Source organism: Trachurus trachurus, assembly GCF_905171665.1.
Source record: "Trachurus trachurus genome assembly, chromosome: 15".
NCBI lineage: Eukaryota > Metazoa > Chordata > Actinopteri > Carangiformes > Carangidae > Trachurus > Trachurus trachurus.
Genome location: NC_139906.1, coordinates 26,246,734 through 26,390,912, shown reverse-complemented (window position 1 = coordinate 26,390,912; position 144,179 = coordinate 26,246,734). Strand labels below are relative to the sequence as shown.

The 144,179-nt window shown below is 41.4% G+C and overlaps 4 protein-coding genes across 5 annotated transcripts; 1 reads left to right on the top strand and 3 right to left on the bottom strand.

Annotated features, from left to right (window-relative positions):
- Positions 1-15,155: 15,155 nt before the first annotated feature.
- Positions 15,156-32,124, bottom strand: LOC310998021 (uncharacterized protein; the record flags this gene model as incomplete). The annotated part of the gene is given in 23 exon segments (XM_083987905.1): positions 15,156-15,245; positions 15,251-15,367; positions 15,474-15,582; positions 15,714-15,832; positions 16,997-17,086; positions 17,187-17,310; positions 18,414-18,499; positions 18,632-18,760; positions 19,776-19,937; positions 22,552-22,764; positions 25,277-25,489; positions 25,586-25,834; positions 26,032-26,184; positions 26,334-26,438; positions 26,814-27,032; positions 27,338-27,442; positions 27,623-27,829; positions 28,581-28,725; positions 29,342-29,554; positions 30,743-30,914; positions 31,372-31,480; positions 31,825-31,884; positions 31,993-32,124. Coding segments are annotated over 23 exon segments (3,321 nt in total).
- A 13,200-nt stretch (positions 32,125-45,324) lies between these two features.
- eno4 (enolase 4) lies at positions 45,325-61,694 on the top strand (the record flags this gene model as incomplete). The annotated part of the gene is made up of 13 exons (XM_083987904.1): positions 45,325-45,492; positions 48,449-48,577; positions 50,808-50,974; positions 51,537-51,679; positions 53,932-54,101; positions 54,184-54,312; positions 54,554-54,622; positions 55,196-55,360; positions 55,497-55,622; positions 58,135-58,309; positions 59,808-59,869; positions 60,983-61,100; positions 61,603-61,694. 13 exons carry the CDS (start codon positions 45,325-45,327, stop codon positions 61,692-61,694), a joined length of 1,713 nt encoding a protein of 570 aa, XP_083844030.1.
- An 8,478-nt stretch (positions 61,695-70,172) lies between these two features.
- On the bottom strand, positions 70,173-98,939 carry shtn1 (shootin 1). 2 transcript variants are annotated; one of them, XM_083988005.1, is made up of 16 exons: positions 98,803-98,939; positions 97,002-97,054; positions 96,421-96,481; positions 90,272-90,366; positions 84,702-84,879; positions 80,801-80,898; positions 78,556-78,637; positions 78,309-78,403; positions 78,087-78,233; positions 77,021-77,174; positions 76,782-76,902; positions 75,359-75,441; positions 73,601-73,707; positions 71,969-72,019; positions 71,530-71,677; positions 70,173-70,710 (listed from the first exon to the last, which is right to left on the bottom strand). In XM_083988005.1, the coding sequence occupies exons 1-15, from the start codon at positions 98,855-98,857 to the stop codon at positions 71,567-71,569; spliced, it is 1,491 nt and encodes a 496-aa protein (XP_083844131.1). In that variant the 5' UTR covers positions 98,858-98,939; the 3' UTR covers positions 70,173-70,710; positions 71,530-71,566. The 2 variants fall into 2 exon arrangements, with proteins under 2 accessions (XP_083844131.1, XP_083844132.1); XM_083988006.1 differs by having other exon boundaries at positions 71,534-71,677.
- Positions 98,940-99,740: 801 nt separating this feature from the next.
- atp6v1ba (ATPase, H+ transporting, lysosomal, V1 subunit B, member a) lies at positions 99,741-140,744 on the bottom strand. The gene is made up of 14 exons (XM_083988004.1): positions 140,537-140,744; positions 128,402-128,457; positions 128,098-128,196; positions 126,936-127,029; positions 126,328-126,405; positions 122,976-123,115; positions 118,820-118,921; positions 114,558-114,655; positions 114,222-114,345; positions 106,916-107,066; positions 106,040-106,122; positions 105,833-105,937; positions 103,854-103,983; positions 99,741-100,873 (listed from the first exon to the last, which is right to left on the bottom strand). The coding sequence occupies exons 1-14, from the start codon at positions 140,643-140,645 to the stop codon at positions 100,731-100,733; spliced, it is 1,512 nt and encodes a 503-aa protein (XP_083844130.1). The 5' UTR covers positions 140,646-140,744; the 3' UTR covers positions 99,741-100,730.
- Positions 140,745-144,179: the final 3,435 nt, after the last annotated feature.

The following is a 144,179-nucleotide window of genomic DNA, read 5'->3' as shown; positions in this document are numbered from 1 at the left end:
CCATTCATTCTGCACTCGCCTGCGAGTGCCCCCACATGGACAGAGACGTGTTTCGAGAACCGGAAGTTGAACGAGAGTGCCACTATTTAGAGACACGTAGAAGTTACGCACTATAGCTTTAACAGAAGAACAAGCCCAAAGTTGCTTATTACGGAATCCCTTATGTGACATGGGTGAAAAAAAAAATTAAGTTTCTCGAGATCCTGCAAAACTTTCTCGAAATCTTGCTAAATTTTCGCAAGATCTTGCTAGTTTTCTTGAGATCCTGCAAAACTTTCTTGCGAAACTTGATGAGATCGCGTGCAAGTTCTTGTGACATATTTAGCACAGTGTACTTCTGGGTCAGTTAGGCCCATGGGACTGAAAACAGACTGACACAAACATGAAGTGGGAGAAATTTATTTTGAAGGGGATTGCAGTTTTTTGAACGCGGAAGTGAGCTTCACTTCTCAGACCGACAACTGCCCCCTTGGTCCTGTCACTATGCCTCCCTTTGGTCGAAGCGCGCGGGGTCCGCCCGCTATTCAGACATCCCGCTATTACGACATCCCTCTATCTAGACATGCCGCTATTCCGACACTTTTTGGTACCGCTAGTTCGACACGTCATCTTTTTTTTTCTTTTCTTTTTCTTTTTTTTTTTTTACAGCTGCGATAGGACCCAGGCGCGTCTCTCTTTTTTTTCTTTTCAGCATGCCTATCACCGGTTTGATGAGGGAGTGATGTTCTTAATCTCAACAACTCAACTATCAAGTCGCAAACAAAACTGACACATATGATAAACAAACAGAACTATGCTGCAGTTTGTTTGTCAAGTTAACCTGTCACCTTCAGCACCACGGACAGCGCCGCGGAGAGCTGCATCTGTGAGCGTCTGGGTTTAGGGCCTGGGGCCTCATTTATCAAAACTGTAAGTAAGCAGTGTAAAACTGCTGCTACTAAATGTTTTGCTTAGGCCTACGGCGAAAAAACACCCAAAATATTTACACCTTTTTCAGATCTATTAAACTGTGCGTGCACAACTCTCCGCAATTGCTCTTTGATAAATCAAACTGGATCCAAGAATGGTGCACACCATATTCCGCCCCCAGAATGCCTAGACACAACCATATATGGTCAGCACGTGCATATTAAGGCCCCATTCACATGGAGCGCCTGAAAACGCATGCAAAACGCCAGCTGGAGTGTTTTGCATGCGTTTTTCAAAGCGCTTCTGAGCTCGCGTCTATGGTCGCGTCTGCCGTTACTAAGCAACCCTCTCAGCAGCTTCACTGCTCGATCTGCCTGTCTGTCTGTCAGTTTGAACGGAGGACTCACCGCCGTGTGGAGAGGAGGGAGGCAGGCGAGACGTGAACTCCCTACCTTGTGTCTAATAAAAGTTAAAAATGCGGTTAAATGTACTGGTATCACACTGCTGCTACGGCAGCTATGGAGTAGAGATCCAGGGCTGGACCAGGGGAGAACTGAGCTGCCGCTCGCCGAGAGGGAGCTGCTGAAAGCGGGCAAGCACTGAGAGCCAGGCTGCTTGTTGCTGCTGGTGAAGCAGGTCCGTGCAGCTGATTCTGATCACATGACACGCGGTGCGCGTGCGGCATTCGAAAAAGTTGAGATATTTTCATCTCGGTGCGCCTCGGACGCGCACGGAAAAAAAGGCGCGTTGCACCGCGTGCGCGGCGCGTCGCTTCGGATTTTGCGCGCGCAAGGCGCGCGGTTACATTGAAAACAATGGAAACGCTCGCGCAAAAGACGCTCCATGTGAATGGGCCCTAATTAGCCATGTGCGCTCTGTGGAGCGGCTACAAAGTGACAACAAAGACAATGGGCGGAGGGCAGGGGGAGAAAGCGAGATACATGGTATCGGGCAAAATCAGTCAGAAAAATGATCTTGCATTTTAATAAGCTACAATAAAAACAAAAACCTCCCAAATCTCAACATAAGGGAGCAGAAAGAAGAATAATCTTAGGTAAAAGGAAGAAAAAAAAATCTGGGATAAAGGGGCAGATTACATATGTTAAAACAATGTAAAGCAGGACGATAGTTACCATTACTTTGAACGCCTTTCCACTACACAGTTATAGCTCTACTGGACTCCGTTTAGGTCATTTTCCATTACAGCTGAGTCCTTCACAGTTCCTCCTCAGGGCCGCGTTGTCTCACTCTTTATTCTCTCGTCAGCTCCAAACACACGTGCACCTCCTTAACTCAGGTGACAGAATAACAGTCTCAGTAGCTGCAGATCAGTGTGAGCGGCTGCCGGTGTGTTTTTAAACTTGGCGGGTTTGTTTTTTCTTCTCTCTTATAGGCCTATGTATTTGTGTATGAGAAACAGTGTCTCAGATAAAAAAAAATCAGAAAGACACGTCTGACTATAACGTAATCAATCAATGTCAGAAAAGCGGAATGTTTGAAAAATAGTAAAGTGCCGCTACTCCGACAATGAAAAAAAAAGTCGGAATAGTGGGACGCTTAAAAAATAATGTTAATGCCGCTATTCCGACAATTAGAAGTCAATGTCGAAATAGCGGCATGTCGGAATAGCAGCATGTAACCGAAGCGCGCATGACTATTACCCAGGAGACTAGGGTTCAAACCCCTCCCGGGCCCTCCTTCGTCCTGCACATCCTGGTGTTGTCGGCAGGATCCATGTAGCGCTAGTGGTGGGTCCATGGATTCCTGATGGGTGGCAAGGACGAGCTTGCGAAAAGAGGGGGAGAGATGTGACAGTTGACAGTCCTGTCACTATGCCTCCAATTGATCATGCGCCCTGGCTAATTGGCCACGTTTACATGCTGTCATTCCGACATCCCACCACTCCGACATGCGAACGTCCCACCATTCCGACAAGGTTTTCTATAAGGAAATGTGCGTTACTCAACAGGTGACTCCCTTCTGACATGCTGATAGATCCCACATGGTTGTGCGTAATAATTACGCAGCAGAGCGGAGAACCCAACCGGTGCAAAATCTTTTGGGGAAAATAAATATGCTATTAAAGGAATTGTCGGAAAGGCAGGATGTTTAAAAAAAGAAAAAAAATACCGTCATTCCAACCATAGGAGGCAAAAATTGTCGGAATGATGGGACATTTGATAGAAAATTTAGTGTTTTGTGTTGTAAATAGACAATTAGAGCCCTATGTCAGACAGTGGAATGTTGGAGCTGACGAGAGAATAAAGAGTGAGACAACGTGGCCCTGAGGAGGAACTGTGAAGGACTCAGCTGTAATGGAAAATGACCTAAACCGAGTCCAGTAGAGCTATAACTGTGTAGTGGAAAGGCGTTCAAAGTAATGGTAACTATCCTGGAAATCCTGCTTTACATTGTTTTAACATAGGTAAAAGAGAAAAAAAAGATTTTCTGGGATAAAGGGGCAGATTACATAAGATTATTCTTCTTTCTGCTCCCTTTTGTTGAGATTTGGGAGGTTTTTGTTTTTATTGTAGCTTATTAAAATGCAAGATCATTTTTCTGACTGATTTATTGCCCGATGCCATGTATCTCGCCCCCCCCCCCTGCCCGTTGTCACTTTGTAGCCGCTCCACAGAGTGAACATGGCTAATTAATATGCACGTGCTGACCATATATGGTTGTGTAGGCATTCCGGGGGCGGAATATGAGGTGTGTTCACGTGCGCACCATTCTTGGATCCAGTTTGATTTATCAAAGAGAAATTGCGGAGAGTTGTGCACGCACAGTTTGATGGATCTGAAAAAGGTCTAAATATTTTGGGTGTCTTTTCGCTGTAGGCCTAAGCAAAACATTTAGTAGCAGCAGTTTTACACTGCTTACTTACAGTTTTGCGACTCAATAGTTTAGTTGTTGAGATTAAGAACATCACTCCCTCATCAAACCGGTAATAGGCATGCTGAAAAGAAAAAAAAGAGAGACGCGCCTGGGTATCGCAGCTGTGTAAAAAAAAAAAGATGTTGGAATAGCGATACCAAAAAGTGTCGGAATACCGGCATGTCTAGATAGAGGGATGTCGTAATAGCGGGATGTCTAAATAGAGACATGTCAGAATAGCGGGATGTCTGAATAGCGGGCGGACCCCCCCGCCGCCCGGGCCCTCCTTCATCCTGCCACACATAGTTAAGCGCAACTCAAACGGAACGAAAACAAAGTTACACAACACCCACGTGTGTCGCTTAGTTTTCTGTCCGTGCCAGTTGCAGAAGAGAGGCCTGTCCAAGTGGGAAAAAATGTCAGAAGAAGAGTTATTCCCCCGAACAAGCGCGTTAATCAGCCGTGTGGGAATGTTTTGGCCACAGAAAAAATGACCAGGGTGTCGTCGTGGATGACGGCTTGCCAACATGTAAAGCACATCACCTGCGGGACAACCACCCGACTTTGTTCGCCAAAGTAAAGCTAAATATACAGTCGGGGATGTCCGTTTCATTTATTACTAATTTGTTGATGTCGTTGTAATTTAAACATAAAATAAACAAACCAAAATAAATGACACATTTTTGTGGCCACATAAAATTAGACAAATTATGATTACGATTTAAATAAATGTAACATCTGTAGATGACAATTGATGACTTAAATAATTTAAACAATTCTCCTGGGGGATTAAGGATTGGTCCTATATAAATAGATACTTAAATATACAATTACAAATATTGAGTCATACAATTAGTATTGTAATTATATTTTGGTAGTAAACATAAGTCATAACAGCCCAAACAAAGCTCAACTGGATGCTGGAAATTTATTTTCTCTTTTCTCATTCACCAACACCTTATAGAAATAAAGGAAACTTTAATACCGACAAGGAGTGTTCATGTGATTTTACACATTCATAGTGTTGTGAAATCAATTAACGCATAATAATCGTGATTATCATAATATCGTGATAAATTCTCTGACAATAATCATACCAAGGAAATCTGTAATCGTTTTTTTTTTTTTTTTTTTTAATTTTCCCATAAACAAACAATTAACAATGACAGACATTCCCTCCACACTCTACAGGGTTATAAAAGGGGAGAGAAAAAAAACGAAGATAAAAAGTAAAACAAAAAAGAAGAAAAAAGTATAACAATGTACATATACTACATATACGCACACACACACACACATCTATGCATGTGCACGTACACATACACACATATGCCGACATAAACATATACATAGCAAGTAAGATAAATTACAACTAAGGAAAAATATATATATACTAAATCTGTAATCGTGACATCTCTTCAGTCTTGTGAAGGCAGTGGTCTTCCCAATTCTGTACCAGGCATGCAAACTTGCCACCTTTCGGCGAAATTCGCCGTTTTGAAATCGAAATGGGTCATTCTTCTGAATCGCGTAGATCCAAGGAGAAAAAATTTGATGGGGGGGGGGGGGGGGGGGGGGGGGGGTCTCGGGCCGAGCCGAGCATGTCAACTAGCGAGTGGGACTGTGAACCTCAAAACAACACAAGACCCGGACCACAGATTTATTTGCCGCCACTCTCTTCTCGTGACAACAAATGACTGACAAGAGTGGCGTGTCAGAGAAGCCCCATCACCAATCAGAAGTGAGGAGGGCGAACCCTTCTCTCCCTCTCCCTCCCTCCCCCCGCCTCGTATCTCCCACTCGGTGGAAATTGCGGCAAGGTAATAATTAATATCAACAGTTTCTTCTGAAGCTAAAATGCTAAAATTTGACTGATGATCAGTGTTGGGTTACCTTTTTTCAGTAACTAATAACGTAACGCGTTGCTTTTTTAAAATCAGTAACTCCGTTTCCGTTACCGAACGCTGCGTTACTCCGTTCTTTTCCGTTCCCTCTGGTGAGGTTTTACAACGGCACACAGTTCCCATAACATTTTAGCGATCAATAAAGTTTCATTGAATTGAAAGACAGAGCACAACAAAGCACTCGGTGCCCTCTAGCGTCCTACATGTAATCAAACACGCTCCATGAAGAGGACGAGACAGGTCAGAGCACGGCATGACGGCGAGCTAAGGTAACATTAGCTAACGCAGCATCCGAGTCCGAAGCTGTGTGTCAGTTCAGGCTGCAGCTGGGACACAGCTCCAGAGTCACAGCGAGCACACGCTACACGCAAGCACCCACTCCACCTAAACAGCAGCGGTTGGAGTGCGACACGCTCTGTGTAAACACAGCTGATCGATCGCTCTGTGTAAACACAGCTGATCGATCGATAAAAATTACCGCTTGAGTGAATTTTATTTTATGTTATGATTTGAAGAGGGCCTGTGAGGTCCTTGTGCAGGCCAAAAAGAAAAAAAAAGAACTTTTTTATGATGTTGAACTGTAAATGATATATATTAATAGTCCTACTGTTGATCCTTATGAAGTTTTTTTTCTATTGTTTACCAATAAATGTTTGTATATGGTAAGTTATTTTGTAGTGTATTTATTAATTCAAAATGCCTCTGGTTGCACTTATAACACAAACTACGAAATTCACTTTTCCGCGCGCGCGCACGTCCGCGTACCCTTGTCACCTTTTTCACCCCTGACCAGTTTGCATGCCTGCTGTACAAGCTGCTTTTGGTATTGCAACACGTGAGGGCATGGCATGCAGGTAAACACTAAAGAGCTGCTCCAAGACACTGAGCAATTTCACAAAATGGGACAATGAATGCAATATGCATGAACACTTCTGAGGATCCAAACATCCCTTTCCTTGAATAGTACCCAAGCAAAACCAGTACATCTGTATCATCACATTTGAAAATGAGACGAGAATGTGCCTCTGCAAGGTGTATTGCATGCAACACCAGTCTTGTGTCAGCTTCCTCCTGGTCACTGTAAAGCAGAGGGGAACCCTCTGGGCCTTCAAGGTATTCAGTGAAGGCCTAAGAAAAAATATTGAAATAATTATTGTACTACTATATATTTATTTTATTTTTAATTTAAATTTTATTTATTTATTTTATACAGTGAGCAACACACAAGTAATATTAGATAATTGTTATAAAGTTGGGACTAATATTTCTTGGGAAACAATGGGTTAATATAATGGAACGGGAAATGGACCAATCACAATTTTTCTTCCAACGGTATCTGGGCAGTAAATCATCGACTCCCCCTGCAGGGCCTTCAGTGGCTGTGACTGAAGGCCCGTGTAATGCAAGTCAATGTGGGCATGAATTTGAGATTGACAGGTGTCTTAGCCAATCATATTCCACTGAGTTGTGGGCGGGACCATATCACGACAGCTTCCGGGTATTCGCGAATACCCAGCAGAACAACGTTGCCGCCAAAATAGTGAGGGAGCGGGTTGCCAAGTCCGCTTATTATACGTGACTTTGTTTTACGTGACTTTGTTTTTCTGTGAAGTCGCTTATATTGGTAGTCGTGGGTTGCGGGTTTTTGGGCTTGTTGTTAAAGTGTAGTTACTTATTTAGGGCTGCTTCCAGCTCCATGAGTTGTCAAGCAGATATTTTCGACATGTTATTTAAACGCAGGATAGTTTGTCCTCCTGCTGGTCCTGTCCCCCCCGCCCCGCCCCCCCCCCCCCCTTCCCCCCCTTCCCCCCCTGTACACACACGACACTTTGCCACGGTGACAACAACAACAACGAGATTGTCTTTCACACAGTCTATGCTTTCACCACGCTGATCAAGAGAATAGTTACCGTAAGGAAAGAGCGGAGCCTACAGTCTGTGGCCGGAGCGCACATTTATTTATTAGAAGTTTAAATGGTGCTGATTAAACACATGACTGGGTCAGTTCTGCTGTTGAAGCCCTGAAGCCCCACAGACCCACAGACCCAGCGCCACAGCAGCAGCAGCAGCAGCAGCAGCAGCAGCACAGAACTGAATTTGTACTGTAAACCTACAATTTGCATATACCGGTAGTTTGATAGCCATTAAGGTCAGTGAAAAATGGCTGAACATTTACAAAGAGCCTGTGCCTTTTTCCCATGTCACCTCAGGAGGTGTTTGTTTTATAGCCACTTTTGGCAGAAATATTAAATCCACAGTGAAATTCAACTGTGTCTAAAGCTCAAACAAACACAAAAACATTATCAAAAATACATCTTTAGTTGTTGAACAACTGAATGTGTGATTTGCTAGTTTCTTTTTTTTTTTTTAAATAGCCTAAGTGATTCATGATAGCCAGCTTTGAATGACTGTTTTTCCAGAATCACCTTGTGTGTTGTGAAGCCAGTTAGGGCAAAGAAACATGTAATATGCCGACCATCCATGTGACAAGGCTCTGGCTATTATTTCTATTGCTATGTTTAATTTTTTATTGCTACATGGTCCTATTGAAGGCCCAGGGTCTGGGTCCACGGTTCGCTGCTGTAAAGATATGTCAAGCAGTCAACACCTGACTGCTAAACCTCTTGACCTCCTCACCATTTTCAAAGCCACCTGCCAATAAGACTGTGTTCTCTGAAGAGATTCTCTGTGGCCCAGTACTAGTGATGTAGTTGCTGACAAAGCTACATAGAGCAGCCATGTTCCCACTGATCCTCAGATATTTCTTGTAGTTTGGAACACTTGCTTGTTCTGTGATGACATGTGTTCGCCTGCTGGTTTGGATGGGGCCTCTCCTTTGCTTTTCAAGGTATTTGACTGAGTGTTGATGTCACATCTGTCAAACACTAAAACATTGTGATCTTATTCCAGATACACTCACCCCGTCATTGAATGTCTGAAAGCCTGAATCATGGAGACAGCTTGGACACAAGTCATTTGTTCCTTTTAATGGATAGACAAACCTGATTTGCCTTTTAGACACATTAAAGTCACATAAAACACATAAAAGCCACCGAAGTTTCCAGGAACCTTTAGTTCCTGAACCTTTTTGTACCCGGAACTAAATGGTTCCTGTGGCCCGCTGTTGTCTGTGTTTCCACCGAGGCCCAAAGTCCCGGGGAGAATATGCAAATGACTGCCCGCTGCGGAGTGTGAGGTCCGTTGGCCAAGGCAGACGGGGCGTCTCAGTCTTGCTGACTGGTGGTCCACCAGGACCATGGAGGACAGCGGCACAGAGACACCGCGTCTGCCTCAGCCGCCTTGGCCGTCTTGTGACAATTCTTCCTCCACCGTCAGGCGGTGATCGTCCCCGAGCTGTGAACACCCCGCAACTGCTGGGAATCACTTCTCTGTGTTTTGGTCATAAAATGGAGATAATAACTTCTTCCTCCCACAATTTTGTGAATATGGTATCCTATTGGATTCATTTTTTATTTATATCCAAGGCTGGATTAACCATATGGGCAACTGGACAACTGTCCAATGGTCCACAACATCTAAAGGGCCCAGGACAGTGAGGGCACAAGAAACATAATCTCTCACTCTCTAACCCTGCCCCTGCCTGTGACTGTGACCATGAGCTGAGACCCTCTCCTCATTGGTCAGCCCGTATGAGGCGGGTCAAAGGTGACACCAATCAACGTGCACCAAGTGGGTTGCGGCAGAGAATTTCTAATATTGAGGAGAACTGCCACTCTCGTCCAACTTCCGGGTTTTCGGTACACGTCTCTGTCCATGTGGGGGCGCTCGCAGGCGAGTGCAGAATGAATGGGAGTCAATGGGGATACACCCCTAAAAATCCACTTTTCTCTGGAAATAATTTTTTGTCAAACAATTTGAATATTATTTTCAAAAGGGGGGGGGGCAATAAAATGCACTTGGCTGAATATTGGATTTTTTAAGTTCACTTATCTGTTCTAAAAAGCCGTTCAAAAAAACTTGATGACGTCACAGCCAGAAGTGCTGCTTTACAGCAGTTTTGAGTCACCTCAGAGCCCAGAGCCCAACGAGTCTCCAGCCCGTCTACGGAGACATTCTTGGGTCACTTTGGCATTATGCATTGGCAACGATAACATCGGCTGCTGATCGAGGAAAGGTATTTTTCTTTACCATGAATATTGCAAATGACAGCGACATTGATTTCTAGCTACCAGCCGATTACCGGGTGGTTGTCTACTACGTTAGTTGGTTGAAACGTTAACGGCGGCGGTGAAGAGTAACTTAAAAAGACCTATATTATATTAACAAAACTAATCTACAAACATGTGCAACTGGCATCAGCGATAAAGCTATTTTTAATCCATGATTAATGCTAATGTCAGCGACATTGATTTTAGCTGCCGGTTGGCTATCTGCTATTTGCCTAGCCTAAAGTTAGCGTGTTGGTTAGCTAGCGTTGCTGCTCCTCTTTAGCAAATGCATCGACCACGGGTGCAATCAGCTGTTAGAGCTCTCTGGTTGAATAAACATGTGACGAAGAGTTCTGGTTAATCAATGTAAAAACCCTAATGCGCAAATATTTTACATATGAATACTGTTCAGAGGTTGTTTTTTTAAGGGGGGGGGGGGGCATCAGCGATTAAGATATTTTTAATCCACGAACAATGCTAATGTCAGCGACATTGATTTTAGCTGCCGGATGGCTATCTGCTATTTGCTTAGCCTAACGTTAGCATTAGCATAACGCCGTGGTTAGCTAGCTTTGCTGCTCCACGTCGTTTTTCATCCATTATCGTAATGTTGCTGAAAAGTAATAGAACAGTTAATCTGTAAATTGGGTTAATGTCCCGGGGACATCTCCCTTTTTTCAAAGCTCAAAGTTGACGGGTATGTATGAAGGAGGGAAAATTATTTTAAATAAATCAATGATAATTTCTTGTTGGTTGACAAATTCATTTATTTGTGCGGTGGTGTGTTTGCGTGTGGTGTTGAGTAAGGAATGAGATACCAATAATACAGGCTGGGAACAAATCAACAATCTACAAATCAAAACGAACGCGTAAACAGATTGCCAGCAAACTTAAAACATCCACACAAGCACAATCAACACACACACTACTTACAAAGTTATTCAACTTCATGCTACGGTCTGTATCACTAAAGTAGCACATTAATATTCTGGACCATGTCCATGTTTTTTAACAGTTCTTGTACCAAGATCCTAGACTCACCATCAGTCGGCTTTGTTTCTTAACAGGTCTGCCGGAGCCATTAGGCTGTGAAAGTCGACAACTTTCTCTGGGCTGTTTTGGAGCCTTGTGCTTTCCGCAGACTCCTGTTCCTCTCCCGGATCTCTCCCCCGACCCTGCACATGACAAATTTTTTTTATAGCTATTTTGCCCAACAGGATGGCATGCTCGGGGTGTTGCCTAAACAGGTTGTCGAACGCCCCCAGCCTCTCCAGAGTCATCTCCAGGTTTTGGGTGATGCCCCTGTGAGGCCAGAAGGCGTTGATGTTCCTGTCAAACTCGCCCTCCAAAAGTTTGATGGCAGCGAAAAACCCCTGGGATGGTTTCATCAGGTTTGCAACAGCATTGTACTTCTTTGCCTCCAGGAAGGGGTGGTCCACACTTGCGGCATAGTGGTCTTGATGTCTTGGACCCAACAGCAGTACCTTGCATTGTGGACAAGCCTGTACTACGTCCTCCTGCTGAAGGACCCGAACAATCCAGCCGGCGACATAGTAGGGGCCCACTTCCTGGATACAATCACCCACAGTCTACAAAGTAAGAGAAATATAGTTTTACACCAAAAATGGCATTATCATTATGTTTCACGATTACTGACTGCAGAGGTGTGTCAATGCAGCGTTTTGTGTTGTGTAAACGACCTTGTCTTCCACAATGTCCGGCACTGACATCCTCTCGTTGTCTTCCAGGGACATATGTAGAGCCACTGAGGTCTGTGCATCTGTGGTGGTGGTGGAGGTGGAGGGGACGGCGTCAATGTGAGCTGTGCCCAGAAGTCAATAGACTGGCTCTGGTTGCGGGCGCGTGACGTCAGTCCGACTTCCTATTTCTCCGACTACCCATTTCTCTGACCATACATTTCTATATTTTTGCTCCCATTAGTCCGACTTCCCATTTCTCCGACAACCCCAAAGTCCGACTTCCCATTTCTCCGACCACACATTTCTTTATTTTTGCGTCCATTAATCCGACCTCCCATTTCCTCGATTTAAGTATGCCCAGTGCTCCGACTCCCAGTAATTACGACAGTGTATTAGCCCGACTAATCCGGCCCAGAAGCACCCCTGAACCAGGCTCTTCAAACACTGGTGCGCATCATGCCACGTAGCAATGGCACTCATCGCTCATTATTAATAATAGCCTACTGCACAACTGAAAATATTGTAGCGACCCCGCAAGTTCTGTGATTTCATCGCTGTAGCCTACTGTATGTCCTCTGTGTGTGTGTGTGTGTGTGTGTGTGTGTGTGTGTGTGTGTGTGTATGTGTGTGTGTGTGTGTGTGTGTGTAGGTGAGTGAGTGAGTGAGGGAGGAGGAGCAGAGGAAGAAGTGTCTTTTTCTCTTTCCGCCTATCACCGGTTTGATGAGGGAGTCATCAACTAAACTATCAAGTCACACACAAAACTGACACACATGATAAACAAACAGAACTATGTTTCAGTTTGTTTGTCAAGTTAACCTGTCACCTTCAGAACCACGGACAGCGCCGCGGATGAGCCGCGGAGAAGCTGCAGCCTGGGGCCTCATTTATCAAAACTGTAAGTGGTCTGGGTTGTTTACTGCTCCACAAAATGACACAAACAGGAAAGCCGGTGGCAAAAAAAAAAGAAAGGAGGCAAACACATAAGCCGTGAGTCTCCTTCGTCTCGAGCCTCTCCAAACTGACCCAGAGCCGGTCCCGTCCAAAATCGGAATTCTGGATGGTAGGATTTAGCCCTGGTCGCAATATAGGGATTATTTTAGTCGGAGCAGTGGGCAGTCGGCCCAATGAGTCTAGAAAAGTCGGATTAATGGGTAGTTGGAGAGATGGGCCATCGGACTTTTGGGTGGTCGGACTGACGTATGCTCCCCGTGGGTTGCATCACTTCAAGCGCCTCCACGCAACTCAAAAAATGCAAACATGGAGAAGCTAAGTGGAAGTGCTAAATGGAAATTAAAGGAACTTGAGGCAGGATTTGTGAAGAAATGCACATGCGTTTAAAGTTTTTTACTGCTAATGGGCAATGAGCAGGCTGTGTAATGCGCTGCAACTCAGGGGCCGAGTTTCCCGCGCTGTCCTGCGGATGTGGCTGCATGGGCGTCCTCGACAGCTTTGGCTTGCCACCATAGACTGTAAAAAGAATGGACGTAGCACCTGTGACGTCACCCATTGGTTTGGGGGAGTCTGTTTTGTGCCGCTACTACGGGGGTTTGAACTGCGCCATCTTGGATTTTACTTGCCATATTTGGAGAGGTGCGGTGGTCAGCCGGCCGAGAACCCGCCCACTGGCCTCGAAGCAGCGGTCTCCGGACTTGTCACTCAACGTTTCCGTGCCCTAATTGGCCAGAATTTTAACCTAAAAACAGTAAAACGGTAGAGTTTAAAAAAAAATTCACCCACCTCAGAGTGTGTACGGGGGTAGAAACTATCGGTTGAGACCAAAAAAATAAAATGTACCAGGCTGTAAATACGTTTTTTTAAGCTGTAAAGTCGGCAATTTTAACATGGGGCTCAATTGGAGTTGCTCCCTTCTGGAGCCAGCCCCCAGAGGAAGCCGAGGGGATTGCAGTTTTTTGAACGCGGAAGTGAGCTTCACTTCTCAGACCGACAACTGCCCCCTTGCTTGCCACCGCTTGCGACCAGCGGCGGTTCGGCGGATGTCTTGCAGCCTAAACGGTCATGTGACATCCCACCAGTCCAAGAACAAACCAGAGTAGACACACACATCACACCAGCGCGGGCAGGTGCAGAGTACAAAAAATAGGCAAAATAGAAAAAACAAGGGTACTCGCAACTCTGCAGGACTCAGCGTATCAATTTATTGTAGTGACGTACGCAGTGAAGGTGTGCTCTTCGTCAGACAGAAGGATAGATAACAGAAGCCATCTTAAATACTACCAGTCACATGACTTGATCAGGAGAGGATAGCATGCAGCTGTCAACTCACAGGTGACAGAATTAACAGAAAAAGCAAAGAACAGCACAGCAGCCTCAATACCATGACCTAGATCAATATACATTGTGTCACACAATCAAAACACTATAAAAATATTTTACCAGGACTCAGGCCAAAAAAAAGGGGCTGTCATGTAATAGAATAACAAGAATTACAATATTAACAACAATAATATAAATAGAACAAAGTTCTCAACCCAAACAATGTAATCAGACATAAGGTCGTCATATAGGATGGGTATAATGACATCTTAAAGTGCAGTATTCACAATAAAATGACACATGTCATGATAGAAGCAACAGTCATGATAGAAGCAGACAGTCATGGTGGAAGAAACAGTCAACCCAGAAAAGAAAAAAGACATAGTCCGACATACGTAGGCCTCTAGGCTGGATTGCACCAACAAGGTTTAACAGCACTATTCTCACTAGCAACAATCCGTATTATTTCATAAATGATGAAAGAGATATCAACCATGTCTCTTCGATGAAACTAATATGCTGTCTCATGTCTGTACACAGTAACTTGTGCTATTCCCAAAGTTCAACTTGTGAAAAACTGTGTGAATTTGAATGTGAATTTACAAAAACTCTTCCTGCACATACGCCAGTGTTTTCAAAGAAAGAACAGAGCTGTGTCTAGAGGCAAGTTTTATTGGAAGTCTGAAATTAAAGGACATAAACTGAAGGAGGGCCTGGCTTTTACCCCATAAGTATTGTAGTAATATTGTAGTATTGTAAAATCCTACATAAGATAGCCTATAGACTACCTTGTGAACTGTATTATTGCCAAATTTACACATGTTGATGACTCTAAATACAGAAACTATTTTGCATAGATTTTTTATTCTTTCTATTTTGACCTCTATGACGGGATCTTGAGTCTCACTTTTTCAATGATGCTACACCTGTTTACCATATTATTTTCTATGTTAATCCAAAAGATTGCGTTCTTGAACACCTGACGAACTTCATCATCAAATGCAAATTCACAAACAAACAAAATTTTACAAAATTTGCAAAATCAATATCTTAGATCGCTCCTTTTCTCCTGGAACTACAGTCTTTGTTTAAATCTCTCAATTTAATAAACAACAAAAAAAAAACAACACATTAAGTGAAAAATGCAGGGTGTGCCAGCCAACGTCTGAAATTGCTTTAAAGAAAGAGAAATAAAGATTTAGAATACTTAGAAAAATTACTTTATGGTGAATATTAACAGATAACTGAACATTTAACATGTGGATATATAGTGCAAAACTTCTCTTCGTCTGCAGGATTGCCAACTGCCCCTTTTTCTGTGATTTCAGCAGGGAATCTGAGGACAGAGTCTTCCCCGCATGCAGTTCTTCAGTGAGCTGGCGTCCCGGGTGGGACCTTCGCTGGCCTCAGTCCCTCAGTGGCGTTGTCCAGCTCCCTCTGAAGCTTCCTGCGGGAGGCGTTGGCCCTGGCGGCTTCCTCCTCCGCCTCCTTCAACTGACGCTGCAGCTGCCCCATACGGGAGTTGATCTTCTCCATCTGAGCAGAAGATGGACACATGGGAGTTGGCAGAAGAACTTTCCAGTGGAAGCACCAATAAGCAAATCTTTCTATACATGACACTTTGCTGGTCGTGACCCAGTACCTGCTCCCTGTATTGGTCGGCATGACAACGCTCATCCTCCACCCGCATCGTCACCTCCTTCAGTTTCTTCTCTGTGCGAAGAAATGTTTTGTTGGCTGCTGCTCGTTCCCTTGAGATTTAAATAAGACATAAAACAAAATTCATCATTTACAAACAATGATGTCTCAAATGAGAAGTCAGAGTCACATATTGATCCTTAAATATTAGTACAGAGAATCTATTCAGTTAGTGGAAACTTACCTGACTTCCTGCTCCAGCTGCTCCTCCAGCTGCAGGATCTTGGCATCCTGAGCAGCGATGGCTGCCTTCATCTTTGCCTCTATGGTTCCTTCCAGCTCTGCTATCTTAGCTTTCAAATCCTGCATTTATGATATTGCAACTGTCATCCAGCTCTATGCCGACGATACAGTCCTCTATCTCAGTGGTTCCCAACCTTTTTCTTAAGGGACCCATATTTTTTACCATTGTAAACTTTGGTAATAAAATAAGGAACATCATAACTTCTTTTACATGAAATACTATTATCTTTCAGTAATTTAATAACAGCATGGAACAATGACGAGAACCTGTGTATGATTACAACATATTTCTTAAGAACTTGTACTTTTAAAAACAATTTTTTCTTTAACATATGTCAATATATTCCCTATAAGTTCTGAAGAATATGTTGTAAATTTACACATGGTTTTTCTCATTGTTCCATGCTGTTATTAAATTACTGAAATATAATAAAATATTTCATGTAAAAGAAGTTACTTTACTTTTGTTAGCAGGTGGCTAACAAAAGTCTTAAATTTGTTAGCCACCTGCGGTCCACACAGTATCTCAGCCATTTTAATGCACGCTGGTTTAATCAGTGTTTCGCCGATGTTGTGTGGCTTTTTGGCTTGGGAAATTAGGAGAGAGCACTCAAGGGATGCAACCGTTGCCTGCCTCTGGTCTTTTTGTTTGCTCCTTTATGTTTTTGGGCCTGCTAGTGACAACAAGCTCTCTTTTTCCGATGAAAAACTCTTTGGGTTTACCCACCGTCTCGGGATGTTTAGTTGTCTGGTGTCGCTTCAACTTACAGGGCTTCAAACTTTCATTTGCCAGTTTCTCACAGCAAAATATACATTCAGCTCTAATTTTATCCATTGCTTCTATGAAGCCAAACTCAATATAACTTTCTTGGTAGCCCCTCTTTTTCTTTTTGACATTTTCCGCAGTCTCCTCTACCTGACGATTCGCCATCTCTCCCTTAGCTCCGTTTAGCAACAGCTGCTGCGTTCACGTCACACATGCTCTGTTCCTCGTGATATACGCCTATAACTTATTTGTTTATCTATTTAAAATCAAGAGGGCTTCGCGACCCCCCCTGGATCTTTGGCGCCCCCCTTGAGGGGTTGGGCCCCCCAGGTTGGGAACCACTGCTCTATCTCACTTCTGACACAGCACATTCAGCCCCACAGCAAGCCTTTGACAAACTTGACTTCCTGTTTGGCCCTGTTTGGCCCTTCCATTGGCCCTGCTAAAATGATACACACCTTGTTCTCTCGCTCCAGCTGTTGTCGAGCGTTTTCAATCTTCTGTGCAGCGCTGCGCTCTCCAGACAACTCCGTGTTCAGGCTCTCGACCTGAGAGAGAGAGAGATGACAGTGACAGACTTTATTGTCCCAGGAGGAAATTCTTTTCCACAGTGCTGTATTATTTCTATCTTGAGTGCAGACAGTCTACCTGCGTGGTGGCCTTTTTGAAGCGGTTGTTGAGCGCCTCTATGTTGCCCTGCTGCTCCTCCAGCTTTGCCTCCAACTGGGTGATGTGAACTTCCATCCTCCTCTTCTCCTCCAGCTGGAACGACCTGACACACAGATTTTTATTGCAACTATATCCATATTGCTCACAACCCTTTCACACTGAGGTTCTGAAAACACTTTCAAGAAATAACTAAGGTGAAGACTGTTCTAATGCTGCGTTCATAACAACTCGGAGGTCGGAATTCCCAACTTCCGACTTCTGACATCATTGCGTTCACGCTGCAGGAACTCGGAAGAAAAAAAACATGGATACCCGAAGGAAGTTTGGCATATTGTGGCTCATAGCTGAATACGAAAAATAAATGCAGCAGTAAATGATGTTTATTTTGGAGGAGAGGAGACGCCGCAGGTGAGTGCATAATGTTATAGCCTTGATAACAGTTAAACGTTATTTCCGTCACATACGAGGACCGCAATTTCACACCATACAACAATCACAGCTTAATATAAATGTATTTCATATAGGCTACTGCAATAATACACAAAAATATGCACTCAAACCTCAACAAATAACTTAAAATGTATAAATTCTAACCGTTTAAAGGCCTCATGCTGTGCACTTTTCTCTGGGTTTATTTAGCTGCTGATATCCCTAACAAGATGTATCATTGGTTTTGAGTACCTGTGATCTGCTTAATATCGTTTATACTGCCCCTTTCTGTTGCCTCTTTCTGGAGCTCTAGGCAAGTAACTGTAACCTAAGTTGCATTCATAAAAATTGAAAAAAAAAAAAACAACTGGTCACAGTGGGCGGAGTTACCTTGTGTGTGACATCACAAAAAGGAGGAAGTGCTATCTGCTTGTCTTAAAGAGACAGTTCCTACAAATGGGCGGTGTGTGTTTCTCCGTTTATGACCAGTTTGATGCATGGGGCAGTATATACGTGGCCCAGAGACCTCCCCAAGCACAAAAAAATAACAAAAATCACATTTTTCATGCCATGGGGCCTTTAAGACGAGGGCTGCCATGTTTTGATGTTGTCATAACGTCAAGTCGGAGCTCTGATATGATACCCGAGTTTCCAACCTGTAATTTCCGAGTTCGACGCCGTTCAATTCATTTTTTACAACTCCTAGCTCATTTTTTTCCGACTTCCGAGTTGTCTTGAACGCAGCATTTAAATCAGTATAAACAAGGTGACACTGACTCTGCAGAGATGCTGGAGAGCTCGTCAGCCAGCTCGTCCCTCTCCTGCTCAGCCTGTCGACGGGCTTTCTCCAACGTGGCATAGTCCTATACACACACAAACACACATGGGATGCAATCCACCGTTTTTCATATTTCCTGTGCAGCTCACATCAAATCAGCAGATCAAGTTCACAAATCTGAGAGAAGATAAACAACGTTAAGAATCAGGATCTCCACCTCCTGTCGCTGTAAGATTTCAGCTTCTAGGCCCTTGAGTTTCTTCTCATTCTCCTTGGACTGGGCGAAGAGCCCGTCCCTGGAGGCTTTGGCTTCCTCCAGCTCCCTCTGATAGTCCTTCACCTGAGCCTGCAGGAGAACAGACACAGTGTAGACCAAGTCATTGCAGTGGTATTAAGATGGGTTGGAGTGCTGTGGTCAGCACGTCCCATATGGGGCATACTGAGCCACAAAGCAGATTTATTTTATTTTTATTTTTTATTTTATTTGTTTATTTAGTCGGGACAATGCTTAATGAACATTGAGTACTAGAGTACCCACAGTAAATACACCGGATTTAGCACATGTGCTAAATTACATCCGTAGTCCCCAAAACAATACAACAATTGACATAAAAAGTCCATAAAGACGGAGGACCAGTAGATAACAGAATAGGTACATACAGTAGTTACAGGGTTGGGCATGATTCTTTAAATTGTAAAAAAATATATATATAATCTATATAGCTGCGATTAACATGATTCATTGAAATATAAAAATATATATCTATACAGCTGCGATTGACATGATTCATTAAATATAAAAATATAAATCTATACAGTTGTGCTTGACATGATTCGTTGAAATATATATAAAAAAAAAAGAAATATATATATCTATACAATTGCAATTGACATGATTCATCGAAATATAAAAATATATCTATACAGATGTGGCTGACATGGTTCGTTGAAATATAAAAATATATATCTATATAGTTGTGATTGACATGATTAATTGAAAAAAACATAATTACACATGCTCGGGCTAGATTTCCTTCCACCAGAACGAGCATGCTTACATGATTGCACCCTGACTGATTATTGCATTATTGCACACGTGCCGCCGGCCATAAACATTCACACATAGTAACTATACCTCCATTATTGAACAGATACCGGCCATAAACATTCGCATATAATATCTACATATGCTAGACTATTGCACACGCACCGGCCATAGCCATACAACTGCACACACAAGAAAGATCACCGGCTCAACTCCAATTTCAAACAGCTCCTTGATAATCTACTATCATTAAGGTTTTTCAAGCCCCAGACCTGAGGTGTTGTGCAGGAAACAAGTGTGTTTTTAGGATGTGTACCTGAAGTTTTCGGAGCTGTTTCACTGACTCGCCCCTGATTTTGTTGGCAGCTTCGATCTGCCCCTCCAGCTCGTTCAGGTCCATCTCCAGCTTCTTCTTGGCAGCGACAGACAGAGTGGCCTGTTTCCTCTCATCCTCCAGCTCTACCTCCATCTCACGCACCTGAGGGAACAAAACAGATCACGTTAAATTCAGGGTTTCTGCACTGAAAGCAAATCTAAAATGGACAAATGCTAAACTGTGTATAATTTCTTTATTTCTCAAAGTGTTCAGGGTTGGCCCAGTTGTTCAAAGGTAATCCAATCGGATTTGGGATAATGGATTGGATCAAATCTTGAAAATGGGTTGTTCAAAACCAAAAACGGATTCTGAGATCGAATTAGATCACGTAATCCAATCTTGGTTTTGATCTGGATAAAACCCTCAGTTAGTGTTGTTCAAAATTTTTCAGTAGGATCGGGATAACTTTGATCCAAAAAATCAGGATTATTCTGATCTCAGCAGTTGGGTGGATTCAGGGGGGATTTCAGGGACAAAATGTGATTTAAATTAAAGCAGAAGTAAGCGATCCGGTCGTTTTGGCTAATGCTGCGTTCCAGGCAGACTTTTGAAACCGTAAATTACAGCTTCAAGTCACAACTTACGACTTTGTAGCGTTCCAGGCAACCCACTCGTGTTTTTCCGACCTGTTTTACCTGTGAAAGTCACTATAACGGCCACTCGTAACTTCCGACCCGTGAACTCTACCAGATCGAACTGGTACAACTTCATAGGTCGGAAAAACACGAGTTACGGGCTGCCTTGAACGCACCATAACAGTCCTCGTCCCTACGTCACCACATTCACGGCTGCACACACAGCCCTGCATGCCGTTCTCTCTCCTCATTGGATAAAAACTGTAGGATACGAGAAATGTTTTCTCCTTGGCTCAGAGCAGAGCAGAGGGACTGACAGACCCGTGTTTCAGTCCAAACACTCTATGTAAGTGATTGCTGTCGGAAGATATAACTATTTAAGACTTATATTAACACAAATATATCACTTACTTCTGCTTTAAATTCAAACTGGTCAAATAAACAATATTCATAAAGTAGTATATATACAGTTATTGATTTATATTTTGAACCTAATTTTAAACAGTGATTAGTAAATAATGTTAACTTTTGAATATTCTACAACTGAAAAACTTTTCCCCAAACTGAATTTTGAAATTTGAAGTTTGAATTTGAAACACATGGGGAAATATTCACAATTTCACTAATGTACTGTATTGCTTTGTTCAATTTATTTTAACAGCCCAACCAGATGGGTGTTGAAAAGACATTGAAGAAACAAAAAAGAGCACAGAAAACAATATACACTCCGTTTTCAAATAAACACACTGGGTCTTATTCATGAAACGTGAGTAAATCTGTGTCTAGATTTGCACATAAAAGCTCACTCTACTAAAACTCTACTCCGGATTCATGAACGGTGCGGGAAACTCAGATTTGATCGTAAATACGTGTGTAACTTCATGAATGCCAACCCATCGTAAACTAACAACACGCCCCCGTGATCAGCAATTAGCATAGATCTCCATACATGAATAGCCATATAAGGAGATCCTGATCACCATATTAGGAGTTAGGTGCATCCTGCTCACCTGCGGCCATGACGCAAACGAGGAAAGAGGGAGAGAGAGAAAAAAAGAGAAAGATTGCGGATCGAAGTCATTTTAGGTGAAGTGGAGTCCAGAAAAAATATTTAATTCTCTTCTGTTAGTAGTGGTGTGACTGCAGGTCAAAGGCTGGAGGGAAGTAACAGATTTAGTGAATTAAGTGTCCTTGGCTTATTAAAGAACTGTTTAAGAAGTAAAGCCAGAATAGTTCGATATGAAACATAAAAAAAAAAAAAACACAACTACAGAGCTACAGCAGCGACGGGAGGAGGAGGCTCTTCACAGCCTCAGCTGTAGAGGAGCACGGTTGTATCAACACAAAGTTATATAGGCAGGTTATATTGTTAGAGAAGCACCAGCCGTCTGTCACAGCTCCATCCAAACCGGTGCCGACTGCGCTGCTGCGCAGGGTGAAGTGTGCGCCCACCGAGCATGTTGCAACACAAAAAAGTTTTTTCCGGTTTTATATCAGATTATTTTCATCATTAGATGGAGCCTTGACGTGTTTGTGCGTGTCCGATCCCTAAAACGTCTCTCTCTCCAAATATTTCTAATTGTTTGTCATGTTTAAATTATGTGTTTCAAAGGCATCAACGTATTTTGAACATGAGAGAGAGTAATACAGATTAAAATTGTAATTTTCAACAGTGACAAGCAGCATTTCTTTGCATTCCTACATTTACACAAGCGCTACACACAGTCCGGAGCAGGTGTAGATTTTGTGAGTAGCTACGAAAAAATCAGCACTACTAAAAGATTGATGAATGCTGAAATCCACGTAAATTTGCGCTGCTCAGGGTTTACACGCAAATCCGTGCTGCTCACGTTTCATGAATGAGACCCACTATGAGGGACCTCATGCTGCTGTTCTACCTGTTGTTAACAGACCAATCAGCCTTCATTGTGATGCACAGTCCCATCTAGAGCACTCATTATCCGGATTTTGTAATCTTGAAAATTTGGATTTGGATCAGACTGATCCAATCCAACTTTGCTTTGAACAACTGGGATAAAAGTAAAACAGATTACGTGATCCTAGATAGCAAAAAAGGGGATTTCAAAATCCGGATAATTTTTATCCAGATTACACCTTTTGAACAACTGGGTAGTGTGTACCTGTTTGACCAGGGCCCTCTTCTTCTCCTTTCCCTCTTCATCTCTGGCCTGCAGATCTCGCTCAAACTGGGCCTTCATGGCCTGCACGTTGACCTCCAGACGCAGTTTGGCGTCTTCTGTGGCCTGCAGCTCGTCCTCCTGCTCCTCCAGCTGAGTCCTCATCTCCCCCAACTGTTGCTCCAGCATACGCTTGGACTTCTCCAGTTCACGGACCTGAGGCACAGAGTCAGGAGACACAAGACAGTAACCATGCTTCCATCCACACGTTTTAATTCACATTAAGCAATATCAAATTAAAAATGCTTTATGGAGGCAGTAAAATTTGATAAAATATCAGCAATATCGATAAAAAGTTAATATGGTCAATCTCATCAGATTTTCTATTGATCGATACAAAGTTTATGCGACAAATGCTGATGGAAAGAGTTCTTTGCAAGGTAAATATGAGTTGTGATCATGTTTTATGTCAATTCTGCTACGTATTCCAGATCTGCATCAAAGCGGTGTTTAGATGACAAGCATGTTGCATTATAAGAACCAGCATATAGCCTATAACTTCCCTATTTACCAAATTAACTAGGCTGGCGTGCGCATGGCTCAGTGGTTTCCAGGCAACGACTCGGATCGATGTCCTCCTTTGCGATTTAGTACAAAAATGAATGGAAACACCTTAAAGAGGAACTAAGCAGGATTTCTTCCGTGGCTATGCTACATTTTTACCATAAAGGGATAGTTCACCCAAAATTGAAATTTCACTCATTATCTACTCACCCTCATGTCGACTAAGGGCTGGGAGAAGTTTCAGAGTCCTTTGTGGCTTCTCTGAGTTACAGGGGGTCTCAGTGTAGGAGTGCATGTCCATATAACGGTTGCAAATGGATACCAACTGTCTTCGTAACAAAAAGACACACCAAAAAACATCCAAATACCTCCAAATAGACTTATTTATTTATTTATTTATTTTTTTATTGAAGCCCCGAAATGCTAAATTGTCCCAAGAAAAATTTAATAAGTCTATTTTTCAAGCGGAAGCTCCTCTTCCCAGTTCGTCCAAATTTGACGTTTTTTGGTGTGTCTTTTTGTTACGAAGACAGTTGGTATCCAGTTGCAACCGTTATATGGACATGCACTGCTACGTCGAGACCCCCTGTAACTCAGAGAAGCCACGGATAACTCTGAAACTTCTCCCAGCCCTTAAGGGGGGTACACACATAAAGATTTTCTAAATCTCAACCGATTTTTTATCTGTGAGAGACCCCACACATAAAGATAAAAAATCTGTGATTGAACAGTTTTGATCGTATTGTGTGTGTTGTGCTGCGATATTCCAAACACAACACCTCACACGCATCAAGATTTTTCAGAATCTTGACCTTCCGGTCAGAAAACTCAGAAAGAGACCCGCGGCATCAGCAGCGATACCAGGGGTGTCGTTGTAGCTACTCTTTCGGGTCTATTTCCGGAATGGACAATGAGAGCGACGTAATTTTTTAATGAAAGCGGGACACTTCAGCCTTTACAACGATCCCATCTGTGTGTGTCTGTGGCTCCGGACGCCGAGCAGTCAAGCGGCTGTCCAATAGGGACCCGTGCGCTGTCACATGACGGGCTGTGAGCGGCGGTCACATGTTCGTCTAAACATGGCTGCTCTATTGCTGGCTGTTGCCGGCTATGTGCGCTACCGTCCTTGCTATCGGCTATCAGGAAACCTCCTGTGTATGCGTGAATGTCTGTGTGAACCTCATGTAATGCCAGGGCTGCACCGTGGCTCTCTGTGAGGTTGCCATTGTTGTGCGGAGAAGTGTCTTGCCGCGAGCAGCATGCAGAGCTCGGTGAGCAGAGCTCGGCAAGCAGGCGCTTCTCCGCACAACACACACATGAGGTTTGATTGAAACGGCCACAGTTGTCGGCCCTGATAATCGTAAATATTGAACATGTTTAATACTTATGATTATCGGCGCCGAACATTTGTCTTTGGTCGGAAGGGGGAAAATCGGGGCAAAATCAGCCCGATTATCTTTATGTGTGTGGCAGGCATTAGTCGACATGAGGGTGAGTAGATAATGAGTGAAATTTCAATTTTGGGTGAACTATCCCTTTAATTAAAAAGCTCTGGAGTAATTGTGATAGTTAACTACATGACTTGACTCGTTACGAGTGACAACGGAGTCTCTCTGTCTTCACCTGGCGTCTCACGGCTGAAAACCAACCTTGCAACATCAGTGAAGTTGATCGGTCGCCGCCCCGGTGTCCCAGCTCTCGTCTCTGCACCCCGCGACACAAACACGCTCTGTAACCCCTAATCTTTTGTTCATGACGGTTAAGACTACACAAACACACGCGCCATAACATCGTTTATGTTATGTAACGTTTTCCACCGCTCCATTTATTGATATTTGGCCGGCTTCAAATGCACATGGCTGAGAGCAGCGTAACTAAACAGCGGAAAAGCGAGCAGACTTGCAAAACAATTTGATACATCAGTATGTTTGCAAAATAGCACATGATGTCATTACACATGGTATGGCTTTTTATTCGATTTAAAGGTCTGACATGGAAACGCACTTGAGCTGGCATTGTTCGCATTAATATTTTTAGCGATCTTCAGATAATTCAGTCGACAAGTGGATGGAAACATGGTTATAGTGAAATAACAGCAGGATGATGAATCCAGATGGAAATGGCATTACAAAAAAGGTGTATGAGTAGGTCAAAGGTCACTCACATTCTTCCCTACATCGTCCTTGGAGCTCATCAGGTCCTTCATTTCAGCATGGAGCTGCTTATTAAACCTCATCAGCTCCTCTTTAGTCTTCAAGGCCTCCTCCAGAGCTCTGGCCATAGATAGAGCCTTGGTGTCCTTCTCTCTGGCCTCCGCCTCCGCACGGTCACGCTCCTCAGCGTAACGAGCTGAGACGGTCTTCTTCTCAGCCAGCATCTAGTGCAGACAGACCAACAAAAGACCTTTTAGACACGACAGCCCTCCATGACCTCAGTGTGTGATTTCTGAGACATTTTTGGTCATCCACTTCACCTGGTCAAACTTCTTCTGCTTCTTCTCCAGGTGGGAGACAGTCTGTCTCTGGTGGTCCAGGTCCACCACCAGGACGTCCAGCTCCTGCTGCAGTCGGTTCTTGTTCTTCTCCATCTTGTCCATGGCCATGGTCTTTTCCTCCAGACGCTGGCTGGTCAGCTCAAAGTCTTTCTGGAGTTTCTTCTTCACCTCCTCCAGGCTCTCCTTCACCCCCGAGTCCCTCTCCAGCTTTGTCTTTGTCTCATACAGCTACAGGATGGACAATAACAAAAGAAATCAATGTTGTATGTCCACTGAGTGTCAGAGATGTAGATACATCTGGAGGTGCACCACCCCTTTAGTTCTATTTACTGTATGTACGTATATAATTGCCCAATGGATGCATATTGATGAGACTAGTAAAGTAAAACTGGTAGTAAAACTAATGTTCATGTGTGTAATTGTACCTGGCCTTGCGCTAAGTGCAACAGGTCCTGCAGGTTGCGTCGAGCCTCCTCCTCCTCCTTCTGCTGCTCAATCACGGTGTTCTTCTCCACCTCCAGCTGGCGGATTCGGCCACTCAAGCTCCGCTTCTCACGCGTCTCCTGTTGCTGCAACTCCTACACAACAGAACACACACAGAAATGATCTTCAATTCAATTCCATTCCATTAAAAGATCTCACATAAAAACCATACAAATTCTAAAATTCCTGTGGCGCTCACATAAAAGCTGCAACAGCAGATAGATCTTGCCCTAAAAACAGGTACCTGTTTCTTTTCGTTTAAAATACGCACTGCAGTAGGGATACTAGAGTTCTTGTAGGTCTTTTTTTTGGCCAGGGGTACTCTGAACCGGCTGCCTGAAGGTAAAAGCTGAAAGGAGCCATGGAGGGGATGTGAGGGGTCTGTGGTGATCAAGAGTGCTTTCATCTGTACTGCGCGTCTGTAGAGATCTGGGAGTTGTAACTGAGGTGTACCGGTGATTTTCACAGCTTGTTTTATGATTCTGGAAAGTTTTTTCTTGCTTTTTTCAGTTAGGAAATTGTACCAGGATGCAATGTTGAAAGTGAAGACTGACTCAATGAGTGACCGATACACTACTGTTAAAATGTCCTGTTTTACATTAAAACCTTTCAGCCTCCTCAAAAGAAACATGTGCTGTTGGGCCTTTTTGTAAACTCCATCTGCATGTTGGAGGAAGGACAGGTGGTGATCGATGTCAGTGCCCAAGTATCTGAAAACATTGACCTGCTCCACCGCCTGCCCCTCTAGCATGAGAGGCTCAAAGAGGGGGTGGGGGTTATCAGGTGTCTGACGGCCCCCACAACACAGCTCCTTGGTCTTTGAAATGTTTAGGACCATGGAGCTGTCCCGGAGCCAGGTGGTCATGAAGTCCACATACTGCCTGTATATGAACAGGGAATGGTCATCTGTCAGACAGGCCACCAGGGCCATGTCGTCAGCGTACTTCAGAAGCGTCAGACGACATGGCCCTGGTGGCCTGTCTGACAGATGACCTCTTCTATGTCCTCACATTATTCTTATGACTTTGATTTCATTATGTACGTTAGAAACAGCCCCCCTGTCTTGGTTTTGACTTTAGATAAAATCACAGTAACAGTTACCTGACGTCTTTGTAACTTTACAGTGGTGTACCTCCATTGACCTCCATAGACTGGAGATCAGTAAAAACAGTCATTCTAGGTGGTGTTTCCTTTAGTTTTACACTTGTTTTGACAGAAAGGCAGGTGATGCCTTGATGTCTGTCTCACCTCTGAGTCTTGCAGTTTGCTGTTCAGGTCGTCAACTTCCAGGGCCAGTTGGACACGTTTTGTCTCCGTCTCCTCCAGCAGATCTGAAACATTGTCCAGCTCCGTCTAGCAAAAGTTAAATAGGGTTATAATGACAGAACAAAAAAAATATCCACAGCAAAGCAAACAAACAAACCACAGTTGTTGTTCTTGGAAGTCAGATTTATTTAAAATACAACATCTGGATCATTCATTCTTCATATTCTTTTTATAGTAAATATATATATAACATGTGGAGGTATTTACCTGGAGTGTGTGTGAACGTTCAACCAGTTCTTCGTTGGCCTTCTCTACCTCCGTGGCCATGGCCATAAACTCCTCCAGCCGCTTCTCCAGCTTCTTCCTCTTGTGCTCCGACTCTGTCTTTGCCTGCTTCAGGCTCTTCAGTTCACCGGCCATTTCTCTGTTGTCTATCTCCAGCCGCTGATTGTTCTTCTCCAGTTCGGCCTTCAACTGCACAGAACAAAGTAGACTGGGATAAATACTTGTGTTTGTTAAAAGAATAGTTCACCCAAAATTCAAATTGCACTCATTATCTACTCACCCTCATGTCAACCAAGGGCTGGGAGAAGTTTCAGAGTCCTCCGTGGCTTCTCTGAGTTACAGGGAGTCTCGGCGTAGCAGTGCATGTCCATATAACGGTTGCAAATGGATACCAACTGTCTTCGTAACAAAAAGACACACCAGAAAACATCCAAATACCTCCATGCTGCTTGTATGTAATGTCAGTCTTGTATTGAAGGCCCGAAATGCGAAATTGTTCCGCGATTTACGCCGGCGTCAGTAATCGCACTGTCGCCGGCGCAAATCTCGCAAGATTTGGACGGACCAGGAAGAGGAGCTTCCGCTGCAAACAAGCTTGAAATATAGACTTTTTCTGAACAATTTCGCATTTCGGGACTTCAATACAAGACGGACATTACATACGAGCAGCATGGAGGTATTTGGGTGTTTTTTGGTGTGTCTTTTTGTTACGAAGAAAAGTGGTATCCATTTGCAACCGTCATATGGACAGGCAGTGCTGCACGGAGCCCTGCTGTAACTCAGAGAAGCCACGGAGGACTCTGAAACTTCTCCCAGCCCTTAGTCGACATGAGGGTGAGTAGATAATGAGTGAAATTTCAATTTTGAGTGAACTATCCCTTTAATTGCCTGATAAATTGTTGGTATACTCACCTGGAACAACCAAGCACAACCTACTCACCATTTTGGCCCGGTCCAGCTGCTCAGACACATCCTCCAGTGCTGTTGCATGCCTCTGGCTGATTTCCTGGATCTGGGCCTTGTGGCTTTTGCTCTCCTCATCTATGGTCTTCCTCAGCTCTGCAACCTCTTGTTCTCGCTTTGTCCTGAAGTTTAGACCCAAGAGAGAGGATTAAATCAGGGTATATACAGGAATCTTGAAGTTCATTCTAATACTGTACCTTTTTAAGACTTTTTCAAGACCTTCTCAATATTTTTCAATGCCTCACCGCCACTTCAAGCTGTAACCATTTACACCAGTGACACTTTTAACTTAACAGTTAAATCAAACGCAAAGTTTATGAAAAAAAAGAAACATTGCTCCACTCTCAAAAAACAAAAACACTTTTCTATGTACCGGTTCATCTTTGTTTTTTAATAAAATGAATAAATTCACACACTTTTACAATGTTTTTAGGACTCAAACTCTTGGACAGCTAATTCAGAAAAAAATACCTTCAAAATTTAAGACTTTATAATGTCGTGGAAAGACTTTTTAATACTTTTTAAGGGTCTTAATTTTCCCAAAATTGATTTATCACCATTTAATACTTTTCAAGACCCCGCGGATACCCTGTAAATGGACAGGACACCTTGAAGGTACAGTATGAAAACATCAATGGTATTGTTTGGATGAAATCCAAACAAACTGTCCTCTGAGCAGGCAGGCAGGGTATATTATTAGTCACAGACAAACGCTTTACCGTAGCTCTAAACAAGCACCTGAGCTTCTGCTGGGCAGTGATGTTGTCCTGCATGTCTTCCAGCTTCATCTTCAGATCCTCCAGCTCCTCACTCAGGTCCCTCTTCTGTTTTTCAGCTCTAATTCGACATTCGTTTTCTGCCTTAAACTGCTCGTCAAGTTTACCGAGGGCCTCCTGCAGCTCCCGCAGCTGCTTCATGGCGCTCTTCTTCTGGATGCTTTCCTCGTTACACCTAGTGAGGAACACACAGAGCAAACAGACAGTGTTCTTTGTTAGTTTTTTTGTCATTTAAGTTTTTATTCAATATTTTATGCCAACATCATACAAAAGACATCGGACTTCCACACAAACATCACCATAGTAAACAAAAATATACAGAAAAAAGAAAAAGAAGAGAGAGAAAAAAACAAAAAAAAAACACAAATCACAGCCCATAAACAGCGCAGCACATCTCCCAGCACTAAACACCATGGTCACCGAAAAAAATATATATACAGTATATATATATGACAATATACCCATATACAAGTGGTCAATCCCTCATAGGATTCAGGTACCTATTCCCCTCTTATATGATTCAGAAAATGACCCCAGACCTGGTAAATTTAAATAAATTTCCCTTTGTTATCATTTAACCTTGCGATCATCAATTCATAGGAGGCATTATCCATCATCAGCTTAACCCAGTCAGTAAATTCTGGTTGAGTCTGACTCTTCCAGTGGCGAAGAATGATCCTAGCTGCAGTAATGAAGCCTGTTACTGCTAAACCAAATTCTGCTTTTGATATTCCTGGTGGTGACCTTGACTTATCTCCCAGTAGACAGAGTTGGGGGGATTCAGGTAGAGTTTTTCCCAGCCATTCTGCCAATTTTCCTATAACTTTTTTCCAGAAAGGGAAAATCAAAGAGCACTCCCACAGTAAGTGTAAGAAGGAGTGTTGTTTGTTTGTTGACAGCCCCGGTTTGAATCCTGCATCGAGTGGCCCTTTCCTGCATGCCATTCCCCCCTCTCTCTGCCTCCCCGTCAGAGCAACACTGGGAGCGTCCACTACAAACAAGCTTAAAATATAGACTTATTTAATTTTTTTTTTGAACAATTTCTCATGTCGGGGCTTCAATACAAGAGGGACATTACAGATGAGCAGTATGGAGGTATTTGGATGTTCTTTTGGTGTGTCTTTTTGGACGAAGAAAAGTGAGGCCCATTCGCAACTGTCATATGGACATGCAGTGCTGCACGGAGCCCCCCTGTAACTCAGAGAAATTTGAATTTTGGGTGAACTATCCCTTTAAGAATCTAATTAAATGTTCAATATCAAAGTCTTAAGGGTTATGAAAAGTACCAAAGTTGAGTTGGCTGATTTGGAGACTACACACTTTCCATTTTGACATTTAGTTTGTCCTTATGTGTCTGACTGACCTGACCAGAGCATCCTGCAGTTCCTCCTCCTTCATGGTCAGCTGGATCTTCAGCTCCTCTATCTGGACCTGCAGCTCAGCGATCTGGTCCCGCATGTCAGTCGTCTCAGCACGCAGTTTGCGTTTGGCTTTCTCCAGCTCCTGGTGGGTTTTCTCCTCCTTCTTCAAACGCTCTGAAGTGAGACACAAGTCAGACATAGACGGGAGTAATAAACAAAATGGTAAATAGAACAAGGCCAACGAAAATAAGTTCAAGAAGTGAACTAGCAAAGCCATGAGTTTAGAGGGGTTATTAAAGGTCACAGAAAGAGACAAACCACACATACAGCTCAAAGTCATTTCATAAACTGCTTTGCAGTGCATTAAGACACCACAACTCTAAACAGTAAATTTACCCAGTTAATGATTGTTAATTTCTCTGTTGATTGATTGGTTTGCCAAAAGAATTTACCCAGTTAAGGTCACAGACAGTCATACTGCATGTGCTACATCTACAGCGTTCACATGGGGCGAGGTGGGTAAGGTGTGTCTTTCCCAAGGACATAATAACAACATCTTGAAGTCTACATTGTGTTTTTCTTTTTTTCTCTATTCTAAGGCCAGAAGAGCAGCTGGCTGGTAGTTCCTCACCCTCCAGGTCAGCAATTATCTCCTGCTTGTTCTTGACCTTGAGGTTCCTCGCTTTTTGCTCTTTCTCTGACAGCTGGGACATCATCGACCAGGAATGCTTCTCCAGGTCCTGTAAAAGGAAGCAAGTAAAATCATTTAAAGTAAAAAAAAAAAACTAAAAAAAGACGACATAAATGAGTATTTAATCTCTCATGTACAGTATGTATGGTGATAAAATGGGCCTTACTTCCTGCTATATTGTTTTGAATAACATTTAAATAACTGGCACAGTGCACTCCCAACATTCAACTCATGGACTCCCGTGTTAAGCACACATCTGACTCAGGTTCTCAGTGGTCGAGTGGTTAAGAGTACGCCCCAATGTTGGGTTTGCCTGACGTAGTGATCGCCAGATCAATTCTTGATCTGTACTGTGAGTCAAAAATGTCCAAAAACAAAACCCAATACTCTCACCTCAAGAGCTCTGTCCTCCTCCTGGCCCTGCATCTCTCCAACATGCTCCTCCAGGTTATTCTTTGTGTCACAGGAACACTTATAAGGCTGTCAAAGTTTCAACACTGGATCAAAAAAACTGCTGAGATGAGTGGGAGTGCTATAGGATATGGATGTGAACAATTGTACCTGGTCTTGCGCAGACTGCAGCTGGTTCTCCATGTTTCGTTGTGCCTCCTCCTGGTGCTGCTCCATCAAGGTGCTCTTCTCCACCGTCAGCTGGTGTATTTCACTGCCAGAGACATGTGTGTTACACTTCATGTGGGCTGAAGGTTCATTTTCACACAAGCTTGAGTGTAATCTTTGTAGACAACTGTTTCTCACAGACCGGAGAAACTGCTTTGTAGGTTCAAAATTAGTTAAAAGTCTTCCTCTTCTGTGTAGTTCAACTGTGGATGGATGTTTTTGTGGGACATCTTTGTCTTCACATTACTCTCACAGCCTTTATTTCATCATGGACATTGAAAACACCCCCAGTGCCTTTGGTTTAGATAAAATCACAGTGACAGTAACAGCTACTTGTGTTTATGTCTATGGTTGAGACAGAGACAGGTCTTGAACAAAGTTCATTTTCTCCTGATGTGTCCGTCTGAAAACTGTGTTTTGTGTCTGAAAAGTGTTTTTGTGTCAAAGCGTTCAGAAGAGATGTAGCTTGTGAAAAATTAGTCCAAAATGTATTTCAGTAACGGTGGGGCGAAAGAATCGACCATAATCTGTGTTCACGTTCAATTTTCCCATTGGAGTCAATACACTCAAGGCCAGTGTTGGGAAAGTTCACTTTCTACATGAACTAGTTCAAAGTTCAGTTCACAAATTTTAAAATGAACTACTTCAGTTCATAGTTCATAATTCAATATTTTGAAGTTCATGGTTCCAAAACGGAACTAGTTCAGTTCAATCAATTCAATATGTTGCTATTATTTTTCAAAATTATTGCCTCAGTCCATATCGAACCACAGACAGCTATTTTAGCAGTTTAGCTATCTATGGTTTTAAGCAGTAGTATTAGTTATAGTTACTACTTTACTTTCCCCAAAAAGTAACTGAGTTACAACGTGATGAAAGTAATTACCAGGAAAACTATTGCATTACTATTTTATCCCTGTAAAGCCTGAACCATGAAATAATTGTCAGAAAATTCTAAAATTTTGAAATTGGACCCTTTGGACCTTCTGACAAAAAATGTAAAAAATATATAAGTCCAAATTTTTATTTTTATTTTATTTTTTATAGGAGATTTGCATAGAAAATGACCTTACATACCTGCTGTATCTAATTTGATACACACATTTTCAACACGGTTCTATAAAATAAGTTATGAAATATTAAGTAGTTTTACTTTGCATCAATGCAGTAAGTATTCCTATTGAAGTTTCAGTAAAAATAAATTAAGTTTTTCTCACGTTATCTTTTTCAAAATTGGCAATAATATCCATGAGACAAAACACATTTGGGTCACTGATTGACAGCAGCCATAGCCTATTGGACGTCCAAGTGAAGGCCTGCTGGTGCATAAATAACTGCACCCTGGTGGTTTGTCTGATCATTGCATGTATCTGATTGTATACATTAGGTTTTTCAGCGGGAAAAAATCACAGTGAGGATGTAGAGGTCTGAAAAACTCATGTATTTTCATGTATCAAATTTGATACAAATTTGAGAATTTTATGTCAAATTACTTGGACTTCCCTCTCTATGAACGAGTTGAGGTGGCGTTTCCCCCCAAAAAACACAGTTTTTAGCTAATGTGGATGATACACAAACAAAACAAAAAAACCTCACCTCTGTCAGCCTTGCAGTTTACTGTTCAGGTCGTCAGCTTCTTCTCCGCCTCCTCTGGTGACAGCAGCACAATAAACTCACAATAATCCACAGCAAAGCAAAAATATGTTCACACCAGAAGTCACAGAATGCTTCATTTAAACCACAACACCTGGGACCATTTCATAGCTAAACGTTTGGTTACCACGGTAATGCTGGTTCTCTTCACTATGCAACCTCATTCATGACCATTCATGAACCATTCACAGACCATTATCTAAACAGAGAGGATCCAGCTCATCCACCTGCAGCCCCCTCTCTCCAGCAGCTCATCCTCCATGTGCCCCACATAGGCCAGGAGGCAGAGCAGGCGGTGGTTAGTTACCCTGTTGTGAAAAACCATTTGGGACAGAAAGACCTGTGGTTATTTGTTCAGCACATGTATTTTTTTTCTTAAATATTCTATCTTCCGACAGCAACCACTTACATAGAGTGTTTGGTCTGAAACACGGGTCTGTCAGTCACTCTGCTCTGCTGTAAGCCGAGGAGAAAACTTTCCTTGTATCCTACAACCTTTATCCAATGAGGAGAGAGAACGGCATAAAGGGGCGGTCCTCTCTGTGTGTGATGCGCGTGAATGTGGTGACGTAGGGACGAGGGCGGGGGCTGCTAACTCCATCGGCTGACAGGAAGTTAGCCAAAACGACCGGATAGCTTACTTCTGCTTTAACTTTAAAACCAGATTAAATCATGGTTTAAGTGTAATTCTGTTGAACCTTAAACCTAGTTAAAAATTTAGACAGATTACATTTAAACCTCCCTTTAAACCTCAGTTCAACCAGAACTTTAAACTCCAGTTTAAACTATGATCTAGGGCAGGGGTCTTCAACGTTTTCCAGGCCAAGGACCCCCAAACTGATGGAGAGATGGAACGGGGACCCCCTACTTATATAAAACTGTGTTTTATAGCCTATGGGCTCTTTGCACAGCTCCACTACTTCCTGAACTTGATGCTGCTCCTTCATTTCCTGTCTTACATTATTGGACAAACTGATGGTCAGACACACCTGGATTAATCAGGTTGTCCAATAATGTAAGACAGGAAATGAAGGAGCAGCATTAAGTTCAGGAAGTAGTGGAGCTGTGCAAAGAGCCCATTTAACTGGTTCTAATTGTCAACACTTAATTTCCTATGAAACATCCCATCATTCTGACAATTCTTGCCTCCTATGGTCGGAATGACAGTATTTTTTTTTCCTTTTTTAAACATCCTGCCTTTCCGACAATTCCTTTAATGGGGAGCATACGTCAGTCCGACTGCCCAAAAGTCCGACGGCTCATTTCTCCGACTACCCATTCTACAGTGGGGTTAGGGCTACTTAAGTCGGAGAAGTGGGAGGTCGGACTAATGGATGCAAAAATAAAGAAATGTATGGTCGGAGAAATGGGTAGTCGGACAGACGTCATGCGCCCTCCTTTAATAGCGTATTTTTTCCCCAAAAGATTTTGCACTGGTTGGGCTTAGGCAATGAAAAGAGTTGGATAAGTTTAGTAAAAAGACCAGGTAGAGGATAGACAGGTCAGATAGATAGCGAGAGTCCAGATAAGTAGGAGGGAGTCACCTGTTGAGTAACGCACATTTCCTTATATTGAAAGCCTTGTCGGAATGGTGGGACGATGGCATGTCGGAATGGTGGTCTGTCTAAATGGTGGGATGTCGGAATGACAGCATGTAACCTTTTGTATCACCCATACTCTCTCCATTAAAACAACCTGCTGCTCTTGGCTGAAATCAGCCCGTTGTAGCTCCATTTAGTGAGGAAGTAGAATCATATGACGCCAAATGCCTCCTTTGATGTGAATGCGCACAGATCATAAAGCTGAGAGCCGGACTTAAAAGAATAGTTCACCCAAAATTCAAATTGCACTCATTATCTACTCACCCTCATCTCGATTAAGGGCTGGGAGAAGTTTCAGAGTCCTCCGTGGCTTCTCTGAGTTACAGGGGGTCTCGGCGTAGCAGAGCATGTCCATATAACGGTTGCAAATGGATACCACTTTTCTTCGTAACAAAAAGACACACCAAAAAACATCCAAATACCTCCATGCTGCTCGTATGTAATGTCCGTCTTGTATTGAAGCCCCGAAATGCGTAATTGTTCCAAAAAAAATTAAATAAGTATATATTTCAAGCTTGTTTGTAGCGGACGCTCTCAAATCTCAAATAGCCAGCCGTTCCACGCGCTGCATAAAGTGCCCTTATTTTTCACTGAGCACCTGCCCCCCAAAATGTCTGTGCACGCCACTGTTCGGGTCCATTTTTAGCACAACTAGCCAGAGCTTAAGTCCAGGTTGCGGAGAGGAAGCCTCCACATGCTGATAGAGGAATACCCACATGGTTGTGCGTAATTATGCAGCAGAGCGCAGACAGGGACTAGCCTGCCTGTCTAGCCTCTGAGGCCTCATTTATAAAACTGTGCGTAGGAAAGATCACTACAGGTGGCGTACGGAGGAAACACAGGAAATGCGTGCGCACAAAAACTATAAGATTTATAATGGAGATATGGTCAGAGGAACACCCTTTATGAATATTCATTCGTACCAAATCCATGAAGGCGGAAAAGGGAAAAAGAGCTGGTGTAGCTGTGTGTTGTCTGTGTTATTACCTTGGTCTAATTTTAGATTTAGTTAGAGTCAGGATGTTGGTGGAGGTATCATAAACTCAGCCACAACCACAGCTTTTTTTTCAATATACAATTAATGAGTTACTCCTGTAACATGTATATCAAGATTTTTTTTTTTTTAAATGGGACATACATATTATGAACAGTCCCATGTAAATATGTTTGAGATTACAGCCTCAGGCTAATATCTGTCTCCAGTCCAGTTGGCAGGTTGGTGTCTATTATAGAAAAAAAAAAAAGCAAGGCAACATAAGACAAACAGATGTTTTCAGATGCTTTGTAAATTAGCTTAGAGTAGCATATCACATATTACACTGTGTATTGTATTCCCGGTTTGGGAATATGAAAACACTGCCTGTCCAAATGAGCTTTTCCTAAATGGTACAAGGCAATCACCACTGGAGTGTGCACTGGATGGTATTTTGGTTATATATAGGTCTATATATATAGGAATGAAGGACAGTCATTGTGATATGAGTGAATCATGGGTCACTGGATCATGGATCTTTGTTATGAAAACTGTTTTACAATATTTCTACAATCATGCGAAATGACAGTGTCCATAAGTGCAGCTGTTACAGAACCAGGTATTTTCATCAAAAACATTAATGCCCCAGATATTTCATTTGGGGGAAAAAAAATACTAAATCTAAATCTATATTTTCTATTTGCTTTGCATAATCATAATATATTTTAAGTAATATTTAGTGTGGGCCTAATGTCAGTAAAATGTTTCATTTTAAGCTCTGTAGTTTTATTTATTTCTATTTTATAGTTATTCATTTTTATTTTTATTTTGTATGAACAGTACATTTGTATGTGTCTAAGTGTTTCTGTGTTTGAGTTCATGACTATTGTCTTTTAGCATATTTTAATGTGGAAACTCAGAGAAATCATCCTTTTCTACATTCATATAAATTGACTTGTGGCTTGCTTGACCTGAGATATGATTTGACTTCACTTGATTCTTGCAAGAATGACTTTGGACTTGTTTGACACTGTAAGAGGAGCTCTCTGTCCCATTTATTCAACACTATCTTCATTTTTCACATTTCTTTTGACTGAAAATATCAGTCCAAAACAGTCTACAGAGAAACACCAGATCCCAGCTCCACAGTATCATGAAGGTCTGTCAGTCTGGTTCAATATTCCGTTGAAAAGCAATTCTGTTGCCTCACCTGCTTTTGTGGTGAAAAGGGTTATTAATCACACTGCCATTCACCTCAAGCTTGGGGCCTTTATGAGCATCCACCCTATCTTTCATGAGTTCCAGTTGAAAAACTAGCCAGCACCAGCGACCTGTGGTCTCCAGCAAATCCAAGCTCTTGAACCTTCAGATCTGTCCCCAGACCTCAGCTTGATTGAAACCTTAAAGCCCTCTCTTATGAAATCAAGAAATAATGCTGTGCAACACATCAACACAGGTCAGTTAAAAGGTAGAAGCACAAAACAAATGTGGTTAAATTAATGTTGGGCAGGCTTTGACTGGACATGCTGAGGGGCATCAGCAAACCCCCCTTACTTACACCTGTTCTGATATAACATAATGTGCATATACATAATGTTTGCCTGTGTTTTTTTTTAAGTTATAGTGAAAGCTAATTTCTTCTTTCTGAGGGTGCACTTAGCATTATGTGCATGCTAGGCACAACCATGACATGATGGAGGTGAAGCTGCAATAGGCACTGTGCAACACTAGAGGGTAGTACAAGTGTAGAAGTAGAAACTAGATACCACAAGTCTCAGGCAGGAACAGTCAAATCCTACATATGTCCGCACAAATGTGTGCATGAGTGTGTTACTAAACTACATATGCCTTGCTGACTGGTCAGTCTTCGTTTGACAATATAATTACTGCTTCATTGTTTCGTTGTCATGTACTCTGACATTAATGCTTACAGTAAATATTAAAATTTGATATCAATGAAAAAAAAAGTGATGATTATATTTACAATACAACCGCTACAGATAAGGATGTATTTTTAGAAGTAACAATTAATTATATGCAGAGGAAGAAGCCCTAAGCAGATTATTTGTGAAGTTTAGAATATCATTAGAATTAAAATACGTATTTGTTTTTTGCACAATAGAACTGCTCATATATACATTTATTCAGTGAAATTAACTGTAATAGCATTTTTAAACAGAAATTTGTGTTCTTCCTTTTTTAATTTAATTTTTTTTTTTTTACTTCCACCCAATTGGAAGGCCATGTTTTGTAAAAGCCACACGATAATATTTCCAAGTGATAATAAAGTGTGGAATATTCACACAGTCCAAACTGAGGTATTGAATTCCATATTTTCTGGTGAATGTTAAAAAAAAACAAAAGAACAAAAAAAACACAATGACATCTGTGGACAGTGTGAGCCACACTTTTTCTTCTAAGCATCCTTGGGAAGGGTTCACCCACAGCCACAGGTTGTTCACTTCTTAGGTTTAAACAAAGCGCGGTGTCTGGCTGCAAACATCAGAGCTGATGATCTGATCTGCCCTCAGCTCCCTCTGCTCCGGGGAACAACACCAGCCTTTTTCTCTGGGCACATGTCACAACAGGGTGTGCTCATCAATCCACTCATTATCTCACCTTTTATAGAAAACTGTATGACTGCGGTTTATCATCAGCCTCACATTATAGTATATCAGTCTGCTATAGATTTTGACTGATAATTACATTGGGGGGAAAAAATCATTAACTACTGAATATCCTGAATTTGTTTGATTTTGTTGCAGCTCAAGCCAATGAAAATAAAGCAGACGTACATTTATCTGCTTAAGACTAAACAAGGTTACACATTTAGGCTATACAAACACTTTTTAGAGCTACACGACAAACTGATGGTTTATTTTTCAGTTTTATCCTGTTTTTATATTATAATTTCATACCAGAAATGTCAAACATTCCTCTGGACGCTAAGTTATTTAAAGTGTGCTTAAAATATTTCATCTCAGTCATCGTTGATTGATAAGGTTAAGACTGTACTACATACTACAAGAATATCGTTAATCATGAAAGAGCCACGGAGTAAAAGAATATAGCCGCATGAATGAATCAGTTTTACATCCTGACATTTTCACACAACCTTAAAAAAAAAAAACATTTTATTTATGTGAATAATTCACAGAAAAGGGCTGATTTTCACTAAAAGTTGACATTGTTTTCTTTAATCACAGTGCACACGCCAGGAAGCAGCATCAGGCGTGAGGATAACGAGGCCAGCGTCTTTTACGTCACTCAAATCATACACAAAAATCAGGGTAATTATACAACTTTCTCTTGTTTTATTGGCTGTTGTATTCTCACTGGTGATGTTGTGTGACTGGTTGAAAGCTGTCTCCTCTCTTGCAGAGTCCACAAATCAGGCCACACACACACATACACACACACACACACACACACACACACACACACAAGTCAGCAAACACAAGTTTTCCTGCAGCAACACCTCAGTGCTCTGTATCACCATCACAAGCAATTCTTCTCCCGGTACCAGTCTGAAGCCAGACTTTTAAAGCCCATTCAAACCACACCTGGTCAAGACTGAAAACATTATTAAGGGATTTTAATTAGATGCAATTAGAGTTGGAGGGAAAAAAAGAAAGATGTGCTAATTAGGCCAGAGGCTACTTTTATCCGTCTGACCTATGGAGACCCCGTGCAAGCTGTTTAATGTCACTGCTCCGACAATTACGACAGGAATTCATTTGAATGAGCTGTGCATGTTGACATAAACCCACAGCATCACATTCACTGCAGTGGGAAGAGTTGTCTCCAAGCTTTGAATGGTGTGTGTCTGTCTGTGTGTGTGAATAGGCAAACAGTAACAGGTGACCAGCAGGAGGAGGTTGGTAGAACCACCGTGCAGCCATGTTCCTTTACATATATAAACCTTAAAGCCAATGCAACCATGGAAATGTTCTTTTTTTAAGGTGAAAAACTTGCATCAAAACACAATATCTGTGAAATTTGACTATTCCCTGTTTTTCCTAATGAAGCCGCTCTGAGGACCCTAGGAACCCCTTCAAGGACACCTAGTGGACCCCATCAACAGTGCTTTAAAAAAAGACATTCAGGGGTCTTCTTCCTGTGACAAATTAGCTGTAGACACTTTTCATGCAGCCCAATTTCATATGCCATTTGTGTCACTTAGACCAAACTGGTCATTTTCTTGGCAGCTGCAGTTTTTTAAAGCCCGTTGGCACCCTGCTGTTGTAGACCTACCATCCTCTGGAGGAGTAAAAAAAAAAAAAAGAAAGGAATGATGGCCCCCATTATATCCACACATGTTAGAGTGAGAGTGTCCAGGAAGAGGCTGGGGCTTTGGCTTCATTGGCTGAAAGCTGCACATTTTTAGGATTTGGGGTTTTAAAAATGTGCCCATCTCTGACTAGGCCTGAATGGGTTTGTACTTGCTTTTAATGTGTTGTTGCATAAGGCATTGGCTCAAAGCGCTGCTCCAGGCCTGCCAGTCCTGCTCTGGTGGTAGGCTACGTAGGTAAGTGTTCGTAGTTGTTGTCATTGTTTTAGTTTGACTTTCAGGAGTTGAACATGCTCTGGATTAAGACAACACTGAAGGACACCCAGATAACAAAAGGTACAGCTTCTCTGCTCTGCATCCAGGTGGTGGCGGCACTAGCTCTCAGGGTGGGATTTGACCTAACCTACAGTCATGGTAATGTGGCTGTAAATACAAGATATTCCAGTATGAATATTTGTAGGATATGATTACGGTATGCTAAAATGGGATGGGGGTGGGGGTGGGGGGGGGACATCATGTCATCATTAATGTCATCTTTTATCTTTTGTATTTATTCTTGACAAGCCTGAATGTTCTTTCATTTATCAAGACAATGAAAGTTATTTATTAGATATGAACATGCAAACACTCTAATGATATTTAGTTATTTTTGTGGTGAAGTTGTGTTTGGGAGAGAAGGGAGCTGCTCCGTCTCTGCTCCTGTATGGCCTTGAATTAGGCCACGTGACGGAAAAAAAATAATGTTTTTTTTGTTTTTGTTTTTAATAATTACAAATAATTATTTATTCAACTCTTACTAATTCTGTAATTACCAGTATGGTCAAGTGAAAAACGACTTTATTGATCTATTTTATTGTTATTATTTTAGTCTACTCCTTTTTACTCCTGAAATATAAAACCTCGCCTGTTTTGCTTTATGTGCACGTTCCAGAACTGAGTGGTAATGTTTCTTTCAGACTGAGTTGTGGGATATAATTAATAAATAGATATTAGTAATAGATAGACATTAGATAGATATTATAATAGGATTTAAGATAAACCGCGTGCGCCTAGTAGCGCAAATGAGTTGCAGTTTCTGGCGGATTATATAGGCTACAACATAACCTCCACATGCTGTGATGTTTTAAAGAATTGTCAAAAATGAGAAACTTTTTTTTATATAATTAAACTGAGACTATTTGAGAAGTATATTGGGCATAGTGAACTATCAGGCTCATGTTGGCTTCAACACATTTCAAGATGATTAGAATATCCGCAGGAAATGATACATGACTGACCAGGGATGATGTGACGGGCTGGTAGAAGGAAGGAGGATTTTATTTATTTTATTTTTTTATTATTATTTCTGAAAGAGACGCTGTGGAACTGACAGACAGCTCTGTGTGTATATTTACAACCAAACCATGTGTTGATGGAGGAGCCAGGCTCTGTCTGGAAGCTGACCCGCACTGCTCGGCTCCACGCTGTTCCACATCTGTGCGTCGTGTGTGCGCGCGCGCGCGCGCGCGTGTGTGTGTGTGCTGCTGCTGCTGTTGCTGCTGCCGCCCCATAACGAGACAGCGCATCCACGTGGATATATCCTCTTTGTTAAATGTATGCTGGCCCTATAGGCTGCAAGTGTTGTAGTGTAAGTGAAGTAAAAGCAGTAATAGAAAATAAAAATCAACATGAAAAATCAAACACGGTAATACAAGCTCTCAACTTTTCTTTCAAATAATATTAATCACAATAATAATAAAAAGATGGAAATAACAAACAGAATCGATGTAAATGTGTCTTTTTGCTCTCATTGCACACTGTTGTGTGCGTCTGTGTGTGTGTGAAAGAGAGAGAGAGAGAGAGAGAGAGAGAGAGAGAGAGAGAGAGAGAGAGAGAGAGAGAGAGAGAGAGAGAGTTGTACATTAGCTCTTCAACAGGATATGAAAGTCAAGAGTTCATTGTGGGTGTATAACAGCCCCCGTTGGGAGATTAAGGTCACAAACCCTTTAAGAGTTCAGCTCGTGAATTTTCACTGCAAGTAGGAAAATCAGGAGGAAATGACTAAACAGTCAATTGTATTCTCCATGTATGTGGTTCAACTTTCTCGCAATTGTTTTTATGGTTTGAACATTTGCTTGCGACAAAATTATTATTATTATTATTATTATTATTATTATTATTATTATTATTATTATGGTCATCGTTGTTGTTCTTGCTCTGCGAAATAAAGTTGGAGCTCCTGCAGTAACACAGGGGCTACAAAGGGAACTCGGAGGATTCTTAGAATAGAACTTTCTCGCGCCATTGTGCACACGCTCTTTCAATCTTGTAGCTATATGTTTGTTGACAAATACTAATAAAGTTAGGAATTCAGTCGGCCCTTCTTGTGACCTTGTGGGTATCAGTGGTGAGATTGAATGTTTGTGCGTCCATTTCACAGCCTGGTAATAATTTGACACTCAGGTAATGAAACGCGCCGGGGTTAAGGCCTTCCTTTAACACACCCACCCAGGGTGAGAACTCAGTGAGTGGGCGTGCTGATTGTTTAGTGGAGGCTTGTTCGTGGACAATCAGTAGGTTTTGATTGGCAATATTTCTATTGATATTTTCCCTGAAGCCGCTTACAGCTGACGTGCAGAGTGTTCAACCACAGCATTTCCATCACAGGGTAAAGAGCACATACTAATGCTCCCGGTTAATAGACTGATGTAGAGGAAAATACCATGACAGCACAGCGGAAGGGAATGAGGTTATTTACTTTTAGACAGATTAATGAACAACAGTGATGAACAGCATCATATGTGCCTATCACCATCACCTGTGTTTTATGCTACAGTGAAACAGTAGGCTATGGTCAAAAAAGGCCCAAATCCTATTCTGCCAAGTAATGACCAAACCTAAGGCTGTTTAGTTGTTAAAAAAATAAAATAAAATAAAAAATGTAGACATTTTTGTGATGGTAATTGGTAATTAATGTTTAAAATTTTAATTATTGAAACAAACAAAATGAAATAACTCCCAAAAAAGAAAAGAAAAGGGACAAACCTTTCAAAAAGGGCTGGTCCACTGCATTGTCCCCCAAAATACAAAAATTAAAGAAAAAAGAAAACAAAAGAGAAAGACAATAAACAATAAAAAGAAAGACACCATTAAAAGAAAAATAAATAAAATTCTACATCATCATATATCCCAGGTTTGGATGAGACAGATGTTGGACACTGCTGCAAAACAGCAAGCATCAGACTCATCAACAGAAAGCAAACACATTTTCTCAGAAGTGCAAGTGCCTATGATATTGTCTGCACAAAAAGAGCAACAGGGCCCTGTGGTGAATCTAATTTTATTTTTGCTTCCATGGTGAAACACAAGAGCTAGGAATAACTTTGCGTTTCTCCTGCATCTTAGCCAGTTATCTCCCTGTGTGTGTGTGTTTCTTTAGGTTACTGCTTGTGCTGTTTACATGTGTCTCCTACCTTAATTTGCTGACTATAATCATGTATGTTAATTGTGAAAAGCAGCATGAATTAGGTGCCACAGTGATCATGCTTGTTTTTACTGATGTCAAACCTAAACCATCATGTCACGCAGTGAACACTCACCGAATCAAATTGAGATTTACAGCCAAACAGCCGTAAAGAGAAAAGCATATCTTGTGTGTAATTGTGCATAGTGAATGCCCTTGGAAAGTGATTAGCAGAACAGTTTACATGAGTTATGGAATCAGGCTAATGAGGTTTTTGGTGACGTAAAGACACAGCAGCTCAATGTCACATAGGCCTAAACTCCTACACAACCACAAAGTCAGTCTGTCAGTCTAGATGGATACAGTTACTGACATACAGTAGGCTATCTAAACTGTATAGATTCAGCTCAGTTAACCTGTTCACCAACTGGTCATGGGACTTCCTTCAGGGATTGGTTTCAGACTGTCTGTGTTGTTGTTTCAGTCTTAATGTTGCTAAAAGATTGGTCAGTCAGTTTCACAAAACTAAGCACTGACTCATTTTAGGTTAAAAAAAAAATTTGACACCATATCCACATGCAAACTCATGCCTAAGACCAACATTGGCATATGACACCAGCACTGACCAACTAAAACCCAAAGAACATAGCTCATAATTTGTTCAATTTGTTGAACAAAGAGAAAAATTGAGTTTTTACAGAATGCAGCCTTTTTTTTCAGAATTTTAATTTCCCTTTTATTGTTACACTCTTTACCAAAAGCAAAACGACCTTGTAAATGTTGAACTCTTCCAAAAGACAAACATTTCTGCAGGGGTAATAGAGCTGACTGGTTGGATGCAGTTCGTAAACTGGCTATTTCTTTATATTGAAAAAGTCTTAATTTACCCAGAATTCATTGTAGTCGGGTTTGACCCCAACCCTCCTAAATAGAATAGGTGGTTTAAGATTGTGCATATCTGACTAGGCTACAAACCACAGTGGAATCTAGAAACTGGCCCCAGGTTTCTCACAACAGTAGAAAATGCCCATATTGTCTAATTTGATTAGGCTACAAAGCTCATAAGAAAACTGTTTGTTAATTTTTTTATAACGTATTTGCATTCCCACCTCTCTGAAAAGCAGAGGTTACACAGACTGCAGGACTCCTCTCTCCTCCTAATTAAACACAGCGTTGTATTCATGACGTGACAAGGAAGCGGCGTCTCTCTGATCTCCCTGTGTGCCTCGCTGTCGCTGGACCACGCGCTGGACCGACTCGTTCCCATGGTAACACACAACACAAAGCCGACAAAGACGGTGACGAAGCATGAACAATGTCTTATCGAGGAGTAAGCAGCCGTGTTTCTGAAGAGGAACGGGACTTCTATGAAATGAAAAGCGCAGCGGCGGAGTTTTACCGGGTCAACAGAGTCCCGGAGCAGATAGAGGGAGCTCTCAACGAGCTCTACCTCTACAAGCACAGAGACGTTCACGGCTTCCTGGTACGACCGTTTCTTTCACTGTTGTTAATACTGTAGGTAGCCTGGCAGTCCGGCGGTGATTGTGCTAATCCTAATGTAAGTTATGTTACTTTATACAGCTAAATTAGCTTAATTAACAACTTTACCAACTAGCTAGTGCACGAGCACTGGGTTGCTGCTGTCAGCAAAAATTATGACGTTTTTGTGTCGTCATTTTCCCCTCAGGAGCGGGTGGTCTCATGTGGTCTGGGGCCGTTTACTGGTGGCACGCAACCGGAAAGGAGACAGGCCGTTCCGTCAAAATAAAAGCATCAAGCTAATAGAAATGCTGTGAAATTCTATGAGTTTTATTTTGTAGAACACTTCCTCCTAAAGGAAGGATTTAAAAAAAATACTTTTTGTACATTTAACCACCATAGGAATGAAAAAACAAGAACAAAACAAACAAGAAAGATAAATCAAAATAATATAACATTAAAGGAAATTAACACACAAGACTGTAAAAGACCTCAGGACAGACTAATAAGAATACTAAGACAGCTTGTGAAATTGAATTACAACATTTATTATGCCCATGAAGACAACTTTGGCGCTTAGACCCCGGGATCTTGAGGTGAAGGGGTGGAGGTGGGTTGTGGGAATTCTTGGCTGAAATGACAGCTGGATGAGAGCAGATAGAGAGAGAAAATTTGAGAGCTAATGACTGATTGGTGAAAGAGAGAAAGGTGGCTGGCTGTGATTGGACAAAATCAAGTAAGGAGAAGAGCAAGAGGGTAGCGGGAAAATTGATAGGTGACTCAGTGAGCATGCTCAAAGAGACTGAACCTTCACTTAGCTTCATTAAGACTTTTCATTATCGTGCTTATACCTTACCTTTAATACAGATTCTTGATACTTTTTTTCAACATCAAATTCATTATATAACTAAACAACCACCTCTAATAACATGGTTTGTCTGTGGTAATGGATAACATCTTGGTCCAACCTTCTGTATGCGTATCAGTTCACTGAGCCTCAATATCATCAGTCTGTAAAAGTATACGTTCAATACAGAATATAGAGATATCTGACAGACTTGACCTTTGATTTAGAGAAAAAAACATACACATTATCTTCTGCTTACCTGGGGTTGGGTCAGGTTGAGCAGAAGGTTCTGGACATCCTTCTTCCTTAGCAACATTTTCCAGCTCATACCGAGGACCCTGAAGCATCTTCACTTGTTAACTTGAAGTTCAATGCATTTGTTATTCTGAATGCCTCTTAACTGTGTCTGAGGGAGAATACATTATGGATTTTTTTTAGCTCAACAGTTTTGAAGCAGTTGTGGTCTACTGTTTCTACATTCATGTCAGTCTGCTGTGGTGAAACGATAGTGGCACAGTGGTGCTAGGGCAATGGATTGTGGAAAGGCATTTTATCCTCTTCCTTTTTCTAAAGGAAGGGCCAGAGTGTACTATGCAGAAGCAAATGAGGATTGAAGCTCCATTCCTCAGCATTTAGAGAATTCAACCAACTCTTATCACCAGTGAGATCTGGGTCATTTTACTCAGTTAAGAACACTCCTAAGCAAATAATAACTATTCATCCACAGCCTTAGTCTGGTTGCACCATCTGGAGCTAGTGCCGCATTCAAGTACTGCTTGAATTTTCCGGAACTTTAAAATAAATTGTAAAAAAAAATAAAAATAAAAACCCACACTCCCTTGACATGGGACTGGTAAACCATCCTTTCCACTGCACCTTATGTTAGGTGTATTACAACATTAAAGCAGATATCAGCTTCACGGCCGTTTCGGCTAATGCTGCGTTCAAGGCAGGCTTTTGAAACCGTAAGTTACAGCTTCAAGTCACAACTACGACTTGGTAGCGTTCCAGGTAACCCGTAGCTCGTGTTTTTACCATCCTGTTGTCTGTGAAAGTTCCCTATAACGGCCACTCGTAACTTCCGACCCGTGAACTCGTACCAGATCGAACTGGTATGACTTCACAGGAAGGAAAAACACAAAGTACGAGTTTCTTTGAACGCACCATGAGTTAGCAGCCCCCGCCCTTGTCAGGCATCAATTGGTCCTCGTGCTACGTCACCACATTCACGCGCATCCCTTGGCTGCACACACAGCCCTTCATGCCGTTCTCTCTCCTCATTGGATAACACTTGTATCCCACAAGGAAAATTTTCTCCTCGGGTTACAGCAGAGCAGAGTGACGGAGAGACTCGTGTTTAGGCTGAAATACTTCATGTAAGTGATTGCTGACGGAAAATAGGACTATTTAGGACTTATATTAACAAAAACATTCCACTGATATCTGCTTTAATTCAAATTACAGAGCAAATTAAGGCATAAAAATGCAGGAAATAAGAATAACCAAAGATGAGGTCAGATCAAGGCCAAGTAAAAGTAAAATTAGGTAATACATGAAAGTGTTTAAAGAATAAACCAGGTCTACCTTAGGTCAGCCATGGCTTGTGTAGCTATTCATCTACACAGAATGCCACCTTAATGCAAGACTCATAGAAACATTCTTTAATTTTTGTAGAGGGGAATTCACATTACCAATACCAATCTCTTTGGTTTGTTAGCTTAGAATGTGATGACACCAACAAAAGCTCAGATATGGGAAATTGTAGTTTATGATAATAATCATCCATGACTCCCAGTTAAAGTCCTCAACTCCCTTGATATTGGATATTGTTACCATCAGAACTGGGACTGTTTGACACAACTCAGGTGAAGTGGGTTTTCACTTGCTCCTAGTCTTTGAACTTCATTAAAATTCACAATCACCACATGTTGCTGTTTGTCGCTTCATTTGCAGTTACCAATATGAATTTTGCCACAATGTCTATTCTGTGTGCAAAGGTTGATTTTAATGACTAAGAACAATTTAAAAGCAGCATAATGGCAGAATCTGGGGTTTCTGAGTGTGGTGTGGTCACAACTCACTGTGGTTAAAAATGTCTTTTTCATCACTTTAGGCAAATTACTTTGCAAACCTCTCTGCACCGCCAAGGATACACAGACTGAAAGGAAGGGAGGTTTATGACACAACAGGACAGCTGTCCATTGAGGTGGAGGTCTTCTGCATCGTCCACAACAAGGAAAAGGTAAAACTCGTACCACATCTTGCCTTGTGGCTACAGGCCAGTCCAGATGAATGGTTGCTTTGTCAACAGCTTGGATTGGCTCATGTGAGACTCTGGATATTCAGTTCAGTGTATGCTTTCAGCATAAAGATTGTACAAATAAAGATTTAACAAAGGAGATGTGATTCATTAGCGATGTGCTAATGGTTGAAAATGAGGGGGCCCTTCAAACATGCATTAGGCTCTCATGTGAAGATAAATAGCTGGAGGCAAAAAGTGAGCAAAAACAGTAGCAATCAAGACACTAACCCTGCTTGACCCCTTCCATTCCACTTATTTACAGTATCAGAAAAAAGGCAGTAGGAGATGTTAGGTCAGAACCAAGGTCATGGTGACACAGTTGGCCCAGTCAATAAGCAGACATCCACAGTATTACTCCTCAGGGCCAGAGAGATAATAATGAGTATAATAACTTATATTAATTAAGATATCTTCATCTGTGTAGCACACAAATGCAATTAAAACAACAACAAAAAAAGTACAGATTTTAAAATGATTAAATAACATGTAACTTTGAAATACTGTGTTTTTGTACAGTTATTATGGGCAGTTACACAAATCTTATATTGATTAATTAAAAGAACAGATTACTCTTCTAGGTTCCTCTGTAGATTAATCAACAGATAATTGGATGCTCTCTGTTACCATAAACAGGTGTGGGAAGTGTTTAGTGTTGCTTAGCAACAGTCAAGTGCCAGTTCACATGTGGAACTATTTATGATGGCATAGCCAAGTAAAAAATCTGTACTTGTTACTGTTAACTAAACATTGCATCCATAGAACTATTGTATGAAATGTCACACAAGGTCACGATGCTGAAAATCAACATAGCTGTGATTTCATTGCAGCCACATGAGGGAATCACAACAGAGATAATATTCAGTACAACATTACGACCCTCACTGTAACTTGGATTACTTTGTAAAATCATGTACGCGCGGTACCTCACGCTGTTAATCAATACTAAACTCATGTGAGGAAATGATGTCCAGACGTCTTTGTGGAGTCATTCATCTGGCCCCATGATGGTCAGTTTTCAAGCACCAGGAGCCTGAATGGACGCTCATGTGCTTGCAGGAAAAACAAACAGATGTTATAGATAATCTTAGATAGATCTTATTCCAGATGTTTTTACAGTTTGTACTACAGGTCATCAAATCAACAACTCAATGCAGCACATTCTTTCCAGGTGGATTAGTTGCTGTTTTCAAGACTTTTCATTTTCCATAGCAGGGAAATATGTGTCTATTCACACTGGTGACCAAAGGACAGGAGCTGGAGCAATGACGATACATGATGGGATATTTCATTTGAGTATGCAGTCTTTGTAAAACATAAAACTGAATCAGACAGTGGTTTACATGAATAGAACATTGATTAGCAAAGCTCAGATCCATGCTCCAGCTGTTATCTACTCTTACTATTCCTAGTTTGCCCTCCCAGTTCCTTTTATACTGCCAATATGCGCTCGTCCACTTTGTTGCAATATCTCAACATGACTAAAACTGCACATCCTTTTACTGAACAGTCCATCAGACATTTCTTTAATCTACAAATTGTCAAGATGAGTCTTCACAATCACAAGGTTTCTCACCTGCAGGTACCTAAAGAAATCATCTTTGGTAGCCTATACTTCTGAAGCTGCTTAAACAATGCAAATGTATCCTGAATATATACCCTAACATGTTATAGTATAAATTGCTTTGCTCTTTGTCCCCAAATCTGAATGGTACTGTCAATGATGGGGTTTTAACTGTAGCATGCTTAATTAAAGTGCTTAGGAAGCATTACAATAGCAGCAATTGAATATGGTCGGCAGTCCTCTCATTCCATACCCAGCCAGCTGGTGAGCAGAATTAATGAATATTGGCCGCTATATAATAGAGCAAACAATATGGTACCAGCCTGCTATATGGTTTATGTTTGCACAGATGGCCCATCTGAATTCTGTGTATTTTACAATTTCATACTGAAGTAATTAGAGATCATTTGGTTTTTTAATTATAAAAAAATATATATACTTTTAGTTCATCTATGAAAGAATATACCATTCAGAGTTTACATAACCTATGGCCTGGTGGGGTCTTTTATGGTGGCCTGCTTGAGGATCTTGTTAGTCTCCTTTATCGGGTCCAAGTGGAAAATCCTCCCCTGACTCTTTGAAGATGTTCTTTTTTGTGTTTGTGTTCAGAGTGTTGCCTCAGCTGCAGTCTCCAGCCACTTTGAATCTGAAGAGCCCAATAGTCAGGAGTGGTGTGACCATGTGATAACTGCTGTGCAATGGGTCGATGAACCTCTGACCAACATGTTGAAGGACCAAAACCCCTGCGACCAATCAGGTGTTGACCACATTCTCAGGTAACATTCAGATGTTTTTTCAAGTCAATCTGGAGGCTTGTACCTCTGACTGAAACCTTGTTTAGCTGAGTTGTGTGTTTGTTTTTTTGTATAACTATTTTAATACTACAACATACATTACTAAGTTGAATTATTTTCAGTTGCTGTGCTTAAAAGAGTCATCCTGATTCCTGACAAATCCAGTTTTAGAAAGCTTAGTTGTGTGTTGTAATAAATGCTCTGAAGAATCCTTTAGATCCTGACAGATGGGGATTGCTGCTTTGTTTAGCAGCAATCATTGTTTATTTAATCATTCATGAACCAGACTTTTGGGAGGTTTTTTACCAGCAGTTGAATTATACTGTACACTGATCTCCATAGCAAACAGAGTGGGGGATAAAAAGCAGTTGAAACATAAATAAAGTGGATTGGATTCATTTTAAAAGTCGTTGATTCTGGGTACCAGCTGACTCGACTACCACAAAGTCTTCCCAGAAGCAGTCTTGCTTATTTTATCCTGAACCATGAACATGCAGTCTTCTTTTAGAGTTTCCTTTATGATCTTGTTTCACTAATTTCACAGTAATTTCTTCCTGGCTTGGTACGGGGAGGAGAAAGACATCCCCGACGCTGAGGAGGAGGAGAGTCATTCACCCAGCGAGTCTGAGATGGTTCTAACTTCTGCACCGTCTGCACAGGCCAAAGACAAGAAGACTGCTGATAAAGGTAGGGTGGGGACTAGTTGCAACTAGTTCTGGAACAGTAATTCCCAATATGTGATATTAAAGGGATAGTCACCCAAAATTCAAATTTCACTCATTATCTACTCACCCTCATGTCGACTAAGGCCTGGGAGAAGTTTCAGAGTCCTCCATGCCTTCTCTGAGTTACAGCGGGGCTCCGTGCAGCACTATGTCCATATGACGGTGGCGAACGGGGCTCACTTTTCTTCATCCAAAAAGACACACCAAAAAACATCCAAATACCTCCATACTGCTCGTCTGTAATGTCCCTCTTGTATTGAAGCCCCGACATGAGAAATTGTTCCGAAAAAAATTTAATAAGTCTATATTTTAAGCTTTTTTGTAGCAGAAGCTCCCAGTGTCTCAGTTCACGGCTCTGCCAGGCCATGAACTGAGACACTGGGAGCTTTCACTGGGAGTATTCTTGAACACAGCCTTAATCGGGCCTGCTTCCCCTCTCTGAGTTGACAAACAGCTTTCCAGAAGTTCCTTGAGGCCAGACAAAAGTCCTCCTCCATGAAGTCAAGCCATTTAAACAAAGTCCATCCTCCTCTCCTGTTGCTTCAGCCCAGACCTAAAGGCCTCCCTCTTCAGCTTGACGGCTTCCCTCATCACTGGTCTCCACCGGCGGGTCCTCAGGTTGCCTCCTTGACAGGCACCAGTGACGTTGAGGACCCAGCTCCCAGCCACTTCTGATAATGAGACTCTGAACCTGGTCCACTTAGACTCCATGTCCCACTTTCCCCCAATGTATGTAAAATTCCTCCAGAGGTGGAAGTAGACCTCATGGACAGGGGCCTCAACCAGACGTTCCTCATTGACTCTCTCCACACATTTGGGTTTACCATGGCTTTCCCCTCCACGTGATCCGGAAGTCAGTTACTGAATGCATCATAATCTAGATTCCAAGACTCATTCAACTCTTCATTTATTTTCCAAATATTTTACAATCATAGATTTTAAAACAATTGTTTGTCTTTGTCTTTAGATGGCATATTTTTGGTGACCAATCCAACAGTTGGCGTTTCGCCGGTTTTACAAAAAGCAAAAGGGGTTTTTTCATTGGTGGACAATACAATGCCAAAATACTCAGGCATTGTAATCTGAACAGAATGAACAAAGCTCTGAGTCACAGATGAATAGTTTTCTTGTACAGGGGCAAAGAACAAAGATGATCAGACGGATTTTACATTGGCTTTGGGATTGTTACAGAAAATAAAAGTAATTTTGAATACACTAAAACTAAATAAGTAAACCTTGTAAAATTTGACTCACGTTTTGACCAGCAGGATGTCAACCTAGAACAGAAACAGAAGTGGCCACAAACTCACTAACTGCACAGCTGAGACCTGGTCTGTGTCTCAATTCGAATACTTCCATGAGTACACTGTCATAATATGTGCACTACTACTATGTGTACTTACTTCTGTAGTGCGCGAAGTTCGGCAGTTAGTGTGTTTAGTGTCTCAAAATGAATACTGTCGTTGCTCACTCACCGGAACTAACGATCTCCAATGTTTTCGTTTTTTTTGGACCGCTATTATCGCCCATCAACACATCTACCGGCTTGTTTTGTTTGTTATTTAAATTAGCGATAATGAACACCTTACTTGTCCTTTTTCTTTCTTTTTTTTTTTTTGCTTGTGTGCACCTCCTGTTTAATGAGAGGTGGAGCTTAAGCGGCCAGGCTGCTGCGTCAGGACCGTTTTGAGTGCACCATCCGAGTATTTACAGTACACTGCATTTTTGTGAATTAAGACACACTTACATACTCAAAATACTTAGTTTAAGTAATATGGAAGTATTCGAACTGAGACACATAACTGGTCTGATGGATCTGGATTTGTTCTGAGGCAGCAGGTGATAGGGTCAGTCTGAATCCATGGACCAATCTGCCTGGTATCTGGACCTTTGTCCAAGCTGCCGGTGTCAGAGAAAGATTTCCTCTTCATCTGTCATGATCCAAGTGTCACAGTCTTGAGTGTTGTTGCTGATCATGTCCATCCCCTCATGGCCACAGTTCACCACTGTCAGGATCATGCTCCATGTCACAAAGCTAAAGGTGTCTCAAACTGGTTTCATCAACCAGTCAGTTCAATGTAACAATGCTTGCCAGGAGCACCCCTGTGTGTTGCCAAGTGTTTAGCACTTTACATTGTCTCCATTATGCAGGTGTTGGGTCTGTTCCCATGTCTCATGTGTTTCTCTAATGAATCCCAACCTCGTTTTACACAGGTAAAAAGAGCAACACTGCAGAGAAACCGTTTCCTCCAGCAGAGCCATTAGAACCAGTTGTGCCCGGGAGCTTCGCCATCGGCTCGGTGTCTCTGGCTGTAGCTAGAGCTGCAGCACAGTTACAGGGCCTCCCTCTGTACAGACACATAGCAGCGCTTAAGAACCAAGAGGTTAGATCATATAGTAAAATCGCAAAAAAACCCCACACAAACTGTGAGAAACATTTAATGACGTCTTCAACACTTTATCCAGACTCCAACACAGTTTCACGTCCCTGTCTCCTTGGTGACTTTGCTGAGCTGTGGGAAGACGTCTCCCGGAAAACTGAACCTGCTGGAGGAAGTCATCCTGATCCCCAAGACGGGACAACGAGTCAAACAAGTATACACACCTCTCCCACCCACACCTCTGTTACAGGCTCTGCCTTTGGTCCACGTCTCATTGTGTTGGCAGTCGATACAGACGTGCTCCCTGTGTAAAAGTTTGTGTTATTTGTGCAAGTTCATTGCCTTCCTTGTTGTGACAGTGACATGCTTTATTATTGACGAAGCACCTCAGCTCTTCAATATTCAATTTGCTATAACGTTTATAAAATGCAATGAACTGTGAACTTCTCCAACAGATCATCACAATGACCCTTGAGTTACAGAAAGAGATGATGAGAATAATGAACACTTCAACAAAAGCCGGGGTGAGGGACACTGCTGTTGATTCACTTTAAGAATGGAAACTATGTTCACACAGGCTTTATGATTGTAAAGAATGCAAAAGGTGGAGGCAAAAGCTTTTCTTTTACTGAGCTTTCCTGAAAGATACACACACACAAATTGTATTTGTGTATGGCTTTTCTTTGCGTAATGTCCAAATTAACTCAGGTATTCAGGCCTGGAAATGCTTATTATGTATTCAGTACTTTAATTTGCCTTTTCCTTCAGGCAGTATTTTTACTGTATACATTGTTATAGCCTGCATTGTTCAGTGACCCCTAGCACTTACATTCATAACGCAAACAGTGCAGAGGGTGAGTGGAACACACTCATCCTCGAAAAACCTTGAAATGACAACCGTGTCATTCAGACCAATGAATAAATACTCATCCATTGTCAGTCACACGCAGCTTCAGGTAAGCTACTTTTCAACAGACGTTTCTCAAGAGGGGAGATGTAAAGAACATTGTGGGTTAATGTATTTATTACCACTGGATGGAGAAAAGTACGTTATATGGATCTTGTTGAAAAGGTGAACCTTTTGTGTTTGTTTCGAGGCAACTCAGGCAACTCCGCACAGCAGCGGAGCGCTAGCTGTCGGCTACGAGAGGCCCGAGCAGCCTCTGGATCTCATCTCTGAAGCCTGCGCTAACCTTGGACTGGCACTGGGCACAGAGATCCATTTAGCATTAAACTGTGCCGCCCGTGAGCTAATAGACTATGTAAGTTGATGAAAGGTGGTCTCCGACTTTAAATCGGTTCAAAATTCATACAACCAAAAAGGACAGTTCAAATCTGAATGCAGTGGAATCACACCACTGAGGAGGACTGACTTAGTTTCCTCTCTCCTCCTCTCAGTCTAAAGGAAAGTATGAAGTTACAGCAGGAGTTTTGAAGTCTCCAGATGAATTAGTGGACACGTACCAAAGCCTTGTTAGCAAATACCCAGCGATCGTGGCTCTAATCAATCCATTCAGGAGAGAGGTGAGTTCAAAACACTATCATTCTTTTCTCAACATTGTTTGTATATTGTACATGTTTCTGTGTAGTTCCCACTCAATTCAGAGGGTTGAGCAGAAAAATAAAAACTATTCTGGCAAATTCCTAACAGCCTAACAGTGAGTTCTTAGTGATAAAGTGTTTACAGTATATTTTAGACTGATACTGGCAAATTATATTGTATTATTTGATTGCACTAAATTGTATAATGTTTTTCAGAACTTATGAGTGTTTATTTATTTAGTTAGTTTATTTAAAATAGGGACATAACTTATTATTGTGGTTAGATGTTTTACAGATGTAAAATAGCCTTTAGGTTAATTCTGGCATGTTTACATTTGTTAAAGGGACAACGAGGAGTTTGTATTTGGTTATAAAAAAGTCTCATATTAAAGTGGATGAATCTAAATTACCCACACTTGTTAAAGGTGTACAGAAAAGAAAATTGAATTTGAGCCCACTCTGGATCATAAAATTAATGTAATAACTCACCTTTCAGACGATGTAGGTCAAACTTTGTGCAAAATTCTATTTTTGAGTAAATCCGGGATGAAAGTGTGTATTTTTTTTTTCGCATTGGATAATGCAGGCGCATGGATTATACGTCAGCCTGTACACGATTCATCAGCCACTGCTATTGGATCCGTAATCCGTCATTCAAACGTCTGAGACATGCACACACACAGGGAGCTCGGGCTCGCCCCAAGCTTTGAATATCCCGCCCGCTCGATAACGACCAATCAAATTCGTTTTCCTTACTCGGGTAAACTCGTGTTGCAGCTCGTGACAACTCGGCGCGACAAACAGGACAAACGGCCATTTCTGTACACCTTTAATGGTTTCATTTTCGATAAATATATTGTTTTGTCTTTATAGTTATTTTGTTATTATTATTTAGTGGCAGCATTTCCTACTTTCGGTTTCCCGGACGCTGCCCGGCGGGTCATGGGAATAACGCTGCCGGATCGCCGTTTATGGTCGGAACTACGACGGTATCTGATCGCCTTCGAACCTCCGACTTTCATTCTTGATCAATGAAAACATTCTTGGCAAATGTTTTCGCTTTCGTCCGTCTTGCGCCGGTCCAAGAATTTCACGGTGCACGCGGAGGCTCTTGGGAAATGTAGTGTGAAAACACTTAACTTTCCAAAACTCCTCGTTGTCCCTTTAAAATGTTTTTATTAATGTGCATTGTCCCTGATTTTTAAACCTTTAAATAAATAAATAATTGAACATTTTTATGTAAATATGACAGATTCTAGCCATAGGCTTATTTCTGTCCGTAGTCCTTCATACTAGGCAGGTTGATGTCAAACATCAAATACACACATAACAAAGTCACAGGAAGAAAAGGAAACAGATTATAGAGTCATAGGAGGTCACAGGAGCAGACGTGTGTGTACACAGGTGGATTACACCACCCCACATGACAGGAAGTCACAGGGACAAACAGATGTGCATACATCAATCAATTACACCACACCCAGTCATCACCAACAATATTCACACCACACTATAATAATGAGCATTCCCTTATGGAGGGGGGTAAGCTGTTGCATATCATGCTTCCCTTGAATGATAAAACATTTTGACTAAAAGAGGTTTTCCTGCAAGGAACTGTGCAGTCACCATTAAGCAGAGCCCTGGTTAGGCAGGTTTAGTATTTGTAATGTTTTTTTTTTTTTAGAGAGATTCCACAGGTGTGAGAGTTGTGGCCCCTGTCATGACCAGCTAGTGATGCAATAACTGAGATGTGAAAGAATCAAGGCATGTAAAAATGAGGTGGCAGTAGTCTGTCATCCCTGGTTGTTAGAATTATTAGGGCATTTAAGGCAGATAAGTGAACAGTGAACTATACTGTTAAAGGGATAGTTCAACCAAAATTCAAATTTACAAATTTCAATTTTTACTCATTTTCTACTCACCCTCATGTCGACTAAGGGCTGGGAGAAGTTTCAGAGCCATCCGTGCCTTTTTGGAGTTACAGGGGGGCTCGGCGCAGCACTGCACTGCCATATGACTGTGGCGAACGGGGCTCACTTTTCTTCATCCAAAAAGACACACCAAAAAACATCCAAATACCTCCATAATGCTTGTCTGTAATGTGCCTCTTGTATTGAAGGGTTAGGTTGTTTAGGGTTAGGTTGTTTTGAACCCTAGCCCTAACCCTTAAATAAGTCTATATTTTAAGCTTGTTTGTAGCGGAAGCTCCCCGTGTCTCAGTTCACTGCTCTGCCTGTGTGATTTGCACTAACACAGGCACAGTACTTGCCTTTCCTACTGGTTTATCATGAATACTTGGACTCAGTATCACACCTGAGAGAGACCTTTCTACTGCAGTTTATGTAATATACCTCATGGCCATTTGTAGCTCATACAACCCCACTTCAAAAAAGCTGAACTATCACTTTAAGTGTGTTTGTGAAATTAATGAGATATCTATAAAATGTCTGTGTTTATAGTATGATCTTATATCCTTGTTGTGTTTCTCTATAAGGACAAAGTTCAATGGGAGAAGCTGAGCAGTGTGATTGGAGACTCGTGCTCTCTGCTTTTTGAGGTCACACACAAGATAAAGGACCTGCCCCATCTGGAGGTAAAAGGTCACATCTTAAAACACACTGATGAGACGACTGTCAGTGATTTGATCAGCATCACATCAGAGCACCAAGGTAACGGATCGATTAGTAAAATACTGCTCAAATTAACTCCCACAGAGGAGTTCTACATAGAAACAGCATTGTTTGTCTTTCTGTTTATACCGTTTAAGAATACAGTTACTTTAAAAAAAGACATAGATGCTATTTAAAGCTTTCAGTTTCACTTATACACCATCACCAGGAGCAGATATGTGTATAAAGAAACAACAGGTACCACAGAGCATAAACATTTTTAAGTGTATAAATTGATGTAAATTAGACATAATTACATGATGCATATACGTCACATTGTTGATGTTTCCTTTGTGACACGTGTTGGAAAGGAGCCAATGACTGATGGAAGCCTGCAGCTGGTCATTGTTTTCTACATTGCTTAGTACTGAACCAATCTGCTTCACCAACCCTGTGGTGCATATACTAAACATTTTTTCATTCATTCAATTCATTACACGTTCATGAGAATGTTCTTGTTATCAGTGTTGAGCTCAGGTCTGGGCCGCACCTGACCACAAAGCAGATACTCACTGCACTCAAATGTGTTATTGCAGTAGATAATGCATTGTTTGTTTGTTTTTATCCATAGCTGTTGAAGTTGCAACCTGAGGTGCCTTTAGGGGAGTGTGTGGATGTTAGACAACCTGTAATCTAACCCAGAATTATTCAGTATTCCAGAACCAATAATCTTACCTTGGATAACAAACCTACCAGTGGAGATTTGAATATTTACTTTTGAGGAGGAAATGCACCAAAAGTTTAAAATAAAGGGACCACTTTTTCTGACAGCAAGGTGACCAGTCACTCTACCAGTGTGCATTGCCAGATTGATGTTTGAAAGGCCCCCTTCCTCAAAATGTGTGAATTCTACCCATTTTCTTCTGACCCATGGGAAAAAGAAAAATGTGGCAGTAGAGTAGATTACTGTATGTGGAGCACAGCAGACATGCAGGCAGACTTGTAGCCAGCCAGTGCTGCATGATTGAAGCAGCTCAAGCGCTTAAAGCTCCAGTTGGTAAATTGACGAAAGTGAAAGTAAACGCTGCGACTTGGTCGGAAATTTCAAGACAATACACCATCAGGTCCCTTTATAAACCTCTGTCAGGGAGGGGGGTTGACAGAAGTGAAAAGAGGGAGCTGACGGTGTATCGTCTTGAAATTTCCGACTTTACTTTCACTTTCGTACTACGACGTGTACGAGCTGTGTTTGGCTGCTCATCCTGCTCCCTCTACCTGACTGGTGGAGAATCGTCGGTCGCGGTGGATTTCGGCAAATACGATTACAGGCTGTAGGTGGAGCCAGAGGAGTGGGACTTTGTCCTAAATCACCCATTTAATTTCCGACTATCAGAATATAGTGATGGTTCCAGCAAATATGACTGAATAATTGTTACCAACTGAAGCTTTAAGCTAGCATCAGTCATGCTACCATACATTGGTCATTAATATCAAAATCATTTGTGAATGGATTGTTTTCAATGCTAATTGTGTAACTGTGTGTGTTGTTCACCTGCAGGTTCATTGTTACTGGGTACAATGTCCAGTGAGCCCTGTGATAATGACTCACTGTCAGATATAGTAAGTTGTTTTCCCTCTCTCGATGTCCCACTTAGTCCAGGTCCAGATCTATGTAGAAGTGTCCTGCTTTCTCCAACCTTCTTCATGTTGGAATGATGGAGGACACTTTGCTTCAGTGCAGCAGAAACACAATACTGTCTCTGTGCCTGGACCTGAGGGGAGATCCAGGCCTAACCTGGGTGGGTCAGGCGGGGCTAACCTCTACACCAGGAACAGCAGACCCTCCTTATTCTGAGTGCATTCCTGGAGAACTGAAAGCACCTCACAGTGCAAATATCTTTCAAGGAGTATTCTGTAAAATTCAGTTTTGACTTGACTCCTTTTACTTGATGAGGAGTGCTCCTGAAAATATTTAAAGGTATATTTCAACATTTTTGGCAAATCCAGCAGGAGTAGGTTCATTACCTTTAATTGTCAGTGCAAGCTGTTTTTAGATCGATGGAGCAGAGACGCTAGCTCTGCACGGCGCACAGTATTTCCAGCTTTTCCTCATCAAACTCATAAAATTCACAATGCAACAACTCCAAAACGCTCTCGTGGACAAGTTGTGACCTGCACATTCACCACACTATGAAATAATAATGTAACATTATGAGACAGAGTTGTTTTCGAGGCAAATGCCAGAACTACATTCAAGACACGGCTGCTGGGCAGAGTGACTTCAAAAGCGCAAGGAGTTCTGAGTATTTGCTTCATGTGTCGTAATGTTACATAATTACTGTTATTATTTCATAGCATGGTGAATGTGCACATCACAACTTGTCCACAAGAGTGTTTTGGAGTTGTTGTGTATTTACTGTAGTTCGATTAGGGAAACGTGGAAATACCATGAGCCTCCGTTGCGTTAGCTGAGCAGCTCACGTCTCTTCCCCGCCGATCTAAAAACAGCTTGCACCGACAATTAAAGGTAATGAACCTGCTCCCAAGACTATAGGGATTACCCTATGTTAATAGGCGAATTTGCCAAAATGTTGAAATATCCCTTTAAAGATGACAATATGATGTCAGTTGGAATCAGTAAAGCTTTTTTGCCGAGCATCTGGACAGTGAGCATCACATGTTTCCTCATTACCAGTTTGTGTCTCACAGTCTCCTGCTCTTCTCCTCCCACAGGCTGTAGGTTTGGGGCTGGACTATGTCAAACTGGGAGGTCTGAGTGGTGCTGAGAGGATGACTAAATACAACCGTCTGATTTCTATAGAGGAAGAACTGGCCCAACAAGGAATCCTGGGTGGGTTTTTTTATGCTGTTCCCTCATCTTTTTTTTTTTTAGCTTGACAGAGAAAAAGGAGGCCAGACAAAGCGACGGAGGGAGAGGTAGTAATGCCCTGAGCTTGAGAACACACATCCTCCTCTCTGTGTTGGATGTAAAAAGAAACTGTGTGAGGAATCATACAAATGTGTATTTGTGTGTGTGTGTGAACGGAAGAATGAAGGCCCCTACCTTAGAGCTGTTAATTGGCTGCCTAATTACACACAGGAACAAATGCTTTCCCAGTCATTGTTTCCAAAGAAGCAGGCAGGGACAGTGGAGAGTTAATGAGAGAGGCCTGTTTTGTAATCCACTCCCGTATAAAAAAGTTTATCTCACATAGTTGTTGGTGTTTAACGTTTGTGCTCGGGGTGGAGGTAGATGGAGTGGAAGAGGATTGCGCTTCAGTCCTGTTATCTGAGGCTGCCTGTGTTCCCGCTTTTATCCATTCACTTGATTTCATTATTTTATCTTGTCACAGTCTCCAAGGAAAAGCACCCCCCTCCATTGTTCACTGACAACCTCCAGAAGCAGGCCACTACTGCAGAGAGACCTGTGTCAGGCAAGGCTTGAAGGAACACAGCTCCCAGCACTGTGTACTGTATGTCTGTTTTATCTCTTACTCGCAGGTCAGGATTTCACTTATAAAACCTACTGAGTTGATTATTCACATTATAAAATGCAATAAGCTAGAGTTACCATTCTGTTTCATTTAATATCTGGTAAATAAAAAAAATCAATATGAAGCTATTGAGCGAAACGCAACTTTCAATAAAACAGTTTTTTAAAAGCCAAACATCTTGTTGCTACTTCAGGTGTATACAAACCATACAACCAGCTGCTCTACACAAGCACAGGTCTGCTTTGAAAGTCATAGTCAACCATCTCCTTGAAATATCCTAATGTAGCAGCACTCATGAGCCATAATATAATAAACACATGAGAAAGAGTAGCTCTCACACACACATAAACACATAGATAGATAGATAGATAGATAGATAGATAGATAGATAGATAGATAGATAGATAGATAGATAGATAGATAGATAGATAGATAGATAGATAGATAGATGCATTTTCATTATATATAATCAAAATGATCTTTTTAGACTTGATGTAAATGACACTGAACATTTAGCATAGTGCAAACTGAAGTCATAATGACAATGAGAGACAAAGAGAGTATACAGATACAGTATACACACACACACACACATAGTGGCATGTTAAAGTGTCATGTAAAAGTTTGGCCACCCCTGGTCAACATTTCTGTTAATGTGAACATGAAGTGGAAGATGAAATGATCTCATTTTTTCTCTCCATCTTTTACATTTTCAAAATGACAGAAAAGGAAAAGGTTTGGCCACCCTGCATAGTTAGTATCTTAAATATCTTGTCTCATACCTTGGTCAAAGTTATCTGAGAGCTCAAGTCTTTTGCAGGCTGCTGCTTTGTTTCCCTGTTTCACTCTAAAACTGTAGAAAACTAAAATAATACACTGCAAAAGAGTGTTTCATGCCTTTTGGAGATCATTTCATCTTCCACATATTGAACAATGAATATTTATATATATTATACATATATACATACTGTTGATATTTGGTGACAAAATTCAAAGAGTTGATTCACTGTGACACTGTGTCATTTGTGTCATGTGTTCATTTTTGCAGCAGCAGTTTTTCTTAAATAGAAGTGAATAAAAAAGGCTGTAAGATGCTATGGGAGGACAAAAGCCATAGAACACACACAGGCGCACACACACACACACACACACATGCACGGCTGTGTCAGTGTTGTCCAACAACACTGACTGGCCTTTTGTCTTCATACCTGGTCAACACCCCGGCCGACCCCCTCTTCTTGTGGCTCCTCAGTTTCTGCAGGAAACCATTGTGTGGGTGTGACAGTAAAAAAAAAAAAAAAACAGGAGTGGAGAGGAGCAGCTAGCGCCCGCCGCCCGGCCTGCAGCACACAGAAAGGGCTGCTTGGATACAGTGGGGAGTGGAGGAGTTTCTCAAGTGCTTTGTGTACAAGCCACATACAGTTGCATCAATGTACCTGTCAAGTGAGTTGTCCCATATTCGCGGCTCTTTTCTGTTAAATAGACAACTGGCAGGATCCGGCTGACACCACAATGCTCCCGCTTTTAAAGGGTGGAAATATAAATTTAGACCGAAGACGATGACAGAAGGTTTGTTGGACACAACACTGACATGCCTTCTTGCTTTCAGTTCCTGTCTTCTTCATATTTTTAGATTATAATACAGCCAAATTTGATGTACTTTGATGTCAGACAAATAAAATAAATGACTAATGTTCTCCAATTGTATTCGATAGTACTTGGTTTCTTGATTTTGCTAGCAGTGTTGCTGTAAATGTCAGCGAGTGAAGACAACCTCTAATCAATGAAACATGCAGACACAGACTGAGGCCAGGTGCACAGCCGCAGCTCAGCCCAGGCTCCCTGGCAGGCAATTACTGTGTTTGGGAAAATAAATGAAATGACTAACAAAGTAGGTCAAATTAAGGACCTCCCTAATTGCTGGTCGCCGAAGGGACGAAAATACAAAAACAACAAAACATTATATTGTATCGGCTGATGATGAGAGAAGAGATGGAGCGTCGACAATGGGCCGCGGCGGTGGAGAAGAAGTGCGAGCGAAGAAAAGGACACAGCACGCTCCGTGTAATGACACGTTTGGCCTCGATTGGTGGTGTGTGTACCGTCTGTCAGTCAATGTCAGCGAGTCTGCAGCTGGTGCAGATGGTGACGAAGGAATTGACCTGGTCATCGACTTGGTTTCTCCTGAGGGAAGAGACGCACTTGTCACTCCTCCACTGGATCAAACACAATATTGTACGTTGGCACATTATTGAGTCGTGCCAGGATGTCCTCCACTAGAAACTTCTCATTAGACATGGAGGATATGAGGAGACACCGATCAATACGAAGGCCTTCTCTTCTGCTCTCATTGTTCTCCCAGCGAGACAGCTGAGCCGCTCACTGGCTCCCTAACCTCCAGCATGGAGAACAGTCCAACAGGACTCTGCTCTTGTCAAATGTCACAGCCAAATTTCCTGTGTGCACAACTCATTAGTTCGGTAGCCTATCTATGTTCCACAGGTTCTATGTTCCCTTCTTACCCCTGCAAAAAAAAGGTTCTATGTTCCCCAGTTACCCAAAAAAGGTTCTTATTAAAGTGATAGTTCACCCAAAATTGAAATTTCACTCATTATCTACTCACCCTCATGTCGACAAAGGGCTGGGAGAAGTTTCAGAGTTATCCGTGGCTTCTTGCTGGTTGCAAATGGATACCAACTGTCTTCGTAACAAAAAGACACACCAAAAAACATCCAAATACCTCCATGCTGCTCGTATGTAATGACCGTCTTGTATTGAAGCCCCGAAATACGAAATTGTCGTACGAACCAGGGTCTGTGACGAACCGGGAAGAGGAACTTCGAGAAGCTTCCGCTACAAAACAAGCTTGAAAAATAGACTTATTTAATTTTTTTCGGGACAATTTTGCATTTCGGGGCTTCAATACAAGACGGACATTACATACGAGCAGCATGGAGGTATTTGGATGTTTTTTGGTGTGTCTTTTTGTTACGAAGACAGTTGGTATCCATTTGCAACCGTCATATGGACATGCACTGCTACGCCGAGACCCCCTGTAACTCAGAGAAGCCACGGATAACTCTGAAACTTCTCCCAGCCCTTAGTCGACATGAGGGTGAGTAGATAATGAGTGAAATTTCAATTTTGAGTGAACTATCCCTTTAAACAAAAAAAGGCAGGAAACGTAGCAGCAGCATTAATATGTTGTTTTAACATCTCTAAACACACACAATGGAACATAATGGAGAAGACCCTAACCCTAAAACAACATATTGATGCTACTGCTATGTTTCCAGCCTGTTTTTGGATAAGCAGAGAGCATAGAACCTTTTTTTTCAGTAAGGGGGGAACATAGAACCTCTTTCTTAGTAAGCGTGAACATAGAACCTTTTTTCTAGTAAGCGGGGAACATACAACTCGGAGGTCAAAATTCCCAACTCAGAAATTTCCGACTTCTGACATCATTGCGTTCACGCTGCAGGAACTCGGAAGAGAAAAAACATGGATACCTGAAGGAAGTTTGGCATGTTGTGGCTCATAGCTGAATACGAAAAATATATGCAGCAGCAAATTATGTTTATTTTGGAGGCAAATGAAGAGGAGAGGAGACGCCGCAGACGAGCGCACATATAATGTTGTGGCCTTGATAACAGTTAAACGTTATTTCCGTCACGTACGAGGACCACAATGTCACACAATATACAACAATCACAGCTTAATATAAACGTATTTCATATAGGCTACTGCAATAATACACAAAAAATATGCATTAAAACCTCAACAAATAACTAAAAATTTCTAAATTCTAACCATTTAAGACGAGGGCTGCCATGTTTTGATGTTGTCGTGACGTCAAGTCAGAAAGTCGGAGCTCTGAAATGATAGTTTTCGACCTGTAATTGAGTTTCTTACAATTCATTTTTTACAACTCGGAGCTCGTTTTTCTCCGACTTCCGAGTTGTTTTGAACGCAGCAATAGAACCTTTTTTTAGTAAGCGGGGAACATAGAACCTTTTTTTGGGGTGAGTTGGGAACATATAGAACCTGGGGAACATAGGGATGATCCCATTAGTTCATATAATCTCCTCACAGACCACTTCCTGCTTCTATTGTTGTAACAGGATCTGCAGATTAAATCAGGTAAACGTGTGACTTCCTGTGTGTGTGTGAGTGTGTCTGTGTGTGAGTGTGTGTGTGGATGCAGCTTTGAATAGCTGATGAATCTCGTTAGAGACGTGACTTTCAGCCACAATTACATTTCCAACATCCTCTGCTGGGTGGAGGGGTGGGGTGGGGTTGGGTTGGGTGGAAATTGCACCTCAGTGCTAAACGAAGCCTAAAGCTTTAATTAACTGCGGCGCACAATGGTTGAGGGACACTGCCCACAGTTCACGGCTCTCATGTTTCAATCCCTCACTCAAGGAAGTGTAAGAAAGGAAATTCAGGCAGGTGCTGAGGTAAAACAACACTGAGAGCAGCTCACTGTTGTGGTTATATCACCAGCATTCACCGTGGTTTTCAAAGGCCACAGGCTGATCCTCAGCTTCACACCTGACTTACAATCCACTTCTGACCGAGGCTTAAAGGGACAATCCACTGAAAGTCACTTTAACACTGTTACTAAACACAAAGGGCTCACGTGTTGTTGAAATACTTGTTACTATAAACATGAAGTGAAGGGTTGTTTCATTTACTCTGACACAAACAGGACTTTAACAGATAAGGAGTGATCTGCATCAGTGGACCAGAGTCTGGTTAAAGGACAATTCCGGGCAAATTCAACTCGGGGCTGTATTTTCCTAACATTTTAGGTCTAAAAGAAGCAATCTGAAGATTTTCAGTTTAAGTGCTCCTGTTTTGCGGTGGTTGTGTCTGTCCCCGCATCGCCACGGCAGCAATGAATGGGAGCGGATGCAAGTTCCGCTGCTTAGGCTGTTTACATCCCTCAAAGCCGTAATTTTTTTACTACCGTAGTTTTTATTACTTGAAGCAAGTCAAGAGTTGATATTCCTGTGTTTATGGCACAAACGGTAGCTTTCCCACTGCACCTGAACACACCGAGCACGGCAACTTGGGTCTCGCGCGAGACTCCGGGAGACTTTGAATTAGATCTAGTTTTACAAACATGTCGGCTTGCTTGAAGTAAATAAACTTCTCGGTGCATGTTTGAGTAGCCATCTGACGCTGACTGTGGAAAAAAATTACGGTTTTCGATTTATGGTTAAAGATTAGCAATCGATACATAAAATACTTTACAGGATTCAGGTTTGTTGTCCCACAGAGAAAATCATCTGGATACAGCAGGAGTGGACGGATGAGCACCACTGTCTCTGTTTCCCTCCTGTAAATGAATCTCTGCTGTGACTGGGTTACACATGAAGCATCACACTCTGACCAAGGCCTCACAGTTAAGTAAATGCTGTGACATCACAGTAATACAGACACACACACACGGCTAATAGCCCACCAAGTCATCTCGCTTCATCCCAAAATTCACAAATGAAATGGAAATTCTTAGGTTGCAAAAACAAGCAGTGAGGATCACCACCTTTTCTCCTCCAAGAAGCCACTCATCACCGTTGACATCCTCCATATCTCTCAGATTAATAACCTCCAAATTGCTCAATTTGTCCTTCAAACAAAACACATACCCACTTTTTTTTTTCCACGAACAAATGGATTTCATGATTATTCAAGCCGTGAAGCTCCCAGCTTCGGCTCCCAAAATCGCAAACTGTTTCCTCTCAATTCAAGAGGTTCCAAATATGGAATTCACTTCCTGCCCACTTTAATAAACTTTTGCATGTGTCATTTCAAAAATCTTGCAGATTTTTTGCCCAATGTTTTTTTTAATGGTAATTGTATTACCTAATTTTTTAACCCTCTATGGTACCATGTTGCCCTCAGGCAACATACCACTTTTTGGCCTGTCACATCTCCACAATTCATCCCATTTAATGCTGTAATACTTTAAAAAAGAGAGGAGACATTAGATAACCAATAACAATGCTTTAATTCATCACATGCCTTTCAAGAAGCCATACTGAATCCCTTTTTTGCAGACTTTTTCAAAGGAAACAGGTTTGCCATTTTGCTCCACTAAAACGGTCTGAAAACATAACTTCCTGGCCCTTTTTCATCTGGAATTTTTTTTTTACACTAATAGATTAGTAAAGTTTAATTTTTAATAGTTCCATGCAATTTATTTACTTATTAAATAATGGAAACTTGTTAAAATGCACCTGTTGCCCGAAAGCAACAACATACCATTATAGAAAATTGCAATGTTGCCTTGAGGCAACAGTGGACCATTATGGAATCAATATTGCATTATGAGACTATGGTAGTGTGTGTTTAGGTGTAAATATAATGTTCAAAAACATATAATTCATCATAATTTTGTTTTTATCCTTAATAAATTTGATTTTGGATGCAGTAAAGTAAATGTGACAGACGGTCCTGTCACTATGCCTCGAACTGATCGTGCGCCCTGGCTACTTGGCCAAGGGGATGTTCCTTTGGTTGACTGGTAAGTGCGCATGACTATTACCCGGGAGGTGTGGGTTCAATCCTCGCCCGGGCCCTCTTCACCTTGCCACATAAACATCAGGCTATTATGATGATGATGAGGAAGATGAGAATGAGAATTCGGATGAGGCCAGTGAAGGGGAAAGTCTAGAGACTGGTGTTTCTAATACATATGATGAACCGTAATGGTACAATGTTGCCTACAGTCAAAAAATCCCAAAAACTTCCAAATATAAATAATTTTAAAACATTTCTTTAGATTATGTTTATTTAGTCTATTTTGAGACATAAAAACACTCCAAACATTTTTTCCCCCACTGGCATCATAATGCGTACCATAGAATGTGCTAAATAAACAAATATAAATACAAAATTGATTGATTGATTTGACCAATTATAAACATGCAGCATTTAACTAATATAAATGTATTTAAATCTGATTGGTTGGTCTGTGTGTCTCATGTATAATGTGATTATAAGGCTTTATTTTTAGGTGACAGAAAACGGTGCATGTCCTAAACAGTCGCCCAATAACAAGGCTTCACGTCGGGCGGTCTGTTCTACAGCTGAACAGGAAGTGCCACCGCAGGTTGGAGGCGACAGAGAGGAGGCGGTGCAGTGCCCTACATACAATGTGGGTTGGGGGGGGGGCTGATGTAAGTGTGAGTGAGGGGAGCAGTGAAAACCCAGATCTGCTCCAGTGGCCTGTGATTGTCACTGGGTGGCTACAAGGTTAAAACTTGTCTAGACAGAAGCATTCAGAGACTTTGCTTTGGCAGAAGCTCAAGGCCGCAGAACAAACAGAACAAACCGGAGAACAAACAATAAACTGGGCTTCCCCCTCCAGATTAGAAAAAGAGCTGAATCAAGCCCGAAGGTGGCGAGTGATACACACCTTTCATTTCACTAGAATGGAACTCGTGGAAATTGTTGACACCTTTCTGCTCTCTGTCCACAGGTTGTGTTACAGACGAGGTTTAGGGCCACAGGGCTATGGGATTTTTTTTAACCAAAAAGTCAGAATTCAGAGAAGAAAGTCACGTTTACACAGAGAGAGAGAGAGCGAGAGAGAGTCTTAATCCTGCTCTCAACCTGGATGTCTGTCTCCTTTTTCCTCAGAGGACCCATCACACTGTGTCACTGCTCACAACACAATCACACAATTTTAAAGTGGCATTAGACAAACCACCATGCGACCCTGCCCCCCCAACACCTCTGATTAAAAGCTGTTCTCTGCTTAGATCATCAAACAGACAACCAATCACAGTGGTGTATTTGTGGCTCCTAGCAGTTAGTGGTAGTGACTGTCAGTCTGGCTACTGTTCACCCAGTTCTCAGGCAGAGGGAAACCCCAGAGACACATACAACTCTGTAGATACAGCTGCAAGTAAGTATTGAACACATCCACATTTTTCTCAGTAAATATATTTCTGACATGAGATTTTTACACGGTGTTGTTAACAAGTAATCCATACATGCAAAGAAATCAAAACATATGCTGTATGTGGACACACAAAACCAGGACACAAATTATTTTCATCATAAATATGTGTTTTTGCACATGCAGTTTCCCATTATAAATCTCACTCATTGAGAAAGTGGGTGCATGTGCATGGAGCCTAATTTCCACTCCCGGAACTGACCATAAACTGATTTGATTTGATAATAACTTAACTGACTGTGAAACTGAGGTTTCAGTTTACTTTAGTACAATGACTTTAAATGTTGACGTCCTGTTTTACTCTGAAATTTATCTATTGAGACTAGAGAAGTGTGACATGTAGATATTGAAATAGTATAAAAACAGGTTGCAGAATGACTCATAATAATCAATAAACATATGAAATGATGCTCAAGGAACACTGAGCCAAAACAATGATTTGTGTTTATGAATTGTAATTTTATTGCTGTGTGAATAGCTACATTTGTAATAATGATGAGTTGGTAATTGTATTTTAGGTTCAATTACATGTCTCTCATTTGGATCACTTTGGAAAACCGTGGGGTAATAAATACAACTTTATGTGCAGGATATGGCTTATGTGAACAACACATCATTAATGCATCTGGCTCTGGTTGTATTAATTGGCTGGTTTTGTTTCTTACTGATCAAGCAGAAATAAAACCAAATGACTGACAGTTTGAACTCTTCTCCATCCAGTCCAACCTCTCTCCATCTTCTTCTTTTTCCTGGAACAGTTTCCAGAGTCCCAGATAGAAGTGAGGTTCACTCACACCGACAGTGTCATTATTCCATACACAACATTTCTTTTAAAATCATACGTAAAAACTTGTCTGTTGTCACTTTACATGTAAACACAACAGTAAAGTTGTTCGTTTTTTCACTCTGTGTTCTTTTCTCCAGTCACATCCTGTCGTCATGGAGTCTGATGCAAGAGCCTGGTCACACACCTCACACTGCAGAGGGGCTGGACGGAGCTGCACAAAGAGACAAACACACTATAGATGTTTAACACACCAACAAGAGATGAACCCACACAGTCACTCAGAGTCACAGATGGTTCCAGAAGTGTCACCATGTTCCCTTCCTTCCTTCCTTCCTTCCTTCCTTCCTTCCTTCCTTCCTTCCTTCCTTCCTTCCTTCCTTCCTTCCTTCCTTCCTTCCTTCCTTCCTTCCTTCCTTCCTTCCTTCATTCCTTCCTTCCTTCATTCCTTCCTTCCTTCATTCCCTTCATCCTTACTTCTTCTTCCTTCCTCCAGTTGACCTGTTCCCGCCCTCCATCTTTCTTTCCTTCCTTTTCCCTTCTTCCTTCCTTGAACAAATCTGTTCTCTCCCTCCATCTTTCTTTCCTTCCCTTTTCCCTTCTTTCCACAATCGTTTTTGCCTCCCTCCCTTCTTTCCTTCCCTTCGTCCCTTTTCGTCTATCTTTCCTTCCTTCTTTCCTCCCATCGTTCCCTTTGTCCTTCCTTCCTTCCTTCCTTCCTTCCTTCCTTCCTTCCTTCCTTCCTTCCTTCATTCTTTCCCTTCCTCCTTCCTTCCTTCCTTCCTTCTATCCCTTTATCCTTCCTTCCTTCCGTTCATCTATCCCTTCGTCCTTCCTTCCTTCCTTCCTTCCTTTTGTCCCTCCTTCTTTGACCCAGGAGGACAACAGGAGGGTTAAAAATAAGACATCAGATCTATAAAGCCAACCTATGACTAGAAACTCCTGATGGACTGAGGAGACAAAAACTCTGTCTTCTACCACAAACAAACAGCGGATGCATCCAAGCCCACAGAGAGTGTGAAGGGGTTGAAACTTACTGTTGTGTGTGTGTTTGTGTGTGTGTGTGTGTGTTAGGACTCCAGAGCTCCCCGCCGCTGCATCAGGATCCTCTGCAACTCATTATCGTGGTCTGCTGACGGAGGCGCAGCCTTTATTTGCGGGGGGGTTCTATTGAAATTGTCCTGGACAAAGACACACAGAGACACATCACACACATGGACAGATCTGTGGGAGTGGCTGCAGTCGTCTGAACTCTGGATAATTAACAGTGCAACAGTAACAGAACATTTCTTTATCCGAGGCCTTTTCACCTTGGTTGGATGATATCTTATTTGAACGTTAGACTCTGGTGTGAGCCCGTCCACATACGGTGCTGTCTCCACTGAGACAACAAAGTCTCCTCTGGTATAAATACAGTGAAAGTTCAACTAGTAAAATATGGCTTGTGAGGATATTTGATTGCTGATCATTACCATGATTCCTTTAAGTTCCTGAATGGCAGAATTAGAGGGCAGCCGCTGCATCTGACAAAAGGAAAATTGGAGGAAAAAGATGGGTTTGGTAAATAAACAGCAGTCTGACCCATTATACTTATTTTTCCTCAATCAGCACTTAGAGGCTAAACTGCACCTCTTACCACCGAGACGAGACACTGCAGCGCGAGGATGTATGCTTTCTACAAGAAGCAAATGTGTCAACACGCGCTCATTCTGAGTCACGTCAATTTTCCCATCCTCATTATTTATAATTACCGTGCAGAGCAGGTCCTATCTAATGCTATCTAATTTGGCAGAGTTGTTGTGGTGGAGGAACACGTTAGACTAAAAGATGTCTTGGCCATATGTCTTGTTTTATGGAAACAAGTAGCTCTTAGGTAATCCCACACACTGATGGATTTAAGAGCACTGAACAATATGCTCAACAATGTACCAAACTAATTCAGGGCCTCAGAGCCGGTCGACGCTCGGTGCTTGAGCTGGGTGATTTCAGGGAAAATGGAAACACGCTTCCTCTAATGTAACATATAGAAGACATGTCTGCAGACTGCATTAAACTTTTAGCTGGGTGGTGCTCTGTGTCTGTCTGTCTGTCTGTCTTCTTCTGTTGAGTCCAGTGTGGGGTAATGTACAATGTAATATGACACAGAGGCGGTGGTGTGTACTCATTGAACCAGGTCTAATTCTGTGTGTGTAAGATAATAAAGGGTGTTATTTATTATGTTGTAATTTAGGTTTAGGTTTATTTATTTAGCAAAAAAATAAAATGCGTATAACGCTGTGCAAGGAGGGAACGAAGTCCTAGCGAACTTGTACAAGGTTCCACCCCTTTCAATAATACAAAACAAGAGACAAACAGACAACATACTGTACATGAGCTAAACAAAAACAAAAGACAAAAGATCAATAGCAGCAGGAATCAAGGTAGGACTTGAAGCAAATAACAGCAAAACAATATGTGACAAAGGCAGAACAATGACAGAGAAAATATAGTTAAAGAGCGAGTAGGGAAAGATAATTAGGTTCCTGTGGAAAGTAAAAATTCCTTCAGATTCTTTTTAAAAATGCAATGGGAGGAGATGGAACCTCAGTGATAAGTTTAATTCAGTCCAAAGCTTGGAGCCTCTATAAGTAATGTTCAATTGATGTTCGGGAAGACGGTAAAAATAAGATGTTATTACTAAACCTCGTTTGATAGGAATGAATATCTGTGGTCGGAATAAATAAATTATGAAAAGTAATAGGCAGATCTGTTTCAGTGCTGAAGAACACCAGCCTCTCACTTTATTCTTTAAGGCCCAGTAACATTTCTATAATAGAGTCCTGCGCTGACTGAAGACTGTGACATGTCATGAAATAATATGAGGATCCTGAAAAAAACATGTTTCAAGTCACTTGAGTGAGGAACACAAAACACATTTCATCAACAAATAAAACAACTGAACAACAAAACCATTTTTCAAGATTCAAAATGAGTCATGTTCAAATAAATATAAATGATATCAGTTGGGTTTCCAGTATTCAACATCAACATCCAGGTCAAAGATCAAGACCCACACACTGATCCAGTCTGGTCACAGATCCTGTTGGGAGGTTTGAAGGTTTTACCTGTCTCCTCCTGGCTCTGTTTGGTGATTGGCTGACGGGTCGAAGCTGAACTCCTTTCTTGATCCTCTGCATCATTTCATCCACCGCCTGCTGCCTGACGTCCAAATCTGACACACACAACACGCAAACACAAACAGTCCTTTGTGGGTTAGGGTTAGTACAAGGCGCTGTTTCTGAGCACTGAAATAAAACTCACTTGGATATAGAAGTTTAAAAACTGTTGTTGGACAATCTCTAGGGCCCAGTTGTTGAGAAGGTTTCATCTGGATCGAAATTATCTGGATTTGGAAATCCCCAGTTTTGCCATCCAGGATCATGTAATCCATCTTTACTTTATCACAGTTGTACAGTAGAAAGAAACATTGGGAGTTATCTCCCTACTCTCATACAGCAGTTTGAAAAAGAGCATTGTTTTGCTCGAAACGTCACGCTATTAAATTTTTCTGAAGGGAGCTCATGGTGTGCGGATTTTTTCTCTTTTTGCAGTTATCTCCCTACAGAAAAAGTTTTGAACAAACCAAACTGAGGGTTTGATCCAGATTAAAATCAAGATTTTTAGTTTTGAAGAACCCATTTTCAAGATTTGATCCAATCCAAAATCCGATCAGAACAACTGGGCCCAGGTTTTGTGCAGCATCATGGTCAGCTCTGATGGAGGCGGCTGTAGCCAGGGAACAATCATTACTGCTGTTAGTTCTCTGGTATTCAGAGCGCTGTGTGTGAGGCTACCAAAATCTATTTGGGGTGAACTGGGCCTGTGTAAAACACAGACACTATTCATCTGTTTCCATGCAGAAGTTGGGCTAGGAAGAGAGACTTTCTCAAGTTCACAAAAGGCGGGAACAAAAACTCTAATTCTGCAATGAGGCAGCCTATTGGCAAAGAAATGTGAATATTTAATTTTCCAACACAAAACATTCAAAAGCTTCCACAATGGAGCTGTTGTTGGTAAGATGTCTACGTCAAATGTCATGCAAAAACTATTTTGTGTTAAAGTAATGGTAAAATACTTTCCTCCAAAGTGCTCAGAAAGAGACTATTATTCTGGTGTCAGAGTAGAAGATACCCTGAGCGTAGTGCCCAATTCAGGTCTCACATATTCAAAAACTACTTAACAAAATGAGGAGCCAGTGCAGCCTGTTGAGTGAACATTGCTGTTCTACCAGCTCTGATGAGTCAAGGTTTCTCTTTTGTTTGTGCAAATTGAAGAATTTAACATGTTGACCTAATAGGCCAGTGATGGAGATTTGAGTTTGAATTTCTTATGCACCACTTGCTACAGTATTTGTCCTTCCACACACAAGTGACATTGATTTGCAAAGGAAAAGGTGAAAAAGGATAAATTCTAAATGAAAAAAAGAAAAATCAGGATTCAAGACCAGTCGTCCTGCACTAGAATATATTAGCTGCCAGAGAAGAGGAGAATAAAATACTATATGACTATAGCATACATCACAGAGAGAGGACAGATGTCTTGTGTAAATGTTTTTTACATAACACAGTCAAAATGAATATTTGCATGTTAAAGCAAGATAACTTGACACTGATGTCCACCATAGAGTTGTGAGGATGATGTTTCTGCTGTGAGAATGACCTATTATTGAAAAAAGGGACACTACATTGACTTGACAGTCAGAAACACGTATCTTGGAGACTAGAGGAGTAGGGGACAGTCAAACCGTCCTTCACAGTGGATTCAGCCACTTTGATCAGACCACATGTTAGATGGGACAGTATATGTGTGTGCTGGATGTGTACCTGGTGTCTTGGCAGAGTCCTGATCCACCAGTGGGATGTCAGCGCTGACGTCCCTTCTCTTTCGGATCAGTGACAACAGTGAGCTGTGGGGAGGACACATGGTCACCACCAGATCATTTCATATATTGTCATTATGTCTAACACATGTTAACTTACAGTAAACTTACATATATCACAGACCTGTGTGTAATATATCCCAGAGCCTGTCAGTGTTGGTTATATTATGTAAAAGTCAGGGATTGCTTTCCCAGAATTGGAAGAGACATGTTTAAAATTATTAAGATAATATAAGATATATGTATGTATTTTATACATATAGCATAGATATAAAAATACAGAAAGGTATAATTAACAAAGATGGCAGCAATTATGGAAATACTTTCATCATCATTTGATTAATCATTAAAGCCCCAGTATGTAACTTATTTGGCTTTTTATTAGCAAAAATCAAATATTGCTTTCATAAATACATATTTCTTTCTTTTTTGGGGGGGGCTTTTTTGCCTTTATTTGATAGCACAGTGAGATAGACAGGAAAGGGGGAGGCAGAGAGAGGGGGGGAACGACATGCAGGAAAGGTCTGCCCGACGCAGGATTTGAACCGGGGACGCCTGCGTTGAGGACTGTAGCCTCTACATGGGGCGGCTGCTTTAACTACTGCGCCACGCACCGCCCCATAAATACATATTTCAATTAAATCTAATCATACCCGCATACAAATGAAAGCTTTCTCGTACCTTAGAATGAGTTGTTACAAGTCGTTACAAATACATAAGTGGGCGACGCACCGAACCGAGGCGGCCATGTTGCATCGCCATTTTTTACGTTCAGTGGCAGCGTGACCGTAGGTAACCGGGCGCATGACGTCTGTCCGACTACCCATTTCTCCGACCATACATTTCTTTATTTTTGCTTCCATTAGTCCGACCACCCATTTCTCCGACTTAAGTAGCCCTAACCCTTCTAAACCTAACCATAACACTGTAGAATGGGTAGTCGGAGAAATGAGCCGTCTGACTTTTGGGCAGTCGGACAGTCGGACTGATGTATGCTCCCCGTAGGGAACCACAGAAACTCACCGGAGAAAGTTTTCCAGGTAGCGCCTGTTAAAGTAACATTGCGGAGTTTTTCGGCCTTAAAATAATGTTTCCAGACTCATTGCAATGGTAGAAAAATGGTTAATAGGATGAATGGTGCTGCCGCTGCAGCCTGAGCCGGGTCGTGTCGGCTGAAACTGCACTATGTAACTTCCCTGCACGGGTACGAAACACCGCCCCCCCTCCTCCCCCCTCCCCTCTGCGTCGAGGGAGAGACGTGGTGGGTAAAAGCGAAACTTACGGTTCTCCACTATATTTTCATACCCTTTGTAACATGTGATGTAAGGTGCATCGTAGTGAAAATGACAAAGCGTGTGTGGTCAAACCTCAGTGGGTTGGAGGACGGGGCTGAAGCTGGAGGCAGTGGAGGAGGTGGGGGTGGAGGTGGAGGTGCTGGGGCCGGGGGTGGGTTGAGAAGTTTCTGGAGCTTCTTCTGGAGCTCCTCGACTTTCCAGCAGCAGCAGCAGCAGCAGAGAGAGAGAGAACAGAGGAGAAGAGTGTTTACAGTGAGGACTATGACATGGATCCTATCACCGACACAGTGTCCAGTGTAACGTCCTCTCACCTGTGAAGCTCAGATCCTTGACCTGCACCTCGGCCTTGGAGCATTTGTCAGTGAACTCCCTCTTCTCCTCCTCCACAAGCTGCAGTTTGCGCCTCAGAGCCGTCAGCTCCCTCTGAGCCTCGCAGGCGCTCAGCCTGTCCTCCATCTGCTTCATCTGAGGGACGAGCACAGGACACAGTCACTGATCCTGATCCGGAGCACGGCTTACTGTTACATGTCCAAACTTCCAGACAGGAAGGACGAGGAGCCACTAGAGATCTGCTCTGTACGTTCCAGCACAGTGACTGCTGCAGCTCCTGTGCTAATCATTTGTCATGAGTGGAGCTGGACAGCTGCCAGATGACAGTCAGTCATCTGCTTTCATCCCCAGTTCCTTAACCAGTGTTTTAATTGTTTCTCAAATTAAGGGTATGGCAACCTCTATCCCGGCACCAGGAGAGATCACTGATCCCACTCAGCTCTAATTGTTTTCCATCAGTTCCAGGGGAGGGGGTGGCAGCCGGGGGCTTCATCGCTGCTTTTAATTATTAATCTGGCAGGTCTCGGCCCCTGGTTGTACTGTCACGGCCCAGGATAATTCACCAGGCATCCCCCAATGTGACTAATGGGAAAATGGGCAAAGATTAAGGAGATAGATAGATAGATAGATAGATAGATAGATAGATAGATAGATAGATAGATAGATAGATAGATAGATAGATAGATAGATAGATAGATAGATAGATAGATAGATAGATAGATAGATAGATAGATAGATAGATAGATGGATGGAGAGAGGGACAGACAGACAGACAGTTAGACAGACAGTTAGATAGACAGATAGATAGATAGATGGATGGATGGATGGACGGGCGGGCGGACGGACGGACGGACGGACGGACAGGCAGATAGATAGATAGATAGATAGATAGATAGATAGATAGATAGATAGATAGATAGATAGATAGATAGATAGATAGATAGATAGATAGATAGATAGATAGATAGATAGATAGATAGATAGATAGATAGATAGATAGATAGATGGATAGATCATGTATTATTATACTGAGTTGTGTGAGGAGACCTGGTTCTGGTGCTCCAGTCTCTGCGTCTCCAGATCCTGGGTCAGTGTGGTGACCTGGCTCAGGGCGTCCTGCAGAGCCTGACTGGGGGCGGAGCTCTGCATCAGGATCTGACTCTGTCTCTTCAGCTTCTTCTGCTCCACCACCATCTGGGGAGAAGGAGGAGGGCAGAGTCAGGAGCCGGCAGAGCCACGCTCATCACACAGGCTGCCGTCAAAACTCACCTCTCTGCCAAAGGTCTCCGCCTCAGTCCTCAGATGTCTCTCCAGGTCCAGCGTGTCCTGCAGGGCCTTGTATTCATCCACAGCGAACTGAGACACTGGACAAAGATTTACACAGTTGCTCTCTTACTGCTGAGATGTCACTGATCACCTTGTGGCAATACACTAGTGTGTTAACTGTAGGGAAATCAGGCCAGGCTCATAATGAACAGCCTCCTCCATGTTAGATTATAGAAGACCCCACACTCACCTCTGTTATATTTCCCCAGGAGCTTCTTCTGCTGCAGCGTCTCAGCTATTAACACACTGTTATCATGTTTCTCCTTCAGCAGCTGCACATGTCAGGAGGGACACAGCTCAGAGAGAGTGATTCCAGTCACAGTGGAGGTGACACACAGGGTTTACATACACTGACCCTGACAACTCAACACATTCAAACTTAAGAAAACAGCCATTAAACTGCAGCCATCCGTACTCGTTGTTGTGTAAATGTATGCATGTGCATCCCTGTACTCATGCAGGAAATGCTGCTAAAACTCAACTCCCTGCAACTTCAAAAAACACATGCAAATGAACAAATGCAGCGCAGTTTAAGAAAACATCCTCATCAATTTGATGACACATGACCTGGAGATACTCACAGCACAACACAGTGTCTCCATGGGACGCTAACAAGTGATGGACCTGCTGGGAGTTGTCATTAAAAGCCCAACTGTGACTTCTGAAGCTAAAAGCATTGAACAGGTGTATCCCAGCTGGTTTATCACTTTTTTTCTTTTTAAGAGATAGTTCAACATTTTGGCAAATTGGCCCATTGCCATAATCCTTATAATCTTAGGAGTAGGTCCGTTACCTTTAATGTCGGTGCAAGCTATTTTCAGAACGGCAGAGCAGGGCGGCGAGCTGCTCAGAGCTACGCTACGGAGGCTAATGGGATTTCTTGGTTTCCCTAATCAAACTCATCAAATACACAATCCAGCAACTCCAAAACGCTGTCGTAGACAAGTTGTGACCTGCACATTCACATTCAGATAATAACAGAACGTTTCGAGACAGAGTTGTTTTAGAGGTAAATTCATGCAAAACCGCTGATGTGCGTTGACGTCGGGGACAGTTTTTCAGCAAGCAGTCTCTGCATTTGCCTCGAGAACAACTCGTCTCGTAACGTTCCGTTATTATCTCATACCGTGCAGGTCACAACTTGTCCACCAGAGCGTTTTGGAGATGTTGGATTGTGTATTTGATGAGTTTGATGAGGGATACCAAGAAATCCCATTAGCCTCCGTAGTGTAGTTCTGAGTAGCTCGCGGCTCTGCTCCGCCGTTCTAAAAATAGCTTGCACTGACAATTAAAGGTCCTAAACATATAGGGATTATGGCAATAGGAGAATTTGCCAAAATGTTGAACTATCCCTTTGAATTATTTTTGCTATAATTCTGACAGAAAGAGTGAGAATAAGAAAGAGAACAAGAGTGAGAGCGATGATGACGATAATATGAAATAAAGGGCCATGGCTTGGACTTGAACTTGGGTCACATGTGGTTGTGTTTGTGTGTTGTCAAATTGATGAAGATGTTTTCTGAATTTGCACGTTTGTGTTTCCTTTTGTTTGCAAAAGAATACTGTAGATGAATAGTGTCAGAGAGACTGAAAACACTCTGACAAAAACAGGATGTCCAACTTTACTCCCGAGTTACTGTGTCTCTGCGAATGGTCCATCTCACCAATTTCTCTTCAAATTCAATTGTATTTGCAGGATGTGTTTGAGTCTTTCCATATCCAGTATCACCTCAACAATGTCCAGCCAGTGTCTCAAAGAAGACATGTCCACCTGGAGTCTTCATGCTGGACATTGTTTGTGAAGTTACTTAAATAAAGGGCCTCAAATGTCTTTGGTACTTTTCATAACCTAAGACCATTTTTAACTCCACCTGTACATCATTACAGTATTTATCCTTTATTTTAGGGACATTTGTTTGCCTTTATTTGACAGGATTGTGCAGAGAGACTAGAGGAATGCCATGCAAAAAAAATTGTCTCGGTCTGGAATCCAATCAGTAATCAGCGCAACATGGGACGTGCTCTCTAACCACTCGATTTGTCCTTACCAAAAAAAAGTCAACACAGTCTCCAGCATGTCTCTGTGTCTGGACAGGCTTTCATTTGTCTTCAGTTTGCATGTGTTTTCTTAAGCTGCAGTGCACTGAGCGATATGCAGTTTGCACCACATCACCCTTCTAACACAAATGCAGCCATGATGTTGACTGTGATAGATCATCACACAGCGCAGTATTAACACCTACTCTCCTCTGTCAACATGCTAATGTGCACATACTCAGGTTGTCCACATCTGGCGTTGTGTTAATGTCAGGTTTTCAAGAGTGTGGTGGCCTTGCTGTTGCCATTCATTTGATATGAGCACAAATGTGTGGATTAAATGCAGTGTGAATGGAGTGTTAGCAGCAGGGAAAAGCAACAGAAAGATGCTTACGTACTTCCTCCCTGGTTTCTCTCAGTTGGTTTCTCAAAGACTCAAGTTCACTGACTGCTCGATTTTTCTCCGTCATTGTCGACTCCAGCCGATCCTGCAGCTCTGCAACAAAGACAAGTATTATTTTTTATTATTATTATAATTTTTATTAGTATTATCATTATTTATTTATTTTAAAATTCGTAGTAGTAGTGGTGTTATTGTAGTAGAAGATGTAGTATACTGTATATGGGATGTGCTCCCATACTACATATAGAGTATATATGAGTTCATTTGCAAAAGCAGATAAGTGCCATTTTGAAAAAAATGAGCTGAGGCTTTGTAATTATTCTTTGCTAATTATTCTTTGCTAATTATTCTCTATGTATGTAAATTAAAAATGAAAAATTAAGATTCTGGAATTTTTTAAAAACGGAGTTATCTGCTTTTGCAAATGAACTCTTCGTTAAAAAAGCTCTAAAAGAACATTACTTAAAACATAACTTCCATTAATTAGGATGTTGTTCTTGATATAATATGGGTTATAGTATAGTCAAATTGTAATAGATGGATATCATTATATTATTAAAAAAAAAGAAGACGATCAGATACTGTCATAGTTCCGACCATAAACGATGCCAATAGCGATCCGGCAGCGTTATTCCCATGACCCGCCGGGCAGCGTCCGGGAAACCGAAACTAGGAAATGCTGAGCGAGTCGACCACTTAATAATAATATCAAAATAACTATAAAGACAAAACTATATATTTATCGAAAATGGACCCACTAACAAGTGTGGGTAACGTAGATTCATCCACATTAAAGCAGATATCAGCTTCACGGCCGTTTCGGCTAATGCTGCGTTCAAGGCAGGCTTTTGAAACCGTAAGTTACAGCTTCAAGTCACAACTACGACTTGGTAGCGTTCCAGGTAACCCGTAGCTCGTGTTTTTACCATCCTGTTGTCTGTGAAAGTTCCCTATAACGGCCACTCGTAACTTCCGACCCGTGAACTCGTACCAGATCGAACTGGTATGACTTCACAGGAAGGAAAAACACAAAGTACGAGTTTCTTTGAACGCACCATGAGTTAGCAGCCCCCGCCCTTGTCAGGCATCAATTGGTCCTCGTGCTACGTCACCACATTCACGCGCATCCCTTGGCTGCACACACAGCCCTTCATGCCGTTCTCTCTCCTCATTGGATAACACTTGTATCCCACAAGGAAAATTTTCTCCTCGGGTTACAGCAGAGCAGAGTGACGGAGAGACTCGTGTTTAGGCTGAAATACTTCATGTAAGTGATTGCTGACGGAAAATAGGACTATTTAGGACTTATATTAACAAAAACATTCCACTGATATCTGCTTTAATATGAGACTCTTTTATAACCAAAAGCAAACTCCTTTGGGTCTCTTTAATAAACAAATATGCTTGTGGTTGGAACCTGTACATTGCTGCCTGCAGCTGTATGTACGTATGTATTTCCATGACTGCACTGCATTGGCTACAGATATTTCTCTGTAAAGTGTTTGATAAGTAAATGTGCTCTGCATGAAGGTACTGCAAGATCAACAAAACAACAGCTTGTATTTCTGTACACGTACATGTCAGTCGCCTGCATGAAAGAAATGACTGACATTAGATAAATAAAATTCAGGAATTTCTGCGCCCAGGAGAAGCAGCTCACAGCAGGACGAGACTGAGACATTTAGGAGTGTACTTATAAGCAGAAAAGGTCGGTGACATCTGAAATTGTTTTTAGCTGGGGATGAGATGCCCTTTGTTAAAAAGGACAAGTATGAAAAAGACAAGTATGCAGTTGAATAAAAATCCCAAATTAAATCAAAATGTTCAAAAGGTGTGTGAACAGATGAGAACTGACGGTGTAGGACCTTCATCAGGCTCATCTGTGTGCGTGGAACTCAGAATCTGCCACTCCTGCTCCTTAATTTCATGTTATTTAAACCTGTATATATCTATATATAGTAAAAACATGCAGAGTGAAAGCATGTTCATCCTGTGCACTCATTGACAGAAATGTGATGCACTTATGAATTTTCAATATAATAAGCCCATAGTCTTGCAGGAAGTCGACTGTGTTCAACCATTTTCTGCATCAGAGTGAATCCATTATCACCACTGGTCTAATTACTGGACTCACTGTGACATTTCCCATGCACCACAGGAAAAGTAGTTCACTGGTGTTTAAGGCAGTTTAAGACTCACTGAACATCCGTGGTTATAACCCACTTACTTCATGCACTTGCATAGTGTCACTGTTTACACATCACTACACACACTGTATCAAATGAGGCTCCATGGATACGGATAATGTGACTGTAAAAAGCTGATGGAGTCTAAAATAACCATGGAGACCACAGAGTGAATGTAAGGTTGCTTTGTTTCTGTATTTGCATTGGTTTCCTCTTAACGTTTCCTGCAGTGCATTGTTTCATTTGCATTTCTGTTGCTGTTTTCATTCTGTATTTGTCTTTAAATCTGCATCCTTTCTCAATTTGCCGCTCGTTTCTCTGCTGTTGTGGCCCATGGAATTTTTACTTGAGTGCCCACTCATTTAAAGGTCCAGTGTGTAAAATGGGGGTAAAACCGTGATATCCAGCGTTCAGATTCTAGATTGCAGCGCTCACTCACTCGCTCGCACTCACCCCTCCCATCGGCAAAGTGACGGTGGCCTCCGAGGACAAAAAAACTTGTTTACCAAGACTGGGACAAAACCATTTTACAATATGTCTGCTGTTTATATTTGTATAAGTGCATAATCGCTATAAAATAAATTTAGTTTGGTTTTCGTAGCCTTATAATTCTTCTTTTATATTAGCAAGGGTCTTGCTTTAGAGAGTGTCGCCATCTTGCGCCGCCAATGTTTGTACGGCAGCACGAACGGAAAATCCAACGAAAAAGAAGGCGGAAGAGAAGAAGAAGGAGGAGGAAACAGAAGACATATGGTAAAATGGTTTAGATCTTCACGTCATCGCTCCATGCTCCTAGACTACTCCCAGTCGTGGTAAATACGTTTTTTTGTCCTAGAAGGCCACCGTCACTTTGCCAATGGGAGGGGTGAGCCAAGCGAGTGAGCGCTGCAATCTAGAATCTGCACGCTAGATATCACGGTTTCCCCCCCGTTTTACACCCTGGACCTTTAATTGCTATATGATCCCTGATAGACGCTAAATTAAAGTGTGGGTGGGGCGGGTTAAAGCGGCCGCCCCATGTAGAGGCTACAGTCCTCACCGCAGGCGTCCCCGGTTCGAGTCCCGCGTCGGGCAGACCTTTCCTGCATGTCATTCCCCCTCTCTCTGCCTCCCCCTTTCCTGTCTATCTCTACTGTGGACTATCGAATAAAGGCAAAAAGCCAAAAAATATACTTAAAAAAAAAAAAAATTTAAAGTGTGGGTGAACTGTGTTCATCAGGTGGTAGAAACATCTTTACAATGAAACCACACAAATTATCTTTGGGTGTCTGAGTTGAATGAAGTCAGAATGCTCATACATGTTGTTAACGTTGTGTAGGCTACTTTCTTTTTATGTAGCCTACTGAGATCATTTGGTACAGGCTGTCTGGTGGAGACAAAGGTGATGTCATAGACGTTTGTATGTAGAAGTTCATGTTACAGTGTTTTGTGCTTTATATTCTATTTTAAAACCAAACTGTCTAAATAACATTTTGTAATTTTTTTGTGGTTTAAAACATTTAGAGCTCAAGCCAGTGCTGACAAACAAATGTTTACCGTTACTAAGCAACAGTGCACTGGCTCTAGTGCTGTAAATGGAGATTTTCTTGTAGACACATTGTAAATTGAATTTTTCCAGAGGTGAGAACACAACACAGTGAGGGTTGAGTTGCTGGTAAATGTGTGACAGTATTTTAGAATTGAAACAGATGCAGATGTTTTGTCTGGTACCTGAGATGGGGGTCTGGCACTGGGGGGAGGTGCAGACCTTGCTGGCTGCATCTAGGTCCTCAGCATCATCCTCTTCGTCTTCTTCGTCGTCAAGATTGATCTCGGTGATGGTGTCTGGGCTGAGGTGGGACAGCAGCATCATGCTCTTCCTCTTCAGGGAGCGGTTCTGACGGTTCAGCTGCAGCATGGAGGACACATGGAGAGACACAGAAAAGACTATTCCATGGTGCTGCACTGTAGGTGATGTTTTATATTAAATCTATTCAGTACCACACAGTGTGTCCCACTCTGCATGAAGCACTTTCACCTTGAAGACTCCTCGAGATATTGCATTCACAATACCTGCACCTTGACCTTTGATTCTTGTCCTTGTTTCCAAATGGACGTCTGTGGCAAATTTGAAGTATTTCTGTCAAGGTGGACTGAGATAAATCATGTCCACGAAAATGGGACGGATGAACAACCCGAGAACAAAATGTCCCTGCCTCTGAGTGGAGAAAAAAGAAGAAGAAGAATGGAGTAATTTACACAATTAACTCCTTAAAAGTTGTGTAATAGTAACAACTCACATCTGTGTGAGATGTAAGATGTGATTCAAGTGAACTTTTTTTTTTTTTTTTTCTCTTTGAATGATGAGAATAATTTCGCAGATGTTTTTCTCAAAAGTAAGTACAGTCCTCCAACAGCACGGCCACAACAATAAGAACTTGAGTGTGCCGTAAATAGAGAGAGTACGCCATTCAGCCACAAAAACAACTTATGGCATGTTCGGCACATATTCCTTAAAAGATGACATGAATCCAACAAAACCCCACAGAGGTTACACCCCACCCCTACCCCCCCTCGCCTCCTCTTCTCAAAATGGGCATACACTGATAAGTGTGTGCTTTGTACTAAGCCAGAGGAAAACAGGCGGAGAAATGATGCAGTGCAGAGACACACGGGGCAGATGAGATGTTGCCCTGATTTCCTCTTTTCTTTGGCCCTGCAATCAGTTATAATGGCAGGACGCATGCAAACGCAATGATAAGGTGTGAAAAAAAAACAGACGTCATTAGAGGAGCACCAGCAGATGAAGGAAGCAGGAAAAGGCAGTGAATATCTCTCCTTTTAGATGTAATCACAGGTTTTTTTTTGTGACATGTATTTGTATTTTGCATTTCTGTGCATCCTGTTTTTCTTTGTGATTATAACTTCTAACACGTATTCTTCTTTTTCTTCTTCTGCCGCTGCTGCTGCCTTGAAATTTTCCATGAAATTCTTTGCAAATTGATCAGTTGACTTGAACACACTGAACTGCCACAATGGCCGCCCCTCATTTCTGAAAGTCCAATCATCAGGACAGCCATATGTATCAATTAAGGATCCCATCACGAGGCAAAGCATGAATGAAGCCTATAGGAAGGAGATAGATGCCAATTATGCCTGTTTTTCAGTGTCATCTGAAGGAAGGAAAGTGCCTACAGAGGAGGAAAAAAAAGAGGGGGAATAGAAAAGGCGAGAGCCATAAAAGAAACATTTATTAATGGCATCCTGGTGGGAGCGGATTGCAGCAATTCCATCTTTTGATGATGCCCTTCTGACTGCATCTTTTTTTCCCCTGAAATGCAATCAACAATACATAACATGGAATCACGTTATTTTGATAATAATCTACAATTGGCGAGAAATGCACGTCTAAATTATATACTCAGATAAATTAGGTCTTGGAGGTCGCAGCCTTCATCTTACCTTTGATCACACGTCAACATAAAAATATGAAGCATCAAAAACACATTCTGATTTAACTGGGTGTAAATTGCTAACACCCTCTGGCTGCTTTTTAATTCAAAACATTGAGGACTTAAGGAATTGTTGTGAACTTTAGCCTCTTTCAGAGTGGGATTATTTGTTAGATAAAATTACCATCCTTGGGTAAAAAAAGAAAAAGAATAATGCTTGAGGTTGTGTATTCTGGCTTTGATTAAAATATAAATAAGTCATAAAAATGATGTTACACATTGAAAGTGTAAATGCTGCTGAAATGTTACTGAAAAGCAGCACTGCGAGTTTCTTTAATGTTGCATGTGTCCGTGCTGGCTTTCCATTAGATTATTCTTTGTCGTTTTTCTCTGGACTCAGTTTGACCTTGGACAGCCTGACTGGCAGTAGTTGTTTTTGTGTTGTCCCAAGTAAGTCATTAAAGTTTCTTTGTCTGCATTTGGGTCCTGAAAAAAACATTAGCATTGTCCACACAAACCTCTACAACCCAGTTTCCTGAGTGCTTCAAGTTGGGGACATGGTCGTGAAGCAACCCACACTCCAACCCCAGTGCCAAAACACTGTCAAAGGAGGGTTGGTGTTGGACTGGGCCAACCTCTAATGCATCTACCAGACGGAACGACAGGTGGACTCTTCATCTACCCAAGCCCTGTCAGACAAACTGTACCTGAGGACGGAGTCTTGCTCGCCTCTGCACAGGTACGCTGTTCAGGTGCACCTGCCTGGAAGAGCCATGGTAAGATGGTTGTAGAAACAGGAGCTAGGTGGGCGGCTAAGTGCTTGGTGGCTTTCTCAGACAGAGAAGACCCAACAATCCGTTCTGTGGACCATAAGCACTCATTCGGCCCAGCTTTGGCAACCATGCAGAAAAGTTTTGAGGAGCAGAAGATGAGAGATGGTGAAGCACTGCAACTGTCTCCCAAGATGTTTTCAGGTACTGTATGCATCCAGACCACCAGCCAGGAGCACATCCACAAAAAACTAAAATAGTCTGTGTGACCGCACATAAGGCCACAAAGAGGCACTAGTACCTCTTTCCCACTGAGCTGGTTCCAGTGCTGGTTCGGAGCCAGAGCCTGATTTAGCTCCGGTTCTTTGCTTTTCGACCGCCTAGGCACCAACTCCTGGCTCCTGGCTCTCAAAACTGGTTCCAGACAAGCACCAACTCCTTGCTGGTCTAGAGCCAAGAACCGATTGCACCAGGGGTTGGGGTTGGGGTTACCTGACCAACAGGACCACAGCAAGGATATACATAGATGTTATCAATATCTTATTACGTTTGTTAAAGGGATAGTTCAACATTTTGTCAAATTGGCCCACTGCCATAATCCCTGTTGGTGCAAGCTATTTTCAGAACGGCGGAGCAGAGCCGCGAGCTGCTCAGAGCTACGCTACAGAGGCTAATGGGATTTCTTGGTTTCCCTCAAACTCATCAAATACACAATCCAACAACTCCAGAACGCTCTGGTGGGCAAGTTGTGACCTGCACATTCACCACGCTGAGATAATAACAGAACGTTACGAGACGGAGTTGTTTTCGAGGCAAATGCAGAGACTGCTTGCTGAAAAACTACCACCGACGGGAACGGGAGCATCAGCGGTTTTGAATGAATTTACCTCAGCCTATAGGCTTCCAAAGACAGCGGCAGCCCCTGCATGGGGGGCAGTGGCTCTGACTTGGCTACTTGCCAGTGGCAAAGCAAACTGGTTCTTTGGAGGCATGAGAGTTGTACCAGCACCGAACTAGCACCGGGGTCTTTTTGGTAGAAAAGGGGTATATGAGTCCATTTGTAGGTCAGGGGGCCGGCCTGTTGGCTGTGGCTGGCACCATGGAAATGCCTCTTGGTTGGATAGTGGTACATGTGTAAGGTGTCAGTCTGGGCAATAAACAGGCTCCAGTTTGTGTCCACTCTGTCCTGTTTCCACAGGGTATTGCAGGCTCAGGGAAAGAAAGCTTGTATTTTGCAGAAAGAATTACCACTCTGCAGAACAAAAGAGCTGTTCCAATAGGACCGCTATGACGGGCCCTTTGTGGTTTTTATTCAAGGTTATGGCCGATATTAGACCTGCCTGCTCTGATCAAGTACCTGAGATGGTGCAAGTTCAGGATGTTGATGCACACAACTCTGATTAAATTTGTGCACCCAGGCAACTGTGTTACATCCACAGACCTGAAGGACACAAACACGTTGAAACGTTTGCTAAATTTAAATCTATTAGGGTTGGGGTTCTGGTGCTCCCTATGGGGCTGTTGCTGAGTCTGCGGGAGGATGCAACGTGCCTGGTGGACATAGACTACTGGAATCTGGTGATGGAGTCAGAAACACTGCGGACATCGCATCTGATGGCCCTTGGTTTCGCAATTAACTAGGAAAAGAGTATTCTTATCCCAACATAAGGGATCACAGTCATAGGTCATAGGTTCAAGGCCTTCTGGCCCTTTTTCGGACTGGCATTTATCGCCATTTCTGAAACAACAATACCACAGTGGTGGCATATATCAACAGACAAATGGGCTTGCGCTCCATTGTGTGGAGCAGCTCTCACCTATCACCACTGAGAACCACACATGTGCTGGGCATACTGAACCAGGGGGCAGATTCATGGTAGTTACTCTCTTTAGAAGGACTGGAAACTCCACTGTGAGGTGGACGCTCCAATGTGGCAGAAATACGCTTAGGCAGAGATAGACCTGTCAGATTGTAACAGTTTTGGGTTCAACAAGTCAGAATGTGGTGAGACTCGTGAGCCTGTCAGCATGTGTGTGGACTCTGAGGCTGAAAAACAAAGCAAACACTGCACCAAAAACTCTACTCTACTACTTTGAATGACCTTGTCCGAAAACATGTCACTCTGTCACACTTTATTACACTAACATTTGCTCCATCACAGCAGCTTCGGCAGGAACCTTTAGAATGAATGTAAATTATTATCATCGTGTCTGCCATTTGTTACGTGTAAATTTAAAGGTTAAGCTTTTCAACCTTCACAAAATCTAACATGAATAGCAGCGATGAGCAGTCGACAGTGTCAATAGATGAGTAGATGAGAGTCTCAGAGGCAGGTTTTGTAAAAAAAGAATAAATTCCCGGCAGCAGGTGAGGATTTATCAACAACTCAGTCCACCTGCCCAGAGACACCTTATGGTACTTGGGGCCAGTACAAATCTTAGTAGTCACTCTCATAAGATGAGGTGGTGAAACACAAGCCCACAGAAAGAGGTACGCCAAGGGAACATAAGAAAAAACATTTTAAGTCAACAGTCAACCTTCACTATAATTCCCCCCCAGCCTCCCACTGCCCAAAATCTGGCCCAGCCACACGGCCTGTGAGGGCTTTTGTCCAGAAATTGAATGAGAAATGATTACAGTGATAAGCTCAACACCAGTGGGCTGTGAAATCACTATGTGCCAAGCTCCCCAACTCTCAATCACAACTCACATTTTAGCAAGGACCCCAAAAAAGTGAGTCGAAAGAATCCAACGCAATTTGAGACACTAAGGGACAGCGGCAGAGCTGGAGGAGAGCAGAGTGCTTTTGATTGCAACATACAAATTGAATGTGTCAAAGTGATGGTTTCTGGCATACACTGACCACAGACACATCTTAAATGGCAGATTTTATGCCGTAGTATTTATTTAGCCAAGCTTGTTCTAAATCAACAAATCCCACTATTCTGATTACATTATTCCCACCATGCTTTTTAACGTAATGATACCATTTTCTTGATTGTGAGGATGTGTTATTTTGACTGCTACACTGCTGGTTCATTTGAACAGAGAGAGTGTTTGTCTAAAGATGAACCGCACCTTGGAGGCCAGGGCTTCGGCGCTTTCTCTACACGTCCTCTCGATCTCCAGGTTCTCCTGAATGGCACTGACCTCTTCGATGACCAAGTGAGACACTGGGAAACAAAAGAGTCAAAAACAAAGAATATTATAAACCATATAGAATGTATTTTATAACATCCCTGAATGTGACTTTACAGTTATAATACCCTTATACAGGATTTATAAATGATATATGCTTAGGTCACTGATTAACTTTATTGGAAATAAACAATTACAGAGCAGCTTTCATTCATTGCTAAAGGCTCAGTATTGGCAAGGTGAATGCTCACTACTCATTATTCTCACTTATAAGTTCCAACTATTTATAACTGGTGAAGGAGTCTTATTATTATGAATAGAAGTTTATATGTTTTACACTTCACAATAAGGCTCCTTTTAATAGTTAAATGTTTAACTTAGAAATAAATGATTGTGAAAATTAGATGAAGAATACTGTACGGCAATGGTCCGTGTATTTATTTTTTCTTTTATTGTGTTCTGTGATAACTACTTATTTGATTATCTTGATATAACAGTTAACGTTAGTTTGTTTATTGTCTTCTGTTGTATTGACATGCGTTATCAAAGGAAAACAGACTTTATTATACTGAGATAACAAAGTAAGCAGTTATCACCAGAAAAACGATAATATAATAAAAAATAAACCCATGGCCGGTCTCTGTTTCCAAAGAAGAAACATGCGGATGATGGTGTAAGACAAGATTCCCAAAGTGGGGGTCACGAGGCGTTGGGTTGGTTAAATTTAAAATTTAAAATCCTCAGGTTTAGATGCTTACAGTAGGTCTATACTTAGAGGACAGCAACAATGTTCACTCATCAGTCACATGGATATTACTTTTACTGAGGTATTCTACTTTTATCTTATAGTGAATATCTATATGTAAAATCATATCCTTGTTGTACGGCTGTTCTGTTCTTTTGTCTTGTCATCATGGCTATGTTAGTGCATGTGCCCTGCATGTATGCACGTGTTTTTAATATTTCACTTCTGGGGATAGTGGGGGTCACTGTTATTTTGGGGGTTGCAGGCTGAAAAGTGTGGGAACCCCTGGTGTAAGACAATGTGCTCAGTGAACAACAGGCCACAGATCTGTGAACAGTGGGATGAAGAACGGTTGAGTAGGTCACCAGGTAAAGGAAGATCATCCATTGTGTTAATAGCTGGAGAGCTGACAGTAAAGTGATGTCACACACTCGTAGCCTTTGATGCAGAAAAACTTAGAGAGGACAGCCCCTTTATGCCGTTCTCTCTCCTCATTGGATAAAGGTTGTAGGATACAGGGAAAGTTTTCTCCTCGGCTTACAGCAGAGCACAGTGACTGACAGACCCGTGTTTCAGACCAAACACTCTTTAAAAGTGATTGCTGTCGGAAGATATAACTATTTAAGACTTATATTAACACAAACATTCCTCTTACTTCTGCTTTAATTTGATAAATTTAAACAAGCATGAGCAACGTTTCAACAATAGTCTTCATCAGGGTACAAACATGTAGCTGGAGACCTAAAAGAAGAGACCAATCAGCATCTCCAGGTTGATATCCACTGTGCACAACAGTCTGATCTGTGTTCACTGCTAGTAACTTATGTGATGTATATTCTGCCTATAGCACATTTCCTGCTTCCTATACTGTAGACATTCGATGTAGAATTCTTTCCTGAGAAAGGAAATCAATTCACTGCGGGGTCATGTTTAATCACCTCATTGTGACCTGTTATGTCACCGTCACATTCAGCCAATGAAAACAATATTAACCGACTGATGAAGCCACAGCTTCACAGACTGAAATAAACCCAGGGTCAGTGATGCAGACGCGTACAGAGACACGTCACGCTCTGCGGCGCAGAAGCCCTGGCAGTCGGCAGCCTTTGTTGGCGACGGGATGTTAATGAAATCAGAAAAGCAGCAGATGAAATTCAACTGAATGTCTGTCGTCGTGTCAATACAAACTTAAAAAGTCAACTCATGGCTATTGAACCTGATCAAAATGCCATTAAGGAAACAAAGACGGTGATTAGGACGTTCTAAATGAGTGGGTGCATACCTGTGACTTCTCATTTCATTGCGCAATTAATTGAGATAAGAGTGCCATAACACTTGACACTGAAGTATATTTCAGTTTGCTATTGTGTCTGCCATTTGAGGAGCCTCATTGGTGAGTGACCTCTGTACAACATTATGATATGAATTCAAGAGGAAGTGAACTAAATAATGTTGCCAATTTATCTTTCATCCACACAATTTTCATTCCCTTTATTTTCACCAGCCAAGGCCGACACATAGTGAGTATAGACTGAATACATGCAGGCAACAACTTTGGAGCATAAGACTATGAATAATAGTTTCGGGTGTTATGTGGGCTTTTTGTTCACAATAATACATGTGATGCTGCACTTAACCCAGGGTGAAGGGAAACATCTGCCTCTCAGGCTGATTTCTCTGCACTGCATGGGAAAAATATATGATGAAAACAATGGTGGGTGTTTTTTTATGAATAAAACACTGAATCCTGTCAAATCAAATTGAATTTATATCTACAACTGTACTGTATATAAAGGAGAAGGTGTGTGTTTGTAACCACCCATCTAGGTATGAGGGTGAAGTGAACATCCCATAGTTCCTCTACACCAGAGGTCTTCAATGTTTTCAGGCCAAGGACCCCCAAACTGATGGAGAGATGGAGCAGGAACCCCCTACTGTATGTGCTGTATAAAATGTTGTTTTACCCAGCCTAGTATATAAACATACCTTGTTATTGTGCATTGAACACTAAGCAAATTAAATAATACACAGGATCATATATTTATGTTTTTATTTAAAGGTCCAGTGTTTAAAATGAGGGGAAAACAGTGACATCTAGCATTCCGATTCTATTATTAATCTATTAAATAATTCAATTTTTTATTTATGAACGTGAAACCTGCTCTCCGGTTGACTGGATTTTCCATTCCGTACAAACATGGTGGCACAAGATGGCGATATGTATAAAAGAAGTATTATAAGGCTATGACCATATAGATTTTATTTTATAGGGATTATACACTAATAGTATAGAGTATATTCAGATTTTGCCAATAAACATAGACAAATATTACACACTGGACCTTTAAAATGATATTAATAAATCATTATATTAACAAGGTATATCATAAACTTACTGATACCAATGCCAATATAAACAATGTCTGTCAACTGCATGATAATGATAGAAGCTATTCAAATTGTTCAAACTGTTAAACATGAATGTGAAAACAAAAATGAGTGGTGGCTTGTTAGTGCCACTGCCATGTAGCCCACAAACATACTTGCTACCTTGCATACACTACTGAGCTATTCAATTTAAATTAAATTCATGTTTTTATTTTAATTTAATTTAAAATACCCCCTGTTTTATATCAAATCTGCGTTGGTTCATTTTGAGGAACAAGCTGAACACATTTCATCTCAAATATCTCAACTCAAGATCCACGTACTTATTTATTACAGAGCTTTCAACCGCATCGCACAATCTTCATTAGCAGATGGTTAGAGAAGTGGGTGGACTAATGGAACATGAATAAGAAAATCCCATGCGACACGGCCCTCTGCTGTGATTTCGTACACCCGTAGCAAAATGAAGGCCGACATAACGCTCAGCTCCTCAGCGTGAGCCCCGGCCCGTTTACCTCCACATGACTGAGGCTGTGATCCTCCAGCACTGGCACACTGCCAACAAGACTTTCTGTGTGAGCGCCAGAGTTGGTCCAGTTGTAGGAAGGAACATCACACAGTATGTGAGCTGGAGGATCTGGGCATATATTGATATTAAAGTGAATTATAAAAGCGAAAAATCTCTCCTGTGCAGCACTTTCTTATATTTTGAGGTCATTCTTGCTATAAACACTCCCAGGATAAATATATTCTAACAAACATTACAGGAATGTAGAATGTCAATTGAATGAAGAGCCAGTGTTCCCTCTCCTCTCACTTCTGCTCCACCACCACCTGGTGTCCAGCTCTGCCTGTCTTTCACACAAACTTAATGAAAATGAAGTTTTCAAGTTGAAAACAGAAAACCCAACAGAGACTAAAGGAGGGGAGCTGCAGAGCTGATAAATGTTTCTGCTGGGACTCATTTGATCCATTGTAGTTATGAAAAATTAATTAGTGCGGCTTTAAACCGCACAGAGGTGGTCGGGAAAAAAAAAAATCAGGTAAAATTCCACATCACAAATTGTAATGTTGTTTAAGCTGCAATCACACCTCTGTACAAAAGGGACACCCTTAAACAATGCCCTGCCACTTAACTAATTAAACATTGTGGTTGAGTGAGGGAGATATTAAGCATTAGTGCCACTGCTGTGGGCAATTCCTTCCCCCCAGTGACACCTAATTAAGAAGTTGATGAGCGCCAGCTCTGGGCGATATGAGCGTTCCTCCGGCGCCCTGCACATCACTCACTAAATAGCACTTAGCTGCCAGTTTTCATCCTCAGCCTTGTCTCCGTTCCTCTCTGCCTGTCTCCATAATGCCATGGCCACACTCAACAACCAACGAAGGGACGCCTTGAACTAAATGACATGTTAATTATAATTACTGGTAGCCATGGTAAATAAACAGCAGTGGAAGTGTTGAAAGTGTATGAGCACGAGTCGACAGGGGGCTCTGACACGTCAGAATTGGCAGTCTTAATTGTAAGTTTCGGCCTCCCCATCATCATCACTCCATTTTTTCTCCCCTCTTTTTTGTGCTTGTCTTTTTTCATCCTCCTCTCAGGAAAGACAGTGATTACCCCTGTGCCGACGTGCTGCATAATGGTATCAGCGCCGCCAACAGAGCAGTGAATTAAATTGTATCTGCAGCCGCTGTGAAGCCTTGATGAGGGGGGCAGATGCCTTTGTGGTGTTATCATTATAACACAATGGTCATGTTGTCATCAACCTTGCCATCGGCAATTGAAAAGGCATGATTGTGTGTTGGGGGCTTTTTCTACTGTCCTCCCACTGCACCCCCTACCAACCCTGTCGCCCCATCCCCAACCGTTTCGTTGTGAATAGGAGCAATTTTCTAAGAGCTATGAAATCACGTAATAGGTCCTAATATGCAGCTGCTTGGCACAGTGAGGCAGCCTCTATTAACACGGAAGTCAAACACAATATGTGTTTTGGCTGGAGAATCACTGAATACACAAGTACGGACCAGATTTATTCAGATGAAAATCCACACAACTGTCAGCGTCACAAAGACAAACTATTTGCTCCATCTTTTGACATGTGTTGCCCTATTTCAAATTCTGCCTTAACTAAAGTGGTCATAGCAAAGCATTCAACCTGTAAAGAAAGTCATTTTAGAAAATTGAATGGTGGGCTAAAACATTTGAAACATATAAAAGATTCCTGGTCGAAGCTGCAGCGGTGACAGCGTCATTATCTGTGTCCCTGTTCACGTGTTTGTATGGCTATGATCACTTTCACAACAGCAGACGTTTGTCACAAAAGGACACATTTTCTTTCATCTGTAGCTGTGTGCGTGTGTGTGTGTATATATGTGTGTGGGGTAAATCTGTTGCCCCTGATATACCTGAAGAATTGGCTGCAATATATGGACATATATATATATATATCTGACATATCAGTATCAGAATTACTTAAGTGACTTTATTGATTCTGATTCTGACGTCCATATTTGTAATATTGCAGCTAATTCCTCAGGTTATATTACATATATGGAAATCAGAATCATCAAATGTTGATTCTAATAAATGTGATTATGTTACAAGTTACACATTTAAAGCCTCCACTGAACTGATCAGATTCCATGTTTCCCACTCATTTGATCTTTTCTTTTTTTAATTTCATTTTATAAAATGTATTTATTGTACTACTGAATGGAAAAATAACACTGTTATTAATAATAATTCATGTGTGCATGTGACTCAGCGAAGACGTGAGGCTGTAACTGTATGAGCTGTTTCCTGTCCTGGTGATTTCAGAGCTACTTCTGTCAACTGGGACAAACTCTGCCTCACTGTGTCCATTTAGATCAATACATTCAGGAGTTAAAGCTTGTTTGTAAAAATTAATCTCACTTCCTGGACATGTGTGGAGCCCCAGAGAGATGAACTCACCTTGCTGGATCTCATTGAGCTGCTTGATGGCCTGGTCTCTCTCCTCCTCCAGCCTCCTGCACTGATGTTAGAGACACACACAGAGGCAGTGCTGCTTTAATCTGCTCAACTACTGACAATATGTTCCATTTAAAAAATAAATATATTATACATTGAGCACTGAGGGGCAGATGAGGGAACACATCCTTAGGTTTCCATAATAAATATAGGCTACCAAATAAGCAGGAAGGTAGAACACTCAGGAGGATGTATTTTAAAAAGCCCACATTTATCTGATTGTTCTTATTTTCCAACCACGTAATTGTTTATCAGCAGAGATTCAATAGTCTTAATGACACACATTTACTCTGCCAATGTTTCTCTGCTCCGGCAATTAATTACCATAATAATCATTTAGTAAAGGTTTGTCCCCATCTTGACAGGTCAAGCTTGACTGTGAACTAAAAAAAAGTATTTTATTTTATGTTTTAATAAAAGAAAAGTATTGGCAGCTGTTACTAGGTAAGTGCAACAGTAACTAAACAGTTTAACACCCAGCATGTGGAACCAGACCGGCCCTGACCCCACAGAAACACACTCACCTCCATGGCTGTGGCCTCATGCCTCCGATGCAGACTCTCATACTCCTCCAGAGCTGTGGGGAGCAGAGGATGCCAGTAAGTCTCCATCAGTAAATCACATCACAGTATAGCACCACTCACATCTTCCTGTTTAAAAAAGCAGACGAGTGGAAACTTGTCCAGCGTGTGTCCAGCATGTGACACTCTCTCATACCGTGACTCCTTGTGTCCAGTGTCTGGCACAGAGTTTCCAGTACAGTAACACACTGACTGCTCAGATATTTGTCTTGGATGTTACCACAAAAAAAAAAAAAAAAAAAAAAACGTTATCATATTCTCACTTTGTCTTTGGTTCTTAAATGCAGCTAACTTAGCAGAAAGGACACTACTGGATAATGTGAGACTGTAATAGACTCCCATGTTAAAACGTCCAAGTAACAGCAGCATTAAACATGTTGACAGCCTGGTACAAAGACAGTTTGGCCTGTTGCCAGTTCCTCCTTCATGACAACTGTACTGTATGTGGTGAATGTTTATAGAACTCACTCATTTCACAAAGACTTGAACTTTAACATAATTAAGGGTGTGTAGTAGAATGACAGGCGCCCGTTTCTGTCATGTACAGACTGGATGGCAAAACCTGTGGGTGACGTCACAAAGGATAGTTCATCTTTATTTAAAGTGAAAGTTCAACATTTTGGCAAATTCTCCTATTGCCATATCCCTATAGTCTTGGGAGTAGGTTCATTACCTTTAATTGTTGGTGCAAGCTGTTTTTAGATCGGCGGGGCAGAGACGTGAGTTCTGCACAGTGCGTGGTATTTCCGCCTTTCCCTCATCAAACTGTGTGGACAAGTTGTGACCTGCACATTCACCACGCTATTAAATAATAATGTAACATTACGAGACATGAGTTGTTTTCAAGCAAATGCGTAGCCGGAACTACAATAGACACGGCTGCTCGGCGCCGGCGGAGTGACTTCAATACGCAAGTAGTTCCGAGTATTTGCTTCATGTGTCATGTAATGTTACATAATTATACATTATCATGGTGAATGTGCAGGTCACAACTTGTCCACCAGAGTGTTTTGGAGTTTTTGGATTGTGTATTTAGTTTGATGAGGGAAACATGGAAATAGGCCTACCATGAGCCTCTGTTGGCTGAGCAGCTCACGTCTCTGCCCCGCCGATCTAAAACAGCTTGCACCGACAATTAAAGGTAATGAACCTACTCCTAAAACTATATGGATTATGGCAATAGGCCACTTTGCCAAAATGTTGAACTATCCCTTTAACGTCTATATGCTTCATGTTTACTTTACTTTACTTACGAGTATCTGGGCAGAGACTGACTTTGCGTCATCTTTAGAACTGATAAGCTGAAATCAGGTCAGGAAAATTTTAAACTAGAAGCACTAGTGTTACAAACTGAAAAATATTAGGCAAAACAGAACAGACTGCACTCTGATGTGAACATTTTGTAGGTTTTTCAACTCTATTCGAACCAGCCTGGGTGTTAAGAGGTAAAGGTGAAGTCCTCCCCCTGTACCTGAACGTTACATGAAGCAAACACCTGTCAGAAGAGACCGGGGCTGTGCTTGAACACCCTCCACCACTAATCTGTTCCTTACATGAAGCCTCATCAGCCTAATTTACACCGGACTCACTGCTCAGCTTCAATGTTTGTTTGTTTTTACGTTTAACTGTCGCGCGGGTTTTTCCTCACGTGCACAAAACCGGACCACACATCGGTGTCACTGTGCCGCGTGACGTTTACACATAACAGAACCAGTTGACGGACTTCAGGTAGAACAACACTCACCTTGGTTCGACAGACGTGTAATAACGCTCATCTGCTCCAGACCTTCTGCAGCCATGGCGAACAACTCAGAGACCGAAGTTCAACAGGAAGTGTTCCTCCGCACACATCTGTCCTGTTCAGGTAGAGGTAGAGCCCCACCGCGCAGACTCCGTCACGACACTGGTACACCTGTCCAGATGGTGTTTGATGAATAATAATCTACAGTATGTTCCTTTTTTTTCTTTTTCTTTTTAAGATCTTTATCTAGCAGATAACTCATATTGATGGAGACTGAATCCACAGTGCTCTGGTTTGTGGTTTCCTGTTAATTTGTGATATAGGCTAGTCAAAAGAAAAACAAAAAAATAATAGGCTACTAATCTTGGTTGATTCAAGACTTTCATTCTGTTTTATAGTCTTACAGCTGACAGGATATGGAATTTGCTCAGGTGTCATACTGCTGTCACATGATGATGACTAACCAATAAACTTCCATTACATGACGATGAAAGCTGAAGGAAATAGTAAGAACTAGTGAATTACATTGATTAGCAGGATTTCATTCTTAAAACGTAATTGTTCGGCATCACCATCTTTCTAAATTAACTAGTCAGACATAACATTCTGACCCCGTCTAATATTGTGTTGGTCCCTTAAATACACAACAAACTGTGCTGCACTGTGTGTTGTGACAGCTTTCTATCAGAAGCAGCATGAACTTGTTGAGCAGCAACAGTAGCTGGTCTGTTGGATGGGAGCATACGGGCCAGCCTTCTTTAGTTACCTTAACTCTTAATTAAAACCTCTAAAAACTTTACATTTATAAAACCTAAATGTCCCATATAGGGTCATAGTGACATCTGGGAAACTACATGTCTGGATTCTGGGCTATTGTGCACAACGACAAGTCAGAGGAGTGTGTTAAAGTGTAACAAAGACCACAACACATGAGATATTTCATATAATTTAATTTATTCATGGACACAAACTCACAAAAACCATTATTTTTGCACAACAAAGAATTTGTTTCTGCAGATAGATGGGAATACATCTGTAAACCCTTTTTCATAATACAAATCAAGCTACTAAACACAAATAATGTTAACATCCACTGTAGTCTCGTAAAAGAGCAGGAAGAGAAGAAGCAAGAGGAAGAGAGAGAACAGAGTACGGGAGGCAACAAACAGTATAGATGTATAGTGAACTCTGCCTGTGGCTCGGGCCTGTCTGGGTTAAGTAACAGCAAACCTCAGGCCACAAAATACAGCAGTTTGCTTCATCAAACAGTAAACAGACAAAATAAGAGAAATCCCACACTGTAAAATCACCATAAAGTGAATATGGTCACGTATTTGATGTTTACTTGGAATGAAGTGAAGCTGTGAGTTAGAGTTGCTCAGCAAATAATCAAAGAAACAAAACCAAACTTCATGAGCTTCACTGGTACTGACAGGTGTGTGGGATAGATATTATTTTGTCACCATCTCTCTTCTATAGGAAACCTCTTGTATGCAGTGGGGGGTGGATATTACATAGCATTCTTTAAAAAAAAAAGGGGGATATTCAGCAGTAACACCCCAATAAATAGACTGATCTATCATTTAAGGATATGTTCACGTTTTTTTTCAATCAAGGGTAGATATTACAAGCACAGACATTTTCCGTACACAACTTCTGGACACAGATACATGACAGTACAACTATAGAGAGGGGGGGGGTTATTGCTTTGTTCTTGTTCAGCGGACAGAAGAAGTGAAGGGTAATGTTGGGGTGAGATGATCCACAGGACAGAGAGGAAGTAAGATCAGAGGGTGAAGACTGGGATCGACGACATGGGCTCCGAGCACCAGAAAGTGAAGGGTTGTAAGAGTGAAAGGGAAAGAAAGGAATGATGGAGGGTGGGGGGGAGGTGGGTAGGAAGCTGGAACAAGAACATCCCTTGGTGCGCCTCAGTGACGGACGGCAGACTCCCTGGGGTAAAACTCTGCCAGCGTGCTCTGAGGGATCCTCTTCAGCATCTCCTTGGGGAAGATTCGCAGCAGCTGCCAGCCGATGTCCAGGGTCTCGTACACTGTCCTGTTGTCGTAGGGACCTGGGGGGGGGACACAGAGACCACAGCAATGCTGATTAACATCCAAACATAATGTCACCAGTGGGACATCTCTCAAAATTAACCTTCCTAACCAGTTTTTCCTTCCTGGTAGGTGGAGTTTAAAACTATTGGATCTGCCTTTACCCAATTGCTAATGTTGGTTGTGATGTTTATTGAACTGTTGTTATTTATTACTCTTGGCCAGGTCGCTTTCTCTTTGAAAAAGAGATTCTATATCTCAATAAGCTTTAACTGGTTAAATAAAGGTTTCATAAAAAAAATAAAAAATCATAATGGGCGGAGCAAAGTGAGTGTGTGCTAGATGTCTGTCAGCGACAGCAGAGTTGCCACAAAGGAACAAACATCCATCTCTGTCGAAGTTACTCAACTACAACTTCAAACTGAGCACATAACCTCAACGTCATTGTTCTCAGACACTCCCTCTGTTCCCTGATTGGTCGATAGATCTTCTGCAGGAGAAAAGCTGTGAAAGCATTTTAGGAGGAGTACTGAAGGGAACTGAAAATTGAGCGGAAGTTCGTACAGTAAGGGGGCGGAGCCAAGCTAGGTGTGCATCACATGAGGTTCAAAATGTTCTTATTTAGTGTTAAAGCTTCCATTTCTTTTTTGCTTGGATGTAGGCATTATCTAATTTGTGAATTAATTCTTTGTAACAAGGGGTAGACAATATAAGTTTGCTTCTTTCTGCCCCCTTTCATTAAAGAGTTACAGTATTGTCATTGTTTTTTTCTGAGTTTTATTTTTTGTTTTTATGCTCGCTAAATGAATTAAATAAATAAAATAAACTAAACTAAAACTAACAGTCGATTACTTTTGATTTGTCCTATAGACACAGTGTAGCTACATACCAACGGATGCCATTTGTGTTATATTTGGTTTATTGTCTTATTTGTGTCCGCCTGATGCATACACATTCAATGCTGTCCCCACATTCAATGCTTTGTTAAGAAATTTTATTTATAAATTTATGTGCAGACTGTATCGATCAAAAAATGGAATTATAATGTCTCTGACTGACCCAACTCAGAGTGACACAAAATATACTTCCATGTTCTGGAAATACTGGTCTGAACAACTGTACCGTTTTTGTGTGTGGACAGACTGTGTGCTGTCTATATTGTTTGTCTATGTTTCTTTGTTTATGTCCATCATTGGACTGGAGTCTGTGAAATAAAGCTATATTGAAAACATACAGGTCTAACAGTCGACTAGCAGCTATGCTACTATTAGGGATGTGAATCTTTGGGTGTCTCACGATTTGATTCCTATTCTTAGGGTCGCGATTCGTTTCAAAATTGATTCTCATATGATGGAGGGTCGGGTTGCTGATGGGCACAAGAGTAGTTGCAGACATTCAATAGAGTATTTTAATCTTATCAGTTAATAATCATTTCATCATCATTTTCTTTCAAAACTCCTCAGAGCCACCTCACCTTCTGCACATGTCTGCCATTCAGATGAAAGCTCTCACAAAACAACTCTGACGTGTTGCTGTGGCACTAATAGCAGTCAGGTTGATCTTTGCTTTAATTATCACTGTGATGTGTCCATTATTGACGGGATAACGAGAATCACTTCCTCAACGTTGTTTCCTCCACCAGCTGACCATGTTACAGATAATATACTCTGCTTCCTGGTTTACAGTGTTGAATAAAAGCCGGTGGTACATCATCATATCATGGTGACTTCAATTTGTGTCATGATTGTTGTTTGAATTCTTGGATTATGGTCAAAATGTGTTTTCCTCCATACATGAAAATGACACCTTCTACAATGGTTTCTATGTCTAAGCTGAAACTGAATATGACTCTTATTCTATTTTGACTTTATTTGGCTTTTAACTGTGTTTTCATGTTCAATTTTAATGCTTCTTTTTGACTTGATGATAAAGTGTCTTCTATAGACTGGAAGAGAAGCTGCTGCACTCTTTTTAACTGTTTTGGGAAAAAAAAAACACTGCTAATTTTCAAAATGTTGCAGTGTTTTAGACCCCTCCATGTTATTTATTTGGTAATTAATCTGACCTTGGACCAGTCTGGATGCAGATCTGTTGCTCATAGAGATGATTAGTATTGTACCTTCTGTTGTACTGTAATGCAGTGTTTTTCAACCTTGGGCTCGGGACCCCACGTGGGGTCGCCTGGAATTCAAATGGGGTCGCCTCTTGTATTTGATTTTAAAAAATTAGTGATAATTTTTTTTAAACTGATTATTATTCTTTTTAAAATTATGATTAAAAACACCATGCACAATTTTAACAACTGTATCCTATACTTTTACTTTCTCAAATATAAATCGACTTCAAATAAAATGCAGCATATCAAAATAATTGAGCTGGTGCATCTTGATTGATGGTGCCGGGTCGCCAGACATTTGTGATGGGGTCACGAGCCCAAAAAGGTTGGGAAGCACTGATGTAATGACTGTTCTCCTGAGGCATCTGTCAGTATTCAAAAGAGAGAACATAACCGCGTGTTCACCTCTACAATATACTCCTCTACAGTGCAGTGAGGTGAGCCCACACAGATCAATAGTTTCCAGGGACCAACATAAACATAGAAATACAATGTAATTGCCACTTCAACCACCGTTTTCAAAGCATTACACTGAAATGGAGGAGAAATATTGAATAACCTGACACAAGTCTCCACTGTTGGTTCGTGTCTGCGTCATTGTTCAAATATTATCATTTCCTTTCTGGAAGCAGGTGATCCATTTACCTTACAATATGTCATGATTCATGAACCTGTTGCTATTTTTAGGATTGATTATTCAGTCACAGTCCAACCCTCACACAGATGAGTTAAATTGCAGGATGTACAACACAGTTTTTTCTTCAACTAAACAATAAAAAGTGATGGTGTCATTTGTGAACAAGCACAGATGTGAGCGTTGGCTGCAGCCGCACACACACTCTCCCTCTGTATGATGGGAATTAAACTTCTCTACATCTTCTCACCTTGAGCGATGAAGTTCTTCTCAAACTTCTGCAGGAACTCGAGGTAGAGCAGATCATCGGAGGTGAGGGCCTCCTCTCCCACCACAGCCTTCATGGCCTGGACGTCCTTACCGATGGCGTAACAGGCATACTGCACACAAGGAGAGACGGTCAATACCATAATATAGTTAGCACTGTTCAGTGAATTAATAATACTTCAGTGTTTAAGTCCTTCAGGTCACTTCATACAATTTCCGTTTTAGACTTATTTTAAAAATGAATCCAATGAATCATCCACCAAGGGCAAAAATCCAGGGGCATGAAAAAAGAAAGAAAGTTTAGCCTCATGCTACTGGCCTTCATCTGGGTGATCACTGAGCACATTACAAATAACATCTAAATATGAGACAGAAAAATATTAAAGCACGCACATATGAGTCAACAGGGCTTCAACAAAGATAGGTTCAAGGTTGAGCATATAAGAATAAGAATTACTTTATTAATCCCCAAAAGGGACATTTATTTTAGTTCTATACTATAATGTACTATACTATCCACCTTTTTCTGAACGTCAAAAACGTAAGTCAGTTTTGCTCTTCCGGTGGAATTGAATGTTCATCATTATCGTTTTTTTCATTGAAAATCTGTAAAACGCATGGATCATCACGCCAGCTTTTAACAATGGATATCACACAAATGGACATCCATTGTTAATAGATCCATGCGTTTACCAACTATGACAGTGAAACCACAGAAACGTAAACATACAATTCCACTGGAAGAGCAAAACCGGCTTCCGTTTTTGATATTTGGAAACTTGTGGATACTATAATTAATTCTAGACTAGACACGGAATCCATCTCGTCAGGCTGCTAGAGAAGAGAGGTGTCCAATAGAGGACATGGGTGCCACCATGGTTACCTCGTAGTCTGGAGAAGTGCACCTAAAGGGTGGAACTTCGATTGGTACAGTCTAGGCAACAATAGGTAGTAAAAATGTAAAAGATAACAAGACCTGTAAAACTGACAAAGGTCATCATACATACAGTATATATACACTGATCAGGCATAATACGTGAATAAGAGTGAATAACACTTCATCATCACCTGTTAGTAGGTGGATATATTAGATAGTCCCATCCAACCTTAAAGATCATTACAATCTGCAGTGTCTGTTTGAAAGGTATGTACTGAAACAGGTGAAGAGAATCCTGGAGGAGCCATCCCATATTCTACACTCACAGTCTGAGCTGTTACCATGAGGCAGGCGATACCGAGCTCAACGGTCCAGATTAAACCGGTACAAGAACTCCTTTGTGCCTCTGTCAGTGGGTGTTCTGAATAGGAGCTTAAAATAGCACTACAATTTCTATGATCTTATTGTGTTTTTTTGTAATTTTTATTGTGTGCTCTCTATCGTGTTTTTATGTGTATGTGTGTATGTGGTTGATGGGTCTGGCCGGCGGCATTGAGTCCAGGTCGAATTCCCCCCAGGGAGACGATAAAGTCCAGCTACTGTTGCTCAAACTGCTGAACAAGTTCATGCTGGGTCTGATAGAAAGCTGTCACAACACACAGTGCAGGGCAGTTTGTTGTGTATTTGGTAGCAAAAGGGACCAACACAATATTATGTCTGATCAATGTGTATTTCAAATGAGCCAAACCACTGTGAATCAGAGTAACTGAGCTCTAATAAAGCTGCAGTATTTTGCCGTGTTAACCTCTCCTCAGTCAGCATCACCACCTCTTAATCTGAGATTCATGACTTCTTCTCTCCATTCCCCTTTGGAAGTAACTAAACTCTGCTCTCTTCCTGTCTGACTCATGTGCATTGATGAGAAACTTGATGACTCTCACACACGGCAGACAAACCGGTGCTCTCCTCCTCTAATCCCCTACACCGGTTACAGAAACCAGTGAAGAACTCAAATTACTGGAGGAAAAGCAGCTGTGACCTTCATTCAGAGCAGAGCAGTCGGTGAGGTGTGTGTGTGATGTTACCAGCTGGTTGGAGACATCGGCGTGATCCTTCCTGGTCATCCCCTCGCCGATGGCCGACTTCATCAGACGAGACAGTGAAGGCAACACGTTGATGGGTGGGTAGATCTGAACAACGGGAACGGGAGTGTTGAAATACATCAGATGTCAGTTCAAAATACAGTTTAGAGAATGGTTCCATGTACGGAACGATGAGGGACTGAAGGATACCTGTCTGTTGTGCAGCTGCCTGTCAACGTAGACCTGACCCTCTGTGATGTATCCAGTCAGATCAGGGATAGGGTGGGTGATATCTGTCAGACACAAACATCTATTTAATCACAACACATCCAACAAAAAAACACTTGACTTCACTTTAAAGGGATATTTCACCCATTGCCATAATCCCTATAGTCATAGCAGTAGGGTCGTTAGCTTTAATCGTCGGTTCAAGCTGTTTTTCGATCAGCGGGGCAGAGATACAAGCTGCTCAGCTAACGCTACGAAGGCTAATGGTATTTCCGGGTTTCCCCCATCAAACTCATCAAATACACAATCCAACAATTTCAAAAAGGACACAGTTGTTTTCAAGGTAAATGCGTATCCGGAACTACATCCCATACACGGCTGCTGGGCAGAGTGATTTCAAAAGCGCAAGTAGTTCTGAGTATTTGCTTCATGTGTCTTAATGTTACATAATTATACGTCATTATTTCATAGCGTGGTGAATGTGCAGGTCACAACTTGTTCACGAGAGCGTTTTGGAGTTGTTGGATTGTGTATTTGATGAGGGAAAAGTGGAAATACCATACTGTATGCCTCCGTAGCGTTTCTGCCCTGCCGAAATGTTGAATTATCCCTTTAACAACTCTAGACATCAGCTCTGACTTTATGTACGACTGTCACACTTCACACATGTTTAGTTAAAGCAGTGATGGGGACTCCTGCTCAACTAGATAGGAGTAGGCTCTTCATCCTTGTCGCTATGGTAACTGTAAGCATAAAAAATGTCTCCTGAGTTCCCTCCAGAAGAACTGACGTTCATGTGTGCACTGCTCTGACGCCATAAATACGTGTGTTGTACAGAAACCCTGCTGCTGCTCTCACCGTCGTTGGGCATGGTGAGGATGGGGATCTGGGTGATGGAGCCGTTCCTTCCCTCCACACGGCCGGCGCGCTCATAGATGGTGGCCAGATCGGTGTACATGTAGCCAGGGAACCCTCTACGGCCGGGCACTTCCTCTCGGGCAGCAGAGACCTAAAGACAGGTGGACAGGAGGATGACATGAGAGCAGTAAGAACAAGCTGGAGGACGCAAGGTTATCTCTGCATCACGTCATTTTTTTTTTTTTTTAGCCCTGCTATTCCAACACAGAGCAACATAAGCGTTTATCCTTTGACCTCAGTGTGAGGACCATTTCAAAACCTTTGTAAATGGCAAAAACATGAGGGAAAATGTGATTGTCAGTTGTGAGTTGAGGGTCACATTGAAAAGTTCACACTCCAATAGCCTCAGTCAAACAGACACTGGTTAGTTCTCATCCTTGGTAGGAAAAAAAACAAACATTTTTCACTTTAAAATTAATTAATCCTGTCAGAGTGAGAGACAGACAGACTGGAAGCCTGGGAGAGGACATGCAGTAGTAAAGGGTGGGTCAGTCTTAAAGGGATAGTTCAACATTTTGGCATATTCCTATTGTCATAATCCCTATAGTCATAGCAGTAGGCTCATTACCTTTAATTATCGGTGCATGTTGTTTTGAGATCAGCGGGGCAGAGACGTGAGCTGCTCAGTGAACACAATGGAGGTGAACGCTACAGGTCCCCTGTCCCTCATCAAACTCATCAAATACACAATCCAACAACTCCAAAACGCTCTGGTGGACAAGTTATAACCTGTACATTCACCACGCTATGAAATAATCATGTAACATTACAAGACAGAGTTGTTTTCTAGGCAAACTGGTAGCCGGGACTACATTCCAGACACGGCTGCTGGGCAGAGTAATTTCAAAAGCACAAGTAGCTCCAAATATTTGTCGTAATGTTACATGATCATAGTGTGGTGAATGTACAGGTCACAACTTGTCCACCAGAGCGTTGTAGAGTTGTTAGATTGTGTATTTGATGAGTTTGATGAGGGACAGGGGACCTGTACCATTCACCTCCATTGTGTTCACTGAGCAGCTCACGTCTCTGCCCCGCTGATCTCAAAATGACATGCACCGATTATGGCAATAGGTGAATTTGCCAAAAATGTTGAACTATCCCTTTAAACACATGGCCCTTGCTGTTAGGACTAGCACCATGTATTAGGTGCTCTACCAGGTGAGCCACCATGGACCATCAACATGTTTCTCTTGTAAAAGAGAAATGTGGAGTTTGAAATCAAATCATGTTTGTTCTATGCATTTATAAGTGTAGTCTATGTCAGCACACATCATGGATGGTAGTGTAGAGTGATGAGTCTATATGTGCCTAAGGTGCATCAGACCCAATAATGATACATGAGTGACAGGGAGATCTCACTGTTTTTGACCCACTGAACTCTTTATTAAGCAGGAACTTGACTCCAAAATCAAAAACTACCTTCACATCTATTTACTGAAGCAAAAACAAATGAAAGTCTTCTCCCACACCAAGCCAGGAGTTGAGGAGGAATTCCTGCTCAGAACAGTTAGTGCACCTTTATGTTGAGTATTCTACATGGATCAGCTGAGAGGAAGTCGGTTCAGTCAGCGAAGTTGACGGCAGTTTTTCTACTTACACTCACTTACAATCTCAAGTGGTAAAGAAGACACTGTTGTCATTATGGACTACCCAGGTGGTGTTAGAATGGAAGCTGTGACAGTCTTGACAGGTGACTCCACTCATATTTCACCCAGTTATGTTCCGTCTGTCCAAAGAGATATATACACTAATGCTTGATACCAAGTCATGTTTAATCTTCCTTGGCTTTTTTACATTTATTTTATGAATATATATAGAAAAAATATGAAAATATAAACTCTTCACTTGTAAACAAGATTAAAGAAAACCCTTCTGAAACCATTTACTGTTGGAGAGTCAAGTGATGAACTCCTTTAGTATCTTTCAGAAGAGGCAAACAGCTGGTTGGAAATGTCGCCATTCTGTTTTCTGGCCCTCTGCAAAAATGACCAAAAGTAAATCCTTGTTCCCAAAGTCAAGTGAATTCAGAGCAGGCGAGAAGGAAAATGCATCTCATTCATCACCGGATTCAAAGGTTGGTGGGCAGGCTAAACACTTGTGAACTGTAGATTCAATGCAAAACTAAACCTTCAGGTGCATGAATGGGAACAGAAGTTAAATGTTAATGTCCTCCTGGCTCTTTGTAAGTGCTGAAATACCCATCAAGCTGCCTGAGTCTTAGCTGACGATTGGTGCAGCATGCATGTGCCAAGGTTATGGACAGCAAATGCAAGAAGGGAAATACACATGCACCACTTAAAAACCTACATTGTGCTGCCAGCACAGGGACACAAAGGAGTGAGTCGAGAGGGCCTTACTCCTCACCGTGAGGAGAAAGGAGGGCGGTAGGTGGAGGGGCAGAGAGGGGGGACCATTTCCTTTGAAAGCCAAGCAGACAATAATGAAATTAAGGTATTTCCTACACAAATGAAGGACACATTACCCTCCCTTTCAGCAATGAGCACAAGACCTTAGTGAGTCCATCACCTCCGTGCTTATGTTGCTGGGAACTTGCAGTGGTGTTATATTGACATGCTGCCACACAGGCTGCTGCTGGGAGGAGTCAGGGCGACTGTACCATTCGCAAATATGACAGAATATTTGGCATCTGTGCACTAATTTAAATATCACTGGCGGTAAAGCAAGCATGCTGAAGATTTGCCTCTTTGCAGATCGGTTCTAGTAATTTTACGCTGCCCTGTTAAAACTGACCCACAGTTGCGGTGATGTCCAGACCAGGGGACTGATCATGTGGTCGTGGCGTTATTAAAGGAGACATATCATGCCCCTTTTCCACAAATTAAAATAGTTCCCAGGTGTCTTAAAGACATGTCTGTGACATGCTTTGGTCAAAATACCCCAAGGATCAAACATCTCAGCTCTTTTCATCCTCTCAAGACAGCCCTGTTCAGAATGGCTGGTTTCAGTGCCTGTCCCTTTAAATGCAAATGAACCACTGCTTGCCCTGCCCCGCCCATTCTACTGGTACCAGGTAGGGGTGGGGTTATGCAAATTCGAAAACTAATTACATCATTGGAAGACAACTGAGGGAGCAGCTCATAAAACCACATGGATTTCAACCTAGGGAGCCTGAAAATTACAGTTTTTTTTTTTGGTCAATTATTGCATTTTAGGGGCGGGAAGGTAAGAAAAACACCTAAATATATGTTAAAGCAGAAGTAAGCGGAATGTTTGTGTTAATATAAGTCTTAAATAGTTATATCTTCCGACGGCAATCACTTATATAGAGTGTTTGGTCTGAAACACGAGTCTGTCAGTCACTCTGCTCTGCTGTAAGCCGAGGAGAAAACTTTCCTTGTATCCTACAACCTTTATCCAATGAGGAGAGAGAACGGCATAAAGGGGCGGTCCTCTCTGTGTGTGCAGCCAAGGGATGCACGTGAATGTGGTGACGTAGGGACGAGGGCGGGGATTGCTAACTCCATCGGCTGACAAGAAGTTAGCCAAAACCACCGGATCGCTTACTTCTGCTTTAAAGAGTCTTCAAAAAGTGATATTTCCATAATATGTCCCCTTTAAGGAATGGTCACTATAACTGCCAGATTCGTTACAGGGGCATTCTGTGAGTGGTCCTTAAGACTTAGAGATAACTAATGTCTAGAAGGAGGCAAATGATTAAGAAAATTAAGAAAAATATTAACAGAAACACAATTTTCTAGTAGCCAATTAATTGTATCTGATGGAAATGTGAAATGTCATAAATTAATAAACCACTAAAAACATGCCAGCTAGCCTGATCCTCCAGTCAGTGCCCCTGACCAAAGGCACTGGCTCATAATCTGGAGTTGGTCCCCGGGCGCCGCACCTTGGCTGCCTACTGCTCCTCAGGGATGGGTTAAATGCAGAGAAAGAATTTCACTGTACTAGTATATGACAAATAAAGTACCTTTACCTTTACCTTTAAATTGGGTAAAGTTAGTGTGGCCAACTGAGTCACTACCCACCTGTATCCAGTTTTTATATTGTTACACCACCTAATCACATACAAATAAGCTTATATTATTTAACTGTAGCAAGATGATGACTGGTCAGTTTCCCCTCATGTCCGTGCCTAGAGACAAACCGACACAATGTTCTGAACTTCAGTGGAATTCATTCCTTCTTGGCAGAATATATAAACGCTCATGGTGAACCGTTGACAAAGGCATCAACAGCTTTGCACGAGCTGCAGTTACTGTTTTCATATTGATTAAGTAAGAAGTAATGGTGTACAGTGAGAGAGCTGCATTCTCAGTAAGAAACGTCATAACATATCAATGAACCATGGCTTTACATTAGGTGACACTGAAAAGGTAGAACAATTAACCTGCACCGATGGGACATTTTTTAAGTGGAAGTATTCAAAGGTTCAAATAGGGCTTGATATGAAATATGAAATAAAACTGGCTTTAGTATTGTGGTGGTGGAGTGGTATACAGCTGAGCTTATGCTGCCATGGTCTTATCAAAGGTAGAGGTTGTTTGGCAAAAGGGCTTATTGTGATTTAAATGTGTTGTGCCGCTCTCATGCTGACTCTGAATGAGCAATCTGGATAATGTGCTTCTTTCACATCGGTTAATCGGTTATCAGATTTCAGAGAGAGAAGAGAGAATGCACAACAACACGACTCATGACGCTGTCTAAGAAAGTGCAGCTCCTGTCATTTAGATCTTGCACTTGGCTGTGCTGCAGTTTTGTATAACCATTATTGGCAATCCTACCATGAAGGTGTCTGCTGCAGTTCATTCTGACTCAGTCGCTCTCATACAATAATGAAACATTCTGTCGGCCTAACCCTGACCGGCGAGCCAAAGGCAAATGTGCGGTTGCATTTCAGATCGAAAAATCTATGGAGAGCTGGACAGAAGTAAAACCACGTTAGTGAAAATACCACAGATGTCTAAACCATTCTATGAGACCTCAATCTGTAAATACAGTCACACAAAGCTCACTGGAGAAGGCACCTGTGTAACTTACCATCCACTTCTGCATGTGACCAAAAAAATTAACTGTAATAACTTTCATATGCAAAGATAAAAGCCTGCACAGCGGTGTGGGAAATGATGGCTCCCAAAGCCTCTTTAATATCACACTACGCTTCACCGACACGCAAACATTTCAGTGGAGTGGCTGCCCGCTGTTTGCTTTTTATAATACACTGAAGATATAAACGGTTGTGAGGTTTGTTTATCATCTCGACACCACACCCACTACACTAAACTACACTAAAGGAAGCACTTAAAAGAGCGTTTATGTAACCGCCGTGGGTCCATTCTTAATGAGAACCTTCAGATTTTTAATAACACGGGAACAGTTTACAGCATTAGTTGGAGAATCTCATTAATGTCACAGTAAAATTAGTGCTGCAACTGGAATATCTGACTGAATGTAGTACATGCGGTATTAGAAATCATGTCGGCCTTGTGAACCTGAACTGAATGAATTCAGAAAAACAGTTTTCGGAAATTTCTGGATATGTTGAAGGTGACAGGATACACTGAGACAGACAAACACATTGCACAACTACTTCTTAAAGGGATAGTTCAACATTTTGGCAAATTGGCCCATTGCCATAACCGCTATAGTCATAGCAGTAGGTTCGTTTCCTTTAATTGTCGGTGCAAGTTGTTTTTAGAACGGCGGAGCAGAGCTGTGAGCTGCTCAGAGCTATGCTATGGAGGCTAATGGGATTTCCTGGTTTCCCTCATCACACTCATCAAAATACACAATCCAACAACTCCAAAACCCTCTCATTGATAAGTTGTGACCTGCACATTCACCATGCTATGAGATAATAACAGAACGTTATGAGACAGATTTGTTTTAGAGGTAAATTCATGCAAAACCGCTGATGTGCGTTGCCTTCAGGGACAGTTTTTCAGCAAGCTGTCTCTGCATTTACCTCTAAAACAACTCTGTTTCGTAACATTCCATTATCTCATAGCGTGGTGAATGTGCAGGTCACAACTTGTCCACCAGAGCGTTTTGGAGTTGTTTGATTGTTTTATTTGATGAGTTTGATGAGGGAAACCAATAAAACCCATGAGCCTCCATAGCTTAGCTCTGAGCAGCTCACAGCTGCGCTCGGCTGACAAATAAAGGTAACAAACCTACTGCTATGACTACAGCGATTATGGCAATTGGCCAATTTGCCAAAATGTTGAACTATCCCTTTAAGAAGACTGAAGTCTTTCTACAGCTAAAATTGTTACAGATGTTTCACCAGTCTGTGGTGGTCAGCTCTTCTTCACCGTGGTGTACTGGGGAGGATGTAGGGCTGTGTATTGGCAAGAATTGATATGATATGTATCAGGATACAGAGGCAACAACGATACTATATATATCGTGTGATATACGATATATTGTGATACTAAAAGCAAGATGATTTTTGATTTCTTTCCTTTTTTTGACCGTACTAAGTTAGCCAAGGTTTGAGCATATGATAAGCCACAGAGTTGAACTCTGAGATCTCATTGTTCAGTTGGAGCGGAGGAGTTGATGTCTGAATGACTGCTGCCAACCAGCAGTCGGAGTTTTAAATGCACAGGAATTAACCATGAATGTTTGCATGTAAATTGTTAATAAAAAATCGAAACAGTGCTTTTGAATATCGATACAGTATTGCAAAACGAAATATCGCGATATTGTCCTCCACTGACTGCTGTCCCTGTCCTACTCCACTGACAGTCTCATAAACCCAGTTATGACGGGGGAAGCAAACAGACACCGAGTACCTCATTTCACATCCACAATTTAACAGAGGCAGCTTTACAAATATTTGAAAGTTTCCTACAATAAACACATAAACCTTGTTTAGGTTCTGTTTCCACTGCAGGAACTTAGGGGTAATTTTACAGGGCAGTTGAGGTGTGTCTCCATAGAAGGAACTGCCTCAGAGGAACTCCTGGATGGAGCTTGAGGTTTACTCTGTGCTGATTGGGCGTACTCATAGCGGGATGCGAGGCCAAGAGAAAGCACAAAAATAAGATGCATTTTTAAAACCCCAACAGAAGTGGAGCATTAGTAGAAGAGTCAAGAGTCCGGCGGGCCTGCTCTGTAGTGAGGCGACTAAATCTATCCATCCATCTATCTGGTTCTTATGTTTTGATGCTATCTCTTGGCAAAAAATGCATTTCAAAATACGAACAAAGACTCATCTCTTCATTTCATGCGTGGTAACAGTGATCAGTATAAGTGCTGGTACCTCTCTCAGAGCCTCAGCGTAGGAGCTCATGTCAGTCAGGATGACCAGGACGTGCTTCTCACACTGGTAGGCCAGGTACTCTGCTGTAGTCAGCGCCAGGCGTGGGGTGATGATACGCTCGATGCTGGTGGGTCACAGACAGAAAGTTATCATTATAAACACTGAGGTCTCATCTCAACTTTTATCTAAAACATTTAGTCTATACACTTTTTTCTTTATCGTCCAATAATCATAACACATTTCTGATCTCTCTCACTTCAGAGACACAGCACTGGAGCAGCTTGTCCAATCACTGCTCACGTAAAGAAATCTTTTCGGTGAAGGTGAAAATCTTACGTGGGGTCGTTGGCCAGGTTGAGGAACAGGCAGACGTTGTCCATGGAGCCGTTCTCCTCAAAGTCGGACTTGAAGAAGCGAGCAGTCTCCATGTTAACCTGAGTGACCAATCATACAAGTCAGTGACGCTGCAGGAGCTCATTACTCACATCAAACCTGTGACATCACTGCTCTCTGAATATGTATATATAGATGTATAGAGTGTCTCTTATTTATGTTGAGTGTGTTTTGTTTGATATAGTTGGCATTTAACCTTTAAAGTGATAGTGAGTATGTTTGGATTGTAAGTATGTGTTGTTATACTCATTGTTGAGTTGTGCTCTGGCATTTTCCCAAACGTTTCCCTCAATTCTCTAACCAGAGAGCTCTGATTTGAACAGTGCATTTCATTGGTCGCCTGTCAAAGATGTCATATCCTCTATGGTCATGTGTCAGTGTTGTGTTGAGGCTTTTAAACCACAAAGACTTTTTACACCTTGGTGGTTCTCAGCTAGATATTTTAAGATATTTTAGTCACTGGTCGTCTGGATCTGAAGAAGCTCAGTTTGCAGCCACTGTTATAAGTTATTTTCTTGTCATTTTTGACTTTACTCAAACAGTAAGAGAGAGGTAAGTGAAGGAGAGAGAGACCACCAGATGAACCAGAGGGGTTCTCAGATTTTTATTTATTTTTACCTGGTGTTCTGCTGCCAGTACAAACCTGCTAAATGTCTCTGTCCTCCGACACAAAGCCCCGAAGACACTGACTTTAAATATGTAACTATCTGCTAACCGGCTCTGTTTGACTTGCACTGCCCACTGACACTGAATAAATCCAAAACATGCACTCCACCAAGTGAACAACCAGGACCCACAACATGATCTTTTTTAGCTCAAACCCTCCGTCAGGCAGCTCTTTATGTCGAACTCCCTTTGTTTGATATGAAGAGTTAATCATTGTGTTAGCATAAAGCCTTGTGATGACTCCTCTCTCTCTGCTCACTGTGTCTTGTGTTCAGTTCTTCCTCTGCCTCCTTTAGTAATAATGATTCATGTAATGAAAGTATGCTCTCTGCTGTATTGGAGGTGAGCCTCAGTGTATTGGAAGCAGAAGCACTTCTCTTTCCTGCTGTTCCTGAGCAGGTGAGAATCCAGAGCAGCTCAGTAGACTGAGACTCAGCACTCCACTGATTAGGGCTGCATTTTGTCAGTCAGTCAGATTTGTGATTATGTAGCTGACAATGTTGTTACAGTCCAGCCAAATACACTAATATAAAAACAACACTAGGGCCCGTCAGATATCCGCAATCATGGAATCGCGGGATTGGCCAATTAACACGGAATCTGATTTTAAAGCGGAATATCGCAACATTTGACGTAATTTGACTGAAATGCTGTTTTCAGGTGGAAGAGCAAGTTATATCTGGGGAAAATTGCACAGAGGGAAGCAAATCTAGGTGGCACACCCCCTCTGTCATCTCACATGCCCCCTCCCCCTTCGAAACAATGTATAGGTGAAGCCCTACTGTGTCTGAAAAAACTAAGAAACTCGACAGTAACCCCTCAATACTGAGCTGAGCAGCTCCCAGGTGACTTCTATGTGTTAGCTGAACTGTTGTTTTGCAAATTCTGCAACATTCTGTTGACCTATTGTAAGCCATGTGAAAAACAAGGAAATTATTTTTTAAACTAATTCATATTTTGTTGATACTCAAAGTATTTACAGTGCAGTGTTATGTAGCATCATGCAGTATTTGTTCTTACGGTATGGAGGAAAAGTGTTGTTTGTTACCTCAATTACAGTAATTTAAAGTAATTTCTAATTAATTTGTGTACATTTTAGTCATTAACATTAAAAACACACTCTTTTTGGTAGTAAAATATGAGTAACAGGTAAAAAAAATTTAAAAGGAAAAAAAATGGAATTTCCAAAGATAAAAACGGATTTTATAGGGCTCTATAACACCAATACCATAGACCAGGTGTCATTCAGTGGGAGTTCTGCTCTGCTCTCAGTTTTTTTGTGTTTGGATCATGTTTTTTTTTTAATTATTAAACAAATTCATGACTTTAAAAATATCCGAATTTTTTCAATAAAATTCCCAATTCACCCACTACACTGACCAGTAGGATTTGAGCTGGTGGAGAAGTAAAATTGTATCTATGCACTGCCCTATGCCTTGGGCATAAGTTCCTTTATGCATTTTATTGTTATGTGTGTCATTCTACGAAACCGGTGCCATTTCAACCCTCAAATTTTCAAAGATTTCATGGCGAGATTTTTTTTTTTTTTTAAGCCATAACATGAAATATATGTTAATCCTCCCAAAAAAGATATTTTCCCACCTCAGGCATAAAATCCTTATTAATATTATCATTTTTTTCAAGACGTGGGAGATATTCATTTACCACCCCGTCACGGACAATGTGTACACCATTTGAGTAAAAATGCATGAAATAAATTATAAAAGAAATATGTTTTCTAAACAGTTAAATGTCCTTAATCAGGAATCCATCTATGTAAAGTATGTTATTTAATCAGATTTTTTCATTTTTAGATGTTTGATATTGAATTCTGAATTTAACATGTCATCGATCACATTGTTTGTACAAAAAGTACTACTTCACTTGATTTAAAAAAAAAAAAAGTTACATTAATTTCATTTGTCCACAAAATAAGAACATTAATAAACATTAATTTATGGAGAATTTCACTCCCTTCCCATAATTTTTTTGACAAAATGACTATGTGACGGGGTGGTAAGTGATGTGACGGGGTGGTGTACTGTGACGGGGTGGTAAAAACCTATATGATCTGTGGTATTTTAGCCTTCATGTTACATGAGAAACTTTTGTTGATTCTAGATATCACTTGGAAACACTTTTAAACACTTAAAATACTTGAACACATTGAAAACTGCACCTTGCTTCAATGACTTGAAAATCTGGATACTTGCACATTCATTAATTGGATATACAGTACTATGCCAGTACTATGCCTACCACCCATTACCACCCCGTCACATACCACCCGCGTCACACTAAAACGTGACGGGGTGGTATGTGACAGGGTGGTAAATTTCATGCCAAAATGATTGCAGTTCTCCATATGGTCAAGTTCCAAGAACAAAAATACATGCATTCAATTTGAAATATCATTTTCTTTCTAATATTATTGAAAAAAACTGAATAAAAAACGGTTTTCCCTGTCTAATTTGCGTGACGGGGTGGTAGGGTCATGCTTGACCAACCCCATCTAACATGAAAAAACAACAAATAAACAATATAAAAGAATAGCAGAATTTGCTGGTTTTTAGTCCTGGCTGCTCCAAAGACCCAAATGATGTCACTTCCTTTTTGTGATGTAATTTAAAACAAAAGTACAGTATGGTAAGGTCCAAAACAAGTTAGTGTGACGGGGTGGTAGGTCAAACTGAGGGACGCACACAAATCATAACATTTTAACAAAAAATAATGTTATTATTTTGAATAAATATATGTGATGTAAACAGGGATACACATATAATCCTGAAGATAATAAAGTTTTGAGAAAAAATTCAATATTTTTGGGTGAAATTTTACATGCAAATGTCATGTTGGACAATACGGACACATGAAAATGACCATGTACAAATGAAAAATGATTATAAATAGTATGTTTATGTTTAAAGAATAGTATTTTCTGATATATCATGTTAATGATAACACTTGATTTAATAGCTGTAAGCTTTGAAAACACAATTAGACCATTTTTTTTTGCTTTGTGCATCTCATCAAACATTGCGGACACAAATGGCACCCGTTTCGTAGAATGACCCATATAATGTTTGTGCTGATTGAATTATAGTTTTTTTTCTATACTGTGAAGCACTCTGTGTACTCGTACTACAATGGGTGCTATATAAATAAAGATTGACTTACTTAAAAGAGGAAGGGTTAGCATTTTAATGAGTGTGGGTGTGGTGGAGGTGGAGGTGAGCATGTCAGACATGGGGTATTAGAGCAGACAGGCAGAGCAGCTGAGGAGGAGAGAACTTGATACTGCAGGACTGACAGTGTTAAAGGAGCTTTTGAATGAGTAACCTGTCTACATGGCCTAGGGATATGTTCAGAGGTGCAGAAATAACAAGAGGGACTCAAAGGTTAAGTCACTTAGTGAATAAAAGACAGAAACCAGGGTGGGAGAGCGGGTACAAGGTGTCACGTCAGGGTTAAGAGGGGGATTAGAGTGACAGGTGGGGGGGTGGGGGGGGAAATAAAGGTTTGAATGCGGCCCCGCTCACCCCCATGGCTGCGAAGACGATGGCAAAGTTCTCAGCGCTGTAGTCCATCACGTCCTTGGACTTCTGCACCAGGCCGGCCTGTCGACAGATCTGAGCTGCAATCTACAGGGAATCAAACACACAGTCAGGGTTTAGACAGGACCGCTCCGGGTGGACACAGTCTTTAAATATACAACACGTGTCTTTTAATGGAGCAAAGCCTCTATTCCTGAGGGTTCATCAGCATTTTATCCAATCACAATCCTTATGAGTCCTCTGTGAAATCTAATTAGGTTTAGTTTTCACTTTTGCAAATAGCTGAGATAATAAATAAGTCAAACTTGAAGACCTGTGATCAGCTGTTGCTGTCCGACCGGGCAGGCACCACAAAGCCTACTTGATGCCCGTGTCTTTTATTCATTAACACATGTGTTACAACAAACCACAATCAATTAGAGATAATAAATTAAACAGAGTGAAGCGCTTGTGGAATGACAGAGGAACTTCATCCCATAATGCCTCTGTCTTGATCCGGCCTGCCCTGACCTCTATGTGCCCCCACAGTCCAGGCACCTGGCCCATAGAGGAAACCACCACATGACTGACCTCTGTGACACGTGCTTAATGAAACAAGGTACGTGTCCACAACATGTGGTCGCCATGATTACAGTGATTCAGGAGTGGGACAGTTCTATGGGCAGAGGATGTTGTTATGATGCTGTTATTTTATTAATTAATTAGCTGAAGCCATAGCAGTCAGCTAGTCTTCCTCAGGTCCATCCAAAAATATACAAAAATCGCACACATATCATCGTTTAAAGGGATACACCAACATTTGTTTTTTTTCCCGTGTCTTGCCTCACTCCCGAATCCATGACAATCATGCACCGTCACAGATAGACACCATCCTTTCGACTGTGCGTGCAGTAACAAGGGAGATACGGGCAGAGCTGGTGCACCGCTAATTAGCTAGCCTGCCTCCTACCCAAGCCGAAATCAGCAGTCAGAAGCTGATTTCATTTTAGCTCTAAACTCTGTAAATATATCACTTTATCGACATTTCAAACATGTTTAGGCGAGAAAGTAGCCGTTTAGATCAGCAGTGTGTCGTTAATTTGTCTAAATACCAGCTGTTTACAATTCTGTTCGGACAAATTCGGCGCTACTCAAGCTAGCCGTTGTGGCCAAGCACTTCCGGTTACTTTGACAAAATAAAACACCCGTTGCCCTTTACATACAGAAAACCATGACGATAGAATTTGTGCTTTTACTTTGAAATAGGAAGCTAACCTACCCTCGATGTAGCTAGCTTGAACCAAAATAAACCGTCTTTGCTTGAACCCTCCGTTTTGACCGATCTCGTCCCGTTACCGGCATTTGACCGCTCAAGATGCCTTACCGGAGAGTTTTGTCAGCTCTGAGACGAAGATCGGCCCGCCAGTTTCCGTTTAGAGTTGTTGAAGATTTTAGGTGGAGGCAGGCTAACACTACCTATGCACTTCCAGCTTTTGAGCTAAGCTAATTAGTGGTGCGCCAGCTCTGCCTGTATCTCCCTTGTTACTGCACCCACAGTCGAAAGGAGTGAGGCAAGACACGAAAATGTTTTTTTGGTGTATCCCTTTAAGTTGAAATATAAAAATCTAATCTAATATACACCAAACATGTTACAATTAACATTCCCCACATAACATCAGCATACTGCCTGTGTGTGCATTGACTCTGATTTGGGCTTTCACCACCTCCTGTGAGAAACATCTGCTCCTTAGCTTTAAGCTGGCTCTCCACTGAACTGTGAGGACACTGGAAACAGCTGGAAAATGACAAGCGTAATGGGACTGAAACACATCACTAAAGTTGTGAGTTTTTAATCAGCTTCATTTGAAACATTTCATGTTTCATTATAAGTCTTTTTCTGTAGGGGAAGTCACGCAAAAGTCACATGATCATCAGTTAGACAGGAGCTGTAGTCAACATAACGTAACAGCCTAACAAAAGAATCTCAAATAAAACTGTCTATCAATGTTGTTTTAATATAAATCAAAATGAAGCTTTTAAAAAATAAAAAACTATTAAAAACAGTGTCCATATAGGACATACATTCTCCACCAAATACAACATTTCCAATGAAAAGCATTTCAATCTGACAATATAATACCTTTTGTGCCTTTTATGTTATTTCCACACTTGGCAAATTCTTTCCACAGATAGAACAACTGGCTACACGTTTGACACCCCTGGTTTATATTTTATTTTTTTGACTTGAGACTCCCTGGGGGGAGGAGGTGTGGTGTCCACTGGGAGGTTTTTTAGACGAGCAGCCCTCAAGAAAAGCGACAGGGGGTTTGTTTTTCTAGACTTGCTGTTACCATGGTACTGTATTTATTTGTTGATGTTATTTGGACACATAAAATATAGCTCTACTTTAGGTATCTTTTACATCTTTAATTTATTCCTCGCATTTAGGAAAAATACTGATCAATCAAAATCTCTGTCAACTTCACGTGTCAGTAACAGCAGAAAAATGAGTGCTAGTGGATATTAAAAACCATCTCCTGAACAAGGCACAGAGAAAAACATTCTTGTTACTGTCTGATAATGGTTTTCCATTGCTGCATTAAATTTTGTCCCTGAGCACCGACGTGTAAAGAACTGTGGCACAGAAAAGAAGACGACAAGGGTCAACATTGGTTTCTGAATCCTCTTTTTTCAGCTGAAGAGCATCAAGAGCAACCAATGGTCACTCAAGGAACCTCAATTGTGCTGGAGTGGTACAGTAAATTGAATCGATCAATAATTGTTTCACCAGACAAAATAGAGTTGTCTTTGAGGCCATTTTTATTTCATTTCTCTTTTTTTTGCCTTCAGATGATTTCAGGAGCTGCTACTTAAACAAGCAGGCAGTCACAATCTAACTGGAAATAACGGATCGCTCTCCTCTAAGTATGACCTGATGTTGTTGGTTTAATTTCCATTCATTCACAACAAAGCTGCGCCCTGCACAGATGTCGGTGTCAGTCATCATCATCATCATCATCGAGCACACACTGGAGCAAAGGCAAAAGAGCTGGGTGCATGAGGGACGTCACTGTGTGTTTAATGCTGCAATTACACCTGTACATGTCATACAACCAAACTGCTGCTTTAAAGAAAGTATTCAGCTTTTAGATTAAAAAAAAATGAATTACTTTTCTGGTAAGTTCTTATATGTTTTTTTCTTGCAAAATACAAATTCATTCACATAATGACTTTTTTTCTTGTAATTCTCATAATAATATGGCTTTTTTCTAATAAAATTACAGCTTCATTGTCATGATTCTTTAATCACTGTTCTTGTAAAACTACAACTTTATTCTCATGAGTTTTTTCTTGTAACAAACATTTTGATTTTTCTCTTTTATTATTAATATTATTATTATTATTATTATTATAGATTTTTTCTTAAATGTGGCTGTAAAAACGCTTTGCACCGCTTAGTTGGGTTGGGTCTCAGGCTTCCTTTCTTTTTATGAAAACAAATTTTCTTGCAGGTTGTACTGTGTGTTGTTTGTTGTGAAATGCATTGTTCATTTAGGTGATGATTGTCTGCTAAAATGAGAATGTGTAAATCAGTTCAGTAATAATATGGGATGGCTTCTACACAGTTCTTATGCCTGTCCTGTGTGTCTGGTCCGATTTCATTCAAGTTTCAGAAGGTCATTATGGTTGGTAGAGAAGAAAATGTATTTCTTGTGCATTAATGTGGTTAAATATGGCCACCTACTACATTTCTGAAAGTAGCTCATATGTATAAAATGTTGTAGTGAAACATTAGTTCACAAGACTTCAAAGAGTGTCTCGGTGTCACGACCTAAAGCCCACAGTAAGTTACCCACTGTGACTTAAATGTGCAATTAAAAGAAAAAAGAACAGGCAGGAAATAGTATAGAAATTTCCAAAAACCCTTGTGATGCTAAATTGCAACAGTGTCTCACAGTCAAAGTTTATTTTCTTTTTGTCAACCTCAATTTAGACCATTAATCACACTTCACATGGCTCCACACAGCAGTAACCCCCCTCCACACTTTGATGTGCAACATGGGTGGTGTTTCTGTTACCTACCATATCAACAAGTACTGATATAATCGAGTCTCAGACATTTAATCTGTCTGTTGAGTTAATGTCCGTGTGTTGTTCTCACCTCGTTGTGTGGCAGCCCAGCAGCCGAAAAAATGGGGATCTTCTGTCCTCTGGCGATGCTGTTCATGCCATCGATGGCTGAGATACCGGTCTGGATCATCTCCTCAGGGTAGATACGGCACTGAGGGTTGATGGGCTGACCTGCAAAACACACATTGTTTCTCACAGAGACCCCAAGAAAAACAATAATGCAATACAGTAATGATTTGAATAAACTGGTCATGTCTGAAATTACAAGTGTGAATGGAGGCAAATTTCTCCGGCATGTGCCTAGGAGACAGAGTTTATGTGGAAACTGGGGGTGACCCAGCTGTGACAGCGGAACGAGGAGAACAGGTGCTGAGCAGTCCAAGAGGAAGATGAAGAGGAGCTACTGAACAGGGAGCTTGTTGTTGCATATGGTTGCATATGTGTAAAAATTAAAGGGACAACGAGGAGTTTTGGAAAAGCGAAGCGTTTTCACACTACACTTATGAGCCTACGCGTGCACCGTACATTTCTTTGACCGGCGCAAGACAGACTCATGTTTTCATTCATCAATAATTAAAGGTACAATATGTAAGAATGTGGCCAAAAACGGTTACTGCAGTCAAATTCAAAACAAAGCGATCTGGTTTTTTCCTCCATGCCGTAGCGGCAGCTCAGTAGAAGCAGACTGAGGCTGAAACACCACTGACGCTGCGTGACTGGGAGAGAGCGCTAGGCAGGGGTTCATTTGAGCCGGATTCTGCCGGAACAAGATCCGGCACCTCTTCATTTTGGCCTCCCTGTGTTCCGGTACTTATTTGGGCAGATCCGGTACCTCTCATAAAAAAAAATGTTTAAAAAAAATATATAATATGTATATATTAATTTACAGAACAAATCCCCATAAATCCATGTTGTTTATTAAAGCAGAAGTGAGTGATCCGGTCGTTTTTGCTAATGCTGCGTTCCAGGCAGGCTTTTGAAATCGTAAATTACAGCTTCAAGTCACAACTTACGACTTTGTAGCGTTCCAGGCAACCCACTCGTGTTTTTCCGACCTGTTTTACCGGTGAAAGTCACTATAACGGCCACTCGTAACTTCCGACCGGTGAACTCGTACCAGATTGAACTGGTACCACTTCACGGTCGGAAAAATACGAGTTTCCTTGAACGCACCATAACAGTCCTCGTCGCTACGTCACCACATTCACGGCGTTCCTTGGCTGCACACACAGCCCTGCATGCCGTTCTCTCTCCTCATTGGATAAAAACTGTAGGATACGATAAATGTTTTCTCTTCGGCTCAGAGCAGAGCAGAGGGACTGACAGACCCGTGTTTCGGTCCAAACACTCTATGTAAGTGATTGCTGTCGGAAGATATAACTATTTAAGACTTATATTAACACAAATATATCACTCACTTCTGCTTTAAGATTTAAAGTCATTTGAAAGAGTCGGAGATCTGTTGACGCACTGACCGGGCCGTATATAGTTTCGCTTTTACCGCGCTGTGCACTGCTGCACTCGTCCTTTCCTCTCTCCCCCCTCTCTGTCTGTTTCTGTGTGTGTGCGTGCGTGCGTGCGTACCAATAACGGCGAAAGAGCGTTATGCGGAGATGAATGAACGGAACGATATTGCCGAAAAATGTATTCGTGGCGGACTTAATTTATTTGAAACTGTGGGCAACACAGGCCGGAGCAACAGGCGGGGACCCTGGCATCAGCCCGCTGACAGCAGGAGATTCAGAAGAAGAGGAGAGGCAGTGAGCGGAGAGTAGCCTAGTGTGGGACGTCCAGCGACAGGTCAGGGATGGGATGCACAACTGTTTGGACAGCAGCTCAGTTCAAGGTGAAGCAGACAATTACCACTGGCTTCTTATGGAAAATTGAGGTTTTGCTGCACAACTGAGCTGAGCATATAGGCTACTGTCTATTAATAGGTCGCCGTGCCAGTCTTTGAATAATAGGAAGATTTGTGTGATTTTTATAAGCTCTTTTTTTTTTTTTTTTTTACAAGTTAGACCTGTTGAGAAAATTCCTGACTGTAAAGCACCGCCTGTGGTGATGTGGCCATTTGCCTGTGCCTAAAATAATTTCAAGTAGCCTAGCTAAACGTCATAACATGGATAGCCTATTATTTGAAATTGAGGCTTGTCCCCCCCCCCCCCGACGTGCGCCGCATACGTTCCGGGACCTCTGCCCTCTCGTCATCCCCGAGCTGTCATGTGTACTTTGCGTTCCGGCACCTTATGATTTACAAATTAAGCACTGGCGCTAGGTGGCGCAACATGCCAACACCTAAATTCAAAACATAAACATGATTTGCAGTCTGCAAAAAAAGATTTTTAATGCGAATACTCTGGCTGTACTATTGTTGTTGGTGAGTTCATCATGTTATATGAACATTATTCCTGAGTCTCTGTGACATATTAGGAGGATTTTACGGCCAGTTGCTGTAAATCTCTTACATACTATACCTTTAAAGTCAGCGGTTCAAAGAGGTTCACATACCGTCGTAGTTCCGACCATAAACGGCGACTGGCGGCGTTATTCTCATGACTCGCCGCAAAACCGAAAGTAAAGAAATGCTGGTCGGCTCGACCAGCATTTCCGCCACCACTAATAATAACAAAATAACGATAGAGACAAAACGATATATTTATCGAAAATGGGCCCATTAACAAGTGTGGGTAACGTAGATTCATCCACATTAACGTGAGACTTTTTTATAACCAAATAGAAACTCCTCGTTGTCCCTTTAACAGAGCAAATGGAAGGAAAACTGAAAATAAAGAGGCTTCATATTAAAATATCAGCAATATACTTATAAAACAGAGGGAATTAGAAATAAAGGCCTCTATTTAATAAAAGCCTGCCTCCAATAAGGGCCAGTACCCTGGGCAGTAGAGTAAATAAAGACTCACATTTCACTATTTTTTTTCTCTCTCTCTCTTTTTTCCTTTGTCCTTTTATTTTGTGTCCTTGTCTTGTTTTGTATGATTGTAAGTTGTTGGGGGTTTTGTTGTTCGTATGTTCAATAATGATTTGTATGGACTGTTTGGTAATTTTTAAACCAAATCAAATGAAATTGTGATTTGTATTGTGAGTTTTATGTTGGGACTACAGATGGAAATTAGCCCTAGAGGCTAAATCTGGAACAACCATCTCTGTTGTTTTACAATTGATTAATGGTATTGTACACTGTCCTGTAATAAAAAACTAAACTAAAAAATAATAATAATAATAATAATAATAAATAAATAAATAAATAAAAAGTTGATCACAAAAAAAAAAAATATAATTTCTTTATATCTTTATAGATCTCAGTATTCTGAGTTGCCCATTTAGAATGAACACTGTTGTGAAACAGGTGACTGAGGTCGTACCCATGATATCCAAGTAGTCTTCAGCCAGAACAGTGGGCCCACGGTCGATGGGTTTGCCTGAGCCGTTGAACACTCGCCCTGAGAAGAGAAGAGGTTTTCAGCTTTGATTCTAATCAGAATCAGGTCTAATGTGTGATAGGAAGCAGCTACTTGGTTCTTCTGAAAGTTGATTACTATTAAACACCAATACAATGTGATTCATTAGATGGCACTTCCAAACACATTTGATCTATTCTGCTTCATGTCAGACTCGAAACAGATGAGAGTGCTCTGGAGTAATTATACATTCATGAGCATGATATAAAATATTTCAAAAATAAAAGCGTGTTTACTTCATACAGCTGTTCAAATACATGCAACCTTGTGCTGTCCCGAGCTAATCACACAGGGACATTCAGGAATAAGCTTCCATTCAACGCTGTGCTGCTTTCTACCATTCCCTGAGTGGATTCAGAACATTAGTAAAATGAGCAAATTGAAGGAAAATGTAGCATTGAACATGTTTTTAAAATCCTCATCTTTGTGTTACAAAGCGGGAAGGATGTGGGGGATTATATTACTGGATCAACTAGATGTGGATTTGTTTTGCTGTGTGAGGCTGATCATACCCAGCATGTCCTCGGACACCGGGGTCCGCAGGATGTCACCGGTGAACTCGCAGGCCGTCTTCTTGGCATCGATGCCCGATGTTCCCTCAAACACCTGCACAAGCACAAACACAACCAACCAGTCAGAGTCTTTAGGAGATATTTCTTGAGGCACTTCTTCCACTGTGGTGAGTTAATGGGTGTCAAGAGTTGACAGTGAAACTTACTGGGTACTGGAGCTAAATGCTCACACATGAACACTAACATGTTAAAGGTAGGGTTGGAGATCCTATTCTGGAGCATTTTTTACAAAATTGTTTGAAATCCTCTTCACACTCCGATTTCAACCAACTAATTAAATGCTTTTTCACAAAAATGAAAAAAGTCAGTCACCTGTGGGAGGACAATCCTGTAAAAGGCAGCCAATCATCGTTAACGCAACGTTAAAGTCAATTGGATCGTGATGTGTCAATCATGTGGGACTTTTGACTTGTGTATTTTCAAAATGTTGCCTGCTAGAACCATGTTGCTCCCACTCCCACCTGACCGGTATCACTCTGACACTGTGTACGCACATGACACATGAGGTATAAGGAGGTTTACACTACAACCACCTCTACTGTCATTTTGGCAGGACTGATGATTCTACCAGCTGACCATTTATCCATCTGCTTTGTTGAGAATGCTGCCAATTTACACATTACATGCAACTATACAGATGAATACGTTTGTAGGCAGGCTAGTGTTAGCCTGCCTACAAACGTATGCACTTCCAGTGTTTGAGCCAAGCTAATCAGCGGTGCGCTAAAATGAAATCAGCTTCTGACTACTGATTTCAGCTCGGGTAGGAGGCAGGCTAACACTACCTATGCACTTCCAGCGTTTGAGCTAAGCTAATTAGCGGTGCGCCAGCTCTGCCCGTATCTCCCTTGTTACTGCACGCACAGTGGAAAGGATGGTGTCTATCTGCTGGTCATGGACTCGGGAGTGAGACAAGACACGAAAAAAAAAATGTTGGCGTATCCCTTTAAAACTTATGTTCTTGTGTTTTTCTGCTCTTTAAAGCTTGACACAGTGGCTTTTACCAAATGCTCCTACTGGGGTGAAGTGAATTTATTACAGAATTTTGTCAGTAAGAAAAGAAAAAGAAAAGAAGAGGTGCAACCAACAGTCAGCTTCTCACCTGGACGACTGCCTTGCTTCCGATCACCTCCAGCACCTGGCCGCTCCTCTTGGTGCCGTCCGGCAGGGTCAGGTGAACAATCTCGGCGTATCTGGGGAACTAACGGAAGGAGATTCAACAGCTTCACCAGTGCTGCTCAAAGATTACACTCACACTACCTGTACGTATGAATGGACATTTAATAAGGCTTCTGAAAACACACTTTCTGGATGGCGGTGTTGCCAATCCCTCCTTGATAAATAGCTCCAGGAGTAGTTATTCAATAGCTCATTGATGGATACACACAGCTCAATAAAAACCTTACCTTCACATTATCCAGGATCACCAGAGGCCCGTTCACACCCGACACAGTGGAGTAAGCTGAAAGAGAGGAGATTTGCATCATTCATTCAATTCCTATATGCAAGAGCCTGCAGGACTTACAAAATCCAGCATTGATGACTATATTCCCAATTCCCTTATGCAGCTGAAAGGCACCAAAGGGAATGAATAGGCGTCCTCAGAGCCGATACAGTTAATAATCACAAGCTGACCTTTCATGGTGAGATGTAAACAGCTTTCATGCACTTCCAGGCCCAAATGTCAAAGGCAGGCAAATGTCAGGAAAAAATGCATGAAATTCACTTGGCCATGAAGGGCGAGTACAATTACACAGGTGCATGGTTAGCACTGAGCCTCACAATGACAGACTGTTAAATGAAGGGTCATCACCGAGGAAGGTTAGTGGAAACAGCCTGTGGCCTTCCTCCCTATTAAAGAATAATGACAGTGGTAAGATGTATTGAATTGTGTAAATGTGCCGAAGCTCAATGAAAACTTCACATCGAGTATATCAGCACCGACGTCCCACAATGACAATTTCCCGGGATTTCGGCTGCTGCCTACTATAATCACTCCTAAGAAACAATTATTCTCCACACATACACACTACAGCAGTCCAAAAGATGCCATCATTTTTAAACTGAAAAGGTTTGCCTGTTTTCACGTCATTCATCAGAATACCATTAGAATCATATTGTGTATTCATCATAAGGGAACATTAGAGCTCTATGTCACCTTAACAACCTTGTAAAACTATCAACTACTGCTCTAAACAGTGGGTATCCCTCCATCCAAACAACATTACACATTGTTATACTTTATTACTGATGCTCTTCTATTGACTGTCCACTCACTGTGCTGCTGCAATACTGCAAATGTCCCCATATCTGTTCTTTTCTTATCTTATTGGTCAATAACCGTAAGAGGCGTGTGCTTTTCTATTTTTTTTAGGAGAGGGGTTGAGTGGAGGAAATGTTTTAGAAAAAAAAAATCTATCATTAATTTATCTGTGACAACAACAATCCCCAAGATGATTCTGAAAATCATTTTAAAGCGTTATCCCCCCCCCAAACTCACTTGGGGGTGTTCTTAAAGATGGAGAACAAATCTTAGACTTGAATGTTGAATAGATATAAAAAAAAAAAAAAGATTCCCACAAAATAAATAAATAGATATAATTAAAAGCAATAAAATAGCAGTTTACAGTTTGTTCAGCTTGTTGCAGCAGCCCTGACGGACTAATGAGCTGGCCGCTAGCTTCTGCCATCTTGGCTGTCTGCCTGCAGTACAATTATGGTATGCTGGACTGGATTCTGCAGGAACAATGTTTCAATGAGTCAAAGGTCACTGCATTGACCAACGAGGATGTGCAGCCTAAAGCTCCAAAGCCGTTTCCTGTGTTCAGAGATTGTGCTCAGATACTAACGTTACCAGGCTCTCCGTTAGACAAAACAGGTAATATGTTAAAATTATCTTAAAATTCGTCAATTACAAAAGTGGAATTTATGACTCCTAATAATCAATACACCTCTTTTTTTTTATATTTAAAAACAGCAGTTACAACCAACACATTCCTCCAGAATATAAGTTTAGCTCACAGGCTGTACAGATTCTTTATAAAATGAAAGCACCGGATCACCTGGTCAAACCTGTTCCTTTATTTGAATGGAGAAATAGTCTTTAGTTGAGTTTGCAGGGACCCCCTCCCCCCTCCTCCTCCTCCTCACCCCTCTGCACATCTGCAGACTTGGAGGATAAATGCAAAGACATGGGACTGGGAGCTGGAGGTGGCAGCATTGTTTCCCCCTGGCTTTTCTATCATGGTCTGGCGTTCCTCTTTATCTGTGAACTGTCAATCACGGGGCTGATATCAAAGGCGCAAGAAAATTAGAACAGACTGGTATGAACATAAAGCACTAAAGCTTAGCAGGGTGCATCCACTATGCCACTAATTAGGCAGAGGCCAACAAAATAACCTGTCATTGCGCTACAATATTGCAGCCATTTCCCACACACACCTGCATTTCGCCCTCTTTTAGCCAGACAAGTGTGTGTGTATGTGTGTGAGAAGAGAGTAGAGAAAATGGTCTAGATCCATTCTACCGTAAAAAATGCAGATCTGTGCAGCCAAAAACATAATAGTCAGTGGGTCTGTACCGGATCCTAATGTAATGTGTAGCATCAGTCCACTTGTCCTGTACAACAGGACAACACAGACGTCTTCTTACTTTGAATTCAGGCTGCTCTTCACACCTAAACACACCATTTATAAAGAAAAAAAACATGCTTTTATTGAAATTTCACCAAATTTTCTGATCATTACGTTTTTTTTCCCCCCTATAAATGGCGGATTGTCCATGTTAGCCATGTTTATAAAAAAGACTTAATAGCTACACTTAGCCAACAAATTGCCCACAGATCTCAAGAGATACATATAGCTATTTCCTGAATAGTGATAATAATGATGCAGGAAAAATTGGATGGCATAATTATACAGGAAGCTCTCAGAAATCCATAAGTCTATGTTGGTCATCGCAGCTGGGGAAGGTGCATGTGATGTGAAAACATTTGAAGTTTTTCCAACTTCCTTCTCTCACTATGACCACCGAGTTACGGTTGACCAACACAGAAAGACACAAAATATAAAAGATCATTATTAGTTTAATAACCAATAAATAACTTTGTAATGTCACTATTGGCTTATGTTTCCATCCACACGTTTTTATGCGCATAAGTAATATCAAACTAAAAATGCTTTTATGCAAACAGTAAAATTATTTTTAATGTCATGAATACCAACATATATCAAATCAATAAAAGGCTTGTGCGGTTAAATGCTGATGGAAGCAGTTCTTTGCGGGATAAGTATGATTGTGATCACGTTTGTCAACTATGATACGTGTTTCCGTCTTGACATGACGAAGTAAAGAAAGATACAGGTGGACAAACAGACAGATAGGCTTTCTGTCAAGTGTCTTTCAGGCGATGAATCCAGTGGCTCGTTACACTTAACTTGTGCGCATTCAGTTTTGCGAGTCAGTGCAAAGATTCATGGAAACACCTTAAAATGCGAGGAATACATTCTATTGACCAATTTGTTCGCAACACAGCGTGTGACGTTATTATACACTGATTTTTATTGGATTTAAAGTTCTTAGAAAAGTTTCACCGGCTTTATTCACATTAATATTTTTTGTGTTCTTGAGATATTTCAATCATCAATTGGATGGAAACACAGCTGTAGAATCTACTGTCCCTCGTGGCTGCAGCTGTCAGGTGGGATCTACAAGATTAGCTACTCCTGAAGATCTTGAACATGTGTGTAATCTGTTTGAATTTACATGAAACTTAAATCTGACTCATCATTTATGAATTAGCCTTGGAGTTGGAATTTAAACGTTTCTATTAAGTTTGCAGTAAAAATGGAGAAACCTAAACCAGGGATATCAATCACCATAAAACCACTCACCTGTGGTCAACAATCTGGTGTCACCAACCAAAACAACACGTCAGCCATGTGGAACAAGACTGAGAACATGTACGAAATCTGCAAACAGATCAGTGGGCTGGGTTTTAAAAATGTAAACGATTTTCCAATTCATATTGATCTTCATTTGAAAGATCTGATATTGATTTATGAAATCCTTTGATTGATCTTTTAATGTAATCCACTTCCTGTTTGTAAGTCTCGTGAGATCTGCACGGTCATGTGAGACTAACCAGACGTGTGATAACGCTGCTGTTTACATTTTGTTATGTCTGCTGAAATCATTGCAGTACTTGAATTGCAAAAATATTTACATTAAAATTGACCCAAATGCAGAGACTTCCATCTTTGTACAATTTGCAGCATCAGTTCTGTGAAAATCATTATGTTATTATTACATCCCACGTCCACTAAAGGGCATTCCAACCAAATCTGTAATGTAACATTTGCATGGGAAATCAAAATATCATAAGTAGTGGTGCAACAGATCGATCGATAAATAAAAAAATTAAAAAAAGAAGAAGAATGTGTGCGTGTAGCGTGGGAACGTAGTTGCACCGCTCCAGCCGAATAAACGGGCAATTAAAAAAAACTCACCTCGTAAATGTAAAAGCTGCAGCTCTACGTTGCGCACAACAACAATAAAATTGTTTGTTTTATCAACATTTTTACTACTTTGAACGTCGCGACGCATGACGTTAATTTGCGTCGTTGCGGAAGGCAAATGTTCAAACGTCAGTTTCCACCTTCGAATGTTCTCATTTTTTAAATAATTTGAATTCTGTTCGAATAACGAAGTTTGTTCTGACAGCCCTACTCTATCGATTAAAACCTTATGAATCAGAATGGAATTGGTTCAGTTAATCAGTAGCCCTACCCTGCCCTAAACACATCTGTCAGAAATATCATTGTTTTTTCACTATTTAATTTTGCCCTAACATCTACCTGAAGAGTTTGGAGATAAATGCAGCATAACTTCTGGATAGTGTAAAGTGTTTGATTCCTTAAATACATATTTTCTTAATCAAACATTTAGTGGCACTAAGTTGTAAGTGTATAGTTTCTGAATGAGTACTTCCAATGGCGTTAAAGGCCTAACACCTATGGCAGCCCATCATTATATGAATGAAAACAAAACAGGACACTTACATAGAACAGTGATGATTTAAAAAAAAAATGGTTTGCTCTCTCATTTCACTAGATACAATTGCTCAATGGCCTATATGTTCATGAGGTGTGAAGTAGCAACATTTCCCATTAGGTTTGGAAAACTTTCTCCACCCCTCTTTTGCTACTTCAGTTCAAGTGCAGCAGTCCCCTGGCTTGGCATGCAACGGCAGTGTGGGTCACCCTGCAGCCTGTTCAGCTGCCAGAGCTCTTTGTGTACAAAGATGTTAATTGGTCCTAATCCGCCACTAGAAGCTGTTTTGGTAGCCTGACCTCGCACCCTGAAGGACACCTTGGTGTGAAATACTAAAGAGCCTATTCAAGTGCCAGAGAAAAGAGGCACAGAGCATTCCAACACAATTCAATTTCCCAACTGAAAGGCAGGGGGGGGGTGGCTCGAGGGGAGCGGGAGGAGGAGGAGGAGGAGTGGGGGTGGGGGGTGGGGTTGGGTGTTGGGAGCTGGGATGGAGATGAGGGTGCATCATCATTCTGACAATAAATGAACGCTACAAAGCAGTGGCTGCTGTGATGTGCAGCCTCACAATCACGCCTCAGCCTCTACTTCAAGGGATTCCCACAGCCCCACTGGACGAGGGAATGCTAATTGCCTCAAGCCTACAAGTAGTCCGCCCCCCCCCCGCGCCCCACCCCACCCTCGCCGCCGCCCCAACTTACACTGCATACACAACCCATAAACCGAGCATGATTAAATTACTCACAATCTTCCATTGACATTAATGGCAGAAGGTATACCTGACAAAAATAACAGTTTCAGATTCAGCAAACAAACTTGTGAGGTGTCGCAAAACTTGTGGGTCAACTCTCAGAAAAATAATTATGACTAACTACACTATACAAATTGGGATTGTTAATCTGTTACCTCTACATCTACCAGGTCTTAGATCAATGGCTGTGATCAAAGATCAGCAAACAGGCAGATGTAGAAGATCAATACCTAAAGAGAAGGACTGGCCATACACACCATATTATTATTATTGGTCTAAATCAATCATAATGTATTAGGGTCTAAATGTGTTTACAGGTACAGAAGATGTGGTGAAAGTTAAAGGGACAACAAGGAGTTTCTATTTGGTTATAAAAAAGTCTCACGTTAATGTGGATCAATCTACGCTACCCACACTTGTTAATGGCTCCATATATCGTTTTGTCTCTATCGTTATTTTGTAATTTTAATTAATGGTGGAAATGCTGGGTGAGCCGACCAGCGTTTCCTTACTTTCGGTTTCGCTGCCCAGTGAGTCATGAGAATAACACCACTGAATCGCCGTTTATGGTCGGAACTACGACGGTATCTGATCGTCTTCGAACCTCCGACTTTCATTGTTGAAGAATGAAAACATTCTTGGCAAGACGTCCATCTTGCGCCGGTCCAAGAATTTCACCGTGCGCGCGGAGGCTCATGGTAAATGTAGTATGAGAGAACACTTCGCTTTCCAAAACTCCTCGTTGTCCCTTTAACAGATGTTATGGGTTTCCTGCAGGGGCGGGGCAAAACAGTTCTATCTGCCCCCATGGGATTTACAATAAGCCTTTCCAATTGGGGTTAGTTTGTAGTAGGTGGATCAAATTTGGAAGGCATACGTGTAACGCCCAGATGTATAAAAGACTTCATTCTACATCATTCATGCCTAAAGCTAAAGGGAGGTTGGCCAGACTGATTTTAATTTGCAAACGCTGCTCTTTTACAGACGTACTGTAGTTTAACATCCTCCTCTTACAGATTTGACCATATCTGCCTCAAACCCTTTTTCAAAACACTCACTCCAACACACATTGTCCTAATTGCCCTAAACTTCCTCTGTTCGACAAAAGTCCCACCCTGAACACAACTCTATGCTAATATTCAGTCTTAATCATAGCGTCGCCTTGTGGCAGTATGAAATGTCAAATTGTACTCTTTCCCCCCCCCCCCATTGATCCAGTAGAGAGATAACCAGATATACTTATGGTTCATTTACTGAGCGTAGATTTTGAACCCATATTTGGAATATGAAGGATACAAACAGGAATAATAAAAGCATAGTAAATGCTCAGCTATCAGCTTGCATCAGCAGCTATAGTAAAGGGCAGCAGTTTTCCTCTGTCTCTGATGCAGTGGATAAAATATTCAATACTATAACCAACAACAATAGCTTCCGCATACTGATAAATGAGGGAAAACTGTGCTGCATTAAAAAATTAAAAACTCATTAAAATCTACAATGAAACAAGCCAATAAAACACGGCTGTTCGCTGCTTCCCAGAGCCACTTGGTGTGTCAGAATATAAAAAAGGCTAAAGCGATGAGACACTGTCACGTTGCCGTTATGTTCCAACGTTGGGAGGAAGTTCGGCAGTGGAATGGGGAATTTCCTTTATTTGAAAATACACTTTACTTCTCCAAATGAGCCAACAGTTCTTAAGACAAAGAATGTCAGGAAATGAATGATGAGCGGTCAGCGAGAGAGAAGGAGTGCGACACTCACGAGGACGAGTTTCTGTTCGTGCAACAGACAGAAATGGTGTCAAATTCTTAGCCCACATTTTAATGTTCTTTCATGAAAAGAATGGCAGACGCCCACGGCACAGTCTTTTTTTCTACTGACAAAGTAGCTGCTTAAGCCTAATTAGAATGCGGATTATAGAACTGTTACAGAAATAACATTGATTTTATAGAAATTACTTTCATAGTGACAGATGAGACATTTGTTTACTGTGACTATATTATTACAATTAATTAAATCTGTACAAAGAAGTATAGTGCCTTGCTCCATGTCTTTTCAAAGCGCTAAATGACAGAATGCACTACTAAAACAAAGACGAGCCATTTCTTGGGCTAATAGCTTTTGTCACATTTGACATGAGAGAGACAAAGGCCCCTTAAAAGAAAAGACTTGGTCTGATGAGAAATGTCTTTATTTGTTTATTTTCCTGCTCTGTCTCTGAGTGGCTTTTCAATAGCTGCCTCTCTTAGAGCTTTGTCAAGTCAATAAGGTAGTGAAAAACCATCTCATTATCCTGATCTTATGGACTGCTTGACGCCTGCTAACTCTGTGATTTCCTACACTCCACATTGACATTTGAGTTGCTTCCACCTGACATGGACATGGCTGATTCTAAGCCCATTTTTCACATGTTGGTGTTAGCCTATATGATATATATATAAAAAACATCCTTCCTCTTATAAATCCAGATCCACTCATGACACGAGCTGTGTCCAGGGGTTGCACCCATCCAACACTGCACGTGAAGACCGACTGTGTCACAGCTTTCAATGCGTTTCCTGGGCAATGAAAGATTCAATGGCTGCATCTTCAGCAGCCCAACCTATCTCCAAATTCACTGTCTATGAGTTAGGCTATATGTTTAAAAGAGAGAATAAGGCAGACTGCAAATAAAACAGCAGCATAAGATAAACAAAAAGTCTTTGTTAGAAAGAAAAGAAGAAAAAAAAGAAAGCTCTGATTTGGCCTCTGAAAACTTTTTCCCTTCTCCTTGTTCTCTCTATAACAATGTTAGCAAACCACAAATTTCATTGTTGTTTATTCTAGGGTTCAGTGTTATCATTGACTGTTACTATGGTTACATGGCAATAGGCCTAGAGGTACAGTAGCTATATAATGTTTCTGAATGCTGGCAGAAAAAGAAAAAGAAACAAGCCTCTATCTAAAAGGAGGCTCATAACTTAACAGCTAAATCCACCAGCTTAATTTAAATGTTTAAAGGAATATTCAACATTTTGTCAAATTCGCCCATTGCCATAATCCCTGTAGTTCTAGGAGTAGGTTTGTTACCTTTAATTGTTGGTGCAAGCTGTTTTTAGATCGGCGGGGCAGAGACGCAAGCTGCTCAGCTAACGCTACGGAGGCTAATGGTATTTCTGGCTTTCTCTCATCAAACTCATCAAATACACAATCCAAGAACTGCAAAACACTCTGGTGGACAAGTTGTGACCTGCACATTCATCACGCTATGAGATAAGAACGGAACGTTACGAGACACAGTTGTTTTTGAGGCAAATGCGTAGCCGGAACTATCCTGACATGACTGCTGGGCGGAGTGATTTCAATAGCAAGTATTTGCTTCATGTGTCGTAATGTTACATAATATGTTATTATTTCATAGTGTGGTGAATGTGCAGGTCACAACTTGTCCACAGGAGTGTTTTGTAATTGTTGGATTGTGTATCTGATGAGTTTGATGGGGGAAAGCAAGATATACAATACGCCTCCGTAGTGTCAGCTGAGCAGCTCATGTCTCTGCCCTGCCAATCTAAAAACAGCTTGCACCGACAATTAAAGATAATCAACCTGCTCCTAAGACTACAGTGATTAGGCCAATTTACCAAAATGTTGAAATATCCCTTCTTCTTTTTTTTTTTTTAAATAAATTGATCTTTTCAAATTATTTGCAGTCCAATAATATTTGGCCTCCATATTGTTATTAGGTTGGATGTTGGCCGCCAAAGATCTGAGACTTTCAAGTGGAAAAGGTTTGGAAGCCAAGAAATACCTGCGCTGCTTCATGTTAACCGAGTATGAACACTGACTCAAATCTTTTCTATCGCCAACAAAAGCCTGATGTGAGCAGGTTTTAGTGGGTTTTTGAGCAAAGGTAAATGAGGCTCCACTGATGTCACCTGTATTGAGGAGCTCACAGTGAGTTGTAAGAGTCAGAGTGAATCATACCAACAACATCAAACAGGAGATTCACTCTCAAGTTAACTAAAATGTTCTTATTATTATCAGAGAACCACTGAAATCACCACCTGTAGGTCACTCACAGACTTACTGCATTGAAAACCCATCAACTTCACTTAAGGCCTGTCCTATATAAAAGCATAAAGGGAACATTAATGTAAAACCTCCTCCTCTAAGACTTCAACACACTGAAAATGCTGTAAACTGTAACAGAGGAGCACGTAAAAAGTTTCCTTACACTTCCTTGGGATTATCATTGGGCTCTGATTCGCTACCTTATCACCAGGATGGACTGCTGATGTTTGGTAATGTGTTTGATGAGAGAAAAAAAGCAGAGCCATTCTGCTACAATAAAATTAGGAAATTTCACATGTAGGGTGGTTAGATGTTTTTAGGAGAAGGGTCTTAACACGTGTTGCATGCTCTCTACTTAGCTCTCAGATGGCCCAAGCTCCATTAAGTCATTCCCTTCCAGTTTGCTAAAAGGCTTTTAGTCCATGTTTGCCTCTCTGACACTTGCACAAAGGAAAAGGCATCCCCTCCTGGCTTCATGGTTTCAACACGGTTCAACTGCATAATCAAAGTCACTGCAAAGGCTCAACATCAGGCTCAGGGGAGCAAAGTGCCAAACAACACCAGAGTGTCCCCGTGTTGATTCGAACCAGTGATCAAAACAATACATCCACCACATGAACACATCTATTCACTGTGGTCGCCGTGATAGATCAGACTAGATAAATCACGCCTTTGTTTTATTTGAGTGGGAAAACAATGAACAGTTATTTGCACCTTGTCTTTACAGAATACTGTGAAACCATTGCCAAAGCAGCACCCTTATCAAAAAACTCTAAAAATCATCACACCCCACAGCATTCAATGAACTAATCAAAACGTGTGCGAAGTTCGATCGAACCCCAGCTGTGCTTTAAAGCAGTGATGGCGGTTCAGTTTACATACAATGGTTGTTGTCAGCCAAGATAAAACACTCACTGAGTCTGAGTACCATCCCACTTTGATAACCCATACTCATCAGGCCGGTGGTGATCAACTTGAACCAGCATTCAATTCATTACTACTGTAATGCTTGCTTAAAACCATGAGAGCTAATGAATAACCCTCAATTTTATTTGGGGGTAAAGCTGAACACTGGGTTTTTCCAATTCTAATTAATTCAAGTAAGAAAAAGAAATAAGAAAGATTTCTAAACCACTGTTGTGGTGAGTTTTGTACTGTTGGTGTGTCAAGACAAGGCAATCTAATTGACCTCTCATGAAACTGTGATGACCCTTTACTTAATTTATATAATGGACCAAACAAATAGAACAGAGCATAATAATGAGCATATTTACAAATAAACAAAAAGCATGATTAATAATCATTAATCAGTTGAAATTATCACCATCCACTCAGTTCGTTAGGGGATTATCTAATAAGTAGGCAACAATGTATACATTTTTTCAGCTTGACACTACATAAAGCTAAATTAATTCACTGTTACAATAGTTGCTAGACCAGTAATACACATTCAAATGTTAATTTTTAAGTTTTATGGGGAAAAATATCACTGAATGACTGATCTCTGTCCTTCATATCACAGAGACCTAGGAAACCTAGAGGCGACTTGTCATTTTACAGCATCATCCAAACAGCAGTCAGCGTCTCGTGTGCACTACTCATGTGACCAGTCACATGAGCGATCATCCATCTGTCACCAGGGTTCTCCAACTTGCTGAGGCTAACAAATGTTACAACTGACCACTTATTGCAGTGCACACACCCAGTAGCGTTAAGATTAGATGTTTCAATCGCAACTCGAACGCCAAAAAATTAAACATGCAAGATGTGTCATTCATTCGTGAGGCTACCGTCAGCATCAGTTAGCTGTTAGCTGCTGTGCTGACCAAACCAATCCGCTGGTGTCATTTACTCGTCTGACTAAATGAATGCATACACATGCAACAGTGACAGTGGTGTATTTGTTCCGACATGAAATTGATATACGAGTCATATTAATCTTAGTCTTAGTAAAACCTCTTAATACAAGTCAAGCTATACGTGGCTAAAACGGCTAGCAACGACGTCCGACTTGCCACAGTTAGCTACAGCTAGTTAGCATGATAGCTTTGCTGGTTAGCTGTTTGACAGGGCGTGTTTTATTAAAGATAGTTAAAAAACAAACACACATACACACACGACATGCAGAGCAATGGGGAATCTCAGTTATATGATGACTTAATACCACTAATTCCCATTTCATTTGTAGCATCGTGACTTGCAAGCTAGCTTGCAGTTTACAGTCCCTGCATGATGCGTTCAATTTTCATGGGAATAACGATCATTCTAAAGAATAATCATGACGTAGGATTTGTATTTTCTATGTCTACATGTCCCATCGTCACCCACATCTCAAAATAATGTGTAATTTCCTTGCACTGGAGTTAAGGTATTGCTGGAGGATATATATTCATGACAGGACGCTGTTGAAGAGAAACGTATCCAACAGGAGTATCCTCCTGGACAGTGAATCTTAAAAGACAGCCTTTCTGTTTTTGGATCTTTGTTAAAGAGCCAACTGGGCATTTTATTACTTAGAGGTGACAGGATTTACACAATACTTGTTCTTTAAAACGAAAACCAACCAAATATGTAAAACAGCTACTCGAATACCCCACCGCTCTCATGTCATTGAACGCAGCACAACAACCTTGTTAGCCGCTAGCTACAGCAGCTAGCCTACATCCAGCAGCTTTCTAGTGTTACATACTTAGCCTGGGTTGAGAGATGTAATTTCTTGTCACAGCCTGGGTGTGTGTCCTCGCAGCAGCTGCCAAGCCGTTGATGTCCATCGCCCTGTTTTGCACCAATGTTGCCATCGTCGAGAAATGAAGGAAAACCTGAGTTACACTGGTCGAGGTGCTTTGCTAACTGCCGCAGAATAACACAGATGACAGCAGACTGAGCGACGGTCATATGACTCTGAGGAACCGGATGTTTCATGACGAGATTATCACCCTGAGCGGGTCGCTGTAAATTTGTGAATAAATCGAGGTTTAGAAGGTTATTTGATATTATTAAAAATCATAACAGGCTGAGAAAACAAAAGATAAGATAGGTAAAAGAAGACAAACGCTCACATTTAGATTATTAGCCTAATATAGAAAGCTGTAAACTGGTTTTCATGATAGAAAGTCAGGACATTTTCCTGTGGAATGTAAAGCAGGTTTGGGGGTTCTACAGTATGAAGGGAATATGTGGGGAAATATAACGTTGTTATTGTGTTGCGGACTGTAGGCTACTGCCTTCAGATGAGATAAGCTTTTTTCACACCACACATTTTGACATGGTTGTGCCACCCAAATCCTAACCTCAGTCAATAATGGCACCATTCCAGTCATATGCCCCTGTACACTACTAAACTGAAGTAGCTAAACCAATGGTCATCTTTATCATTCATACCATGAAAAAAAACTACTGACAACTACAAATGTAGCCTACACCACTTTTCCATCATCTATGGAAGACATGAAGTAGCCACGTTGGTCTGACAATGGACAGAATAAAAACAAAAATAAGACTGCTAAATAAGCATAAAGTCAGGTAGAAGTGAGTTATAGGCTACATTCTTAGCATTATCTCAATCTTTTAACCATGTAACCTATTACTGTCACAGCCATTATATTACTGCAAAGTAACCAGTGTCATCTCTCACAGTGTTAGGCCCTTGGGTCTAATTTCACCCCTAGATAAATAATATAATATAAATATATTGTATTGTTGTAGATATAACTCTCTCTCTCTCTCTCTCTCTGTGTGTGTGTGTGTGTGTGTGTGTGTGTGTGTGTGTGTGTGTGTGTGTGTGTGTGTGTGTGTGAGAGAGAGCGTGATTAGATAGATAGATAGATAGATAGATAGATAGATAGATAGATAGATTGATTGATTGATTGATTGATTGATTGATTGATTGATTGATTGATTGATTGATTGATTGATTGATTGGTTTTAATGACTGCCATGTCATTCCACACATTTCCACTTTGAGAGGGGCTGAGCAGGGGACTTTGCAGGATGTATTGTAAATGATCAGTGAGAATAATGCTCCTATTCAGAAGACAGGCAGCCAAATGCTGATGATGAACACTGTCACAACAGGTGCACAGAGCAAATGTGCTTATTAGCTTATTCAAAATGGGGCTCACCAGAATTCTTTCTAAAATAAGAGAAAAATAAATCTATGAATAAATATGGAAAATAAGAAATCAAGGCCCAGCTCCCTTTGCAGAAGAGATAAACCAACCAACTCAAACTTACAGCAATGATGAGATTATTCATACCAAAATTTAGAATGTGACTGTTTAGTGATTAGTAGCTTGATGAACTGATACTACAGTACGTGCTCTCCCTTTGTCTCTCTCTCTCTCTTTCTTCCTTTCTTTCTCTCACACACACACACACACACACACACACACACACACACACACATTGACCAACATAGTGTCCTGGTGAGCGAATTGTTGAGTGACAGGTAAAATGAAATGATTGCACACATTTTTCCCTTAAAAAAAACTCTTGCTTTGCTGTTTTCTCATTTTTGAGGCTCTGATCCATTCTCATTTGACGCAGCATGTTCCGCACAATAGCTTGTAAGCGAGTGTTTGAAGATGATTTTGAACCGTGCCCTCTGAACAACCAGCGCACTGGCAGCCACACATCACGTACAGACATGCACAGCTCTCTGATGGTAAAAAAAAAAAAGCACTACAGATTGAAGTGGTAAGCACTGCCATGGTGAGGCTGATGGCCGCCCCTGGAGAGCTCATCCAAACGTTTCAGGCTGCATGCAAAAAATAGCAAATTAATGCAAGTGAAGGGCTTCTTCCTACAGGAGCAGTGCCCTCATTTTACCAAAACCTGTTTTTTCCCCTGAGTCTTTTATGATGAGTTCAAAGGGATGTGACTTCCCCCCAACTCCCCAGATCCAACCATTTAGGCAAAATAGATATCATAATATTCATGCATTCATTCTGCATGTCTGCTACTGTCGTTGTTAAAGGGCTCCCACAGAGTCTCTGTGTATTAAACTGTAAGTTAAATTCCTGATGTAACCACAGGAACCATCTTGGTTTATTTTGTATGATTCGACTACGGCACACAACCCTTCACTGCCATGGCTGGAAGCTGCGTCCTGTATTTAGAAATGTCCCAAGATGGTGGTGTCGAGATTGAGATCTCTTTCTTTTTAGAATTACAATCGTTCAAATTTGTAGAAAGTATTTGTAAATGTTGGTGGAGATAAAGGGAATGATTATGAATGATGTTGTTTGTAGGGACAAACACAGAGAACCCCCACCACCACCAACACCAAAAAACAACAAAAGCCTTTCACCAACAAGCCTTTAGCCCTTTTCAGCTTATTGTTTTCTTAACTTGCCCCACTGCGCTCATCAGCGAGCCACTTTCAATAAGCTATACAAAGGTGATTTAGTTTCAGTCTGTTGACATTAGTGTATAGTTTTAGTCACGTTGCATTTTATTTGATGTCTTAAGGATTCATTAACACCTTGAGAGTCACTGAGATCTCGTGTGAGCCATCGACCTCCAACCGTCATGGTACAACTCAGTGATGCATTGTAATTGGCTGTTAACTTCTTTTATAGACTACTGAGCAATGCTGATTACTAACAGACAGAAAGACTTGCTTTATTAGTTTGTTAGTAGCTGTTTACAGTGACATTAAGAAATCCAATTTAGCATTGTTGTTTAGTGTTCCATGTATAATTCCTAAACCCCTTTCATTTAAAGGGACAACGAGGAGTTTCTATTCGGTTATAAAAAAGTCTCATGTTAATGTGGATGAATCTCCACTACCCACAATTGTTAATGGGCCCATTTTCGATAAATATATTGTTCTGTCTCTATCGTTATTTTGTTATTATTAGTGGTGGCAGAAATGCTGGTCGAGCCGACCAGCGTTTCCTTCGTGGCGAGTCATGAGAATAACGCCGCCGAATCGCCGTTTATGGTCGGAACTACGACGGTATGTGAACCTCTTTGAACCTCTGACTTTAATTCTTGATGAATGAAAACATGAGTCTGTCTTGCGCCGGTCAAAGAATTTTACGGTGCGCACGGAGGCTCATAAATGTAGTGTCCAAAACTCCTCGTTGTCCCTTTAAGTTCTTTGACCACAAATGAAATTACATTAAGTGGACTGTCTTGTTGGTCAGTGTACAATTGATGGATAAAAAAAAGTATGTAGCCTAACATTTAAAACATTTTCTGTCAAGTAAATGATTTGCTGGTGCTCTGTCCAGCTCATTAGATGATTGAACTTGAAACAAAACAAAGGCATATAGAATCCCCCTTAAAAACACATTTCTGGATATGTACTCCCCCTGACATTTTTGCCC

What these genes read in the sequence shown, in the direction of transcription:
- shtn1 (XM_083988005.1), bottom strand. Translation starts at nt 98,857, where the DNA reads ATGGCTGCAGAAGGTCTGGAGCAGATGAGCGTTATTACACGTCTGTCG. An exon ending in GACTGGAGCACCAGAACCAG is followed by an intron (nt 77,175 to 78,086) that starts GTCTCCTCACAC and finishes CTCGTCCCTCAG; the next exon opens with ATGAAGCAGATGGAGGACAG. An exon ending in AGGAACTTAAAGGAATCATG is followed by an intron (nt 71,678 to 71,968) that starts GTAATGATCAGC and finishes GTCTTTGTCCAG; the next exon opens with GACAATTTCAATAGAACCCC.
- atp6v1ba (XM_083988004.1), bottom strand. Translation starts at nt 140,645, where the DNA reads ATGGCAACATTGGTGCAAAACAGGGCGATGGACATCAACGGCTTGGCA. An exon ending in CTGGGCTGCCACACAACGAG is followed by an intron (nt 118,922 to 122,975) that starts GTGAGAACAACA and finishes GATTCCCTGTAG; the next exon opens with ATTGCAGCTCAGATCTGTCG. An exon ending in GGCAGCTGCACAACAGACAG is followed by an intron (nt 105,938 to 106,039) that starts GTATCCTTCAGT and finishes CCCGTTGTTCAG; the next exon opens with ATCTACCCACCCATCAACGT.